Source organism: Myotis myotis, unplaced genomic scaffold (assembly GCF_014108235.1).
Source record: "Myotis myotis isolate mMyoMyo1 unplaced genomic scaffold, mMyoMyo1.p scaffold_m19_p_3, whole genome shotgun sequence".
Classification (NCBI taxonomy): Eukaryota; Metazoa; Chordata; class Mammalia; order Chiroptera; family Vespertilionidae; genus Myotis; species Myotis myotis.
The window spans coordinates 165,845,911-165,988,102 of NW_023416335.1; the positions used below are offsets into that span (position 1 = coordinate 165,845,911).

General features: G+C 46.0%; 4 protein-coding genes across 10 annotated transcripts; 3 read left to right on the forward strand and 1 right to left on the reverse strand.

Moving 5' to 3' along the window:
* The first annotated feature begins 1,079 nt into the window (after window positions 1-1,079).
* Window positions 1,080-23,005, forward strand: RAPGEF3 (Rap guanine nucleotide exchange factor 3). Of its 3 annotated transcripts, none has more exons than XM_036300217.1 (29): window positions 1,080-1,626; window positions 2,082-2,294; window positions 8,435-8,488; window positions 8,575-8,681; window positions 8,894-9,015; window positions 9,166-9,334; window positions 9,954-10,038; window positions 10,373-10,433; window positions 10,541-10,617; window positions 10,805-10,951; window positions 11,472-11,584; window positions 11,852-11,940; window positions 12,247-12,325; window positions 12,502-12,652; window positions 12,735-12,817; window positions 13,587-13,740; window positions 14,176-14,340; window positions 15,250-15,331; window positions 15,622-15,768; window positions 17,387-17,484; window positions 17,935-18,060; window positions 18,147-18,328; window positions 18,497-18,587; window positions 18,709-18,759; window positions 19,655-19,742; window positions 20,175-20,239; window positions 21,133-21,187; window positions 21,280-21,351; window positions 22,497-23,005. In XM_036300217.1, exons 1-29 carry the CDS (start codon window positions 1,621-1,623, stop codon window positions 22,613-22,615), a joined length of 3,051 nt encoding a protein of 1,016 aa, XP_036156110.1. In that variant the 5' UTR covers window positions 1,080-1,620; the 3' UTR covers window positions 22,616-23,005. The 3 variants fall into 3 exon arrangements, with proteins under 3 accessions (XP_036156110.1, XP_036156111.1, XP_036156112.1); XM_036300218.1 differs by having other exon boundaries at window positions 1,083-1,626; window positions 13,587-13,626; window positions 22,497-23,004; XM_036300219.1 differs by lacking the exon at window positions 14,176-14,340 and having other exon boundaries at window positions 1,086-1,626; window positions 13,587-13,626; window positions 22,497-23,003.
* Window positions 23,006-37,596: 14,591 nt separating this feature from the next.
* Window positions 37,597-53,952, forward strand: ENDOU (endonuclease, poly(U) specific). Of its 2 annotated transcripts, XM_036301116.1 has the most exons (10): window positions 37,597-37,793; window positions 42,781-42,903; window positions 45,312-45,395; window positions 45,898-46,032; window positions 46,476-46,647; window positions 47,037-47,236; window positions 50,253-50,366; window positions 50,963-51,069; window positions 51,796-51,938; window positions 52,861-53,952. In XM_036301116.1, exons 1-10 carry the CDS (start codon window positions 37,739-37,741, stop codon window positions 52,979-52,981), a joined length of 1,254 nt encoding a protein of 417 aa, XP_036157009.1. In that variant the 5' UTR covers window positions 37,597-37,738; the 3' UTR covers window positions 52,982-53,952. The 2 variants fall into 2 exon arrangements, with proteins under 2 accessions (XP_036157009.1, XP_036157010.1); XM_036301117.1 differs by lacking the exon at window positions 42,781-42,903 and having other exon boundaries at window positions 37,599-37,793.
* A 2,607-nt stretch (window positions 53,953-56,559) lies between these two features.
* On the forward strand, window positions 56,560-94,309 carry RPAP3 (RNA polymerase II associated protein 3). Of its 4 annotated transcripts, none has more exons than XM_036299347.1 (17): window positions 56,560-56,644; window positions 60,571-60,729; window positions 62,132-62,272; window positions 65,772-65,894; window positions 66,704-66,831; window positions 71,368-71,489; window positions 72,182-72,252; window positions 73,268-73,393; window positions 74,816-74,943; window positions 81,163-81,284; window positions 83,083-83,153; window positions 83,271-83,372; window positions 85,775-86,013; window positions 87,680-87,866; window positions 89,499-89,596; window positions 90,061-90,161; window positions 92,780-94,309. In XM_036299347.1, the coding sequence occupies exons 2-17, from the start codon at window positions 60,577-60,579 to the stop codon at window positions 92,863-92,865; spliced, it is 1,998 nt and encodes a 665-aa protein (XP_036155240.1). In that variant the 5' UTR covers window positions 56,560-56,644; window positions 60,571-60,576; the 3' UTR covers window positions 92,866-94,309. The 4 variants fall into 4 exon arrangements, with proteins under 4 accessions (XP_036155240.1, XP_036155241.1, XP_036155242.1 ...); XM_036299348.1 differs by having other exon boundaries at window positions 56,563-56,644; window positions 60,548-60,729; XM_036299349.1 differs by lacking the exon at window positions 56,560-56,644 and adding an exon at window positions 59,221-59,364.
* Window positions 94,310-133,334: 39,025 nt separating this feature from the next.
* On the reverse strand, window positions 133,335-134,990 carry LOC118652000 (mitochondrial import inner membrane translocase subunit TIM44-like). Its single transcript, XM_036301778.1, is given in 3 exon segments — window positions 133,335-133,890; window positions 133,993-134,930; window positions 134,933-134,990. Coding segments are annotated over 3 exon segments (1,212 nt in total). The 5' UTR covers window positions 134,976-134,990; the 3' UTR covers window positions 133,335-133,659.
* Between the last annotated feature and the right edge of the window lie 7,202 nt (window positions 134,991-142,192).

The window sequence follows — 142,192 nt, forward strand, 5'->3', positions numbered from 1 at the left end:
TCCCCCTCCTTCCCTGCAGGGGCATGTCAAACTCCACCATGGTTTCTCACAGTGTGGACAGAGCAGGGAACCTGAGGGTGCTAATTCCAAACACCAATCTCCCATTTCACACCAGTAGGACTGAACCTGAATTGGGGGTGTGTGTGGAACTTGCGTTTTGATGAGCTCCTGGGGAGATTTTCTAATACACCATCATCACAACGAAAACTGGCAGCCCCACGCCAGCTCCAAGAACACAGTCAGCGGTGCCAGATGGGGACTCGGTGTCCCAGAGCAAGGGGACGGATTGTTAGAGAAGCGCTTGCCCCAGTCCAGGCAGGCTCCGCAGCAGAGGGGAAGGGACAGCGATGGGGCCGAAAGAGAGCGAGTCCTAGAAAGTCGGGGGCGGGGCGCGCGCCTCTTTCTAAAACCCTCATTAACTTGCTGAGCAATTACCGGGGCGCCGCAGGAGTCGCTGCATCTCTGCCGCGTCAGAAGCTGGAGTGGGGCGGAGAGGGAGGCGCTGGGCCACCTGCGCGGCGGTGGAAACTGAGGCCCAAGAGGGGCGAGCCTGCACGGGACTCTGCAGTCCCGGGGCTGGGCTGCCACCGCCCGCCGCCTGGGAGCGCGAGTGGAGGACGTGTTCCTCCCAAACGCCCTCTTTTCTTGAAGCTCAGCCACAGCTTCATAGCTTCATCCATCTCGAAGCACAGTCCTTCCTCTCCAGCCTCAGCTTCCCCAACTGCGCCCTCGTGTGCACGGAGGGCGGAGAGGGGGGCGTGGGGTGGGCATCTGGGCGCGCAGCGGTGGGAGGCCAGGCAGTGGGATTCCCCACCGGAAAGCAGCCCAATCCCTCCCCCGGGCTGTCTGAGACCCTGAACCGAAACAGGAGGCAGAACGCCCCAGCCGGGAAGCAGCCTCGGCCCGGATTTCCCTCCCGGGTGGGGCCACAATGACTCACCTCCTCCCGCCCCCTCCCCCCCTTCCCCCGGTTTCCTTGTTTGCATTTGTCCTCCGGGCCACGTGGCGACCGGTGCAGCCACTCACCGCCCCTGCCCGGTCACCTGGGCCTAGTGGCCCCGGCACACCCCCCACACACCCCGGGGCGCTCCTGCCCCCTGGGGTTTCTCGGAGCTCCGGCTCTTGCCCGCTTTGCAGACCCCAGAGTCGGGTCTCCACCCCTGCCCGTGTCCGCCCCCTGTCCTACGCCCTCCCTCCCGACCGTGAGGCTGGAGCCTCCTCCCTGCCCCCTCAGCTTGTCCGGGAGGGGAAGGGGGCGGGCAGCACAGGGGGTGTGACAGCTCCCGCCCGGACCATTGCCAGCTGCAGCCTCGCTTCAGTGCCCCGTGCCAGCTGGCTCTTTCGTCTGGGACGGAGGTGGAGGCTCGGGCTCCTTGTCGCCGAGGGGGGAGGCCCCCCGCGGGCCCCCAGCCCTCCACCCACCCAAGAGGAGCCTCTCCTCCCAGCCGGCCTCTGGCTGCTCTGGCGGTGGGTCCAGCTAGGAACTGGCCCTGGTCACTGCGCCCGGGACTCAGAGCCCGCAGCTCTCCAGGATCCCCCTATCGGAGCTGACGGGGCTCGCTGGGGAGCCTCCCGGCCTTTTGCTAGAGCCTGCAGGGCTGGACGAGCTAGAGAAGGATCATGAAGGTGGGTAAGGTGGGGCCGGGGGCGAAGAGCAGCAGAAGAGGAAGCCGACAGATGGGGAGTTTGGGTGGGAGAGAAAGGGTTGTTCTTGGGGGAGGAAGGAGGGGAGAAGAAGGGTTTGAGCTGAGGCTACATTTCTGGGGGATCCAGTGAGTCCATAGCTTCAAACTGGGAGGTGGTGGAGGTCCCTGCAGGGACTTGGGTAGCGGGGTGGGGCAGAAGTCCAAAGAAGGCCGGGAAGGAAGGCTCTACCTCCCGCCAGCAGGAGACCCCTAAGTGCGCCAGACCGACAAGACCCAGCGAAGGTCTTCCTGTCCCTCCCCCAGCTCCTGGCAGGGCTGCAGCACCTCCGCCTGTCCAGTCCAGAGGATTCTAAGGAAGCGGTGCTGCCGGGGGAGTTGTGTCCTGGTCCAGCTGCCCCAGCCCCATGGCTGTCCGCCTTCCTCCCCTCCTCACAGGTGGGCTGGCCAGGTGAGAGCCGCTGGCAGGTGGGCCTGATTGTGGAGGACAGCCCAGCTCTGGGAGCACCACAGGTGGGAAGCCTACCAGACGTGGTGCCCGAGGGGACGCTGCTCAACATGGTGCTGAGGAGGATGCACCTGCCCCGAAGCTGCTCCTACCGGCTGCTTCTGGAGCACCAGCGCCCCAGCCGAATCCAGGGGCTTCGCTGGGTGAGTGCTCATCGCCTGCCCAGGCCAGGAACCAGGGCTGCAGCGTCTGGATAGGGAGCACAGGCATGCTGGTGGTGGCCCAGCTTGTCTGGGAGGGTGGGGGGTACTGCTGGATGGACAGCTGGTCAGGCAGCTTAGCTTCGGTATGGGTATGTGTGGGTGGCTCACACAGCTGCATTGTGTGTGTGTGTGGTGCCCAAGTGCCCCCATTTAGGCATGGGGGAGAGGCAAGGGATTTGCCATTTATTCATAACCTCTGCGTGCCTTGGGTTAGGTGCCTGTGTGTTCTCCCTGTGTGTGTGTGGGGGGGGGGGGGCGCGGACGGGGGGAAGGCCAGGTCAAGTCAGGGCTGAGGTAAACTTGGTTACTAGTCTCCACATATCACCGTGGCAACCTTCCCGGTTAGTGAGCAACTGAACTGCACCAGTTCTGTTTTTTGATTTTGGGGTGAGGTGGTCATGCGAACGTTGCTAGGCATCTGGCATTGCGGAGTTCAGGGAAGGATTCTGAAAAGTTTAGAGAATCTGAGGCGGCTGGAGTTCCCCTTGTCATTGGATAACAGCTGTGGAGCTGCAAAAGTGAAGGAGAGAGCAGGAGCGGGTCATGGTGGGTGGGGTGCAGGATAATGGTTGCAGGATCCAAATTGTCAGAGAAGCTCTCCTCAGTCTCCTAGACTTAATACAGTGGCTTCACCTGAGATTCAGTGTGTGTCTTGTGTGCCCACCTGTATGTGTGTGTGTGGGGGGGGGGGGGGCGGCTGGTGCCGGGAGGGGACTTGGGTAAAGGCGTGGAGGGAAATAGGAGCAGGTGACAGACTTGGGGGAGCTCGTCTCTTATGGGCAAGTCCCGTCGAATAGAAGGACCACCACCTTCTGCCTGCTTCCTCCTGCCTCTCTCAACCGCCATTTATATTTACCAAAACATGAGGCTGAGTTGAGAAAACGGAGGCCCACCAACATGAGGGGGTCATCCTGGCGATCAGAATTGAGAGGAGAATCTAGGTGGCAGTCCCCCAAACCCTGCCTCCCAGTGTTTTCCTGATAAGGGGCCCCCTGGCCTTGGTCCTGCTCAAGATGGGACTCTGGAGGAGGCAAGGGAGCCAGTCACTTCTAGGCTTAGCTTCCCCCCCTCCCCCTTCTGGGTCCCTGGCAGTAGCTACTGCTTGGAGCCAGTGGGCTGGAACACTCCCTCCCTCTTTCCCTCTCAGGCTATAATTACTTGTGCATTTCCTGTCCTTTTCCCAGCTTGTAGAGGCAAGGTGGAGAGTGGGGGGAAGGTCAGGTGCTAGGACAATGAGGTCACTGGAGGATCCCCTGGGACCCAAAGTCTGGGAGTGGGTAGATGAGGCCGCCAGGCTGTCTCCTGACCCCTCCAACCCCTGGTGTGCTGGGAGGCCAGAGGGTGGGGGTGAGGGTTGTTGGAGTGTAAATGGGGTCAAAGGCACAGAAACAAGGCTCCTCCCCTGCCAGGTAGGGGGGCAAGTGGGGCTTGTTGATTAGAGGGAACTTAGATTTTTATGGCTGCCACACCCTCTCCTGATGACCTTCTCTGGGGAATGGGGTGGGGTCGTTTCAGCCCATCTGTCTGTGACTCTGGGTGCCTATAAAGCTGCACCTTAAATCTCTGGATGATGCCTGTGGCCCATGAAGAGCTCACGTGAGAGGGACAAGCGCCAGGCAGGGAATATGCACACACAGGGTGAAGGGTGGATGTTGTGAGGGAGCAGAGCCCAGAGTCCCAGGACAGTGCTGGCAGTTGTGCAGCCCCTGCCTACCTCTTAGAAAAACAAGGGGAAACCCATCAGCTTCCTGCAGGCTAAAGAGAGCACTTTCTGTTCCTACTGGACCGGGACAAGAGAAAAATAAAAGCAGGTTACAGCAGGAGGGCCGGAGGTTAGCTATAGAAAGGACTTGCCAACCCGGACAGAGGTGACACTGGGATGGAATGGAAGAGCATCTCCTTGGAAAACATGACGGGGAGAGATTGTTTGGTGTCTGGGAACCAGCAGAGGGCTCAGTCTGTCTAGTAGAGGCAGCGACAAGATCTGGATGACCTCTGGTGGGTCCCATGAGCCCCCAGAACCCTGGGATGCTTCTCTGTGAGTGGGTGTTTTGGGGATGGTGTGTCTATGCTCTAACTCAGAAAACATGCTTTCACCCAACCTGTCCAAATAATGGTAGTAGCTAGTAGTTATCTAGGACTTATGTCCCAGGCACTTGTCAAATACTCGCCCAACAGCCTGTGAAATAGGTGCTAATGTCATCATTTCATTTTAGAGATGAGTAAACAGGGGCACAGAGAGGCTAAGTGACAGGTCCAGAGTCACACAGCTGCTAAGGGACAAAGCTGGACTTTGGTCCTGGGTAATGAGGCTTCAGAGTCCAGGTTCATGGTATGTTTTCTCTTGCTGTGGATGGTAACACTGACGCTCCAAAACATCACCCCACCCCATGCCCCCTCTCCCTGTCCCACCATGACTAGCCCTGGCCTGAGACCCTAGCCATGGGCTAACGGAACTGGTCTGACGACAGGTCCCCATGTGTCTGTCTGCACTGCCAGTCGGGCTCTGACACCAGTGACAGGGAGGGAGGGTGAGGCAGGTCAGGTGCTGGTGCCATGGGAGCTAGCTGGCAACTCCTCTTCCACCCTGAGGAGTTCCTGTGAAGGCATGAGAGGAGGTGGGCGAGGACCTTCACCTCCACCCATGTCAGCTACTTCTTTTCCCACTGAGAACCCTAAGCTGACCCTCAGGGTCATCGGGTCACAGACAGGGTCAACAAGGTACATTCCTTGTAGAGTCCAGGGCCCAACCTGAAATAAAGATTAATCAAGTTACTTAACACTTACTAAGCAGTTACTACAAGCCAGGTCCTGCTCAGGTGCTTTCTGTTATTCTCATTTGATCCTTATAATAACTATGGGATAGTTTTCTTTTTTGGGGTTGGGGGGGTCAGACAGGTGTTTTTATCACCAACCCCAGGTGCAGGTGAGGAAACTGAAGCACAGAGAGGTTAATAAGCAGCTCTGGGTCACACAACCAGCTGGTAATGGGAGAACCAGGGTTTGAACCCAGGCATCCAGCTCCAGAACCCACACACTTGACCACTGCCCCTGAATAGCACCCGCACCCCAACATGGTGCCCAGAGGGACTATGATAACAAACCTATTGAATTTGTTTTACCCAGTGTTCTCCAGGCTTACTTGCCCATGGAACATTCCTGAGTAGAATACCGCTGCTATTTCAACTTCTATGGCACAGTGGGGGAAACATGGGGTAGTTGCCATGGAGATGGCAGGGCATCGTGGCTAAGCGCATGGGCTTTGGAATCAGACGGGCACAGTGTGAATCCTGATGCTTGTTTTACCTACTCTCAGGGTATGTTATGCAACCTCTGAGCCTCCTGCTCTCTAGCATGAAATAGGAAACAAACATCTGCGTTGAGGGTCAGCGCTGGTAGCAGTTATTGGTAGGATCTCCCATTTCTAAGCAGTGTGTGAGTTTCTCCGTCTCTCTGGGCACCTGCTTTCCTTGGCAAAGTGAGAGGGCTGCCTTTAGAGCCCTCCTCGGCTCTGATGGGCCAGAGCCGCTGACCCTCAGTGCTCATCCCCTGGGGCAGGACAGGAAATGGCTGAGGCAAGGCCTGTGGATCTGGGATCTGGATGGTGACCAACCTGGCCACATGACCTGGCACCTCCCCTCCTGAAGTGCCCTCTGGGGTCAGAATAATACCAGGAAGGGAGCTTGTGCTGGAGCCTGGGTTGTGGGCACCAAAGGGAGTTGGGGCAGGGACTGGGGCCACCTGGGCATTTTGACATGAACAACAACAAGTCATTAGCACTCAGTACTGTTTGTTCCAACACTGGGGGCTGGCTGGGTAGCATTCCTGCCCTTCCTCTTTCCCTGGCTCCTCCTCCTCCTTCTCCTCTTCCTCCTCCTTCTCCTCTTCCTCCTCCTTCTCCTCCTCCTCCTCTTTTCCTGTTGCTAAGTCTCTAGGGCTCTGTGTCTGGCACCAGGCTGGGCCCCATGACCTGGGCAGGGATACCCTTGGGACACCTAGTGACTTCCGCTCAGCGCTGGGCCAAGCATCTACACATGCCAGGCCTCAGGCCTCTGCCTGGCAGACGGTGGAAGATGCCAGAATCAGGGGAGGGGGTTCTGGCCCCAGGCCTGGTTGTACCCCAGCTCCCCAACCAGGTCATTTTCAGGGACCTGAGTGCAGATGGGAAAGCAGGAGAGGGAGAGAGTGCTGGTAAGAAGAAGGGGGAAGGGAGAGGAAGGGGAAGGTGTGGTGGGTGGAGCGAGACCAAGAATGTGAGCACTTCTGGTCGGAACTCGAGTTTATCCGAGGCTGTCTGGCTGTCTCAAGTGTGTCTGACTGAGTTACCTGAGCACTTCACCTCAAGAGTTTTGTTTCCTCGTAAATCAAAGAAGACAGATTATACCTGCCCCGCCTCGCTCACGTCTGATCCTATTTAATACAGGATCAGAGGGAGTCACAGAGGTGATCATGCTTTGTAAAGCGCTCTGCCTCAGGGAGGGCTCGTACAGGAAGGGCATCCTGTCCAGGGATGTCCACAAATTCCAGTTCTCAGGTGGCAGAGAAAAGGGTCGGGAGAGGTTTTCATGGCCAACATCCGGGGCACCTAGGCTGGGTGGCTCGATTGATACAAAAGGCAGGAAGCCTGTTCACTGATGTTTCTACGTAAACCCCGTCTTCTGGAGCCAGTCCTGTGTGCTCCCAGGCCCTCCTCACTCTACAGGGCTACGGACTAGCAGCAGCATCTCAGAGAGGCCAGGAGCGCTGTGCAAGCAGCCGCCCTTTGCTTCTCAGATGAGTAATAACAGCTGACATGTACACACAACTCTATACCAGGCAGTGCTGTATTCAGAGCCACACTGCTGATAAATGGAGGAGCAGGGATTTGGAGCCAGGAGTCTGGCTCCAAGGTTCGTGTTAACCACCAGGGTGCGCAGAAGCCCACACAGGGCAGGTTTGCCCACAGACCTGTGGTTGGGGACAGACCTTGGCTCTGGTCCAGGCCTTGTGACGCCAGCCGAGGAACTAGTGTTCCCAGCCTCCCAAGCCACGCACCCCCAGCCTCTCAGGGCCTTCTTATTGCACGCCCTCATGCTCTTCCAGGAGCAGGTACCTGGGAGCCTGGGCACACCTGGCCCCAAGTAAGCAGAACGGGGATCTCGGGGTGCTCATCTGTGGGGATGAAGTGCTTGGGTGACTGGGGACAGGATAGCAGGGTGGGGAAGAGGCGATACCGGGCACACCGCGTGATTAGTGAGTATTTGTTTACAGTTGTCGCCCCTCATCCAGCGGCTATGTTCCAGGACCCCAGCACGTACCTGAAACCAGGGACAGTACTGCATCCTATACATACTGTTTTTCCTAAACACATATATCTGTGCATTTAAAGGAAGCACTTTACTACTTGTCTTTGGCATGTCCAAATCGCTAGCACCATTAATGGTGCGCTTTGGGGCCAGTATTAAGTAAAATAGGGCTTACTTTTTTTTAATCCTCACTGCAGGATATGTTACTGATTTTAGAGAGGAAGTGGGGAGAGAGAGAGAGAGAAACATCAATAGGTTGCCTCCCTTATGCACCCTGACCAGGGATCGAACTCGAAACCTAGGTATGTGCCATGACAAGGAATCAAACCTGCAACCTTTTGATGCACCAGATGATGTTCCAACCAATGGAGCTACCCGGCCAGGGCTAAGGGTTACCACAGCAATGGATCTGATATGCCAGACGGTACTAAGTGACTAACGGGTGGGTAGTGTATGCAGTGAAGATATACTGGACAAAGGGATGATTCATGTCCCAGGGGGACAACACAAGATTTGATCACACTGCTTAGAATGGCACACAATTGAACACTTATGAATTGTTTATTTCTGGAATTTTCCATTCGGACCACAGTTGAGTGTGAGTGACTGAAATCTTGGAAAGCAAAACCACAGATAGGAGGGAGACTACTGTATTTGTTGAATGAGTAGCTGAATGGATGCGTTTGGAGTTGGGGGTTGGGCAAGGGGTGCAGGGATGGGGGAGGGGTGGAGTCCAGGAGCTGGATTTGAAGGAAGGCCTGGCACTGACGTGCACACTCTTCCCATTGCCCTCAGACACCACTCACCAACAGCGAGGAGTCCCTGGACTTCAGTGTGAGCCTGGAGCAGGTACTAGTCTGACGGTGGAGCTGGGGAGGAGGGGACAGCATGGCCAGCGGGTCAGGGCCTGAGCCAGCTGTGTTGCCCGCCCCCAGGCTTCCACAGAGCGGGTGCTCAGGGCGGGGAAGCAGCTGCATCGACATCTCCTGGCCACCTGCCAGAACCTCATCCGAGACAGAAAGTACCACCTTAGGCTCTATCGGTGAGTGGAGGCCTTGCCGGCCTCCTGGCCCAACCCCTCTGTTTTTCTCTTCCTTTTCATTCTATTCCTGGCATCTGGGCTGGGCCCTGCTTCTAGCAGAACTGGGGCTGGGCCTAGGAAGGTGCCTTGTGGATGGACAGTTGCTCCCTCTCTCCTCTCCCCTCCTGCCATTTGACTGTCCGTCCTTTTCCCTGTCCCCTTAACTCTTGTAGGCAATGCTGCTCAGGCCGGGAGCTAGTGGATGGGATCTTGGCCCTGGGGCTTGGGGTACATTCACGGAACCAAGCCGTGGGAATCTGTCAAGTCCTGCTGGATGAAGGTGCCCTTTGCCATGGTGAGCCCGAGCCCAGGGCAGGGCACCCGGGGCTGGGCAGTCCTGGGGAGCGGGCATCTGGGGTAAGGAGGGATGAGCATTGTAGTAGGGCCTCAGACCCCCTCAGCCTCAATTTTCTCTCCTCCCCCATGTCTGGGCCTCTTCCCGCAGTGAAACATGACTGGACCTTCCAGGACCGAGACACCCAGTTCTACCGTTTCCCGGGTCCAGAGCCGGAGCCCTCGGGAGTCCATGAGCTGGAGGAGGAGTTGGTTGAGGCCATGGCACTGCTCTCCCAGCGGGGACCGGATGCCCTGCTCACTGTGGCACTTCGAAAGCCGTGAGTTGGCACCCTGCATCCCGAGACCCCAGGCCCCACACGACTCCCAGACCCCATAGCTTCTCAGTTTTGTCTCCGAGGGGCTCCTTTACTTCTTGCTGAGAGAAAGGACCCCGGTTGGATCAGAGGCCTGAGCTCTGACCTGCATTCTGCCAGACTTGCTGGGTGATCTGAGCCCTCCTTCCCCACTGAGCCCGTTTCTTCCTCTGTAACTGAGGGTGTGGGGCACGAGGCCTCTGAAGACCCTGCCCACTCTCAGTGGCAGCAATGGCTGAGAGAGGGTGGGCTCACGAGTCCTCAGGCAGGTCTGGGTTCAAATTCTGGTTCTACTGGCTGCGAGCTGGTGGCCTCGGGCCTTTCCGTGCCAGCTTCCTCTTCCGTCAAAGGAAAACAAGAATGCCCACGTCATGGGTTGTCGTGAGGACAATTGAAATGATGCGTGTGAAGCACTTAGTCCCGTGTCTGGCACAATGTGAACTGGGGAATGGCTGGCCATTAGTGATAACAATCCTTGCTGAGGCACCGGCTGGCCTCAGGCCTGTGCTTTGTGGGTGAGTGGTCCCAGCCCTGGTCCCAGCTGGAGTTCATTCTTTGCTTTCTGGTCCTCCCTGGCCTGCAGCCCAGGGCAGCGCACGGACGAGGAGCTGGAGCTCATCTTTGAGGAGCTGCTGCACATCAAGGCTGTGGCCCACCTCTCCAACTCGGTCAGTCGCAGGCCCCGCCCTGCCCCGCCCTGCCCTTTCCCTAGGAGCCTCCTCTCCTGTGACCACCCCAGGAGGCACCAGCTGCTGGCCCAGAAAACGTGTCCCTCCCCTTCTGCCTATGGCTTGGAAATTTCCATCTAAATTGCTGTTCCCAGCATCCTTGTCTGAAAACCCTCTGCCTCTCTTAGCCCTCCCCCACCCCCCAAATCTCAGGCCACCTGGCCTAGCCACACCTCTGCCCCCGGGCACTCATGTCTTTGGGCCTTCCCTCCTCACCCCTCACCTGGCCCTCTGCCCTGGACTTGCCCACTGACCCCCCTCTCCCTCCCCACAGGTGAAGCGGGAATTAGCAGCAGTTCTGCTCTTTGAACCCCACAGCAAGGCGGGGACTGTGTGTAAGTCAGATAGTTGACAGGAAGCTGGGCACCAGGGACCTGGACATGGTTGGGGGCCCCAGAGAGGTGGTGGGTGCTGGGGCGTGTCTGACCTGTGCTCCTCTCAGTGTTCAGCCAGGGGGACAAAGGCACCTCATGGTACATCATCTGGAAGGGATCCGTCAATGTGGTGACCCATGGCAAGGTGAGTGCGCCCAGCTCCCCAGCCCCCTGGGTGGTAACTGCACCTTGGTCGTCCCCACGGGCAGTGCCTGTGGTGGACCCAAGGCTGCTGACACCCAGGTCTTCCCGTGCCTCGGAGCTTCTCCCCGCTGTGGCTCTGTTTCATGAGGGCTGGGGCTGGGCGGGCTGTGACTGAGGCCTGGCTCCAGGGGCTGGTGACCACACTGCATGAGGGAGATGACTTCGGACAGCTGGCTCTGGTGAACGACGCACCCCGGGCAGCCACCATCATCCTGCGAGAAGACAACTGTCATTTTCTCCGAGTGGACAAGCAGGACTTCAACCGTATCATCAAGGTGCCGTTGCTGGGGGTGGGGAGGGCAGGTGGCAAGGACGGTTCTCTGGAGAAGTGTGGGGCAGGGGAGGGACCAGAGAGAGCCCGTGAGGGGCAGGGAGCGAGGAGATGGAGAAGCTCAGAGATGATGGCTGGAGGCGGGAGCCCAGCCTGGGGGTGTGAGGAAGTCCACAGCATGCTGATGAGGTTCCGTAAGCCCGTGAACTCCGCTGTCTGTGCGGGAGACCATGGGGGCAGTGGGGCTACCGAGGGGTCGGGGACTAGGGTGTGAGGGGGGCAGTGGAGAGTGGGATCCATGGAGGAAGGGCAGGGAGGGATTGAGCAGAGGAGGGGCTCAGGCTGTGTGATAAGCAGGGGTGGAATGAAGGGCACATCCAAGTGGTGGGTGTTGAATAGAGTGGGAGAAGGGCTGAGGGTCCTTGTGGGGCTCAGGGTCTGAAGGAGGGAGGTGTGGGGAGAGGTGCCTGAGGTGGGGAAGGGGCATGGTGTGTGCTGAGCACTGGGTGTGGCTTGTTCTTCAGGACGTGGAAGCAAAGACCATGAGGCTGGAAGAGCACGGCAAAGTGGTGTTGGTGCTGGAGAGAACCTCTCAGGGCACTGCCTCTTCTTGCCCCCCAACCCCAGGCAGGAACCGGTAACACACCCACCAAGCTCCCTCTCCACCTTCTCTCCTCCTTTTCCCAGGCTTTACTCCCTTCCTCCGTGTCATACCCCTGCCTGCTGGCCTCCTGGGTAGAGAGACATCCCGGGACTCAGATGTACCCCTGAATAGCCACCCCTCCACCCCTAGGTGGGGCAGGGCAGACAAATAGGGAAGAGTGATATGACTGATTACTGCCATCTGTCCAGGTTGTGGGGGGAGGGGGTGGCACCAAGGCATGGATTGGCCATTTTCTACCAGGTATACGGTGATGTCTGGCACCCCGGAGAAGATCCTAGAACTGCTGTTGGAGGCCATGAGGCCTGATTCCAGTGCTCATGATCCAACAGGTAGGGACAGGAGACACCTGCTTGCCTGACTCATCAGGTGGTCAGCGTAGCCTGGGAGAGGGCTGGGCACCTGCCTCTGACCTGATTGGGTGCCGGCTTGGTCCGTGGGGCCAGTTGGCAGTAAATCCTCATTCCTGTGCTCTTGGCTTGGGTAGGGAGTGCAGTCACAGGGGCTGGGCATCAGTGGTACTTTGACCATGGCAGCATTGGGGGCTGGCACTCCAGCTGTGCGTGTACCTGTGTCCAATGGGCTTGACCTCTGAAGCCCCACCTGCCACCTGTCTCCCATCTCTGCCTGCCCTGCAGAGACGTTCCTCAGTGACTTCCTCCTGACGCACAGAGTCTTCATGCCCAGCACCCAGCTCTGCGCTGCCCTCCTGCACCAATATCCTTCCAGCCCCAGGGACGGTGTGTGGAGTGGGGAGAAGGGATCGCTCATAGCATGGCTGTGCCGAACCCTCCAAAGTACCAGCCTCATGCCAGGCCTGTCAGCACCTTCCTCTGCCTGAGCTGCGGGGGGTGGCTCAGTTGGATGCTGTGGTTTCCTTGACTGGCGCCCACCTTCCACGCGGAGCCCACGGGAGGCAGTGAGCAGGAGCGCAACATCTACATCTGCAACAAGAGACAGCAGATCCTGCGGCTGGTCAGCCAGTGGGTGGCCCTGTATGGCCCCCTGCTCCACACTGACCCCGTGGCCAGCAGCTTTCTCCAGGTACCTGGGAGTGAGGCAGGCTGGACAGGGCTGCCCGGGTGGACACGGCTACAGCGTCTCAGTGCTTCTTGGCTCCTCCCAGAAACTCTCAGACCTGGTGAGCAAGGACGCCCGGCTTAGCAACCTGCTGCGGGAGCACTGGCCTGAGAGGCGGCGGCACCACCGGTAACTTTGGCTCTAAGTTAACTTGTCGTATGCATGACAGGCAGCGCCTCGCGGACTGAGCGCACCAACTCTGGACTGAAACCCAGGCCCTACCACTCACAGCTGTGCTGTCTGAGCACGTGACCGCACCCCCCACCCCCCCAGGACTTCGGGCTCCTGTCTATAATGTGTTGGGGGGAGCACCTACCTCATTGCACGGGACAGAGTTACTGCTCCTTCCGAGGGCAGAGCAGTGCCTTGCGCATGTGCATGCGAATGTTGCCTGTCCCTGCTCATTTGTCTGGTCCTGCTTGTTTCAATGAGTCGTTCCCACCAGTCCCTTGCTGTTCACCCTCATGTCAGGGCTCAGCCATTCTCACACATCAGTCATTTGTGTGTCACTCTCCTGTCCCGAGTGCACCTGCTGCTCTCACTTCCTCCATCCCACACCTATTTATTACCCAGCACCATTGGTGCCAGTTCCTGCCAGCCCCACCCAGTAAAGCTCCTAGACTAGCTTCCCCTTCCCAGACATTGCCATGGGGACAGCTCACTGAACCGTCTGACCCCTGGGCCCATTTCCCCCTTGAACTCCTTTTCCCTCCCCTGTTGGTCTGGGGAAACCAGGATCCAGGGCCCCAGTTTCAGCCCCTTTGCCCCTTTTTAGGGGACATTCACCAAGTCTATGAAACTCTGCCCCTGGGGTGAGGGCGGATGGGACCCAGATCTCCGGGCACCTCCCTGCTCCTGCCTGGCCTCCAGTCTCACTCCCTTCTCCCTTGCTCCACAGGTTGGAAAATGGCGGTGGGAGCGCATCTCCTCAGATAAAGGTGTCTGCTCGAAATCGGCTCCTCTCGCCTCTGTCAGCCTCAGCTTCTTCCCTCTGCTCCCCCGTGACTGTAGGGTCCTCCTTCATCCCCCATCTGAGGGGTCCTGCGTGGAAGGTTCCCATGCACAGACACCCCTCATGTCCCAGGTCCTACGGGGACACTGAGGTCTAAGGTCACCCCTTCACCCCACCACCACCTTAGACCCAGTTAGCAGTTCCCACCAGGTGAGCCTCTGAGGCCCAGCGGCTCCTGGTGGCCAGCGAGGGAGCCCAGAGGAAGGCAGACCCTCCTGGGAGTCAGAGGTGGCCAGTGCTGCTCCGGGGAGACCCAGGGGTCAAAGAGGGACTGGAGCTGAGATTTGGATGAGGAATGGTGGGGAAGGGACTGGAAAGGTAGGCTGGGGCTGACTGTGGGGAGTGCTGCATTGGGAATAAAATCTAAAAGCCTCCCCCGGGCTTTCGGGTCTCCCCGTGCCTCTCCCACCTCCCCCCGCCCCACCCCGTCCCCCCTCGCTGCTGAAGACACTCATGGGCCCCTTCTCTTCTATAGGTGAAGCTTGTTCCCACCTCAGGGCCCGGACCTTTCTTTCTCTGGCTCTTTGACTACCTGGATCCTTCCTATCGTTCTGATCTCAACCAGAGTGTTGGGTTTCCAGAGAGGCCCCTTTCCATCTCTCTATGCAGAGCAGCCCTCCACTGGCCACTGGCCTGCAAGGTGTCTACTGTGATTTTCTTCAAAGCAGGATCACCATGTGGAGTTGTTGTATTTGTCTAGTTGCTCATTGGCTGTTAGTATCACATCCCACTAGACCACTGGGCTCACGGTGCTGCCTGTGGCTGGCACTCGGGAACCGTGTGGACTGGTCCTCATGTGCCAGACACTGTGGAACCTGTGATTGCAGTCCTGGGCTGGGAGAGCCAGCCTTGGCCTTAAGGGTCAAGCGAGGGACCATTTCATGCTAAGGGCTAAGACAGGGGTCTCTGAAAGCAGGGAAGGGAATGGTTGACTCAGGGTCAGGGTCATGGTCAGGGAGTGTCCTTGAGAAGTAACTGTTGGAGCTGAGAGCTGCACGGTGTGAGGGGGAGGGGCCCACGGAGGAAGGGCTGTGGGTTTGACAGGACAGTTGACATAGCTGGTAGATAAGGGCACAGAGAGAGGGAGGAGCAGGTGAGGATTTCAGCTGGGCCACTTAACAGCAGTGCTGCCTTGGGCAGGTTCCTTAACCTCTGTGAGCCTAATTTATCTGTAAAATGGGAATAATAACAATATTTTTGTCAAAGGATGATTCTGAATATTTAGATACTTGGAATAAGCGTGTCCATAGCCTGGCATGTAGCAAACTAGCAAATGATAGCCGAAGGAGGAAAGGGAGGAGAAAGACAGCTGAGGTGTGTTCACACTAGAACAGCTCTGGGCCTTTTTGGCAGAGGGGGTGACACGTAGGGGGGCACACCCTCATTCTTAGCCGCCATCTGTCTCTTTTCCTGGAGCCTTGGTCCCAGGGTCTCACCTGGCTCAGGTTCCCTCAGCAAGCAGGGCCCATACTCCCAGTGACAAAGGCCCCTCCCTGGCCCTGCATGCTCTCCTCTGTGTCCTCCCGGCCTTACTTTCTCTCCCTCTCAGGCCCGGAACATGTCTGTTTGGCTCCCCGGCCCGGATGAGTCCCTCCCCAGCAGCAACTGTGCCATCCGAGTTGGAGACAAAGGTGGGTGGCCTGCACCAGCCAGGACATAGCTCACACCCTGCTGTGGTCACCCTTGACAACAGTGTGGCAGGCCAAGGATGGCACGCTGTGCTCCTCGGGGCCTCAGGTCCAGCCTCCGCCTCTGCTGGGCTCAGGGCCTCTCCCTGCTCTGCACCGTGTGCCCACCCAGGCTTCTCCTTAGTGCCCTGGCCTGCTCCTCGGGGCCCCTCCCACTCTTTGCTGCCTTTTCTCTCCTGAGGTGGGGAGACCAAGCAGCCCCCTCCCACACTCAGCCTGATCTTCCTCTCCAGTCCCCTATGACATCTGCCGGCCAGACCACTCGGTGCTGACCCTGCAGCTGCCTGTGACGGCTTCAGTGAGGGAGGTGATGGCGGCGTTGGCCCAGGAGGATGGCTGGACCAAAGGGCAGGTGCTGGTGAAGGTCAACTCTGCAGGCGGTGAGCTGTGTGTCAAATAGGGTGGCCCCAAGGGAGGAGGGGCCCTCAGAGCCATGCCCAGATCCCCCAATTAAAGTCATCATCTTTATTGTCTTCATCACTGTTCATGATGCCTGGCATTTGTGGGAGGTTGGTGATGTCTCTTTAAAGTGCTTTAAATGTGGTGCTTGTCAGCATGCACTCTGGAGCCTGCTGCCCGCATCTGAACCCCGCTCTTTAGCGCCCTGTCTGCATGTCCTTGGGCACACAGGGTGCTTCATCTCCCCATGCCCTGTTTCGTCATGTGTAAAACGGGGGTGAGAAGAGGACATGCTTCATAGAGGAATTGTGAGGACCACATGGCTCACCTGTGGAAGTGTTTAGAACAGTGTCTGGCACATAGCACTCCTTAGGTATTAGCTGCTACTTGTATTCTTATCATGCTTGTATATTCACTTCATCCAATAACAATATTATGAGATAGGTACTTTTGTCCTATCTCAGACAAGGAAACTGAAGCTCAAAGGGATTAAGTGATTTTCCCAAGCTCACATAGTGAGTGTAGCTAGCCTTTGAGTTTAGCATGGTGGCTGGCACAAAAGCCAGGCTCCGAACATGGCAGCATGGATTTTTAAGACCCGCCTTTAGAGAACTTAAGGACATTAACAGCCACTGTTGTCTGTGAAGGATGCTGCACAGGTCTGACCGCGGGAGCCCAGGGTAGGCTGGAATTAGGGGTGTCCAGAGAAGAAGGGCAAGGAGTGGAGGCAGAAAAGCAAAACCTTCTCCCTTCAGGACCTGGGGAGACAGGATGAAGTCACCTGTGCCTACGTGCTCTGGAAGCATTGCCCTCTGGTGGCCACCTGGAGAGTTGCGGTTGCCCAAAGCCAACATCTATTGATACCCTACTCAGAGCCAGGTGCTGTTTAGAAAACAGATTTCTAGAGTGTTGTGATCAACACCCTTGTCAGTAACTGATATTTTATTACAACCCCCCTGCTATGTGTATATTTTCTTATAAGTCACATACATGCATTCTTACACTAATGTTATGTAATTAAACTGTACACTAAATAGAGGTACAAAACAGATGAGAAAACTAAATTGAAGTAGAAGAGCTAATGTTTTTCCTGGATGCGTGGATGGCCTTGTGTACCTAACTTTGAGGTTATGGTCTAGGAACTGAGGACTCAAATATGACTGAAAACACAGTCTCAGTCCACAAGAGCTGATGAACGTCAACACCAAGACTTCTGTAAAGGCACTTCCCAGTTTTCATAGAGCTTTTACATGTATCATATACGTGTAGCCACTATTTATATAAACTATTTCATTTGACTGCATAGTGAGGGCAACTTTTATTGTCTCCATTTGACAAAGGGGGAAACTGAGGCTCGGGGGGGGCTCCCACCTTGCCCAAGGTCTTTCTGTCTCACTAAGCATCCCCTTTCCTTCCCCTCCGGGAGTGTGGATGCATGGGCACGTGCACCTGTGCACTGAGAGCACCTGGCCAGGACTCTAACCCTGATACTGAGAGAAGGACCTCCCAACCTCCCAAACAGGGACTCCACCCTGCCTCCAGCGGCTCCCCGGCCTCACTCCCTGTCCCCACCTAGTGCATCCTCTGCTCTCTTTGCAGATGCTATTGGCCTGCAGCCAGATGCCCGTGGTGTGGCCACATCCCTGGGGCTCAACGAGCGGCTCTTTGTTGTCAACCCACAGGAAGTGCATGAGCTGGTAGGGTCAGGCAGGGTGCCAGGACCCAGGGCAGATCTGTGTTTTGGGGGTGGTAGGGATGGGCACTGAGGAGCGCGGGGCCTGGTTCCGACTGCTGCTGGGCCTTAAGTGGAGAGAGGAAGGAATGGGTCTCGGCTGATGGGGTATTCCAAAGGGTGCGGAGGGGCGTGCTGATTGGGAGCTCTCAAGGAGAAAGAGGAAGATCTGCTCCCATAGGGGCTCCCTAGGGGATAGGAGCCCTACAGGGAGGCGTCTCGGTATCAGGGAGCTGTCAGGAAGATGCCTCCTTGGGAAGCCCTATCATCTAGAGGCCCCTTCGCTGCCTGCAGCACCCCTGCCCTCCCCAACACTCTCTGCTCATGGGCACAGAGTCTACCCCAAACTCTTCTCCCGCCTGGTACTTTCCTCTGGACTCCTCGGGCACCCCCCTGAGTACTCTCCCCCCTGCAGACCCCACACCCTGAGCAGCTGGGGCCCACGGTGAGTTCTGCTGAGGGGCTGGACCTGGTGAGCGCCAAGGACCTGGCTGTCCAGCTGACGGACCACGACTGGAACCTCTTCAACAGCATCCACCAGGTGCGGGGAGCGGAGCTGAGGGGCGGACAGCAGGTGGCAGGCATCTCGAGTGGCCTGTGCTGATCTCTTGCGCTGCCCCCTCCCAGGTAGAGCTGATCCACTATGTGCTGGGCCCCCAGCACCTGCGGGACGTCACCACCGCCAACCTGGAGCGCTTCATGCGCCGCTTCAACGAGCTGCAGTACTGGGTGGCCACGGAGCTGTGTCTCTGCCCCGTGCCCGGCCCCAGGGCCCAGCTGCTCAGGAAGTTCATTAAGTTGGCCGCCCAGTGAGTGCCTGTGGGGATGCCCGGGATGTGTGGCAGAGTCCTTAGGCCACTTTTTCTTAAACCTCCCGGTCCCTGGTCAGGATGTTGCCAAATCTGGATGTTGTCTTGAAGTGGGGCTCTGTGGGTACGGCTGCTTCCCCTCAGGGTCTCTGGTTCTTCCGCTAACAGCCTCAAGGAACAAAAGAACCTCAACTCCTTCTTTGCCGTCATGTTTGGCCTCAGCAACTCGGCCATCAGCCGCCTGGCCCACACCTGGGAGGTAGGTGTTTCCTGGGGGGTGGCCAGGCCCTCCCCCCACCCCAGTCCTGAGGTTGGACCCCAAGCCCATCCTGGGGACAGGACCCCAAGCAGCCTCATCTCCATCTACCTCTCTTTTGCAGCGGCTGCCCCACAAAGTCCGGAAGCTGTACTCGGCCCTGGAGAGGCTGCTGGTGAGTGCTGGGCCGCGGCCTGTCCCTCCAGAAACCCTGCTTCTTGGCTTCCCAGCAGCCCCTCTACTTGTCCTTGGTCACTGCCAGGGTTTCCAGCCCTGAGCCAGGACCTGGTTCTCTCTTGCCTGTGAGTGTGGGGAGCTGGCTGAAGAATGGATGTGTAGCATTATGGAGGGGGTGCATAGGGTAGTCTGTCCCCCAGGATGTGGGGATTAGGGAGGCACATTTGCTGTGGCTCTGAGGTCCTGTGTGAAGACCAGGACGGCACATGCGGTATCTGCCCTGGGTTGGAGGTGCCAGGGGAGCACCGGGACTCAGGAAGCAGGTTCCGACACCAACACCCACAGTGTACCAGGGCCTGGCTCCAGGAGCCTGTGGTCAGACTAGGCCAAAAGGCGAGGAAAAAGTTGAGGAGCGGAACTCCAACTCCCAAGAATTGTTAGGGGGGTTGAAAGGTTTTGACAGTGTTCAGGAGAGAACTGGCTCAGAGGTGTTCTTATCAGTATGGCTCTGGGAGCTCTTGAGTGAAAAATTCACCTGGTGGGGCTCAAGAGGGTGAAAGGAACTCACCTGCCAGAGATGGGGAGGGTTGGAGGGTGGGGAGACAGAGAGAGAGAGAGAGAGAGAGAGATCCAGAATGCTCAGGGCCCTGTGACTAATGGCTATGAAGTTTCCTTGGCGGCTAATTGGAAGCCAGGAAGCCACATGCACACATGGCCTTCCTGCTTGCCACAGAGCCTGCCTTGGTGAGACCTGTGGCTGAGCAGAGGCTGAGCTCCAAGGGTGGGCATATGCCCCTTCTTGGAGGGGCGGTGGGGGGGTAGCATTTGGTTGTGTGTGGTGAGCTATGGTGGGGGGGACCTTCTCTTTCTCACTGTGACTTCTTTCCTCCCAGGACCCCTCATGGAACCACCGAGTGTATCGACTCGCCCTCACCAAGCTCTCCCCTCCTGTCATCCCCTTCATGCCCCTCCTTCTCAAAGGTAATGGGACCAGAGCTTACCTTCCAGCCTCCATCCTGTCATGCATTCCTGCGCCTGTATGTCTGCATGTCCACCCAACCCTCTCTGAGCGATTCCAATGTGCTGACACCTTGAGGGGCACAACGACGAATTAGGAGTTCACAGGCTAGAAGTTCACAGGCTAGAAGTTCACAGGTTAGAAGTTCGCAGGCTAGAAGCAGAGTCAGCACATGCAGACAGGCATTGGTGACATCAGATGGCCTCTGCTATGAGGCCTAAGAGATACAAGAAAATTGCTCCAGGAGTTGGAGGGGAGCCAGAGGAAGAGGGCAGTGGGGGGCGGGGGTGGGGGGCGGGTAGGGGATGAGGCTCATTATTGGCCCTTCACCTTTCTTGGATTGCTGAAGGGGAAAGGCGTTTGGGGATCTTTGAGCACAACCAGTTTCTTTGCAGACATGACCTTTATCCATGAGGGAAACCACACTCTGGTGGAGAATCTCATCAACTTTGAGAAGATGGTGAGTTCCAGGAGAGCAGTCGCCTCCTACTGGATTGGGTTGGGGGCTATGACTATGGAAGAAAGTGCGGGGGCAGGGGGTGGGGGAGGGGCGGGGGGATGTTAGGAGATGGTCTAAAGTTATTAATAACATGAATGTGAAGACTTATTTTAAATTAGCCCTTTTGTAACTCCATTGTATACTGGAGAGCCTGCTCTATTGGGGGTGCTGGGGGGCAGCCTCAGCTATCTCACCCTTCAACGACAGCCCCTCCCAGGCCTCTTCCTCTCTGGGCTCTTCCTGACTTCTGCTCTCCCACTTCCTGGTTCCTGCTGGGCCTCTGCCTGTACTGGGGCAAAGGAGACATGCCCCCCTCTCCCACCTACCCCCATAGCCTTTTAGCCTCTAGTTCAGGGGTGGGCAACCCCTGGCACACGTGCCAAACTGGCACGCCAGTAACTTTTGCTGGCACGCGAAACCCTCTCTTATAATCCTCCATTTACATTTTTTTCTTAATATCGACTTTTTTATTTTTCAGATAAATTCAGTGTAGGTACATCTTAGATAAATAATTTTACATAACATGTATACATTAAAAAATAAATGTATTTTTCATCATCATATACTGTGTTTTTGTCGCTCGAATGAATTTTATTATTTCTTCAAGGTTCTTCACATACGTACACCTTAAGAGATATCAAGTAGGCGTAACATGTTCTCAAAAAATTAGGGTTGGCACGCAGAAGAATTTTGAGTCAGAGATTTTGCTGGTTTGGGCACGCACGCACAAAAAGGTTGCCCACCCCTGCTCTAGGTGCACCCTGCTCTCAGGGAGCTTGGGTTCCCAGCTGCCCCACAGGCCAGGCCGGGGTTCTGCTCTCAGGCCTGGTCTCATGTCCTTGCTTTGTCCGCAGAGAATGATGGCCAGAGCTGTGCGGATGCTGCACCACTGCCGAAGCCATAGCAATGGTGAGAGGGCTGGTCCCCCTGGGTAGGTGCCCCCCAATGCCCCTTTCCAGGCTTGGCTGTGTCTTCCTGACTCCCACCTCTCTCCTACCCAGTGCCTCTCTCACCACTCAGAAGCCGCGTCTCCCACCTCCATGAGGACAGCCAGGCAGCGAGGGTTTCCACGTGTAAGTGGGGCAGGGTGGGTGCTGATGTGTTAACGTGTTTAGGCACTTGCATACATGATACATCTATGATACCTGCTGATAGCTTCACAGCACCTCTATGACATAGGTGGAATGTTATCCCAACTTAAAGATGCACAAACAGGCTTGATGTTAAAATAACTTGCAGAAGCCACACAACCTTGGTGTATCAGGACGATGCTCTAACCAACTGAGCTACCTGGCCAGGTCATTTTCTTGTTCTTTAAAATAGCTTTATCATTCACACACAGATACATACATTATACACACACACACACACACACACACACACACACACACACTTTTAAATGCCTCATATAATCCTATATAATAAAAGGCTAATATGCAAATTGTCCCCTCAACTGGGAGTTTGACCAGAGGGCAGGGCCGGCCGGCCAGTTGCCCATAGCCCCTCCCTCCGAAGAGCCCACCCAATCGACCATGATCAGGGTGGGCTGGCTGGACCCCACCCATGCACAAATTTGTGCACCAGGACTCTAGTGGGGCTTTGACTTACGAGTGTCCCGACTAACCAGTTTTTTGAGATACGAGCTGTCTCTCGGCCGATTTTTTGCTTTGAATTGCGAGCTAAAATTTGGGTTATGAGCCAGCTTCAGATACCCCACCGCTAGTTGGTGCAGCGAACGTCACAGTGAACGCCACATCAGCCCAGCATCACGTGTCTCACTCGTTCACTTTAAGATTTGACATACGAGTAATTTGAGTTACGAGCTCCATCACGGAACGAATTAAACTTGTAAGTCAAGGCCCCACTGTATATATATATAATGCCTCATATATTATATATATATATATATAATGACAACAGAATAATCTTTAGTTTTCGTTGTTTTTAAACTTAGTAAAAGAGATACTATGCTATATGTAATCTTGGGGACCTGTTCTTCCTGTCTTAACCGACTGCTGTTCTGGCCCCAGATCAGTGGGGGGTGGGAGAGCAGTCTTCAGGGCTCGGGTGGGAAGTGGCTGGGTGGGTGGTGCAGAGTGGGAAGTGGCAGGGAGGGTGGTGGAGGGCAATAAGGCCGATTTGCTCCTCGGAGGGGGAAGAGATGGGCTCTACAAAGCAGGGTTCAGGCCCTCCCTGACAGCCTCCCCCATCCCGCCAGGCTCGGAGCAGTCCCTGAGCACCCGGAGTCCAGCCAGCACCTGGGCTTATGTCCAGCAGCTGAAGGTCATCGACAACCAGCGGGAACTGTCCCGCCTCTCCCGGGAGCTGGAACCTTGACGAGGGGGCTGGGCTGGAGCAGCAGGCACTTCCCACCTGGAAAGCCAGGGCACGCCTGGGCCCAGGGGCCCGCAGGCCGGCCGCAGCTGGGCAGGGCTCTCCGAGGAATGGACTTGAGGCCCTGGATCGGGCAGCGTGGAGGCATCTGTCCCCTGTCATGATTGTCGGCCGAGGAGGACCTCAGAGTGGAATGCGCGGAGGCCCAAGCCAAGGAACGGGGGATAGAGAGGCCAGAGTGGGTGGGAGAGCAGAGCAGGCGCTGGGACTCTGTGTTCAATAGAGAGCTCTCCACACCAGGTTTTTTCCAGACTCTGTGCCTCGTGGCTTTGTTGTCCAGCCATCTCCTGGCCCCTGTGGTGTGTTTGCACAGTGGACTGCGAGTGTCTGCATTTGTGTGGCATGTGTGTAGCAGGGGCAGGGCCGGTGGTGGGGAGGGCAGGGCGGGAAGGGGCAGCCCAGCTTTTCTTTCCATAGCACAGGAGAGAAACAACTGGGTGTGGTCAGGGCTGATTGTGCAGGAGTGGTGGTCCCTGAGAAGCCCTATTGTTACCATAAACTAACAGAGATGCCTGTGTGTGAGAGCCCAGCCCTGTGGGGTGTGGCAGGGAAGGCGAGGAGCTGAGGAGGAGGTGCTGTGCCCTGGAGTGGACCCAGAGAGGCTGACGGAGCAGCTCCATGGCTGTGTGTGGTCTCTGGGACCCAGGCAGGGCTCCCAGATGGCTCACGGCTGTCCATTTTACACCCCCCAACCCCTCCACCCCCTCCGGGCACAGCACCTGCTGGAGCCTGGAGCCCGTCACTGGCTGGCCTGGGTAACCCTCTGCTCTTCACGGTGGTCTGAGGGGACCGTGACAGCCCAGCTACAACTATCTCCTTCCACTGCCTCCTCCGCTCCGCTTCCTGTCCCTCGGCCTGGTGCACATCTTGGCAGAGGCTTCCGAGGGGAGTCCATCCCTTGCTGAGGCCTAACAGGCTTCCAGGAATTAGGCTTTCTCATCGGTGGCAGAATGGCCCCAGCCGGCTCTGTCAGCATTGAGTCCTCTCTTCAGCATGTGACTGGGAACCAGTGGCTCAGAGGACCCCTTCCACTGCTCTCTGCTCCCCATGGGCCTGGGCCTGGCAGGGGGAGGTGCACTGTCTGGCCCCACGAGGGGCCTCTTGGCCTTGGGGATGACCCTGGGGTAGGTGTTGAGCTGCAGGGTCCAGGGCATGTGGAGGAAGTGGGCCCTGCATTTGCACAGCAGGTACATCTACCAGGGCTCAGGCTAGACATCCCTACACACACCTCCCCTCACCCCTAAAGCGCCAGACCTCATCCCCATGCTCAGGGACTCATGCAAGCTGATTCCGGGCAGCGCCAGACGCTTAGCGACAGGCAGCACAACTGGGATGAAACCTCAGGTTTCTGAGTGAACCTGAGCCAGTCAATGAACAGTTTTCTGCCTCCATTTCTCCGTCTGTGAGATGGGTGTGATGATCTTAGTCCAGTTCTTGGCGAAAAAGCAATCAAACTGCAGCTCTGCCTCCAGAGCCCACGGGACAGCTGTGGGCTGTCCTGTGTCCTCAGCCTGGCGGAGATGCCTCCTTGTGGGCGGAGTCAGACAGAGCCCACTCCCCCCCGGGAGAACCTGGCGTGGAGCAGGTGGCAGCGGTAACCAGACCAGTTCCTTTGCCCGAAGAGGAGGTGGAGGAACCCCTGGGCACAGAAGCTTCCAGAGCTGAGCAATCATATAAGGCTGAGCCTCAGCCTGAGTGAGTCAGGACTCCCAGTGGCTTTCTTCTCTTCCAAACCCATTGTTGTCAGGGCTTCGGCAAGGCCGGCCTGCCCTTCACCATCCTGAGACCCAAGGGCAAGACCAGCCTTGCAGCGACACAAGCCAAGCGAGGAGGGGGCTGTGTCCCCATCAGTGTTTCTCCTCTGTGGTCACACCTACGTCCCTGAAGGACTTGGGCACCTTTTGCATCTCCCTCAGCCTTGGACTGCCCTGCAACATCCCAGCTGCTCCGTCTCTTGGGCGGGACACCTTGGAGCCTGTGGGAGAGGCCTTGCCAGGAGACCGGTGCCCAGGGTGGCAGGAGGACACTGACTTGGCGCTGAGGCCCCAGTGACCAGGCTTCGTCACCGCAGAGGTGGGAAAGGCTCCAGTCACAATGACTCCAGCTCTGAGGGGTGTTGCCTGTCTCCCTCACTGCCCAGGGGTGGGGTGGGTGGGGTAGGTGGGGTGGGTGGAGTGGGCAGGATGTCCTGGCAGCCCAGGCTGTGTGTAGGGCTCTCAGTATGTGTCCCAGCCTCAGGGGAACCCTGAAGGGAGGAGGAATTCATGGGAGGCTGAGAGAAGGAAGTGCAAGGTCAAGCCTTTAAAAAACCGTTTACCTAAAAGGTGAAGCAGAGGGGATGTGTGTCCTGTGGGAGAGAACAGAAGGGAGGGGGTAATCCCTTCTCTCAAATACTCACACGCCTCCCCCTCCCTTACCTCTTATCCTTAGCTTCCCTGTACAGGCCTGAGGCAGGCTGGGGACCAGGCCAGGACTGTAATTGTGGGGTGCACACCAGGGAGGGGCACGTCTACAGCAGGCTAAGCAGGATCTGGTGAAGGGGTAGGGCAGGATGGGGAGTCCAACCCTCCAGCTGCTGCAGCTCCATTCCCTGGGAGGGAGTCCTCCCCTCTCTCCTAGTCCCACCTTGGGTCTCTAGCTGCTCTGTTTTTTGTATTTCATTTTATGAGAGAGAGAGAGAGAGAGAGAGAGAGACAGAGAGAGAGAAAGAGAGAGAGAGAGAGAGAGATGGATGTGAGAGATAGGAATATTGATCAGTTGCCTCCTGCACACACCCCGACTGGGGATCAAACCCACAACCTGGGTATAATGCCCTGACTCAGAATTGAACCCAGGAACCTTCAGTGCACAGGATGATGCTCCAATCAACTGAGCCACACTGGCCAGGACAAAATTAGGTTTCTTAATAGAGCTGTTGTTCCCAGTACTTATCATGCTAATCAATTTGAATTGTTTCCATCCTTTCTAGCACACTTTCACTTCTATTATCTTTTTACCCTGATGATGGGGAGGCATTTTTACCCCTGTTTACAGTCAAAGAAATTGAGGCACAGGAAGATTTGCCTGAGGTCACATTACTGGTTAATAGCAGGTGGGTTGGTGAAAGGGCTGGATGTGTTTCCGCCATGCCTATGCCATGGGCCTTGCTCATCCGTGCCCTTTCCTTGTGCCCCGGAACTCCAGCATTTCATAGGCCCAGGCATATAAACTCCCCTTTCCCATCCTCCCTCCCTCGCTCCCTTCATTGTGGAGTCCTTACTATGGGCCTGGTAGAGGCTCTGTGAAAGATACAGGCAGTCCTGGCTCCCCAGGGAACAGACCAGCCAGCTGGGCAGATGGATGCAGAGCAAGGCCAGCAGAAGGGACAGGGTGCCTCAGAGGGCAAGTCCAGAGCGCGGGGGAGGCCTCATTTGCAGGGCTCACTGCTCACCCGCAAGCAATCAGGCCCACGGCCGCTCCACTTTGGAATGCAGGTACACAGCCCCCGTCACTGCCCACCCCGCTCCCAGAGCCCTGCACACCAGTGGCGATCCTCTGCCTCCCGGAGTTGGGGGCTCTCTCAGCTCCCCACTGGTACAAGCCACCAGATGTAGTAGGGCTGGTGGCTCAGGCAAAAGCTCTCACCTGGCTATTGTTCCTGATCCCTCCCTCCCTTCCATGGACAGATAGGCCAGAAAGTACATGCATTTCCAAATGTGTCCTTATACCTGCCCCATACCCTTCTCACATCTGCCAGGCCCACGGGCTTGAACTACATGGGTGTCTACTCAGGCCTGTCCAGTTGCCCCAGGCACCCCTCTCTGAGGTCCTGGACTCTTCAGGACCTGAGCCTCGCCCTCCTGCTGCCCAGCTGATGGGGCAGGGAACCCGAGGGCAAAGGAGCTTTCTTCCCCGGGGGGGGGGGGGGGGGGAGCAGGGGGGCGGGGGGGGGTAGGGTGGCGGGCGGTGGCTGCCGTCCCTCCCAGTGATGATGCTGACAGCAGCTCACTCTGGGAGCTGTGCTTGGAGAGCTTGGAGTCTGACTCAGCTGTGCTGAGAGAGCACCTTCTCTCCCTGCCCTGGGCCTTCCTGGGGCAGGCGGGCCCATCTCCCATTGATGGAGCCGGAGGAGGCTGCTCTGCTGATGGCGGCGGGTGGAACAGGGAGGCAGGAGCATGGGCCCAGAGACCCCCAGGAGGAGGAAGAAGGCCAGACTCAGAGCCCAGACCCACTTAGTTTTACAGGCAAGTTTACTGGTCGCTCATCTGTGTTTAGACTGACCGGCATGGACCCCGGGCCAGGAGCCTGGACATGCAGGCCCTTGCCTGACCACCGTGCTCTTGGCTCTGGGGCCGTGCTCAGGGCCTCGGTGCTCTGGCTCTGGCATGAGCTGTGGGCAGCCCCATGTTCCCAGGCTGCTGGGTGGAGGAGAGGGCAGGCTTTCCTGGCACTCAGAGGACTCTGGGTAGCAGAGGGGCTGACAGAGGGTGACATTTGCTAGGGCCATGGCAGCAGGACATGTTAGGCTCTTTCTGCCTCCAGAAAAGTGCCCTGTGAACCAGAGCTTGAGGCAGCACAGGCAGGTGGCAGGTGGTCCTCTCACAGTGAGCAGTCCGGGGCGGACGGGGGGGGGGGGGGGGGGCGGGGGGCGCGCGATGAGGAGCCTTGGACACAGTGGCCACAGGCTTTGGGCAAGTCCCTTTCTCCCTCTGTGCTGGGGTCCAACCCCAGCAGGTCCAGGGGTCCCCAAAGGTGTGGACAGAGTCGGCGAAGAAGGAATGACACGGAGACAGCGTTCAGTTGATCAGCAGCCTAGCCAGGATCTCCAGCCAAGTTCTGGTCTGGATCTCCAGCAAAGTACTAGTCTTTATTGTCTTGTTACATCTGTATTTATACCAGTTGATTTTAATCCTGTCAATTTCTATTCCAAAGGTTAGGGCGTTTCTTATCTTCATTCCAGGGAGTAAAGATTATGTAGTTTAAGCGTGATTGTTTGTAGTTAAAGTGATTAACTACCCGCTTGGCACTTAGTTAAGTTTTATCCCCTCCCTGACTTCAGGGAAAAATCCCTACCTGGGGAAACAACCTTTCTCGGAGAGGTGACCTTGGTTAAAACACACAGCGCTAAGGGGAGCAAACATATTAAGAACAGTATGCTATATACGCCAGGTCCCTTGAAACATATGCTGTGCAGATGTTTCTTTCCTGCAGCGACTGTGTCAAACAGCAAGGATGGATTGGCTTCCGGCACCTCTGGGCCTTAGTTTCCTTACTTACAGAGACTTGGACGCGGTAGGTGAGGGGATGTGTTCCTGCATTTAGTGTCTATGACTTAGGCAGCTCAAGCCATCATACAGGGTGAGGGGGCCTAGACCTCTCTTGGTCATGATGCTGGCGACCCCTCCGAGCATCTTCCCAGCAGTGGCCTCCAGGCAGACCGCCCTGGAGAGGGCGAGCCAGCGCAAGCACGGTTTTATCAGAAGGCTTCTCAGAGAGTTCCCTCCTGTCCCTGAATAAAACTTCCTGCAGCGCGCCTGAGTCTTCCTTGCCTGCAGAAGGCCTCTGTTGTGTGGACATATAACTTGGGAGAATTCTAATGGTCACTTTAAGGGAAGAAAAGGAAAGACAGAGCCTTGAGGCAATGGCGCTGAGGGAGTGGCTATGACATGGGGCAATGGGCAGGGTCTGGAGTATTCCTTAGGGCATACTGCAGTGGCTCTAGGGAGCGCAGGGCCCCCAAGGGAGAGAATTAGCGGGAGAGGTAGATGGCCAGCCTTCTCCGTTTCTCCTTTCTCTTGGTTCTTGGATCCTGCACCCTGTAGCTGCTGGTGATCTCATCAAAAAGCCCCAGGAGCAGGAGGCCGGATCTGTGGACTTGCTCCCCATTGATAGCAGAGCAAGGCTCAGCTCCCCAGGCTGCAGCCACATTCCCAGACAATGGGTGCTCACCTTTGCCAACCAAGCCTGGTGAGCTAGACAGTGTCCATCATTAAAGACTTATCCACAGGACTCGAAAAAAATTTAAAATGTACATTTATTTTTTGAGATAAAAAACTCACAGTATGGAGAAGTTCCAGAAGCTGCCACTTTGTGTCTCTGTTTTAAATGTCATTTTCCTCATCATCCTATCTAAACTAGGTTTTCTGTGGCCCTATTTTTCTTTGTTAATGCACACTTATCTGGTCTTGTTATGTGCTAAGCACCGTTTTAAGAGCTTTGCAAGTATTAACTCACACGAGCCTGTAAAGTAATCTTACTTGTTCTATTTTAAGTGACAGGGGAAACTGAGGCATGGAGGTCAGGAAGATTTCCTGGTTTGAGATAAACAGCTGGTGAGTGGCAGAGCTAGGATTTGAACCCAGGCAGTCTGTCTTTAGAACCAGTGGTCTCAGCATTATGTATTGCTGAGACCACTGGTAGGTGGTTTTTAAAACGTAGGTTTTTAAAAAACATATTTTTATTGATTTCAGAGAGGAAGGGAGAGGGAGAGAGAGAGATAGAAACATCAATGATGAGAGAGAACCATTGATCAGCTGCCTCCTGCATGACCCCCACTGGGGATCGAGCCAGCAACTGGGCATGTGCCTTTGACCGGAATCGAACTAGGGACTCTTTAGTCCACAAGCTGACGCTCTATCCACCGATCCAAACTGGCTAGGGCCCAATCATAGATTTTAATGTGCTTTGTCCATCGTCTCCCTCCTCCTTCAGACGCTGAGCTCCTTGCCCTGGCATCCACTTGGCTTCGCACAGCCCGTGAATGAACGAGAGAGTGAGTGAGAAAGGGGGAAATGCCCACAATCCAACTACCTTAGCACACGAATTATGATCATTTTATTGCAGATCTACAGATCATGGACCAGGAAGGGCTCCTGCCAGTCCTGACATCATCTTTGTGAGGACAGAGCAGCTGGCTGTGCCAACACACCTGGGGCGAGCAGCCAGGGAGGTGCCCCATGGCAGCGCCCGGCTTTGGTTGGCCTCTGCCAGGCTCTCTGTCTTGATCTTCCCTTGCTCACACCCTTCCTGTCTCCTTGTTGCTGTCTACCTGTCTCATCCTCTTCTCTTTGTTCCCATCTGTGCCTCCAGACTCTCTCCAAAGCCACTGGGGTTTGAGGACATGAGATAGAAACTGTATTTTCTAATCACTGTTAGAAATGTGAGACAAACATTAGCATAGCTGGCAAAGCGTGGAGGCAGGTGGTTACTCCGGGATCCTAGAAAGCTAGATCAAGGCGAGTTATATGTTACATTGAGGATTCTGAACCTCCTGGAATCCTGGGTTCACTCTGATCCCTCTGATGGCCGCCTTTTGCAGTGGTGGTGGCAGGGGGTGGTATGGGGGCTTAGGTTCCCCAAAGTTTCCATTAGTCCAAGTAAACATATAACGTAGCTTAAAATGATGTGTTTGCCATGGAAACACAACTACACATGAATCCCCAGACCCCATTACACCCACTGCCCTTGAAGCTCCCCTCCCGCCATGAACAAATTCTGGAACCTCCAAATCTCATAGATGGATCCACCTGCTCTCTCTGTTTTGCTCATCATCTTTCCTTTATAACAAATGGGGCCTGGAAGGCTCATTCATTCATTCATTCATTCATTCATTCGTGGTCCCAGGCACATGTTGCTGATAGTATCTAACCCATATTGGATGACAATACAAAGCAGTAGAAGGGTCTGGCCAACATGGCTCAGTGATTGAACATTGACCAATGAACCAGGAGGTCATGGTTTAATTCCCAGTCAGGGCATATGCCTGAGTTGCAGGCTTAATCCCCAGTGGGGGGCGTGCAGGAGGGAGCCAATCAATGATTTTTTTCTCATCATTGATGTTTCTATCTCTCCCTTTCTCTCTGAAATCAATAAAAACTTTATAATCAGTAAAAAAAAAACATTTTTTTTTTATTGGCTGGGAATCAAACCCGGACCTCCCGTGTAGAAGTGCCCTTGGCCAGAATTGAACCTGGGACCCTTCAGTCTGCAGGCCAATGCTCTACTATCCACTGAGCCAAACCAGCTAGGGCAATAAAAAAATATTTTTAAACAAAAATTCAAAGTAGTAGAAGGGACCCGTGAGGCAGGGTATCAGTTTCAAGGAATTTCAGAAGCGAGCTGAACAAACATCTGTATGGATGAAAAGTTAGATGGCAGTGCATGGGTTAACTGCCAGCACGGTTGGCAGCATCTCTCAGAGGCAGCTGTGATGTGTCAAAGGCAAACACAGGACAAACAAATATCAAGAACTGAGTCCATAGGCAGAAGGGATCCTGTGGGCTGGTGGGAGGAAGTCCGGCTTTGTGGAAGGTGGATTTGCCCTGGGGCTGAGGGATGAGCAGCAGACAGACAGCTGGCTAGTGGGAGTGGGCATTCCAGGCAGAGGACTGGCATGGGGCTTGGCCAGCAGAACCAGAAGCACAGCCTGGCACTCTGTGATGAATGGCTCAGCAGCCTGTCTGACTAATGTGCCCAGGGCTGGCCATGAGTGTGATGCTGAATGTCAGGGCTGCCCACAAACTTAAAAATAAATGCCTGGAAACCCACATGTGGTGCACAGTGTACAAGCTAGTGTGGGAGACAATCACACAAGGAACCTGTCTAACACTCACGACAGACTGATGTGGTTCACAAGTGATCAGGTGTGGGTGACTGTCCTGGGCCTCTCTCCAGGGCACTCACATACCACGGCGGGATGGAGGCTAGAGACACAGGATCTTCAGGGGAAGGATCCCTGTGGGAGTGACTCCAGGCCTCACCTGAGCTGCAGGGTCCCTCAAGTCTCTGGTCCTAGCTGGAGTGACTCGGTCCTGGTTTTACAGAGGGCAAGGTGGTGAAATAGGCTGGCCTGGGCATGTGTCCCCTGTGCCAGTCTCTCTCACAGCCAACAGGTCCTGACAGACCGCTGACCACTTTGGTCGCCCAGAGATGAGGGGGGTCTACTTCAAACAGTGACCAAATGCCTCAGCGTCCCTCTCCTCCATCCCACCAGAAACCAACCTGTTCCAGGAATAGTGTTCCAGCCCAGCCTGAACCCTGCCAGTCCAGTAACAGCATGGACCAGGCCCATAGTGAGCACCCAGGAAACATTTACTGCTGGAATCCCCACTCCCCACACCGCTCACAGCTGACCGCCTCCTAGAGCCTGGCCTTGGCAGCTTCACCCTCTTCCCCACCCTCCCACCCTCCACCGAGGCAGCAGCTGCACCCTCTCCCCACCCCAGGTGCCCGGGACCCCGCCTCCTGGGGCTCTCACCTTGCTGGCTGCCTCCCATGGTGGCTCCTGGGGAAGAGCTTACAGTGAAGGTGGAAAGTGGATGTGAGGACCTAACTACCTGGGGAGAACTTAGAAGGAAGAGCCGCAGAGTTTTCTGTCCAAACCAAGCTGGCCAAGAAGAGAAACTGTCTGCAATACAATTTAATGTGTCCGCCTCTCTGTACATACAGGGTGAGCAAAGGTAGGTTTACAGTTGTTCGTATGGGGAAAGACCTGCAGGTTAATAAATAATAACACAAGAATAAAGTCTGTGTTTCGCATGCTCACAACTGTAAACCTACTTATTTGGTCCACTCCAGTATATACATATATTGGGTACCCCCCAAAAAGTTATATATATATACTTTGAGAACCAAGATGGCGGCATAGGTTAACGCCGGAGTTTGCTGTCTTGAACAACTACTTCAAAAGTGAAACTAAAAAACGGAACGGACATCACCCAGAACCACAGGAACGCTGGCTGAGTGGAAGTCCTACAACTAGGAGGAAAGAGAAACGCATACGGACACTCAGAGGAGGCGCAGTGCTGAAGTCAAATTCTGAGGTGCGGAGCGGGCTGGCAGCGGAGGGCGCGGTTGGCGTTTTCAATCGGGAGGGAGTCACAGACTCTGAGCTCCAGATACGGGCGAGTCTTTAGGGACCCAGACTCAAACAGGAGAAGCGGGACTGTCTGGCTTCGGTCAGAGCGAGTGCAGCTTTCTCTCCGAGGTTTGCAGCGGGTGCTGGGACTCAGAGAGGCAGAGCCCCTGGGGACAGGACTGAGAGCCGCCATAACTGCTCTCTCCAGCCCACCCTGTTGATCCTGTGCGACCCGCCCCGCCCAAGCCCTGCACACAGGCATTTGCCGGATAGCCTCAGGCAAAGGCTAGATTAGCACCTCCCTAGAGGACAGAAGTTCTCTCACTGCAGACACAGCTGATTCTCATAGCCACTTGGCCTGGAGGTCAAACCCTCCCTGGTATTAGCTACAACAATCAAGGTTTAACTATAAGACTGCGCACAAAGACCACTAGGGGGTGCACCAAGGAAGCATAACAAAATGCGGAGACAAAGAAACAGGACAAAATTGTCAATGGAAGATATAGAGTTCAGAACCACACTTTTAAGGTCTCTCAAGAACTGTCTAGAAGCCGCCGATAAACTTAATGAGATCTACAAGAAAACTAATGAGACCCTCGATATTATATTGGGGAACCAACTAGAAATTAAGCATACAGGGACTGAAATAACGAATATTATACAGACTCCCGACAGCAGACCAGAGGAGCGCAAGAATCAAGTCAATGATTTGAAATGTGAGGAAGCAAAAAACACCCAACCGGAAAAGCAAAATGAAAAAAGAATCCAAAAATGCGAGGATAGTGTAAGGAGCCTCTGGGACAGCTTCAAGCGTACCAACATCAGAATTATAGGGGTGACAGAAGATGAGGGAGAGCAAGATATTGAAAACCTATTTGAAGAAATAATGACAGAAAACTTCCCCTACCTGGTGAAAGAAATGGACTTACAGGTCCAAGAAGCACGGAGAACCCCAAACAAAAGGAATCCAAAGAGGACCACACCAAGACACATCATAATTAAAATGCCAAGAGCAAAAGATAAAGAGAGAATCTTAAAAACAGCAAGAGAAAGAAACTCAGTTACCTACAAGGGAATACCCATACGACTGTCAGCTGATTTCTCAACAGAAACTTTGCAGGCCAGAAGGGAGTGGCAAGAAATATTCAAAGTGATGAATACCAAGAACCTACAACCAAGATTACTTTATCCAGCAAAGCTATCATTCAGAACTGAAGGTCAGATAAAGAGCTTCACAGATAAGGAAAAGCTAAAGGACTTCATCACCACCAAACCAGGATTATATGAAATGCTGAAAGGTATCCTTTAAGAAGAGGAAGAGGAAGAAAAAGGTAAAGATACAAATTATGAACAACAAATATGCATCTATCAACAAGTGAATCTAAGAATCAAGTGAATAAATAATCTGATGAACAGAATGAACTGGTGATTATAATAGAATCAGGGACATAGAAAGGGAATGGACTGACCATTCTTGGGGGGGAAAGGGGTGTGGGAGATGCGGGAAGAGACTGGACAAAAATCGTGCACCTATGGATGAGGACAGTGGGTGGGGAGTGAGGGCGGAGGGTGGGGTGGGAACTGGGCGGAGGGGAGTTATGGGGGGGAAAAAAGAGGAACAAATGTAATAATCTGAACAATAAAGATTTAATTAAAAAAAAAGATTTCTTGAACCAACAGCTCAAAAAAAAAAAAAAAGGTATATATATACTTTAACATCTGATAAGTCATTTAATTTTCACTCCTTTTCAGGTTTAACTGGCTTGAAATCATGGGTGAAGCCAGACTAAGCTTTAAACAAAGAAAATGTATCCTAATGTGCCACTAGACTTTTTTTTTGGGGGGGGGGGGAGGCAATACATAAAAGATAAAGTTTACGGTACAAAACCGCAACAGTTGCTGAATTGAGGGCACAAATACTGAACAAAATGATTCTTGCTGTTTGCTATTCCATTGCTTCGTGTTATCAGCAGTGCCTGGACCAGAATGATATCAATTTGAAAACAGGTTTGACAAAAAAAGGCATTATTAATTTCTGTAAATTCTTTTAAATTTCAAAAATGTACAGTATATTAATAAACATTGACTTTATAATCATTCAAAGTGTGTATCCATTTTTGGGGGGACACCCTGTATATGTGCCTCTAAGATATCTGTGAGGCATCTTTGCACGAATGTATGGATATATGCTCATATATCGGCTGAGTGGATTTTTTTCTGTTATTCTATCTGTTTTCATCCAGGTCAGTATGTCTTGGGTTGCAAAGTCCTGGGGATTTCAAATAAGGCCTGGGAAAGGGGTATGAGCAGCCCTGAAGGTGGGATCCCTTAGCACAGCGGTTCTCAACCTGTGGGTCGCGACCCCTTTGGCGGTTGAAAGACCCTTTCACAGGGGTCGCCTAAGACCATCCTGCATATCAGATATTTACATTATGATTCATAAACAGTAGCAACATTACAGTTATGAAGTAGCAACGAAAATAATTTTATGGTTGGGTCACAACATGAAGAACCGTATTTAAAGGGCTCGAAGGTTGAGAACCACTGCCTTAGCACCACAAGTATTCAAGTGGCGGCAGAACCACCCTGCAGTGGTTCTCAACCTTCCTAATGCCGCGACCCTTTAATACAGTTCCTCATGTTGTGTGACCGCCAACCATAAAATTATTTTCGTTGCTGCTTCATAACTGTAATTTTGCTACTGTTATGAATTGTAATGTAAATATCTGATATGCAGGATGTATTTTCATTGTTTGCGACCCACAGGTTGAGAACCGCTGGTTAGGGCATTGTACCATCACATGAGAAATGAAACTAGGTGACTGCTGAGGTCCCCAATTCCAGTGAGTCTGACTCCAGGCCACTTTGCATAGTGATGCAGGCATAATGCAGTGGCTGCTGCTGTACTTGAAGGTGTGGTCTGGGGCTATGTGGCCTTGGTGCTTGCTAGGGTGGACTCTGGTCAGAAACTTGACTGCATCACTTAAAAATTGTGTGCCTCTGGGCACATCTCCCTACCTTTTTGTGCCCCAGTTTCCTCATCTGTAAAATGAGATGACGAGAGTCCCTGGTAAGGGCTGTAGTGAGAATGAAGGCGAGAGCACACTGGACGCTCTTTGTGTGTGACACCTGGAAAGGGCTCCATCAGTGCTGGTGAGGGTGGTTAAGTCGACACTGTGGTTCTTGTTGGAGGACCCAGTCTGAAACACACGGGTCCTCAGGGGATCTATGGGGTCAGTCTGTCTGCCCATCTTTCAGCCTTGCTCTTGACCTAAAATTCACCTAATGGAGGTCAACGCACCCTCCCCAAAACTCCATCCCACAGTCAGTTCAGTTGGACAGCAGGGCAATGCTGGCCAGAACCCACACCCCTTCTGATGGCTTTGGCCTCATCCAGGGTCCATCCAGCCAGCTGGGCCCTTGAGAGGGACAGACCATCCCATCCCAGATCCCGAGGTGTCATTGTTTCCTGGCCCAGCAGTGACACTCTCCTTTATTCCCTAAACTAACTGGCATCTGAGAATGAGAAGTCCGGCTGGCAGCCACTCAGCAGTAGGCTTTCGGGTTGTGCAAATGAAACTTACAAACAAGCAGCCATTTCTGCTCCTACTCCCTGTAACTGGCTTCCTTCCTAACAGGGCCAGGCTTACTCTTCAAGGTGGCTTGCCCAGACTGGCCCCTCACTCCTGACCGTGACATATTCGATTTCATCTCCACACAGCAAGGGGGTGGGAGGCTCTCCTTAACCCACCGACAACTGCTTGGCCTAGGACATGGGCAGGAAGCTTCAAAATAAAGTCTGAGAACTTGGAACGGAATTGTCTGATTCAAGCCTATTCTTTCAAAGAGGAGAAAACTGAGGACAAGAGGGGGAAAGTTTCACCGTTTAAACTACACTGGCTAAGAAGGATATGCCACCCCCCCAAAGAAAACATACTCCAAAACTGAAAACTGTGGAATAGTCTCAATTGTTCATAAGCTTTGCCTTTTTAAAAAAAATATATGTTTTTATTGATTTCAGAGAGGAAGGGAGACGGAGAGAGAGATAGAAACATCAACGATGAGAGAGAATCATTGATCAGCTGCCTCCTGCATGCACCACAAGGGGATCAAGCCTGCAACCTGGGCATGTGCCTTTGACCAGAATTGAACCTGGGACCCTTCAGTCCACAGGCTGACGCTCTATCCACTGAGCCAAACCAGCTAGGGCAGCTTTGCCTTTTTATATGAGAGTTTTCTTTTTTGAGGGAGCTGAGGACTCCCATGCAGTGCTCTTGCTGGAAAGGGCATTTTACTTAGCAGATTTAACCTTCAGTAGGAGGAGAAAGCTTGGCAGCCCAAGTGGCTACTCCTGTTCTCAGACTCGGGAGGAAAGGGGCCCTGAGAGGCCTCATCTCTCTGGGGATGGTCTTTGGGGGGGAGGAGACTGAGTAGAGGATAAAGGGAGTGAGGCCCTGGGCTCCCAGAAGAGGAAGGGTGTGTCCTTTAAGAGACCTCTCACCCTTCCCTGGCCTCATAAACCTGAAATGCATGAGGACCTGAAACATGTAAGAGCTGAGATGTTGACTCAGTAAGAGTTAGAGGCCAATTTGCATGATATTTATAAGGTGATTTAGCTACATTGATGGTGGTAAGAACAGCCTTTGTTTCCAACCCATGCCTCTTTTATCTCTCCTTCCACTAACCCCAATGCTTGCCTGAGCACTTGTTAGTCAAACTTGTAATGATCATCTTACTGTGTTCCTTACGCTGTGTACCAGTAACTCAAAGATGAAGCCAGCCTGTAACCCCTTCCCCATAGAAAAGTCAGGCCTGTGGCTTGCAGGTAGGTGGGTGTTTGGAAGACATTACCCAAAGATGAGTCCATGGCTGCACCCAATTTGGACAGAACATCCTCTAACATAGGCCCATCTGCTGTGCCTGCTTGTACGACCTATTTCCTAACTACAGATGGCTAGCATTACCTGTTCGAAACATCTGGCATTACCTGCCTGCTTAGTCACCTTCCCTCTGGCTTCAAACAGCTGGAGAACTCCACCCCCATCCACCTCCGATCCATCTGGGATCCCTCCCCCCTTTTTGGGAAGGATCCGGAGGTACCAGATCTACAAGTTCTGATGTCTTTAAAAGGACAAGCTTGGAAAATAAGGCGCACTTGAGAGCTGTGACATTCATCTTGACTCTCGTGGAAGTCCGACAGCCAATCCCATTTTGGCCTCCAACTGGGCACCATGAAGGCCTGTGTCCCCCTGATACTGGCCATGCTCTGCGGCCTGGCCTGGGCAGGTAAGTCATTATCTGGTGGAGGCAGAAGAAGTCCTGCATAAAGAAGCAGAGATTTGGGGAACTTGGTAGAGGGTGAGAGTAGTGGGACAAGGGAGGATCAGCTCTGTCCTAAATTCACAGGGCACCTTAGACCGGTCCTGGTCTGAGGTGCAGGAGTTGCCTCTGGAGTGGAGTGGACTGTGTGAAGGGAGTTTCAGAGCTGATGGACTTAATGTCCTGGGAGACATTTCTTGACAGCTTGGAAGACCAGCCCCAAACATCCCTTAGTCCAACCTGACTTTTGATCTCATCAAAGTTTTGTTTTTCATGGTCATTGGATGGTATAAAGCTGGGGCTGGGGTCTGCTGGGTTGGAGTGGCCTGCTGCCCTTGGTTACTCCCTCCGCTGCCTGGGAACAAATGAGGTTGTCTGGGGTGGGACCTTTCTCTGAGATGGGCAGGCTCAGGGGGAAACTGGAAGGAAGAGCCCCTGACCAGGAGGTGGGCCACGTGCTACCTGGGGCTATGCAAGTGGTCAGGGGAATCGGCCTTGCCCCAGTGTTAGAGGAATTAACACATAGAGAAGGGTCCTGGCCCACAGCTACTAGCGGTGCCGGGGATGGGAAGGGACCAGCCGAGGAACAGGAGCCCTTTCCTGTTTAGTAGCTATGCAGAATGCTGGGGCCCTGTGTTAATTGTGGCTCATGAGAGAGTGAAACCAGTGCCAAGGGAGGGAGCTGAGCGGAGGTGTGTGGGGGGAATCCTCGTCTGCCTACAGGAGACAGAATCAGAGCTTGATACCCATCCCACCCAACCCAGGTGGTTCCTGTATAGGACTGTTGTAAGGACTAAGTAAGATAATGTATTAAAAGCACTCTATATGGGGTGGGAGCTGAATGAATTGGGGCTTTGACTATGACTATAATATTCCGGTGAGAAGCTTACTCTCGGAGTCATTTCCAAGCAGGTTGTGGATAAGGGGGGCCCTGGCAAGATTCCTAAGTGGAAAGCCTTTGGAGAGGAATCTGTTCCCAGGCGTCCAACCCCGGATGGGATCATGTACCTCCACCCGCGCTCATTGCAGAGCAGCCGGGAATCAGCTCTGACTGGGCCCTGCATGGCAGAGAGCCAGTGGTAGAGAGTGAGGGGGGACAGAAAAACTTCTAGCTTAGTGTGAAGGAGTGGCCGCAGGCTTGGTACATCCCAGTCTCAGGAAAAGACAGCAACTCAGAGACTTTTGGTCTCTGCCCTAGCTGGTTTGGCTCAGCAGATAGAGTGTCGGCCTACGGCCTACGTACTGAAGAGTCCCAGGTTCGATTCCGGCCAAGGGCACGTGCCCGGGTTGCGGCTCCATCCCCCCACCCTCAGTAGGGGGCATGCAGGAGGCAGCCAATCAATGATTCTCTCTCATTGATGTTTCTATCCCTCTCCCTTCCTCTCTGAAATCAATAAAAATATAATAAAAAAAGACTTTTGGTCTCTGGTGAGGAGAGGGGCACATCCTTGAGGGCAGAAGCAACAGTGGTTTCGGACATGCAGGTGGAGCCCTGGCCTCTGAGGGTGGTGATCTGACCTGGCTGTGGGATTGCTGGGAAAGTGAGGGTTGAGTGGCTGATGCCACCTTCTTTCCTAAGGTGGGAGCGAAGAGGCTCTGCTCTTGTCTATCTTATTTCAACATCTCAGAACTTTGATGCAAGAATATGAATCATATTGGGGAGCCTTTGGCTGAAATAGGAAGCTGGTCCTGGAAATGAATTTTCTTAGTTGACTAGGTCTCCATGGAAACAGCATCTGGGCCCCTGTAGAGGCACAGATGTAGGTTGCCCCAACCATCAGAGGGGCTCAACACTGGCATATGGGGACTCCCAGGCTCTCTTGGGCAGAATGGATCGGGAGTGAGGATCCATTCTAGCATATTGACATCTTGGCGGGTGCAGAGAAATTTAGTACTTCATTGGGGGTGGGGGGGGTTGGGGTGGGGGGGGTGGTCATGGCTAAGCTCTTCATGGGGAATGGAGGAAGAATCTGCATCTGAGAAGAAAGGCCAAAATGAAGAAAGGCAGCGGGACAAGGGCAGCTGGTGGCTGGAGCAGGGATTCTGGTGCCTGGCTGGTGAGCGAGGCACACACAGCACTGGTGTAAACAGTAGGCATGGGGGGGGGCGGGGGCGCGTGGTGTGCACTGGTGTGAGGAGTCAGGATGATGAGTGTCCCCAGAGCAGCACAGCAGGAAAAGTCCCTTTGAGGAACAGCTCCTCCCACCCCTCCCCTCCACCCTCAAATCCCAAGGTTATTTTAAAGCAGTGGTTCTCAACCTTCCTAATGCCGCGACCCTTTAATACATTTCCTCACGTTGTGGTGACCCCCAATTTCATTGTTACAAATTGAACATAATTAAAGCATAGTGATTAATCACAAAAACAATATGTAATTATATATGTGTTTTCCGATGGTCTTAGGGGACCCCTGTGAAAGGGTCGTTCGACCCCCAAAGGGGCCTCGACCCACAGGTTGAGAACCGCTGTTTTAAAGCCTAAGTTTACAGGGAAGCCTGGAGGATCCTGGGCCAGGCTTCTTGCTGGGGACACAGTTCTTGAACGGAGATGAAGAAGTTCACTCAGCTGGGGCCGGCGGTGGGGGTGTTCTCCTGACACCACAGAGCTGCCTATTCACTCGCAACCCGTCTCAACGGGTGCCAGCTGCTGGAATGAAGCGAATTCTTTCCTCGGACTCTGCTGACCTGGCCCATTAGAGACGCTGCCCTGTTTTGTCTGAATTCTCTCCTTCGGATTCTGGGTGTACTGCCAGGCCGACCGGGCACCGACCGGGCAGGCAGCTGACCGAGCCTTCCTCCTGGGCTGAACATTTCTCCTGAAGGTCTTCCCATTCAGGCTCTAAGGGAGCATCATTTAAGATTCAAGAGGAGTTCCCTTGGGCCTGAAGAGACAGGGGCCTTGGGCCTGCTCTTTCTTAGGGACAATTCCCTGGATCAGAGGCCTACCTTCCTGTCACCCTGGAGGCCTTGCACATAAGGTGACGTTGCCTCAGACCCTGGGTAACCTTGACCTGACACTTCTTTGATGTAAGGAAAACAGACTTATAGTGGGGATGTCAGCTAGGAGTCTGTCAGCAACATTCGTTATGGACACCCCAGCCCAAGGGAAGGCCTCGCTGAAACCCAGGGAGGGAGTAGCCGGACAGGCATGTCGGCGGGAGGGAAGACTGCTCCAGCCAGTCTGAATTCCTGTCGCCTTGAAGACCGAGCATAAAATTTTGCCACTGTTTATCTCACAAACACTTGCATAGTGCTAATCTGTCATGCACTATCCTAAGTGCTTTACAAATACTAACCCATTTAATTCTTATAAATATTCTATGAGATGGCTCATTATCACACTTTTACAGATAAGGAAACCAAGGCACAGAAGGTCAAATAACCTGCCCACGATTGCATAGCCAGAAAGCAGCAGAACCAGAATTCCAGCCCCAAGCAGTTTGGTGCCAGACTCCAGGTTCTTCACCTCCCTGCTGTGTCACCCTCATTAGCACAGCATAACCCCTAATCCCAGAATCCAAAGCAGTAGCTTAGCCCATATGCTAATATTCATCTCTGCCCTAAACTCAGGCTAAATTGAGGTGCTCTACCTGCATGGAATCATAATTAGAACCCAAATCCCAAATCTAGTCTAAGGCAAAACTGGGCTAATTTCTTCTCTCCCAGTCCTGACACATTCCACAACCCTGAATGTGTCTTAAAGCTATCCCCAATGCTTTACACAAACATGAATACAAAACTGTTATTTTATCAATAAGTTTAACTCAAGCCCAAATCCTAACTGCAGCACTTAATCTAAACCTAACTAACCCCCACCCTGGCCCAAATTAGGTTTCAGTTTCCTCATTTACACAAATCCCGGCACCGCCAGTAACTCTGACTCTGATCTTGACGTTCTCCAACCCACAGCCTGACCCTAACCCCAGCACTCGCTGAATCCAAACCCCAGGAACCTCAAGTGGAAAGAAAGGCTCTGTTATCACCCTCAAAGCCCAGAGTGGAGGGAAGGGCCCCACAGCCAGCTTCACCCCGGCTTGCACCCTCCACTGTCTTTGCTGTGGTGGGCGTGGTGGGGCTTGTTTTCTTAGGAGTGGTGGTGGGTTTGTACCGTTTCTTTTAAAATGTCTTGTCCGTATGCCCCTGTGACCAAAAGCTTGTTTCTGCAAGCCCTTTGGCTGGAGTAAGGGATGTGGTCTGTGGTTACATCACAGCGTATTCCAAAGGCCAATTCTCACCCACACCGCCTCATTCCCCACCCTGAGATAAACGGATCTGAGTGCATTCCAAAGATTCAAGAAACAGAAAGACGGGACTGTGGGGCGAATAGGATGCAGAGAAGACCAGATGAAGGGGAGGAAAGAACAAAGAAGCAGGAAACATAAAAGGGACAGGATGAGAGGAAGGGGATGGGTCAGGGGGGAGAGGGCAGGGGGGATCCCTTTCATCTACAGGACAGGTGAATAGTGGCCGCACCCAGCCCACAGTCCTCTCTATTGGGTCTGCCTGAATTTTTTAAAAATTTCACATAAAAATGAAGGCCTTCTCTTGAAGAACTAGACTAGGCTGTGGCAACACTGAGCCTGTATCCCAACATGGCAGCAAGTGGCTAGAGCTGACGGTGGCTGCCGGTTTCAGGCTGGGCATTCGTCCCAAATTTGTCACAGGCCTCACCTCTTCCTGCTGCCTTCCTGTTTCTTCACTCATTTATGTCCCAGGCCTGGCCCCATAGGCATTTGAGTGTGTGATCCTGGTCTATGCTTTGAGGTGGCTGAGGGGCAGTGGGTGCTGGGCATTGTGCATTTGGGGCTGTGGCAGTACTTCTCCTTGCAGACAGCAATGACCTTCCTTGCCAGGTGGGGTCCCAGCCCTTGTCTGTGAACCCTCCAGCTTGGGGTACCTTGATGAGGAGAATAGGATCCTCACAGGGCTGAGTTTGTGACCCTTACCTCCCATAGGAAAAATGGAGTCATGCGCATCGCGCTGTAATGAGAAATTTAACCGCGCTGCTGCCTGCCAGTGTGACCGCCAGTGTCCCTGGTACTGGGACTGCTGTGACGACTACCAGCACCTGTGTACTGGTGAGGCTCCTTGGGGTGAAGGGTCTGGAAAGCACAGTGGGCTGAGCCACGTCCACGCCAAGCCTGCCCCAGGGGCTGCTGGCTTGGATGGCCAGCAGTCTAGAACGGGATTCAGGACCGATGCCGGCGCTCAGGGGGCCTGGGGTGAGGATACTTGGGCATGCAGCCGGGATCAGCAATTTAGACACCACTTGTCCCAGGTATTCTAAGATGTCCCCAGTGTAAAACCCCAACTTAGAACAAAACAGATGTCATTTGCCTGGACTATCTGTCTGAACTATCAGGATTAATGATATTTTGAAAGTTTAAGTAATTCACCAGAAAGCAACGTGATAAACATTTTATTTTATTATGTATTCCAATACCAATTGTTGCTCAACACTTTAAATAGCAAAAGTATAAAAAAACGGCAGCATACTTTTCCAACGTGCATGCCCCCAGGAGACACAGTGACTGTCACAGTTCACACCACTCTTCCTGTAGTGAGTAGGCCGAGGGTTGGCCGCAACATCTCCAACCCTCCTTCCCAGTCCAGCGATTAAATGGGACACACACTGCCCTCAAGAGCCAGCTGTTCTGTTACTTCAGTGGCACAGTCTTAAGTGAGTCATTAAAAAAAACCACTTTGAATAACCACCTGGTTTGCATGCTGCCGATGTTTCAGACTTTCAGGTAAATGATCGTCTGCTTTAGGACACAACGCCTTGCTAAGTCCACTGCCAAACCACGTGTCCTGACTCCCAGTTTGGAAAACACAGTCCCTAGAGCCGTGGTAGATCGTGCCCCGCAAGATCACTGCATATGGTTGTGCGCATTGTGCACTGTATGAGGGCACCTGGTGAGAGGGCAAATCAGATCAAAATTGAATCTGTATCTTTCTTGCTAAGCCATGTGCCTTGGAGTAGATCTGTGCCTGCTGAAAGAAAGGAGTGACTTCTCCTAATTTGCCCAAAGGTGGTGTCTGCTGACCCAGTTCTGTGCCCACAGAGCTGCTTTCGCCCAAAAGGGACCTTTCTTCAATTTACACAAACACACCACACATACTCTCAGGAATTCTGCTGATCAGGCGCAGACAGGGAACACAGGCTCAGCGCTCACTGTCAGAATCTGAGCCGCCCTTTCTGCTGCTTCTGTGCCCCACTCAGCAGACCCAGGAAGGCTGGTTCACCCTAGACCGGTGGTCGGCAAACTGTGGCTCGAGAGCCACCTGCGGCTCTTTGGCCCCTTGAGTGTGGCTCTTCCACAAAATACTGACTTCTGCGCATGGGCCACGAAGTTTCAATCACACTGTACATGCGCACCCACACTTGGTATTTTGTGGAAGAGCCACACTCAAGGGGCCAAAGAGCCGCATGTGGCTCACGAGCCGCAGTTTGCCGACCACTGCCCTAGACCATCAGACTCGCATTTCTAGATAGAGGCAACACTCAGCCCAGGAGCCATTTAATCTCTATCTGTCTGATGTGCAACTCAAATATTACAAGTGATGGTTGAGACCCTAGATCAGATCACAGAAGTCTGTTGGTGTAAAATATAACTGAGTTTAGAACCCTGTGAATCGTCAGCACTCAGAACACAGCCTGGCTCAGGGTACGTGCTCAGAAGGTTCCTGGTGACTGAATGGATAACCTGATCAGTGGTTCTGATGGTAATCACACAGTATTGTCCAGCGAACTCACTCATGGATTCCCAGTCACTTTGTAAGAGCGTTGTTTCTTTGGGGTAAATTATTCCGCCGTGTGATGAGCAAGGAGCTCAGAGTCCCGGGAACATTCCTCCTCTTCCTCCCCACCCCAGCTCACCTGACTCAGCCCAGGGAAGAGGCTGCAGTCACGCAGCTTGCAAGCCGAAGGGATGGAGCAGCAATAGGAATGGGCTTTTCTGAACACGCTCAGCCTTGGTGGCCATTGTCAAGTGTTGCAAAGAAAGAAGGGAAGCTGGTTTCTCAGGAAGCAGTCCTTATTCCTGGAGGCCCTGGGAGGAGCTCATGCTTGACTCTGATGGGGAGGTAGGATAGGTCTGGCATGTTCCTAAGTGAGGGCCTTGTCATTTGGAGAATGTCAAGCCTGCCCACCTATCAACTTTCATTAAAGCAAAGTCATAACCAAATCAGAGTTTTCAATCCAGAAGGGACCACCTCCTGCCTCCCCTCCCCTTTGTATAGGTGAGCACATTGAGTACCAGAAGGTAAAGTGGTGAGGAGGGCTGTCACCTGGGGAGATTCTTTTCAATAATCAGTCCCCTTCTGTCTTCCATTTCTCCTCCTTCACTTGGTATTGGTTCATTGCTCCCTAGCCCCCGTTTCGTACTTTCTTCTACTGCACATGCTTGTCCCTGAGGCTGGGGGAACTGAGAACCAGAGATAAAGGGAGGTGGGGATGGCTGGTGACTTTACTTCTCTGTTTCAGTTGAAAAAGACCCCATAGAGCCAGAGCCGTTCCTGGAGCTGGAGGAAGAGATGGAGGAAGAGATGGAGGAGGCCCCGGCTAGCAGTGAGTCTGCCTCCCCAAAGGGGACCTTCAGGATAAAGAAGAAGGGATATGAGAGGGTGACAGGAGAGGGGCAGCCATATTAGCGGCAACAGGCCGAGGCCTAAGTCAGACAGACCCCAATCCAGCACCTGGAGGTGGTAAGACAGGTTCGCTGGACTCGGGATCTGGGCAGGAAGAAGCCTGAGGCCCTCAGCAGCCTGGGGGTGGGGGCTCTGGCAGGAAAGAGGGCCCGAGGCCCGTGGAGAAGCCGGAGAGGGAAGTGGAAGAGATTTTATTTTTAGAGTGGGAAGATTATAAAAACACAGGCCAGAAAGGAGAGTTGGGCATCAGAAAGGACTTCCTGACTGTGAAGGGTGTGGACCAATGAAGCTTGTTTGTTTCCCTTCCCCCGGGGATCTTTATAATAGAGCCAGGAGAGCAAACAAAGCTAAGTGTGGGGAGCTAGCCGTGACCCAGCGACCTCTAGAGGTCCTCGGGCACACACCTCCCTCTGTTCTCTCAGACCTGTACTCAGCCCCCGACTCCTGCCGGGGCCGCTGCCATGAGTCCTTCGACAGGCACCACCCATGTCACTGCAATGCCCGCTGCCCAGAGTTTGGGAACTGCTGCGAGGATTTCGACAGCCAGTGCGGCCACGGTGAGTCTCCTGCTCACCTAGCCTGGCCCCAGGGACAGAGGGACTCTCCAGAGCAATAGTCCTGCCAGTGGGTCATCATCTGGGAATGTATTAGAAACACTTCACCCTGGACCTACTGAATCAGAACCTCTGGGGTGGTGGGGCCCACGAACCTGTGTTAACAAGCCGTCCAGGTGATTCTGATGCACCTCAACGTTTGAGAACCTTCCTAGAGGAAGTGGCCAGTGTGGACATTCTCTGGACATTGTATGGGCAAGGCCAGGTGCTAATGTTAAGGATCCTTAAGGCTCCAGGCCCCTGTCCTCTGGCCACTAGGGGGCCTGACTGCAGCCCCTCTCCCTTGCTGCCAGCTTCTGGAAGGTGCCTGAAGGGATGCATCCAGACAGTTGCCTCCCTCTGGCCACCCTCTGGCTCTGAAACACCCTTCCCCCAATTCCTCCCAGAGGGCTTCTCCCACAGCAGTGACGCCATAACCAAGGAGGAGCTGAAGGCCATCTCTGAGAAGATCTACAGGGCGGACACCAACAAAGCACAGAAGGAAGACATCATTCTCAACAGCCAAAATGCCATCTCGCCCTCTGAGACCAGAGACCAAGTGGACCACTGCCCGGAGCCGTGCGTTCCCGTCATTCCCCTCCTGCAAAGTCTCTAAGTCTCTCTCCCAAGCTTGCTTCTTTTGATGCCTCAGCTCTTTTATCCTCCAGGCAGGGGGATCAAAGGGAGAGCAAATAAATAGGTCTCCAGAGGCAGACAAAGCTACCTTGAGGGACTGTGGGCATCGAGGGGGGAGGGTTTCTGTGACTGGCCAGGCTGAGAACTACCTAACCTTCCAGGAGCTGAAGTGTAAGGACAGAGTGACCTCATGCAGGCCCTCAAGAGCATCTGAGGTCCCCCCTCTGCTCCTGAACCCAACCCTCCCAGGCCTGCCCTGGCCCACCTAGCAGTCCTGGAGGGGTTTCTGCTCCCCCTTCAGGCCTCTTACTGGCCACCTTCCACCTCCCTAGGCTCTTCACATATGTCAACGAAAAGCTGTTCTCCAAGCCGACCTACGCAGCCTTCATCAACCTCCTCAACAACTACCAGCGGGCGACGGGCCAGGCAGAGCACTTCAGCGGCCAGCAGCTGGCTGAGCAGGACACCTTCCTCAGAGAGGTCATGAAGACGGCCGTCATGAAGGAACTCTACAGCTTCTTCCATCATCAGAGTGAGTGAACCTGCCCCCGGCCCCGAGGCAGTGCTGAGGGCTCGGGTCTGTCTGCAGGAGAGCCAGGAACCTCTGGGGCCTCCACAGTGGGGAGGGCAAGAACATGGGTGGGGACTACATGGAGGCTGGTGTCCATTTTATTATTATTATTATTGTTTTAGTCCTCACTACCCTAGGATTTCCATTGCTTTTTACAGAGAGTAGGGTGGGGAGAGAGAGAGAGAGAGACATCAACTGGTTGCTTTCCACGTTCTCCCTGACTGGGGCTATAGATTGAGCCTGCCACTGAGGTGCATGCCCTTGACAGGAAATCAAACCCGATACCCTTTGGTCCGAGGGCCAATGCTCTAACCACTGAGAAAACTGGCCAGGGCTGGGTGTCCATTTTTTAAGGGGGAAGGGAGAGAGGGTCAGAGTGAAGCCCAAAAAGATCATGGACCCAAGCAGGAGCTGAAAAATCTTCTGTCTGGCCTGGAAGTCACCCATCTTTTGATTTACTCTCAGCTGCCTTGTTTACCTCCCACTCATGCTCCAGTCTCAGGGTTCTCTGCAAGGCTGTGAGCCAGCCGGCTCCACCCAGGGCACGGTCAGCCACCTCAGCTGATCCCAGCTGAGCGCCACTTTCCAGGCCTAGGGCGTCCCTGATTCTACTCCTGCTCCTGCTAAGTCCAGGAAGGAGGTGGGCCCACTCCACTTTTGTTGTTGTTGGGGAAACAGCAACCGAAAATCAACAAAGGTTCAGAGGGGAAGGTTCTACCAGGAAGGGTTCTGATTGGAATGACTCCAGATAGAAACATTTGAATCAGACTAAAAAAGGTCAGGGCTGTGGAACTTCTTGGCACGGGTTGTGTTTGTTAGTGTCCTCCAGATTCCTTTCCCGCAATCCAGGCAGTCGGGCTTTGCCTCAGAGCGGCTCTGTCCAGGTCTTCCCTCCCTGGCCCTGGGATGGCCTCTGATCCGGCTATCCATTCCGTCCAAGGGCTTCTGCCTTGACTTGGTAACGTGCTTTGTTTTTTAGGAGAAGTCCAAGGCACACTTGTAATCCCGATGAAGGGGAGGCAATCCTTCAACGCCCCCTGGTGTCCTCTTTGTAGTAAACACTCGAGAGAATCTTGGAGGTCCAGGCTGAGCCCTTCAGCTTTTCAAGTGAGATGGAGGCCCAGACAAGCTAGGTGAAGTGGCTCAGGTCACAAAGGAAGTTGTGAGCAGAGCCAGGCTGAAACCCAGGGGTACCCATACGGAGGCCAGGCTGTTGCAGTACTCACCCTGTCTTCATCCCTCTCCCTGTTCAAATTCCACTTGTCTTTAAAGTTCTAGCTCACATCCCACTGCATGTGTGAAGCTGTACTTGCCGCAGCTTCCAGCTAGCTGGCTTTCATCATCTCTTCAGAGCTCAGGGGCTTGGGGTCTCGCCCCAAATAGCCTTGGTCCAGAGAGACTGGATTAGAGTTCGGCTCTGCCACTTACTAGGAGTGACCTTGGACACGTTATCCTACTTGTCTGAGCCTTATCTGTGAAATGGGGTCTTGGAGGACGTATTCTTGTAAAGCACCCAGTGGAAAGCCTGGCACCAAGAAAGTGGTTGCCATTCAGATTGTGAAACCATTGTTATTTTGTGCATATTTAGTCTTGTTTTCCAATTGTGTTTTACGTCCTTGAAAGAAGGGACTATGTCTGGTATCACGTTTGCATCCCCCTCACACAATTCTGGGCAGTAAACAGTTGGTATTTGATGGCTCCTTCATTTAGACCCCCAGCCCTGACCTTTTCCTTGGCTCCCAACTGCCTTTTCGACACCCCTACCTGCCTACCTAATGGCATCTCTTCGGAACTTAGTGTAAAGTGGTTCCTGCCTCTTCCTCGGTTTTCCCCATCTCATAACCGACACTGTCACTCATCCAGTTGCTCAGGTCAGAAGCCCGGGAGTTATATTTGATTTTTCTTTTTACCTCACTGTTCCCCATTTCCACTTCCTCCACCAGCAACATCTATTATGTCCACCTTCAAAATCTATCCCTGGCCTGGCTGGCGTCGCTCAGTTGGTTGAGCATTGTCCCATGCACCGAGAGGTCGCTGGTTCCCAGTCAGGACACATGTCCAGGTTGAGGGCTCAATCCTTAGTAGGCAGCCAATCAATGGTTCTCTCTCATTGATGTTTCTCCCTCTTTATCCCTTCACCTCCCCCTCTTTCTCTAAAATCAGTAAAAACTTCTCACCCCTCCTCCATGGCTTCCACCAGTCTAAGCCACCATCACTTGTAACCTGAACAAAGTATTAGCCTCAAAACTGGTCTCTCTGATGCTCATATACCCTGCTGACTCTTTTACACACACAACCAGAGTGATTTAAAAAAAAAATGTTTTTATTGATTTCAGAGAGAGGAAGGGAGAGGGAGAGAGAGATAGAAATATCGATGATGAGAGAGAATCATTGATCGGCTGCTTCCTACATGTCCCCTACTGGGGATTGAGCCTGTAATCTGGGCATCTGCCCTGATCGGGAATCGAACTGGCAACCCCTGGTGCATGGAATGATGCTCAACCAACTGAGCCACACCAGCTGAGCGAGGAGTGATTTTTTTTTTAATCCTTTGTCTCTGATTAGTGCTATCTTCTCAGAGAAGCCTTTCTGATCTTCCTTTTCTAGACGAGCTCCACCTAGCTCCATCATCCCCACCTTCAGTCATCATGGGATAATCTTTATTTCCTTCATAGCACTTATCTGAAACCATACTGTTTACTTATTATTTATTTGTTTATTATTTGTCTCCTTTACTGGAATGCAAACTGTAAAGACAGTAATCTAGTCCTGTGTTTCCCTGCTGAATCCTTCACCTTTAGATCTGGGCCTCACACAAAACAGTTGCCCCATAGGTCACTGTTGAATGAACAATTGAATACATTTGTTGGTTGAACCCATGTGTCTCTTGACATGATGGAGCAGGCGGCCCTTCCTTCCTTCCCAGGATCTGGTCTTGCCTTCCCCTCTCTTAAATCCTCTATGTTTCTCTCCCCAGACCGCTACAGCTCTGAACAAGAGTTTGTCAATGACTTGAAGAACATGTGGTTTGGACTCTATTCAAGAGGCAATGAAGAGGGGGACTCAAGTGGCTTTGAACACGTCTTCTCAGGTGGGATCACTCTGCTTGGAAAGAAAGAGATGGAGAGATAGCTTCCCTCAGGATTGGGCATTGACGAATCCGCAGCTGCACCAGCTAGCAGGGACGGGCATGTCTACTCCCAGGCCAGGAGGGTGGGACCTGAGGAGTCACTGTTGAGGAACAAAGGGCAAAAGGGGACCAGATGCCGGGCTCCCAAGGGGCACATGTAGGAAGGGAGACATGTTGGGGGCCATGGCTGTCTACCTCTGAATGGTCCTCCGCTTCTAGATCTTGGTCAGCTGCTTCCCAAGAGGGCCTTGGTCTCTCTGCCCATTGCACTGACCCACAAAGCTCCCAGCAAGTCTGGTTTGCTCTTGGAGAAATGTATGTCAGATTGGTTACCAAAGTCAGCCAGGAGGAGGAATTTCCCCAAGGGCTTGAGCTGAAAGGGGGGCCTTCTGGAGGTAAAAGTTAGGAATGCAGGGGACTCTGAGCAGCCTGGGCAAGGGGCTGAGCAGGTGGGAAGTCTAGGCGCCAGAGACTTGAAAAGTGAGACAGCCTTGGCATGGGAGGGAAAGAGGGGCTAGTGGGGAGGCCCATCACCCACTCTGCACTCTTTATTTTAGGTGAAATAAAAAAAGGCAAGGTCACTGGCTTCCATAACTGGATCCGCTTCTACATGCAAGAGAAGGAGGGCCTGGTTGACTATTACAGTCACATCTATGATGGGCCTGTGAGTACTGAGCACTGACCCTGGGGACGCCTTGCTAGTAGCCAGACTTTCTGCCCTCGTTCTGCATTCTGAGCAGACAGACTTGTCTCTCACCCTGACCTTCATTGGCAGCTAATGGGGTTTACGAATTTGACTTCCCCATCTGCTGGACAGTGGGTTTAGCCAGCCAGGACACTGGGATTCCTTTTCAAACCGTGAAGGCTCCCCAACTGCAGGGGCAGGAGGCAGAGGGCACCATCTCTGGATGGGGCTGGGGGCAGGGGAGGGATTTCAGAGGGGAGAACCAGACATGCAATTACTTCCTGCCTGAATTCTTAGAATGTGGTATCAGCTGGAGTTTCATCTGGCTAGTCTGAGCTCAACTTTTTATAAAAATGAAACCTTTACTGCCTGGTGCCAGAAAATAATTTGGGAGTGATCAACGATCCTTTTCTTCCACGTGTGAGGGCCATAGGGAACAGATATGTCCCTGTTCCCCAGGCATCGGTCATATGGATGCTGACTCTGGCCTTCCTGGGAGATATGCACAGGAAGCTCCATACACAGGGTCTGAGAGGGGCTTACACACTGTCGTAGGAGGGACTGTTTATTTAAAGAATCCAGCCTCCCCTGAAAGTTCACACAGACACCTAATGGGCCCTCACCAAATCCTGGCTGGCTGCTGCCGTTTGCTACCACTCAGTCAGCCTCCACTCTGTGGCACTCATACCCCCGCTCTGTCCGCAGTGGGAGTCTTACCCTGACGTGTTGGCCATGCAGTTCAACTGGGATGGCTACTATAAGGAAGTGGGCTCCGCCTTCATCGGCAGCAGCCCCGAGTTTGAGTTTGCCCTCTACTCCCTGTGCTTCATCGCCAGGCCAGGCAAAACGTAAGTACTGGGCCAGCCAGGCCAGGGGGCAAGCTGGGGCCGCAGGCTGCCTCAGCCGGGACTGTTGGGGCACCTGGATTCTGCCCCTCGGTGGCTCAGAGGGTATGGACTGGGCCTCAGGGTTCTCACTTGGGAAATTAATCTATCAGATTGGTGGCTGCCAAGCTTTGTCATAGCCGAAGAACTGCCACCCCTCTTTCTTCCGTGGTCGGCAAACTGCGGCTTGAGAGCCACATACGGCTCTTTGGCCCCTTGAGTGTGGCTCTCCCTAAGCCTTAGGAGTACCCTAATTAAGTTAATAACAATGTACCTACCTATATAGTTTAAGTTTAAAAAATTTGGCTTTCAAAAGAAATTTCAATCGTTGTACTATTGATATTTGGCTCTGTTGACTAATGAGTTTGCCGACCACTGCGCGTCTAAGTGAAATCTTATGCAGGACCGTAATGTATATAACAGTGAGAAATGGAGTTGCCCTGGTGTTCCAAGCCTCTCTGATTGCCCCTGAGGCTGCTTGGGGGAACCCTAGAGCCCCAGGGAGTACTGTTGAAACCCCTGGGCCTCATGTGCTCTAACATTTGAGGACTCTGGGTCCTGCTACTTCTGAAACCCTAAGAAGTAGACATTAAGCACACATTTAATTTCTGGGGGTTCAGCTCTAGAATCTAGGATTTTAGAATACTGCTCTGGGAAAGATGAAAAACAGTGTGTGTGGTTTTTTAAGAAGATAGGAAATAGGCATTGATTTTGAAAGGGCTCCATGCACTTGGGGAGCTGGAGGCAGTGGTGAAGTAAGCGGTGGCAGCCTCTTAGAGGCCTTCTAAGATAGTCTGGAGTTCTGATGAACTGGGCTTGTTCCTTCCTGTCTGCGGACAGGGGTGGAGTGAAGCAGGAACCCAGGTTTGATGACCTTTCTCCACAGGTGCCAGTTAAGCCTGGGTGGCTATCCCTTGGCCATCCAGACCTACAGCTGGGACAAGTCCACCTACGGAAATGGCAAGAAGTACATCGCCACAGCCTACGTGGTGTCTTCTACCCGATAGAGCTTGGAGCCAGGGCGGGGCACGAGGGCAGTGAGACCTTTGGCGGGACGAAGATGCTATCCGCTCTGGGCTGGAGGGGGCATGGAGGAGACTGGGAGGCATTCCCAAATCCAGACATGTCCATATGGGAAAGAGAGAAAAGACACAAATTAGAAAAATGCAGGGGAACAGTCAAGTGTTTGTCCTCCAGCATTTTGGGAACAGCATCCAGACACAGAAGGTGGGGCCCTCCATAGCTTGTTGCCCTGACGGAAGTTGGAACTGTGAGCAAGTCCTTGACCTCTCCAGGCCTCAGGTTTCCTTTTAATGTCAGGGAGGGGGTTTGCCCCCTCTCCTCTTTTTGGGGTTGGGGAGAGGGCAAACCTGATGAATTACTACTGTGAAAGTGTTATCAATTGTTCTTAGGAAGAACGGCTGACAGAAATTCAAGATTACTATAATGGCTGTTATTGTACACAGCTCTGCAAACAGCAGTTCAGCCCTATGTTGGGGCCTCAAAGAAATCAGGCCATGGAAATCAAGCATGGGTATTTGGTCTTTTCTAGGGTTGCATCCTCTCAGAGCAGGGTCTGGGAGAACTCCAATGCTAGACAGAGAAGATCATGGGTTGACACAGTGAGTGGCCTGGAGGGTTTTGCAGCCAGCTCAGTAACTGCATCAAGAATGTTCCTGCTTGTAGCTATTGAGTGCAGTTACAGAGCTGTATTTTGATCCTAAATAACCTGTGAAAGAGTTCTCCCATCGGAGGATTTTGCATCAGAAGAAGAAAGGAGCCTATAGCTTGGTGTCATTAACAATTATTTTAAGGCTTAAGCAGCAACAAACTCTAGAAGGGAAGACCAGGGAGACTGCGTTTCAACCTCAATTATGCATTTCTCTCCTAACTCCACTGAGTACCAGATGCTGTTCCACAGAGCCAGGCTTGAACTATAGTGAGGGTTTGAATCTCCAATTAAAGTCATTTAAGAAAATTTGAAATGTGTCTCTTCTCGTAACTGGCCTTCCTCAAATGTCTGTCTCCCTGCCTCTGCCCGGAACAGGGCTGGGAGTGGTACTTCTGCTTTCAGTGTTTCTTTAGGATGGCTTGGAAAACATGGTATCTCTGAAGTCCCTGAGGACTCACCAAGTCCCTCTAGCCTAGATGGGGAGAAAATTCTTCCTGGTGGACTTGTAATGTGAAGAATGGGATGAGTGTACTTCTGGCTTCTGGTTCCACAGACAGGAGCTTGGAAGTTGCCACTCCACCCTAACAACAAGTGAAAACGGAACAGACTGAAAAACCAACAACTCTCCTTAGATTCCTAAGAGAAGAGAGGACACAGGCAAACCACTGCCCCCAAGATTGGAAAGACAGGAGACCACAGATAGGGCTCGCTGGAAAAGAGATTCTGGAGCAGAAACCAGTGCTGGGGGTTCCGACACAGGCAGGAGAAAAGAAACCATTTTGAAATATTCCTGAGCACGGGTCCTTCTTAAAGCCTGCTGTAAGGGGGAACTAGTTAGTCAGAGCCTAACCTGAGAGGGAGGGGGAGCAATAACATTTGTTAGAGCTCTTACCATGTCCCGAGCTGTGCTAGATAGAAGTTTTACATTCATTTTCTCTCTCCACTAGGCATTTTTTTATCTTCACTATTTTAATTATACCTAAACAACTGAGATTTAGATTATGCCTCATTTTACAGATTATATTCTCAGTAAATAGCAGAATCAGGGTTACAAAATTCAACCCTTTTCCTCAGGTGATAGTGAGCCTGGATTTCTAGCAGTACTGATTCATTCATCCTTCTTTCAAAGAATACTTATTAAGGCCTGGGACAGAGGTTACTGTCTGCCCTTCAATATCTGCTCTCCTCTTCTTCCTTATCTATTGAATTCTTAGTTTTTAGATGAACACATGACTTCCCCCAAATTAAAAATGCTCCAACTCCCTTGAAGAGAGAAGGCTGCCATTATAGGCATAGTTTTTTGTAGGCCAGTGGAAGCCTCAGAATTAGGTGATGATGGCCATGGAGACCATTGGACTAACTCCTCTCACTTTGATTCTGTACTCACTAAACAACTGTCTGATTATTGTGAGGTGAGAGAGAAAGAGAATTCACCTAAGGGTCTAGGACAGTGGTTCTCAACTTTGGCTGCACATTAGAATCACCTGGGAATTTTTAAAATCCTGATTTTGGGGCCTCATCCTTTGGAAATTCTGTTTCTTTGTTACTAATGTTGTGGCTCCACCCCATAACAAAGAAACAGAATTTCTGGAGGATGAGGCCCCGAAATCAGGATTTTAAAAAGGTTCCCAGGTGATTCTAATGTGCAGCCAAGGTTGAGAACCACTGGTCTAGGAGGTTTTACCAGAGCAGCCAGCTGGCTCTTTCCTCTCCCATCTCAATTGACTCTGCCAGAATTAATTTAAAAAATACAGTTGCTTTTGTTAAGAACATCTATACATCAATATCTGCTTTAAGTTTTTTACTATTAATTTTTAAAACAAAAAAACTCTTAGTTATCTATTCCCTTAACACAAAAACCAAAGAATCATTTCATTAATAAATATTTTAATGAGATTAATGATTTGACCACTATGATTTTAAAATACAAAGATACCAAATAATTATACAGTGGGAAAGATGTGCTAATAATATGACCTTGGAAGGGAGGGCCCAACAGAGGTTATTCATTGACCATTACCTGGCTTAGTGGTTCCCAACCTCAATGGTACAGCTATAGCCTGTGACTTAAAAAAATCATGATGCCCAGGTTGCATGCATAAAATAAGAATCTCTAGGTATGGGGCCTAGAAATCAAACATTTTTTCATACTTCCTAGGTAATTCCAAAGTCTAGTCAAGCTTTTGAGAGCCACTGATCTGAATTTTTGGGCTAATGTTTAAGATCATAGAGCTGTTCCAAATGAAAAGTTTTGCTCATTTGTTTTGTTTTCGTGGAATTCAAAAATTATTTTTGTCATACAATTTTTTTGGAGTTGTCATAAAAATGAAAGAGAAATCACTCATATAGGAAGTAGAAGCAAGAAATGTTACAAGCTTCATATTCTTTCTGCTTGGTAAGCCAGGACACATCTAAAGGCAGACCTTAGTGCTCACACATGTTACAGAAGGACTCAAAGATAGACACAGAGGAGGAGTCTACTTGCAAAGGTGGATTGAAGAACTGGTTTACCAAATGGATTACACATATAGGCACTTCAAGGGGTGGGCGGGGGAGGGGGAGAAACCTTGCAAAATTGCCAGAGTTACAAGTTTACATCGTCTGTTCGCGGTAGAGAAACAGTAACTCTCTCCCATGACTGTCATCCTCACAAAGATCCAAGGCAAATATTCGGGACTAAGCAGTTTGAGGGAAGTCCGAGGAAATATCCAAGGCATTACATCTTGGGACACGAGTCAGGATGACCCTGAAGGTTTCGGGTTACCTCCCGTGAAGTTTAGTCACATTGGAGGCGGGCAAATCTTCCCACTTCGCTTTAACACACCTGCCGACTCCCGTCAGGTTTTACCTTCTGCGCACGCGCCTGGGGGCGGGGCGGGGCGGGGCGGGGCGGGGCGGGGCGCGCGTGGCCTTGTGGGAAAGCCCGGGGAGGCGGGGTGCGGCGTGAGCGGCTGTGCGCTGGAGGCGGCGGAGGTGCGGGCCCTAACGGCCTGGTGAGGTGAGCCGGCTTCGCAGTTATCGCCGGGGAGGCTCTGGGGGTCGCCGGGCGGGTGAAGGGGCGCGGCCGGAGCTGCTGGGTAGGCGGAGCGGCCGAGAGCGGGCGCGGTTTGGCGCCGCGGTGTCCCGGGTAGCGGCGCACCGGGGGGCGCGCTCCGGGAGGCGCGCTCCGGGAGGGGCTGCCCCGCGCCGCCCGGACCTGGACGCTCTGCTTGGCTGACGGCCCCTCCCCCGGGCTGCCCGGCCATTGGGTGATTTGCGGCGGTCAGGACCGCAGGTCCACTCTCCGGAGAAGTGCGCGGTGGGGCCTGGCCCCGTTCCGCGTGGGTGCGCGGTGCTCGCCTGGATACAGGGCGTGAGGCGATCCCCCGCCAGCACTGGGAGTCCCTGGGTGCCTGCCTGGACCTCCCTCGGCCCATCGCAGGTTCCGTGGGAGTGGCTGGGCCTGCAGGGGGGGCAGAGGTGATGGGCGAAATGGAGAGGGAGTTGACCACCCTACAGCATCTCAGGGGCTCGCTGCACTTTTTATTCATGCTTTTGAGTCCCCAGCAAAGCACTGCACTTGTTTTGTTTCTTGATGAGATAGACACATGTGATCAAACATGGGCACTGCCCGAAAGGAGCTTAAACTTAGTGTCTGGGTCTAGGCTGCGGGTTAGAAGACCTCTCTGCATTTGCAACCATCTCTTTCCCGAATCCCCTTTTTAATCACCTCCCTCCCGCATTCTGCTTCCCCTTCCCCCTCCTCCTTTAAGCTTTGAATCCCCTCTCACCCGTTGGTGACCTTGCGCCATCACCTACCTGTTTCTCATATCTGCTTTCACCGTGTTTCCCCCCTCCGGACCCCTCCAGCAGTCCTGCACCGCCTAACGATGAAGATAGGTTCTGGGAAAGGTTACGGGAAATGCATGGTTAGGGGATGGGTGGTGTGTGGCAGTCAGTGCGCTCACACACACGTGGTACAGCCGACTGCACACCTAGGCTGCATCGTACGGCTTAGTGGTCCTAGGCTAGGAGCCTGCACAGCAGGTTACTGTACAAAACAACGTAGATTAAATCAGGCACGAGAGAAAGTGAGGGCATGAAGAGACTGGGTAAACAGGAGATGGGTGAGGCTGCTAGTGTAACACAGCAGACTTTTAAAAAAATAAGTATAAAGCGTACACTCTAAACCATAACGATAAAAAGGGTAGAATAGTAAATTATGAACCATTAATATAGTCTTTTATTATCAAGTATTATGTACTGTATAATTGTATGTGCTCTACTTTTTTTATATGACTGGCAACGCAGTAGGTTTGTTTGCACCAGCATCACCACAAACACACGAGTAATGCATGTGTTACATGGGCACGATGTCACTAGGTGATGGAAAATTTTCAGCTCCGCAATTATCTTACGGAACCATGGTTGTATGTGTGGTGCTTGTCAGCTCAAACGTGGTTATGTGGCACAGGAGCTATCTTACAATATCAAAGGCAGAATCATGTTAATCTCCTTATGGTAATCTCATTTACTCAGCTCGCTTTATTCCATTCTTCTTAAAAATCCCGTTAAGACTTTCAATAATCTTTGTATGACTAAATATAGAGCTTACATTTTAATCTTTAAAATTTTCTTTTCCCCATACAACCTCTATGCCATTTGGCACTGCTAACCTATCCCACCTTGTTGAACTCTTGAAAATACTCACCTGTGCCGAAACCGGTTTGGCTCAGTGGATAGAGCGTCGGCCTGCGGACTGAAAGGTCCCAGGTTCGATTCTGGTCAAGGGCATGTACCTTGGTTGTGGGCACATCTCCCAGTGGGAGATGTGCAGAAGGCAGCTGATCGATGTTTCTCTCTCATCGATGTTTCTAACTCTCTATCTCTCTCCCTTCCTCTCTGTAAAATATCAATAAAATATATTTTAAAAAAAAGAAAATACTCACCTGTGATGGTGCTCTCCCAAGTTTTCCTCCCAGCTCCCTAGATGCTACTGCCTAGTACAGTGGGGCCTTGACTTATGAGTGTCCCGACTAACGAGTTTTTTGAGATACCAGCTGTCTCTCCGAGGATTTTTTGCTTTGAGTTGACAGAGTAATTTGAGTTAACGAGCTCCTTAACGAGCTCCGTCTCGGAACAAATTAAACTGGTAAGTCAAGGCCCCACTGTAGTTCTATATGGGCATCTCTTTCTGGGTTTGTTTAAATACTAGTGTTCTCTAATCTCCTACCCCCACCCGTAGTCACAGTTTCCACCTGTATGCCAATGATGCCCACATTTATAACTACCCCTCTGTAAATACCTACCATGTCCTCCTGATGTCCCATAAGCACTCAAAACATCCCAAACTGAAGTATCTGTCTTTTCATTTGTCCTACAATCTTATCCTTTTAAAATTGTGATCCCTGACTCAGAATGTCACCACTAATCTTATCAGTCTCCCAAACAAGAAATCTAAGGCACTGATGGAGTCTTCCGCACTCTGCAGTTCCTCGTCTAATCAGCCACCATTTATTTTACCACCTTAATACTTTCACGTAGCTTTCTGGCATTTTAAGATCTGTTTCATTTCCACCTTCTCTTCCATGGGAGAGTCCTTCATAGTCCCTCACTGTCTGCTCACGCCTTCATGTAAATCACTTGGATGGCCTCTTGAAACTCCGCTGAAGTTGCAGCACCTGGTCGACTCTTCTTGAACCTACCATCCTACCATCTGATTTATGCCTGTCCTTTGTGGTCAGTCCCATAGCATTTATATGTATCTCTAGCACAATTGTTCCCAACCAGGAGTTATTATGCCTCTCAGGGAGACATTTCTGATTGTCACAGTCTAGCGGGGAGGTGGTCATATACGGGCACCTGCTCGGTAGAGACCAAGGATGTTGCCAGCCATCCTACAATGCACAAGACAGTCCCCCCCCCCCCCCCCCCCAAATGAAGAATGGTTTGGCCCACAATGTCAATAGTCCCAAGGTTGAGAAACCTGCCTAACATAATATTTTGTTACTTAGTATTTGATTGTTTTGTTTTCTTCTCCACTAGACAAGGGACTTTGTCTTATTTTTTATTCCTTCAATCTTGATACAGGACCTATCACACAGCAGAAGGTCAATAAATGTTGAAAGAAAAAGGAGGAAAGGAGTTAATTAGGATAAATTTATTAACTCTAGAGATGAGCAACAATCTGCTACCATGGGTACTTGCTAATTTCAGTGATTCCTTCCCGATTGCCTTTCAAAGTTTGGGGATATCCAAACTTGGTTTTTTTAAAAAATATATATTTTATTGATTTTTTTACAGAGAGGAAGGGAGAGGGATAGAGAGCTAGAAACATCGATGAGAGAGAAACATCGGTCAGCTGCCTCCTGCACACTCCCTACTGGGGATGTGCCCGAAACCAAGGTACATGCCCTTGACTGGAATCAAACCTGGGACCCTTGAGTCCGCAGGCTGACACTCTATCCACTGAGCCAAACCGGTTAGGGCTTAATTTTTTGTTAATTTAGCAAATGTTGATTGACCTATTTCAAAAATAATTTACTGATATTTTCTTTCTTCAGTATCACTCTAGGCTCTCTTCTATCCATATATCTTGGCCATTTATGACAAGGTAAAAAGCAGTTAATTAGCTAGGTTTCAAAAAAATAAAATAAAGCCCTAGCCTGCTTAACTCAGTGGATAGAGCGTCAGCCTTCGGACTGAAGGGTCCCAGGGTCGATTCCGGCCAAGGGCACATGCCTGGGTTGCGGGCTCAATCCCCAGTAGGGGGCGTGCAAGAGGCAGCAGATCAATGATTCTCTCTCATCATTGATGTTTCTATCTCTCTCTCTCCTTCTCCCTTCCTCTCTGAAATCAATAAAGAAATATATTTAAAAATAAAATAAAACAAGTAAATAATTCAATTTAATTCTTATTCGAGGTTGGTTGTTCAAAACTCTGCAGGCCATAATGACTTCAACTAATAAAGCAATTGAATTACAACTACAAGTAAAACAAAATGCAGAAGAATTACAAGACTTTATGAAGGATTTAGAAAACTGGGAAGAAGATATTAAACAAAAGGATATGGAACTAAGAAGACAGAATGGTGTCCCTGAAGAGGTAAATTTCTTAATTAAATTTCTACTTCAGAATCCAGCAGAACTATTTACTTTAAAATAAAGCCCCTTTTAAAATGGTTTGTGAAAATATTGTAATAGAAGTGATTTGCTTCCTGTCAACATTTTGGAAAATTCTGCTTTTAAAGTCTTTGTAATAATAATAACTATAGTAAGACATTTTTAAGGCTTAGTGAGAGAAAGATCATATGATAATTCTTAACACATTGTATGCGGGAAACGCATTTATACGTTTTACGTTGTCTGGTAGTAGAGCTCGGGACACGTATTAATCCGTTTTTTATAGACTAGCGGTAGAATGCGGGTAACGTATAAATACGTTTATTTTTATACTTTTTTATTGCTCTAAAGGGATGCTAACATGCAGATATACGAATTCCAAAGGACAAAATTTGGGTCTCTAACACATACAATGGTGAATTATGTATATACTTCCAGGTATAATGGTAATCTATTCAACTGTGTAGAGTCATCCCTTCACACAATTCTCTACCTCGCCACGCATTCAGTGCGATTCTAAGAAAAATAATTCAGTATACATTTTATAGTAAATCACAAAAAGTTTCATTGAAAAAAAATATGTAAAACTAAAGTTATCGTAATTTTACTGAACGTTGCCATTTGCGCAAAAAATTAGCAAAAATGGCCCGCGCCACCTGTTAGCGCGCGTGATAAAAACTACCCACAAACAATGTGTTAAAGTAAATGAATAGCAGTATGGCTGGTGTGGCTCAGTTGGTTGAATGTCGTCCCATGCACCAGGAGGTCGCTGATGATCTATGTTTCTTTCATTGATGTTTCCAGCTCTCCCTCTACCTTCCTCTCTAAAATCAATAAAAACATATATTTTTAAAAAGTAAATGAATAGCAGTATGGCTGGTGTGAGTATATATATATCATGTATATCATATGTAATTTTGTAATGACACTAACATACACTATTGTCATAAAAATGTAGGTACTACCTAGGTTTAATCAAATGTTTCTCTAAAGACTGCCTTTTTTATATTAGATGTAATGATGTGGAGGCAGTTCAGTTTGCCATTGTATTACTGCTAATTAATTGTACTAAGGCTGAAGATAAGGTAGGTTTTGAAGTTTGAATTTAGGATTACAAATTAAGTGTATAATTAAAATTTCTGGGCAATACTTTTCTTGTGACTGAACAATGTTTGACATTTGTCAAAGGATGAATTAAACTTTTCAAGCATAAACTATCATTATAAGTGAAGGTGGTAAGTTGGTATTTTTAAGCACTTGAAAATTAAATTTAAAAACACTTTTTACATGAAATATAATTTAGTGAGAATTTTAAACATCACTAGTTATACAAAAAATTAGTAATAGAGTGGTGCTCAAAACATGTATTTTTTTTTCTTCCCTAGAATTTGCCTCCAATTCGAAATAGGAATTTTAGGAAAAAGAAGAAAGGTAAAGCAAAAGAGTCTTCTAAGAAAACCAAAGATGAGAACACAAAAAACAGGATAAAGTCTTATGATTATGAGGCATGGGCAAAACTTGATGTGGTAAGTTAATCTAATTATGTGTTTCTTAGTATTTGAGTAAAATTTCATGGCATTAGCTGAGAGTCATGGATTAAATGAAAAATAATGTTGAATTCTTACAACGTGTTTCTTTCTCTTATAGACATTTGATGTGGAATAAAAATAGCACATAGAGGTCCAGTGTACTTTTCACTCAGTTTTCCCCAATGGTTACATCTTAATTATAGTATAGTATCAAAACCAGGAAATTAACATTGGTACAATGTATGTATAGTTCTGTGCCATTTTATCACATGTGCAGATTTGGGTAACCACCATTGCAATAAAGACACAGAAATATTGCATTACCACAGAGATCTTGTTTGTGTTACCCATTTATAGTTGCACCCTCTTTCCTTCTCCCACCATCTCTAATCCCTAAACAACTTGAATTCTAAGGTAGTAGTACTCCCAGAAAAGAATGACTCTGCCAGTACCTTTTTTATAGACGGAAGGACCTGTTGAATACTGGCTAAAAGAGAATGCCTTTGTGTCTAGTCTTAGGGCTTGGGCTGTATGACAATAAAAACAGGTCTGCTTTGCTCCCAGGAAGGTGAGAGACCACGAATAGCAAAAGTGTAGTGTGTGCTTCCCGTCTCTCAACAGATACACAGTGTAACTGGAGAACCAGTATTCCTCCTCAGAATCCTCTACCCAGTGCTCCAAGCAGCCACTGTCAAGTCAGGGAACCTGTGAAAGGAAACCTGTTTGGCCAGCCTATTTTAGAGTCTGACCCATCTTAAGGGTTGATTTGGAATATACATTCCCTTTTAGTCTTTTTAAAAGTGTTTATTATGGCCTGGCTGGCGTGGCTCAGTGGTTGAGAGTCTACCTGTGAACCAGGAGGTCATGGTTTGATTCCTGGTCAGGGCACATGCCCGGGTTGTGGGCTCAATCCCTAGTGTGGGGCGTGCAGGAGGCAGCCAATCAATGATTCTCATCATTGATGTTTCTCTCTCTCCCACTTCCATCCTCTCTGAAATTAAGAAAAATATATTTAGAAAAAAGTGTTTATTATGTAATATTTGATTTGTACAAAAGAGCATGTAGAGATACATGTTCTAAATCATAAAATAAATACAGGCTGGGACAAAAGTAGGTTTCCAGTTGTTTGTATCTAATCTAATAATAGACAAACATGGTAATTGACCGTACCCTCGCTACGCTTCCCATGGGCGAATCAGGGCAATATGCAAATTAACTGCCAACAAAGATGGCGGTTAACCACCAACAAAGATGGCGGTTAATTTGCATATGTAGGCGCAATGCTGGGAGGCGAAAGGGAAAGGACGGAAGAAGCTGCCTGCCGCTGATGGTGATCCGAAACCCAGCTGGCAGGCAAGAGCTGGGGGGCAGGGCAAAGGCGGCCCCCAGGGCCTCCATTGCCCAGCTGGTGATCAGAGAAATCGGGTGGGGCAGGGAAGAGGTGGACACTGGGAGCAGGGTGGGAACTTCCCAGAGTTTGCGTCAGGCAGCCGGGAGCGGGGTGCGAACTATGTAGCCAGGAGAGGGGTGCCGGGCCACTGGGAACAGGAACTATGCAGTCGGGAGAGGGGGCATCGGGCTGCTGGGAGCAGGGCGGGAACTTCCCAGGGTGGGTGTCAGGCAGAAGTTCCGGCCCCATAGCTGCTTGCTCATTCACTTACTTGCTCATTCATTCACTCATTCACTTACTCATTATTCACTCACTCAGCAAACCCTCTCAGGTCCCTGGCACCAGGCCAGGCATGAAGTTGAAGCAGGATAAGACAGAACTATGTCCTCAAGATGTTAGTAATTCAGTAGGGTAAAGCAGGCACATGAATGAGGCAGTTGTACACACAGATGCACTGTACTGGGTTCGGTGAGGGCTATAACTAACGCCGACTTTGTTCTCTTGATAAAATGGGGCCTCGGGAGCCAGGCTGCCCCAAGCCTGTAGGCCTGTGCCTAGGCTAGGAGCGGCCGGGGTCCCGGAACATGACAGAGGGTGCAGGTCAGGCTGAGGGGTCTGGTCCCACCCTTCACCCCCACCCCCGAGTGCACAAATTTTTGTGCACCAGGCTACTAGTAATTAATAATAACTCAAGAATAAACTTTTGTGTACTCAAAACTATGAATCTACTTTTGCCCCACCCTGTAAAGAAACAAACCTGGTGCTGGGAAAGAAGTTGAAAGGCAGAGGAGAAACCAGTCAGACTTCTGTTGATGAAGAGTCAGCTGATGGTGGCTCAGAAAATTATTGCACTTTCATTTTCTGCCCCCTCCATGTCTAAACCAGAAGTTCCTTTGGTGAATGTATGAACTGTAGCCATAATGTAGGCATCAACATTACATTGGTCAAGAACAAGTGCTTTCCTAGTTACCAGTCTGAGAATAGCCCAACTCAGCAGAAAAAGTCCCTTGTACTATGTGAATCGACCATCTAATTTAAAGAGAATTTTCTAATCCTGTTGAAACTGCCATTTTGCTCCTTCCCTATTCCATCTTTTCTCTCTTTACCCCCAGACATTACCACTACTCTGATTTTTATGTTTATTATTTTCTTTGCACTTTCCTGTTTTTATTGAGATATAACATACATACAGTCCAAAAACCTTACATGTGCAGCTGCCTGAATTTTTAGTCACGAATTCACCTGAGAAACCACCATCCAGATCAAGATACAGAACATTTCCAGCATGCCACCAACCTCCCTGTTCAGTTAATTACCTCCAAGGGCAGCCACTGTTGTGGTCTCTAATATTTAGATCAGTTTTGCCAGTTTTGGAATTTCATGTAAATATATCATACACATGTACTGTTTTTGTGTCTGGCTTCTTTTGTTAGTGTCATCTTAGATTGATCCGTATTGTCAGTAGCAGTAGGTTTTTTTTTTTTTTTTTTTTTACTGCTGATCAGAATTTTACTGTGTGAATATATCACAAATTCGTTTGTTTTTGTTAATCTTCACCCAGGGACATTTCTTTCTTTCTTTCTTTCTTTTTTTGAGAGTGTGAAAGGAAAGGAGAGGGAAGGAGAAGAAGCGGGAGGAAGAAGGAGAGCGAGAAACATTGATGTGAGAGAGACATCAATTGGTTGCTTCTCACACGAATCCTGCAACCCAGGCCCATAACCTTGACTGAACCCAAGCGCTTGACTTTGCTGTTAGTTGATATTAGGTTTGGGGTTATTTGCAAACTTCGCTTCCCTCAACCCATAATACTTCACTGCTAATAGTTTGTGATTTAGGGGTGCTTTGTAGACTTCTTTTGACTTAGCTTACTTTATGAAATCAAAGTCAAATTCTTTAAGTGGTTTGGATCCTCATTTTCTAAACAAGAGTACCTTTTTCTCTTAACAATGAGAGATTTTTTGGTTTGCTTTTACTAGTATAGACCTTTAGGTCCTTAGATCATAGCAACTTAAGCTCTGTTGAGTATACTTTTTTTGTATGTCTTTTTTTTTTTTTTTTTAAATGTTTATGTAATTATGAGCACTGTTCCTCTACTTATAATTTCAGGAAAGTATCCTTGATGAACTTGACAAAGAAGAGAGTACCCATGATTCTGGGTCTCAAGAATCAGAGTCAGAAGAAGATGGAATTCACGTAGATTCACAAAAGGCCCTTGCTCTAAAAGACAAGGTACTCTTTGGCTTAGCTTTAGGTTTCTTCAGGTGGGCAGGGCGTATAGAAAATCATGTGGATCCCAGGATTTCTTCAACATAGTTTAGGGGGTGTTCACTCTCTAAGTTGTTATTGGCTGTGCCCTTATGGAAAGGCAGTATAATTTAGTGATTAGGAGTGTGTTTTCTAAAATCAGACTGCCTGGGTTCAAATCCTATGATAAGTTCTTTAAATTCCTTATATTAAATTTTCTCAGCTGTAAAATAAAATTAATATTATTAATAAACTCAATGGGTTGTGAATATTAAATTAATTCTTATATGTAAAAGTGCTTAGACCATACAGAGAGTTATTCTGGGATTTTAGTAATAGACTGAAGTAACTTAAAATTAGTGTGTGACTCTTGATGTGAATATTATATTCCACGTCTCCATATCACAGGCCATCTGTGCTTAGTTTTTGGAATGTTCCTCTTTCTTAGGAGTGCCTCATTATAAAACTAGGTATATTGCTTTTCAAAAAGATGGCACTTTTTAAACTTCGTCTTGATACTTTTTTTGTTTACATTTCTGCGGGTTAGTATTGTCAATAAAAATATATAATGCTAAGTATTTTATTCATTTTTCTGCCAGAACCCTCAGATTGTGACCAAACTATGACTGTATAGCGAGTTTCAGCACTTGTAAAAAGATTATTTTGTTTTATTCTCACTTCTTTCTGTTGACCTTGGTCACACAGCTAGTTAATTATAAAGAGCTGGATAATATTGGCAAAAAATGCTCTGTAATTCTGTGCCAGTATATATCTGACTTGTATGCTTTTTTCAGGGCAATAAGTATTTCAAACAAGGAAAATATGATGAAGCAATTGAATGCTACACTAAAGGCATGAATGCCGATCCATATAATCCCGTGTTGCCAACAAACAGAGCATCGGCATACTTTAGAATGAAAAAGTAAGGAATTTTTATAATGTGTGCATATTTTAGTATGGAGACTGATATTTTAAAGTAATTTTTATGACAAAAATGTGTGGGAAGGACTGAAAAAGTACAGTAGGTCCTCGGGTTATGTTGGAAATCCGTTCCTATGCCGCGACATAACGCGATTTTTGCCATAAGTCGGAACCCACCTACATAAGCACCTACGTCACTCACATGGAGCACATACACAGCAGTAATGAAGTGAAACAGTAAAAAAATTTAAAAGAAAGATAATTCCTGACCTTTACTTGTGGTAAATAAATAAAAAACATAAAGCACATATGTACATACGTCGAAATGACGGAACTTTTTTTTTTTTTATGAATAAATGGGAGATGGCGATGTAACCATGAAATGATGTATGGTGAGTCTGACGTAACCTGAGGACTGCCTGTACTACATTTATTTTCAGCTGTAAATTCTTATAGCTCACTCCCTCTTACTGAGTTATTTTATTTAAGCCATTTTATTTAAAATATTCAGGTGCTCAAACCATGCCCCGTAGCTCACTTTACTGAAGTGTTCCTCCTCAAAAAATCTAATAATGATGTTCTACACCTAATTCACAAAAGAAAAAGCAAGTAAGCTGAGTGATTTCCTTTTTAGAAATTAATTTTTCTCCATTATTTTGAAAAATTGTTTATCTACTATTTAACCTAGAGAACTTTTATTATGGTAAACTTAAAATATATTCCAACATTAGTCTTTAAGTCATAATGACTCTAAATACATTCTTTTTTTAAAAAAATTGTATTTTATTTTTTACAGAGAGGAAGGGAGAGGGATAGAGAGCTAGAAACATCGATGAGAGAGAAACATTGACCCGCTGCCTCCTGCACACTCCCTACTGGGGATGTGCCCGCAACCAAGGCACATGCCCTTGACTGGAATCGAACCTGGGACCCTTGAATCCGCAGGCTGACACTCTATCCACTGAGCCAAACCAGTTAGGGCTAAATACATTCTTACTGTCGAAGAAAATAAATGTGTTATAGTCTTATCATATGCAGGGAATTTTTAAAAAGATAAACACCATCAAGGAAGACATTCTTACTGTTTTAGTTATCATTTGGAAATATGAATTATATTGGTGTCTGAGTTTTTACTATTTTAAACAGCATATTTATATTTATTTTTTTAAATCCTCACCTGAGGATATATTTTTATTGATTTCAGAAGTGGATTAGAGGGGAGAAAGAGAGAGACATTAGTGTCAGAGAGAAACATTGATCCATGGCCTCCCATACATGCCCCAGCCGGGGATCAAACCCACAACCTAGGTATGTGCCTTGACTGGGAGTTGAACCTGCAACCTTTTTTGGTGCACGGGACGATGCTCCAACCAACTGAGCCACCTGGCCAAGGCTAAGTAACCTATTTTTAGATCTTTGAAATTTATGTTATTAATATCCTGACAAATTAGGGGAATATTCATATTTTATAATATTTGATATCTACAATATATATAAGTGCTGAAGAATAATTTTAAATAATCTCACATGAACCCATCACACAATTTAAGAACCAGAACGTTATTACTTTTGAGGCTACCTTGCTACACCTCTCCATATGCTGACCCTTTTCACTTCTAGTTAACCACTACCTTCAGTTGTATATTTATCAGTTTTGATTAAAAAAATGTTTATTATATACATAATATATTGTATAACTTTGCTTATTTTTGAACTATAAAAGTATATTATACTGAATGTAATCTTAAATTTCTCTGAACATTAAATTTCTCAGATTCCTCATGTTTGCATATAGCTAGCTGTAGATCTCTTTTTCACTATTACATACAGTTTCTTCTTAGGAATACACCATGATGTATCCATTCTCCTGTTGCTGAATTGTTGGTTTATTTATTTCTTCCTCTCCTTCTCCCCATTCTCTCTACCTCCCATTCTGCTTTCCTGCCTTATTTAAAAACATTGATACTATAAACACCTTTCTACATGTTTCTTGGTGTGTGGTGGTAGGGTGTGCACATGTTCAACTTTAAATGGTGATGACCAGCCCTAGCTGGTTTGGCTCAGTGGATAGAGTGTCAGCCTGTGGACTGAAGGGTCCCAGGTTCGATTCTGGCCAAGGGCACATGCCTGAGTTGCGGCTTGATCCCCAGTAGGGGGCCTGCAGGAGGCAGCCAATCAATGACCCTCTCTCATCATTGATGTTTCTATTTCTCTCTCCCTCTCCCGTTCTCTCTAAAATCAATAAAATATATTTTTAAAAAAATGGTCATGACCATTTGTTATAAAGGTAGTTGTACAAAGTTACAGTTCCCATTAGCAGTGTATAAGAATGCCTGTTCCATATCCTTTTTTTTTTTTTTTTTTACTTTTTTTAATGGAATTTATATGGGGTGACATCCTATCTAATAATAGACACACATGGTAATTGACCGTACCTTCGCTACGCCTCCCATGGGCTAATCAGTGAGCTATGCAAATTAATCACCAACAAAGATGGCGGTTAATTTGCATACATAGGTGCGAAGTGGCAGAGCGAAGACTGAAGGCTGCTCCGGCTGGAGCAGCGAAGGCTTGTAGGCGGCTCCGGCCGGAGCGAAGGCCTGGGTCCCGGCTACCGGAGGAAAACCGGTGCCGGCAGCCAGGGGAAGGGAAGGCCTATTGCACGAATCTTTTCGTGCAACAGGCCTCTAGTTGGTTAATAAAAATACAGATTTTAGGTGTACAATTTTATAAGACATCTCTGTATTGTATTGTGCGTTCACCACCTCAAGTCCTGTTCTGTATCTTTACCAATCTATATAATAGAAGCCTAAGTGACCTTTATTGCAGAATGACCAGAATGACCGGTCACTGTGATGTGCACTGACCACCAGGGGGCATATGCTCAACGCAGGAGCTTCCCCCTGGTGGTCAGTGCGCTCCCACAGGGGGAGTGCTGCTCAGCCAGAAGCTGGGCTCATGGCTGGTGAGTGCAGCGGCGGTGGCGGGAGCCTCTCCCACCTCCGTGGCAGCACCAAGGAGCAGTGAACTGAGTGGTAAGGAGCAGTGAGCAGGCAGGCGGTAAGGAGTGAGGGGTCCCAGGCTGCAAGAGGGCGCAGGCTGGGCTGAGGAACCCCCCTCCCCAGTGCATGAATTTTGTGCACCAGGCCTCTAGTACTGATATAATATGGCTTCTTAATTGTTTTCAGTCAAGGAGTTGTAAAATGGTAATTCATTGTGGTCTTAATTTGCATTTCCCCAGTTTCTAATGAGGCTGAGCATCTTATATGATTATTCACCACTTGTATTTTCTGTGAAATGCTTGTTTTGTCTTTTGGCCATTTTTCTGGTAGGCTGTTTTGCTATTAATTTTTACTTTATTCTAGGTACTAATTCTCTATTGCTTGCTTGTAGTAATTAATTATCTTTTAATTTGTAGCTTATTTCCTTTATGGAGTCTTGATAAATGGGAATTCATAATTTTAATGTATTTTTTAAAAATGTTAGCACTTTTAAAAATATGATTTGTTAATATAGTTTCCTTCCCTGAGTTTATAATCTCCTGTGTTCTGAAGTTTTTATGTCTTACGTTTCACATTTAAACATTTTTATATATGCTGAAGGTAGAATTCCAATTTCATATCTTTTCATATGAATATCCCAATGGTTCCAGTCCTATTTATTGAATATCCATGCTTTCTCCATGGATCTGCAGTGCTACCATGTCATATCTCAAGTTTGCATGGATCTCTTTCTCATCCCTCTATTCTTACATTGATCTGTTGCCTCTAACTAACTCCATTCCACACTATCTTTAATTACTATAGCATTATAATTTTAAGTCTTGGTGGTATTTGGTATAGGGCATGTTATCCTGCCTTATTCTTCAGGAAGGTGTTGGATGTTCTTGGATTTTTGCTTATCAATATAAATTTAGGATCATCTTGTCAAATTTCTTGAAAAATTATGTTGGGATTTTTCTTACAATTGCTTTGTATTTATAGATTAGTTTGGAGAGAATTATAGTTATGTTTTTGTGCCTTATAGATGAATGTGAAATACCTCTGCTTAAGTTTTTTTTTATATTTTTTAAGACAGTCTTGTAGTGTTCTGGTTTGGCACTTGTACATACTTAGTTAGATTTGTTTTTTGTTGCTGATCTCTAGTAAAGTAGCCACCTTGCTAAACTTTGTTATTTCTAACAATGTCTCTAGATATTTTGAGTTTTCTAGGTATACCATCGTATCATCTAAAAATACCAGTTTTGTTCCTTCCTTTTCAGTCTTTTTAGCTGTCTTTCTTATGGAACTATATTGACCAGGACCTATAATACAATACTGAGAAAACAGTGTTCTTTGCTTTAAAGGTACTGCTACTTAACATTTTACTATATAACATTATTGCTTTTAATAGGCTTAACTAAGTAAAAGGAGGTGGGAAATATCCCTTCAATTGGGAAATTAATCCCTTTTTTGGGGATTTCAGAAACAAATTTTGAAGTTTTAGTTTTAACAAATGATTTTTATTAATGTCACTTTAATTTCTTTTTTAATTGCAGGTTTGCTGTTGCTGAGTCTGATTGTAGTTTAGCAATTGCCTTGAATAGGAGTTATACAAAGGCTTATGCAAGACGAGGTGCTGCTCGATTTGCTTTGCAAAAATTAGAGGATGCCAAAAAAGGTATTAATATTTTCCAGATCATCGTTATCTAAATTAAATCTTTAATCATTTAATTTATTAGATGTTATACAAAGAATATTGGATAATCAGAGTTATTACCTTCAGAGAGTTTTCTATATATGAATAAAGTTCATTTTTGTAATTTAAAAAGTTACCTTGATATTTTTGGAAAGAATGCATTATTTGCCAGCAATGAAATTTTGGTTCAAATTCTCATTCCACCATGTATTAGCTGTGTGACCAGGGAAAGGTTATGTATCATCTCTGGTTTTCAGTTTCTCATCTGTAGAATAGATGTTGGCTATTATGAGGTTATAGTTAATGATTATACAGCTCTTAATATATTTTTATTTATTTGTAATTTGTCAGCATTTTATTATTACATAAAATTGGTATGTGAAATATAAATTATAGTCTGAATAAAGATGATATCTAAAAGATTCTTAAGCTTTTTGGTTTCATGATATATGAATTATCATAGCAAGAATCGTTCCTGGTGGAAGAAACGGATGTGTCAGGATTTTGTCTGTCTTCGGCGAGAATAGAGTGAGCCCAGTAGTCTAATGTTAGTATTTCTTAGTTTCTCTTAATTTTGCTATTGGACAGTTGCCTATTTGTCACATGTCGCAGCAAGTAATTATTGTTTTTAAATATGTACCTTTCAAGTATTTTTTATCCTCTCTTTTACTCAGATTATGAAAAAGTATTAGAACTGGAACCAAATAACTTTGAAGCAACAAATGAACTCAAGAAAATTGATCAGGTAAACTAGTTACTTAACTGCATTACTTATTAGCTTTATATGATGAAGTAAGGGTTTTAGCATAGACTTTGTACTATAGATTATTTAGTATAGACATTATTCTAATTTTAATTTTTTGTACTATAGACTTTTACCAAACAACTTGCAAATAAGAGATAGTATAATGGTATTTAAAGATCCTTAATCATCATTTTAAAAAGTTGTCTGAGATCTTTAGAACTACTGTGCTTTACTTTTTTTTCCCCCCAGGTGACAGAATTATTTTTTTTTGTTTTACTTTGTTTTGGCTTGTGTTTTGGTTTCTGTACTAAACTTTTGCATATTTCTTTGATTTTTAAGTCGTTGCATCTTTGTAGTTTATATCATAGCATATTTATGTACTAATTTTTTTAATAGTAAGAAAATAGTTATATAAATGTAAAATTTGCTTCAAATGATACTGAACAGTTATATATTCCTTTCACTTTGCTGTTGAATCAGTTATCATTATTTTGCCATCTATTGAAACTATGAGAAAAAAGTGACACTGATTAAGGAAAATCGGCTTTTAAATATGGCCATTATTTATTGCACATAAAAACCTGTTGGTAAATATATCAACTTGATTGTAATTGTGAACCGTGCTGTATATTTTTGCATTTTGTCCTAAATCAAATAATGACTATGAAAATTAAATTTGAGAATTTGGTTATGTGGTTGTAATTATCTATTTTCTTTTTGAAAATACTTCCTTGAACAGTAACTGGCCTGTGTAGAAATTCAATAAATTTTTGTTGAATAAATAAACAAGCATTTACCTTTAGTGGATACTACTTATTTTAATTGGAATAAGATGCACGTTAAATTTATTATAGTCTTTTGCCTTTTATTTAATAAGTAGAAAGACTTTGAATTAGTAAAAATATTTTGTGAAGTGTAGCAAAAATTCCAATATATTTGAGTAATTTATTATTTTAGAGTCAAATATGTATGCATCTTGCATTACCTGTTTTAGTTTAGCTGCTATGTCTCCTAGGCTTTAACATCCAAAGAAAACTCACACCCAAAGGAAGCTGACACAGTGATTAAGTCAGCTGAAGAAGAGAAAAAACAAATTGAAGAGCAGCAGAATAAGCAGCAGGCCATTTCAGAGAAAGATCGGGTAATCCAGAGGAAATCCACCATATATATGTTTTGCTGAGTTTACTCTTAGTTTCTTATATATCTGTTAAGGTTTTGTCTTTTCTAATATTACATTAAAATTCTTTTTTCAGTAGGAATTGAAAATTAAATATAATAAAACTTCTGAAGCCTACTAGTTCAAAATTTGAGTAATTGATGACTTAATACATAATTTTAAAAAAACATTTAGCCCTAACCGGTTTGGCTCAGTGGATGGAGCGTCGGCCTGCGGACTGAGGGGTCTCAGGTTCGATTCCGGTCAAGGGCATGTGCCTTGGTTGCAGGCACATCCCCAGTGGGGGGAGTGCAGGAGGCAGCTGATCGATGTTTCTAACTTTCTATCCCTCTCCTTCTCCCTTCCTCTCTGTCAAAAATCAATAAAATATGTTTAAAAAAAAACACAAAAAACATTTAATTTTAGGGAGCAAATTACTTGTGAGCATTTTTAAAAAATATATATTTTTATTTATTTTTTACAGAGAGGAAGGGAGAGGGAGAGAGAGTTAGAAACATCAGTGAGAGAGAAACATCGATCAGCTGCCTCCTGCACACTCCCTACTGGGGATGTGCCCGCAACCAAGGTACATGCCCTTGACTGGAATCGAACCTGGGACCCTTCAGTCCACAGGCTGACGCTCTATCCACCGAGCTAAACCAGTCAGGGCTACTTTTGAGCATTTTAACATATTTACTAGTACATATAGTTATAGATTTAACAGAAATAAGTTACAATTTGTTCTTATAATTATTTTCATTAGTTCGCACTAGACTATCTGATAAAAAATTACAGTAGAAATCCTGAGTTGAGTTTTAATTTAATATATTTACAGCTTTTCATGGACCCATCGAAGACTCCTAATAAATACTTATGGAATGATCATTGATTGTGATATACCTGACTTCGATTATAAGTAAACGTTACAATAAAATCTAGTATACACATTTCAATACAGCTTAATTTAGCCTATGTTTAGGTTTATTAATGCTACTGAAGAGTGAGTTGTTCAGTTCTGATACTCTGTTCTTGCACAAAAATTATGTGAGTTACAAACATCTTTTGTACAGCTTCTAAATAACTAAAGAGTATAATATTTGGGCCTCTTTATTAAAATGTGTTTAAAGTTGAGCTTTGTGTAATACCTAATTAGTATAATAATGGTTAATGATACAGAGTAATAGAGTAGTATACTTTTTTTTTTGGAGCTGAAGAGAATAATAACATTCTATAAAACAATTCAAACTAACAAATTCTAAAACATGTATCATGGACTAGATTTTTAACAATTAAAATATACTTTAATTATTTATATAATAAACTGATGACTGGTGTCCTTGTAGTGAATTCAGCTAATTTTTTTGCATATGTTTTCATTCTTCTCCATACTTCTTTCCAAAATGATAGGGGAATGGATTTTTCAAAGAGGGAAAGTATGAAAGAGCAATTGAATGCTATACTCGAGGAATAGCAGCAGATGGCGCTAATGCCCTTCTTCCAGCTAACAGAGCAATGGCCTATCTGAAGATTCAGAAGTAAGTATTGGTTACATTTAATGCTTTTCAGGTTGAAAATGAAATTTACCTTAAATTGGCATATTGGCTAAATAAATTAAAATTTGTTTACTCTTAAGCATTAAAATTAAAATAGAGAGAAGAGAGAGAGAGAATGTCATAGTACATATTAAGTACATTTAGCTCTCAAAAATGTTTTTCCACTTTAATAGTCTGGCATTACACAATTTAACACTTTTAAATTGCTTTATGCATGTTATTCTGAATTAGTGATTTGAAAATTATTTTTAACTTTAGAGTCCTTTGGGCAAAATCTTAATCTGGAAGTAGTTTTTGTATATATACTTATATGTATATTTATACATACACATATATAACAAAAGGGAATTGAAACTGCTAATTGATTATATATGAACTAAAACTTGGTTTCTGGATATTCTCAGGGGCTCCAGACTGGGCAAGCAGCAGGGTAACATCTGATGGCAGAATCTATGTCTTATATTTCTTTGTATCTTTGTAATAATATTGTACACACTAGTGACTGAGTTTTTTTTTAATGCTATAAATATTATAAATAGGAATTAAAATTTATTTTTATTTTTTATTTTTTTTAATTAAATCTTTATTGTTCAGATTATTACATTTGTTCCTCTTTCCCCCCCCATAACTCCCCTCCTCCCAGTTCCCGCCCCACCCTCCGCCCTCACTCCCCACCCACTGTCCTCATCTATAGGTGCACGATTTTTGTCCAGTCTCTTCCCGCATCTCCCACATCCCTTTCCCCCCCAAGAATAGTCAGTCCATTCCCTTTCTATGTCCCTGATTCTATTATGATCACCAGATTATTTGTTCACTTGATTCTTAGATTCACTTGTTGACAGATGCATGTTTGTTGTTCATAATTTGTATCTTTACCTTTTTCTTCTTCTTCCTCTTCTTAAAGGATACCTTTCAGCATTTCATATAATACTGGTTTGGTGGTGATTAACTCCTTTAGCTTTTCCTTATCTGTGAAGCTCTTTATCTGACCTTCAGTTCTGAATGATAGCTTTGCTGGATAAAGTAATCTTGGTTGTAGGTTCTTGGTATTCATCACTTTGAATATTTCTTGCCACTCTCTTCTGGCCTGCAAAGTTTCTGTTGAGAAATCAGCTGACAGTCGTATGGGTATTCCCTTGTAGGTAACTGAGTTTCTTTCTCTTGCTGCTTTTAAGAGTCTCTCTTTGTCTTTTGCTCTTGGCATTTTAATTATGATGTGTCTTGGTGTGGTCCTCTTTGGATTCCTTTTGTTTGGGGTTCTCTGCGCTTCCTGGACCTGTAAGTCTATTTCTTTCACCAGGTGGGGGAAGTTTTCTGTCATTATTTCTTCAAATAGGTTTTCAGTATCTTGCTCTCTCTCATCTTCTGTCACCCCTATAATTCTGATGTTGGTATGCTTGAAGCTGTCCCAGAGGCTCCTTACATTATTTTCATATTCTTTTTTCATTTTGCTTTTCCAGTTGGGTGTTTTTTGCTTCTTCGTATTTCGAATCTTTGACTTAATTCTTGCGCTTCTCTGGTCTGCTGTTGGGTGTCTGTATAATATACTTTATTTCAGTCAGTGTATGCTTAATTTCTAGTTGGTTCTTTATCACAACATCGAGGGTCTCATTAGATTTCTTGAGGATCTCACTACATTTATCGGCAGTTTCTAGAAAATTATTGAAATACCTTAAAATTGCGGTTTTTAGCTCTATATCCTCCATTTCTGTCATGTTTCTTTGTCTCCGCATTTTTTATGCTTTCTTGGTGCACCCCCTTGTGGTCTTTGTGCACAGTCTTGTTGTAGTTAAGCCTTTGTTGTTGTCGGCAATACTGGGGGTGATTTCAGAGAGGAAGGGAGAGGGAGAGAGAGATAGAAACATCAATGAGAGAGAATCATTAATCGGCTGCCTCCTGCACGCCCCCCACTGGGGATGGAGCCTGCAACCCGGGCATGTGCCCTTGGCCGGAATTGAACCTGGGACCCTTCAGTCCGCACGCCAGCGCTCTATCCACTGAGCCAAACCGGCTAGGGCAGGATTTTTAAATTTTTTTATGCCATGGACTCGTTTGCACTGTGAAATGTTCTCAAAATTATTAAATGTATAATTAATTTTACATTTAGGATTATAAAGGAAACCAATTATATTGAAATACAGTTTTAATTTAAATTTTAAATTAAAATTTGCGATATGCTGATATATATACTTTTTAAAACACATTATATAATGAGAAACTACATTTAAAATATAGGCAAGTTAAAATTAAAAGTTTTTAAAAGATGTTAATGTGAAGACTTGAATAAGGACACTAGAATTTGGGGTGATCTTTGACACATCTTCCACATATTGATTAATAAAGTGTGGGTAAGGAATACACAGAAATCAGCATTGATAATTATGTTACTAGTGTGATAACATGACTTCACTCTTTGCCATTTGAGTGACTCCTAGGGATAGAATTGCGTGGTTGTTGGCTAGCTATGACATAGGAGCGTCTATAAACAGGGATACTACTAAGGGCCCAGTGCATGAATTCGTGCACCTTGAAAGGAACTGTGGGCTGCGAGGCTGCACTGGGCACAAGGGTGGGTCTCAGCCCATCCTCCCCCCCCCCCGGCCCCCTGTCTGCCAGCAGCCCCGCTCCCGCCGCTGCCACTCCCATGCGCTAACAGCGCTTGCCCCACTCGCACCCACTGACAGCATGAAGCGACTGGGGCCAGTGCCAGCAGTGGGTGTGATCGGCAGCTGCTGCCCCGATCGCCCCTCAGGAGCAGGGGGAGGTGGAGAAGTCCTCAGAGGCAATTGGGGCTGGCTGCTGCTGCTCACACCTGCTGATGGCACTGAGCGATTGGGACCAGTGCCAGGCACCGGCAGCAGGTGTGAGTGGCAGGTCCGGTGCTGGCAGCTGGTGCAAGCGGGGCCGGCGCCAGTAGCAGGTGCAAGTACCAGGCAGGACCACAGCACGCGGGAGCAAAGAATTTTCAGTAACCACCAGAGGCTTGCCCTGATGACAGCGATTGGTGCCCCACCTTGGTTTGGCGCCCTCGCTCACCTGCTCCACCATCCCACTGTGGCTAATGCCCGCCATGTTCTGCGCTCTGCCACCTGCTGCTGATGCCCGCCATGTTCTGCACATGCCCCCTGGTGGTCAGCACATGTCATAGCAACCGGTTGTTCAGTTGTTTGGTTATCCCACCTTTTGGTGTATTTGCATATTAGCCTTTTATGATATAGGATGGGATGATCACATGCAGACAAGTAGCAGGTTAAATTGCTACTGTAATTCTGCAATGGTGATATCTCAAAACAATTTGTGAGATATCTGTCACAAATATAATGTAATATGAAAATATCTGTAATTTTTATTGGTGACAAAGGCATAGGTACTGCTTTTACTACCGTGTTTTGTTATCTATAGTTATAATAAAAAGAAAAAAAGTTTATTTAAAAGTTAGTGAAAATAAGGATGTAATGTTTTTCCCATCTAAGTTTTCAGATTTCTCAAAGGGCCTCAAGTTAGGAACCCCTATCATAGAAGTGAATTTTGGTTGTATATTTAACCTCATTGAATCTAAAAGACATAACTAGAAATATATTATTTTGATTAGTCAGAGTAAAGATCATTGCATGTCTTGCTAGCTTATGAAAATTTTGTTTTTTGCTATTCAAGAATTGTGCATGATTTAAAAATTGTAAGACCTGGATTCCTAGGTTGACTAATGCCAAGAATAATAACTTCTAATAGGTGACAAATTATATCTACATTTATGAGTGCTCTAATTTATTGTATTATTATGTTGTTTTAGTTGATAATCACATTAGTATATTATAGTAAGTTAATGGTATATTTTAAATTAAATATGACTCTTACTTGTATTTTTTTTCTAGTCTATCTTTTAGATGCACATTTAATACAGAAGTTTTCTCCACCACATGGTGACTGTTGTTAGACATTACAGACTAGATGAGGAATATAAGAGGGACAACTTTCCAAACAGGAATTTGAGCTGAACTGAGATCTAAAGGGTTAGTCTGAGTTAGTGAGGTGAAAAAAACAGGTGTCCCAGTGGAGTTCACAGGCTCAAGACTGGGAAATTTCATGGTAATTTCTGGAAAGGGCAAGTGGTCCATATTATTGCTGTTATGCTGGGATAATGCAAGGATAAGGCTGGAGAGTCAGGCAGGCCCCTGACTTTGTGTTCTGCATAGGAGCTTGACTTTATCCTGAATAGTGTGGGGGCTATGCAAGTATCATGGTTGGGAGAATGATATAATCAGTCAGGTAAAAACATATCGGTAAGGGAATAGATGCACGCGCACACACACACACAAAGATATTCTTTCTCTCTTGTTGAAAAACAAATTCAAGAATTCAGAAATTTTTAAGTTCATTAGAAAATCTGATTTTGTTCAGAGCAGGTCTTGTTTTGAGGGTATAATGATATTCACTTAGGCCTTGGGGAGAATGTAATCACAGGGGATTCTTTTTAAAAAGTATTTTTATTATGAAACTTTTCAAACTTTCATGAAAGTGGTATAAAAAGCTCCATGTATTAAATCATCTAGTTTCAAAAAGCAATAGCTTATTTTTATCATATTTGTCTCAGCTTTTTTTTTTCTCCTGAATTGTAAATAGTTGCAGAGATATGACATTTTATCCCTAAAGGATACTTCAGGTGTAACCACAATACCGTTATCATGCCATATAAATTAAAAATAATTTATTAATGTTATTTTAACATCTTGTGGACCAGTAGTTTTATTGCTAGCTCTACCCAGTGGCCAGATAAGATTCTATTGAACAAGTACAAAAAACGTTTTACATAAATGTTAAAGACACACTTTAAAATTAAATACCCATTGCATTTTGAAGTTATTTATTACGTGTTCTGACAAGCTAATATCTTTTTAAAGAATTCTTGTGATTAGCCACAAGCCTTAGAACAGAAAACACGAGAATTCTCAAGATCCGTCTGCAATGTGTTAATATATAGGGTCTCAAGTTACTGTGTTTTAGCTCTTAGTGCCTTGTTATCATAGAGCAGTACCCAGTCAGACTGAATTGATTGTTGGTTGCATGGCTGAGTAGGATTTATGAAGTGTCGATGATATACTTACAAATATATAATGTTTTGTGGGTTCTTCCTTGGGCGATGTGTACTATAGGTAAAAATGGAATCCTATATAATAAAAGCCTAATATGCTAAGTGTACAGTTGTTCGGTTGGCTGTTCAACCAATCAAAGCGTAATATGCTGCCGAAACCGGTTTGGCTCAGTGGATAGAGCGTCGGCCTGCGGACTGAAGGGTCCCAGGTTCCATTCCGGTCAAGGGCATGTACCTGGGTTGCAGGCACATCCCCCATGGGGGGCGTGCAGGAGGCAGCTGATCGATGTTTCTAACTCTATCTCTCTCCCTTCCTCTCTGTAAAAAATCAATAAACTATATTTAAAAAAAAAACAACAGCGTAATATGCTGATGATATGCTAAGGCTACTCAGCCGCTCACTATGATGTGCACTGACCACCAAGGGGCAATCGACCGGTCGTCCAGTCACTATGATGTGCACTGACCACCAGGGGGCAGATGTTCCGACTGGTAGGTTAGCTTGCTGCTGGGGTCCTACCGGTCAGGACTGGAGCAAGACAGGCTGGACATGCCCTGGAGCCCTCCCACAGCCCCTCCCCGGCTGGCCAACCTCCTGCGTCCCTCCCCTGCCCCAATTGTGCACTGGTGGGGTCCCTTGACCTGGCCTGCGCCCTCTAGCAATCCAGGACCCCTCGGATGTTGGAGAGCCGGTTTCGGCCTGATCCCGCAGGCCAGGCCAAGGGACCGCAGTGGTGCATGAATTCATGCAACGAGCCTCTAGTTTTATTAGAAAATTAATGCCAATTGTTAATGCAGTGTGTGTTTATTGAAGGTGGACGGGGGGCAGACTTCCAGCAGTACTATTCTTTTGTCTGCTCTACTTGTATTTTTGCCATCCTAATTCCATCCTTTTCTGACTTTTTTTTAATCTGGTACCTTCTCCCTCCTTAGCAGATGATTCCAAGATTTGATGAGAATATAAAATTTTATAATTGTCTTTTCCCTCAAACACAGATATGGGGTTGATATTTGAAATTATATGCATGTTTTTTTATATTAGAAACTCAGTTTATATGAAGTTTTTCTATAGGCTGCATTTTTCCAGTTGGTAATTGTATTGTGTTTAATAGATATGAAGAGGCTGAAAAGGACTGCACACAAGCTATTTTATTAGATGGCTCGTATTCTAAAGCTTATGCCAGGAGAGGAACTGCAAGAACATTTTTGGGAAAGTTAAATGAGGCCAAACAAGGTATGACTATTTTTATAACAACTGCCACTCACTCATTCTGACGGGACTCCCAAGTTATAGAAGCAGAGATTTGCGTAGCCTTCCCAGGGTACAAGGATATAGAATTTAGAGAAAGATATACATATTTTCTTTCTCAGTTTAAAGCATGAATATGTATGCAGATTTGAAAGAATGCAGCTTTAATAGTAGACCTGATTATCTTTTGAGAGCATACAGTACATTCTGGCTAGTTGCCAATCAAAATTAGTAAAGATTTGAATTATAGCCCTAACCGGTTTGGCTCAGTGGATAGAGCGTTGGCCTGCAGACTGAAGAGTCCCAGGTTCGATTCCGGTCAAGGGCATATACCTTGGTTGCAGGCACATCCCCAGTAGGGGGTGTGCAGGAAGCAGCTGATTGATGTTTCTCTCTCATTGAGTTTCTAACTCTCTATCCCTCTTCCTTCCTCTCTGTAAAAAATCAATAAAATATATTTAAAAAAAAAGATTTGAATTATAGGTGAGAAGGAAAAAAGCAAGACAAAGGCAAGAATGAAAAGGAAGGGAATCAGCAGCTGGAGGTAGAGGATAATGTAGTCTGTAGTGATGCCCCATCCCCCCTTATTTTTTTATACTTGTTATTCTTTTATTTTTCCTTGATCTGTTTTTTAAGTATTTATTAGTCTTTTTGAAGAACCAACTTGTTTCTATTGTGTATGTTTTCAATTTTATTTATTTCTACTCTTTATTTCCTTCCTACAACTGTCTTGATTTAGTTTGCTATTTTTCTAAGTTTTTAACATCAATACCTAAATAATTGATTTCAGTCTTTTTTCCTGATCTATGCATTTAATTCTCTCAGTTTTTCTCTAAACCTGGCTTCAGCTGTAACCCATGCATTTTTTTCGTTATGGTAAAATACACATAACATAAAACTTACTATTCTAACCATTTTTAAGTCCATTGGCATTGAGTCCATTTACCTTGTGTAACCATCACCATTATTCATCTCCAGAACTTTTTCATCATTTCTGAAAACTCTACGCATTAAACAGTAACTCTCCATTCCCCTTTTTTCCCAGCTCCTCAGAACCACCATTCTACTTTCTATCCCTGAATATGACTTTTCTAGGTGTTTTATATAAGAATTATACAGTACTTTGTCCTTTTGTGTCTGGCTTATTTCTGTTAGTATAATGTCTTAAAGGTTCATTTATGTCGTAGCATGTATCACAACTCCTTTTTAAGGCTGAATAATATTAGATTCTATCTTACATTTAGTGAGTTACCTTGTCATTTGTTAGTAGTGTGGGCTTTGTTAAGTTAGGTGACCTGTAGGCCTCAATCGTATCATCTGTAAAGTGGGGTTGTAGTGAGGAATACATCAGAATTCATATAAAGCCGAAACCGGTTTGGCTCAGTGGATAGAGCGTCGGCCTGCGGACTGAAGGGTCCCAGGTTCGATTCCGGTCAAGGGCATGTACCTGGGTTGCGGGCACATCCCCAGTAGGGGGTGTGCAGGAGGCGGCTGATCGATGTTTCTCTCTCATCGATGTTTCTAACTATCTTTCTCCCTTCCTCTCTGTAAAAAATCAATAAAATAAAAAAATAAAATAAATAAAATAAATTTAAAAAAAAAGAATTCATATAAAGACTAGCACTCAGTAAATGTTAGTCCTTGTTGCTCACGTGTTTCCTAGCATCCTGAGTAAAACTTCCTGAGATAAACATGGTGTTACTAAACCAAGTAAACATATCATGTCTTGAACTTTATAAAGTATTTCCACTAATTTATTATATTTCTTAAAAATTCACTTTAGATTTTGAAACTGTTTTGCTTCTGGAACCTGGAAATAAGCAAGCAATAACTGAACTTTCCAAAATTAAAAAGGTAATATATTATTTTCACCAATATATACTTTTATTTTCTGCAACTTAAACACATTCATTTGTTGCATAATTAACTTGAGAATATTTTTATAGTCATGATCACAAATCTGTTTTCAAGGAATTAATTGAGAAAGGACACTGGGATGATGTCTTTCTCGATTCTACTCAAAGGCAGAACGTGATAAAACCCACTGATAATCCCCCTCATCCTGGACCAGCTGTAAGTGAAACACTGTCTTTCTTTTTCTTTCTTGGTATGTAAGTATCTGTGTGGTGTGAATAAGAGTAGGAAACAAACTGTTGAATTAAAATCTCTTAAAGACCAGTGATGTAGATCAGGTAAGCAAGGGCCTGGGGTTCCCTGATTGGTAGTAAATGAAAGTTTTTCCTGATCTCTTAGTCTCTGCTAAAATATTTATTTTCATTTTTCTGTTTTCTCACATCAAAACTTCACCTTTCTTTTTGGTCCTTAGCCTTTTCTTTCTCCCTTTCTGTTTATTCTTCTCTCTCTCTCTTTTTTTTTTTGAAATAGCCATTATACAGAGCTAAATAAAATGTCATGTCTCTAACTTTTAATTTTTAAAAAGTAATGAATTGAACCTTTCATATCTTTTCATAAATCTTTCTATAGTGGTATCTTTTGAGTTTTACTTCTGTTCATACTGTCATTCCCCCATCCCTGGTCTACTCTTAATAGAGACTATCTATTTGGAAATTTGTTAATTACAATCAATGCTTACACATCTAATGTCAATGAAAGTATTTGTTTTTAAACGATAGTGTATTGATATAATTCAATAATTATTGCCTGTCAAATTATAGTCTATTTTTTAAACACTAATACATGTCCATTCTTGATTAATATCTTGATCGTTATCTATTGCTGATGATAGTTCTGAGCAAAGCAAAGGCCTTAGCTTAACGTGATTAACTTTTAAAATAGAACTGCTAACAGGATTCTTTTAACAAATTTGCTAACAGCTTTTTTATTTATGTGCATTTATCCAATAACAATTTTTCCCATTAGGTCTTAGCTTAGCAATGTTAATAGAATGTCTGGTTTTAACGTTGAATTTAGTGTATATGTCAAAAGTGTTTATATTTATAACTTTTTTATTTAAAATTTAACTATACAATTGAATTGAACACTTACAGTATACTGAAAGTTTTTTTGTTAAAAATAAGAGTACAATATGTAAACTTTAGAAGAAATTGAAAATGTTTGATACTTGTAATGATTGAAATAGTGAATGCAACTTATTTTATTAAAAACCATTATTATGGTCAAGTACTTACCAAGTTTGTGATTATTATTTGGCAAACTTAATCCTGAGCTGGCTTTATCCAGCTTCTTATATAGAAAATGTATTCAGGTTTTATTTATTACTAGAGGCCCAGTGCACAAAACTTGTGCACTGGGGGTGTGTGTGTGGGGGGGGGTCCCTTAGCCCGGCCTGCACCCTCTCGCAGTCTGGGAGCCCTTGGGGGATGTCCGACTGACAGCTTAGGCCCACCTCCCGGACATCCTTAGCACTGCTGCAGAGGCGGGAGAGGCTCCTGCCACTGCCGCTGTGCTTGCCAGCCGTGAGCCTGGCTCAGGGCTTCTGGCTGAGCAGCGCTCCCCCTGTGGGAGCACACTGACCACCAGGGAGCAGCTCCTGCATTGAACGTCTGCTTCCTGGTGGTCAGTGTGTGTTATAGCAACCAGTTGTTCTGCTGTTCCGCTGTTCAGTCGATTTGCATACTAGCCTTTTATTATATAGGATTATTAGTAAAATGTATTTTTATTGATTTCAGAGAGGAAAGGAGAGGGAGAGAAGATAGAAACATCAATGATAAGAGATAATCATTGATTGGCTGCCTCTTCCATGCCCGTTTCTGGGAATTGAGCCTACAACCCGGGCATGTGCCCTAACTGGGAATCGAACTGTGACCTCCTGGCTCATAAATCTTTCTATAGTGGTTGATGGTCAACCACTGAGCTACACCAACCAGATGTATTCAGGTTTTAATGTTGGTCTGTTTCATACAGAATGCTGGTTATTGCCTAGCCTTGTTTTTCTTGCTTTCAGTTAGCCCACAAAACTGTTGTCAGTTTGGTAATATTTTTTCTTGGCTTTCTTGCCTCTAAAATAAAGTCCAAACTCCTTGACATGGCATACAAGTCTCTTTATAAGCAATTTTTAATGAGCCTTTCAAGCTTTGTCTCCCATCACTTATCCTCTTGCACCAGTGCCATTGGACTTATCACCTTTTCACTGACCATACATACCATGGTTAATCTTCTGCATTGCCATTCTTGTGTACTTTCTCTAAGAAGTCTCTGCTAATGCCAATGTTTTTCTACCTTCCTCTGTGTTCTCTTATAGATTTGTATACTATTGCTTGTAATTATTTATATATACATCTTCTTTACTCCATTTAGACCTACATTTGGTAGGTGCTATGCATCTTTTTATTTGTGTTCTCAGAGTGTGACTCCTAAGTCTGTCTAGCCATCAAATTGAATTTTTTTTTATAACTGGGATATTGGCTGTAAGAACACAGCAACCTTTTAATTTCTAATTCTAAAATAGAAAAACTTTATGTGTTGATTTAAGGAATTGATTTTAATTGTTTTAGAAACCACTCAAGAAGGTGATTATTGAAGAAACTGGTAATTTGATACAGACTATTGACATGCCAGAGAGCACTACTGCTGCTGCTCCCAAAAGTAATCCTATTAATGTAGCAGATGTAACAGCAACCACAGGCACTGCAAGTAAGAAGAATTCAAGCCAAGATGACCTTTTGCCCATGAGTGATATTCCAAAAGCAAAAGTATTGAAAATAGAAGAAATCAGTGAGACTTCAGCCCTCCAGTAAGTAGAACTGTTGATATTTGATAATCTCTAGAATGGTAAAGCCAGACCCAGGATTTAATTCCACTAGAAAATTGATATTACCAATGAGCGTTTTGGTTTATACTCATCACTGTAATTTTTTTAACTACCCAACTTTATGTTCTAGTTTTTCTTTTTTATTTGTTCTGACTCATCAGAGACGTTTTGCATAAGGAATGATCACTGTTCCTTTACCATAGTGGGGAATTTAGAGATAATAAGAAACTGTCTTTAACAAGTTGGTTGTGTTCATTTTTCCCCTCAAACTTCAGTATATTGTTTCCCTTCTTAATTCAGCAAAAAATTTAATTTTTTAAGAGGAAGCTTCTAAAAAATGTAGAATTTAGACATTTACATTATTCTAGCGATTCATATTTAAGATTATTTATGGCTTGTTTTAAATTTTGTTTGGAAAAAAAAATTTTAATGTATTTTTATTGAATTCAGAGAGGAAAGGAGAGAGAGAGAGAGAGAAACATCAGTGATGAGAGAGAATCATTGATCAGCTGCCTCCTGCATGCCTCCTACTGGGGATCAAACCGCAACCCGGGCATGTGCCCTTGACTGGAATTAAACCTGGGATCCTTCAGTCCACAAGCTGACACTCTATCCACTGAGCCAAACCAGCCGGGACTTGTTTGGAATTTTTAAAAATAGTGATGTGTTTCCTTGATCTATATATATATAAAAGCCTAATATGCTAAGTGTCTGACCATGCAACCAATCACTATGATGCACACTGACCACCAGGGGGCAGACACTCCGAATGGTAGATTAGCTTGCAGCTGGGGTCCAGCTTATGGGGACTGGGTGAGATGGGTCAGACACACCCTGGAGCCCTCCCGCAGCCCCTCCCCAGCCCCGATCTTGCACCAGTAGGGTCTCTCAGTCTGGCCTGCTCCCTCTCGCAATCCGGGACCACTCAGCGGATGTCAGAGAGCCGGTTTTGGTCTGATCCCCGCAGGCCTCTAGTGAGAATATAAAAGATATAGACTAGGTTTGTTTTGGGGTCTTGAAATTTTATTCATATATTATTGTATTGTACTCAACAATTCTATTGAAATTTTTTTTTTAACTTTGAATTTTAGTAGTAATTCTATTTAAAGTGATCGCATGGATTGTGAGAAAACACTAAATAGGTAGTTTTGTTTGTTTGTTTTTTAAGGAGAAAGCATTTTTTCCTTCTCAGAATATCTTTCTTGAAACTTATAATTCAGATTTCTGAAAGGCTGAGTTGTAAGTATATATGATGTTGTAATGCGGTATATAGAAATGGTGTGCTCAAAAAGTGGCCAGGCTAATAGCCCAGCAAAGAGAATAGTCATTGTGTAGCATGTGAAAATTTGCAGAGGCGTGTCTTGCAAAAAAATATACATATGTTATCAGCTGAAAGAGTTTAGTATTTTTAGAATGTAAATAGATAATATAATATTAGTTAAATCAGAAATTTTAAAATCTCTATTGATGCTTTCTTATAATAAGCTTTGACTCACAGACAAACGGGGGGTGAGGGCATGAGTGGGGGGGATAGGGGGTAATGTGGGGATAAGGACACATATGTAATAACTTAATCAATAAAAAAAATAAGCTTTGACTAATTTTGGTTCTTTTCAATTGTTTGACTGATGTCTCTGCAATATTTCAGTTCTCAAGTTAATATGAAACAGGATGTATGTCAGTCTTCCCGTGAAAAGATTTCTATAGAGGGAGACAAATTGCCTGCTCAGTTTATCACAACTGTTCTTCCTCCAGTTCCTGCAAACTCATTCCAGCTTGAATCTGATTTTAGACAATTGAAAAGTTCTCCAGATATGTTATATCAGTATTTGACGGTAAGAAAGAAGAAGCTAGTAGTTCTGTTGTAAACAAAAGGTCAAAGACTGTCTTTGTCACTCACTGTATAATAGTGTTATATTTGCTCTTTGTATTGTATAACATGATTGTAGAAAATGCTCTTATTATCCCTTACCTGACACATGTATCACCCTGGCCAGACCATTTTATTTTATTTATTTTATTTTTTCAATTTTTAATTCATTTCAGAAAGGAAGGGAGAGGGAAAGAGAGATTGAAACATCAGCAATGAGAGAGAATCATTGATTGGCTGCCTCCTGCCCACTGGGGATTGAGCCTGCAACCTGGGTATGTGCCCTTGACCAGAATCGAACCTGGGACCCTTCAGTCCGCAGGCCAACGCTCTATCCACTGAGCCAAACCAGCTAGGGCTGGCCAGACCATTTTAAATATTTGCAATCAGGGAACCTTTGGAAATAGGTTCTGTTTTGAATTCTCTTCTCTAAAAATAACTTAATCTGATTTCATATATCATAACTTGAACTTCTTCATCCTTCAAGATGGGGAAAGAAGCTAAAATACATTAGATGCCTTCTTTGTGTCAAGTAATACTTGCAATATTTAGATAGTCATTCTCCTGAAAATGAGATTTCATTGGCTCCAAGAAAAAGAATCAGCCATGGCCGGTTTGGCTCAGTGGATAGAGTGTTGGCCTGCGGACTGAGTGGTCCCGGGTTTGATTCCGGTGAAGGGCACGTACCTTGGTTGCCAGCACATCCCCAGGTGGTGTGTGTGCAGGAGGCAGCTGATTGATGTTTCTCTCTCATTGATGTTTCTAACTCTCTATCCCTCTCCCTTCCTCTCTGTAAAAAAATCAATAAAATATATTTAAAAAGAAAAAGAATCAAATCATAAGAAATTTACCAAATAATGGATTAACATACTTTTTCTCCAGTGTAATCCTATATAATAAAAGCATGATATGCTTAGTGTTCGACCATTCAACCAGTCGCTATGACATGCACTGACCACCAGGGGGCAGATGCTCCAACCATTAAGTTAGCTTGCTGCTGGGGTCCAACCAATTGGGACTGGGTGAGACCGGCTGGACACGCCTTGGAGCCATCCTGTGGTCCCTCCCCAGCCGATTGTGCACCAGTGGGGTCCCTCAGCCTGGCCTGTGCCCTCTCGCAATTCAAGACCCCTCGGGGGATGTCAGAGAGCTGGTTTTGGCCCGATCCCTGTAGGCCAGGCCGAGGGACCCCACCGGTGCATGAATCTGTGCACCGGGCCTCTAGTTATAGTAATAATTCCTTATAATTATGCAATATATAGTTACTTCCAAATACATTATCTCATGTAATTTTATTTTTTAACTCTCTATTGTTTTTGCTCTTTGAGAGCTCTAAGTTTCCTGTCTCTCTCATGGTGGTGTACATCTATCTGTTGATGAGGTTTTTCTCTGATTTGTACAGAGTAATTATCTTACTGTTCCTCTAACCTTCTTCTATCTTTAATTACATTTCATTGTGACAACCCCCCATCCCCATTATTATTCATTATGTATTAATGCGTAGTAGTTATTCTTTATTCACCTAAGCAATTATTATATAAGTAATTTATATGTGAATGTTGTCATAATTTAATTTTCTAACTATTTTTTTTCCAAGAAAATTGAACCATCCTTGTATCCTAAGTTGTTTCAGAAGAATCTAGATCCAGATGTATTCAACCAAATCATTAAAATTCTGCATGACTTTTACATTGAGTAAGTTGAATTTTTTTAGTTATACTTTCATACTGTAGTGCTATGCTATTTCTAGGGGTTTGGGAAATTCACTTGTTTTGATATTATTACTACCTTCTATATGGCAATACCAGCACTCTAGTAAATTTTACTATGGCAGAAGTTGTGAAGATGATAAGTGCAAGAAGTAACAAGGGAAATGATTAAGTTTTGTTTTTTTAAAGAGAAAAGTAGGGCATGGAAGTGTTACAGTAGATTAATAACATCTGTGCTATTCCTCACATTTGAGAATATTATTTCTTCAATTGACTTGATAAATGTCTTCACCTGGGCACTTAAAATAAAGACAGTATTCTTTATTTTAACTGCCCAGGGAAAAAGATAAATGAAGACCTTATTTACATATAATTAGAAATATTGTGTTAGTAAAGAATTAAATGAGCTACTTTTAATGGATCATTTGGTTTTTATTTTGTTTATTTCAGGAAAGAAAAGCCATCACTCATCTTGGAAATTTTACAAAGGCTTTCTGAATTAAGAAGGTTTGATATGGCAGTGATGTTCATGTCAGAACCTGAGAAAAAAAGTGAGATTTGTGAACAAAGCTTTTCCATATCTCTTTATTCTTATATTCCTCTTTTATTTTTCAAACAAATGATAGCAAATATTTGTTGAATGTTTACTATGTCCAAGGTACATGCAATTAAATTTAAATAAAACATAATTAAATTAAATTAAGTAAAATTAAAATTTTTAATCCTGGCAATAACATTATGAGGTATTGGTATGATTATTATTCCACTTTTACAAAGGAGGAAACTGAGGCAGAGGGAGGTAAGGAATGCCATTAAGGTCATGTAGCTAGGAAGTCGGGCCCAGGACTTAAACTTAGGCAGTCCTGCTCTAGAGTCTGAGCTGTTCTGCTTGAAAATGCAGTAATAACAATGGTTGAGCTCCTGCCATCATGCAGCATGTAAAGGTTCCCTGCCACAGGGGGCATGTAACTGGGTGTGGCTGTACCGAAATCTAACCCATTCTTTGACAGCTAATTTTCTTGAGTTTGTTTCATTTAAGCTGAATTCTCACAGAAGGGCAGGATTCAGTTAGATGAAGTGGGTAGGGAAGAGTTTTAGACTGAAGGGATGATGTTTTCAGAGACTCTGAGGCAGGAAAGGCAGTGTGGCTGGATTGTCGAGTTAGGGGTAAAGAGTGGCAAGTGATGAGCCTGAATTAGATCCCTTCCTTCTATATCTCAGTCTTTGGAAGATAGTGTTACTTTGGGGGACCCTAATTTAAGTAAGATCAAATGCTGAAAATCTTCAAATTACCTAGAGGTTTTGCTCTATACTGTATAGTTTTAGGAAAAAGAGAAAAAAATCATTAGAATACCAGAGTACCACTGTTTTTAGTTTTAAAGATAGGGAAACCTTGTACCGTTTTCAAACCTCTTAGGCTAAATGTACTTTGGGCTCCTTTTCTTCTTTATGTATCTAGCAGTGACATTGAATAAGACTCAATCAGTAAGAAAAAATACCCTTTATGTTGTACTTAGGGAAGTGAATATATAACTTAGAGAAATTTTAAAGTAGAATTTAAATCAAAAGAAATTTCTGTTTCATCTTCAGTTAATCAAAAACAATTCCTGAAATTTCCCGAGAAGTATTGCTCTTACTTATTACTATTCTAACCTCATCTTCTAACACTGTTTTCACTCTGCCCACTACACCGCTGGGTGTTTTTTTTTTAATATACCAAACTACCAGACGTAATTTAGCCTCTGGGGCTTTGCATTTGGCTGTTCCCGCAGCCTAGAATATCTCCCCACCTGCTTCCTCACTTTATTTAAGTTTCCGTCTAACATTCAGAGATGCCTTTCCTCACCGGCCTAGTTAAAATAACTGCCTGCTTCCCCTCCTTCGTCACCCTCTGTATTCTTGCCCTGCTTTACTTTTCTTCATAATACATAACTAGCTGGCAGTATTCCATGTATATGTTTATTATTTCTCTCCCTAATAGAATTAAAGCTCCATGAGAGCAGGAACTTTCTCTACTATTTTCTAGGCCTCAGGCATAGAACAGTGCTTAGTACACAATAACTTCTTAGTAGAAGCATGTTGAATGAATGAATTTCTTGCCACTATAATGTGATAAGTTAAAGTGTACTCAAAGAATGTGAGTTGGCTCTTCAGACTGGCCTTCCATCCTGGTTGGGTCTCCACTGTCCACTAAGTTAAACATGGGAAGCACTTATAATGGTTCCTGGCATGTAACTAAACTTTCAATAAATATTAGCTGCTCTTATCTTCTATTATTGCCATTATTATTAACAATTGTTAGCTAGTTTTAATGTTGAGAAATAGATGAACTATAACAGTATTTTTCCAAAGTGTAGAGTGTGGACCATTCAGTGGTGTGAAAGATAAAGAATTTTACATAGTTTATAGGAAGATCTTTGAACACTTAATAGTTATATATCTTATTTTATGATATACTAGAGGCCCAGTGCACAAATTCGTGCACAGGTGGGGTCCTTTGGTCTGGCCAGCGATCCAGGCCTATCAGAAGGCCAGCCGGCCCCCCAAACGGAGCCAATCAGGGGGGAAGGGGCCTGGGAGGTTGGCTGTGGGAGTGCACTGACCACCAGGGGGCAGCTCCTGCATTGAACGTCTGCCCCCTGGTGGTCAGTGCGCTTCATAGCGACTGGCCAACCGGTCGTTTGGTCACTTAGGCTTTTATATATATAGATTATAAAATGTATAACTAGCCCATCAACATGATTTTGTAGATGTTATTGCTAATTTTCAGTTAGAGATATAACATTTTCTTCTAAAATAAAGTTATTTATAATATTTGAAAAACAGTTAATTATAATATTAAGTAAAATAGTTAAATAGAGTAAAAATTTTAGGAAGCTTAGAATGAGTTAAGTTTACTCTGTAAAGTTAATGTCATTGAGGGTGTAGAGGAAATTTTTTACTGCTAAAGCAAAATATTTTGGTAAACATTGGATTGCTATATAATTTTCTATTCTCAGATTGGTTTTTAAATATCTGAATTAGAATTTAGAAATAACCTTTATATTATAACTTTCAAATGTAAAATGTTTTATTTGACAGATCAGATTATTCCCTTTAATTTTTGTTTTACTAAACTTTTATAAAAATGGAGATTAAAATGGGACACTTTTTTTCTTTTCTTTTTCAGTTGCACATATATTATTCAGTCACATAGAGAACTCAGGGTTGAAGGATAATTCTGTTGAAGAACTCAAGAAAAGATATGGTGGTTGATTTCCATTTTTACTAAAATTATTGTCTTTGAATTTCACATGTAAATTTTTTTCTACTAAAATAAAGTTTTGTTTTGCGTTGAAGAAAATGAAATTATACAGGACTTTGGATATAAGTTAATTAACTATAAAGTGAATTGTGATTTAGTGAGAAATGTATTCTTTATAAGTGATCTATTTATAAGTCTTTTCTGAAAATAAAAATATAAATAATGAGGTATATTTGTAAAGATCAGTATTTTGTAAGTCATTTAAATGTTATAGATATAGATATATTCTCCAGTGCCCTGTAAGTGTAACATTATTTCTACATGGCAAGCTGCTTCATTAGCATATGAGTAAAGTTATATTTGTATAGAGAGAGTTAAGTAGGTAACTGGATTGTTTCTTTATAAGACTTTTTAATATCATTGTGCCAGTTCATTAACAAAATTACTTAGCTGCAGGATAAGTATTTTTAGTATTTATGTTGAAAAGAGACTTTTAACTAGACTTTATATCGGCTCATTGAGGAGTCACAGCATCCTTAGATTTAATGCTTCAGATTTTTTCTTCATGACATCCACATCATATATATACTAAAGGCACATAATCTAAAGCAAAGTGTAGAAAATTTAAAAACTGGGAATATTTAAGTAGGAATTAGCATACAGCTTATGTGTGTATGTGTTGTGTATGAGTGTGTATCTATCTATAAAGCCTTTAAAAGCAGGGTTAGTATTCCACTCATCCTTGTTTTGTACAGTACCTGGCACAGTCCTTTGCACCTGGTTAGGTGCTCAATTAATATTTGTACAATCTAATTTAATTTAACAGCAAGAATCAATTTTAGTAAATTTAAAAGTAGCAACCTAGCAAATTTTGGGCATCCTGTAACTGTTGTTAAAATCAACTTTATTTTAGAGAGTATCAAATTGTTAAAAAACATACTAGGTCGCCTTGCTGGTTTGGCTCAGTGGATAGAGCATTGGCTTGTGGACCAAAGCGTCCTGGGTTAGATTCCAGTCAAGGGCATATATCTGGTCAGAGCACGTGCAGGAGGCAACCAATCAATGTGTTTCTCTCACATCGATGTTTCTCTCTGTCTTTCCTTCTCTCTTCCACTCTCCCTAAAAATCAATGGAAAAATACTCTCCGGTGAGGATTAACACCAACAATGAATACTAGGTCACCATCCTATAGCTGTTATCAGCATCAAATTTAAAACTGTATTTTACACTGTTGATAATTTTTGTTGCATCATACATTGTTATACTTACAATTGCATGAGTAATCATAATCTATTTACAAAGATTATTGTCCAGATATAAATTATTGAGATGATCATAGTTTGTATAGTCACGGTACCCTTAGGTTAGAATTTATTAATGTTATGCATTGCAAATTGTATTGTCTTTTTATGGTATATAACAAACAATAAAATTTAGCCTTTTATGTATAGCTTACACATGTGTATTGAATTTTGAATGACTTGAATTTTTTCTCAAGCCGTTAGTAAGAAGTTGATTTAGATGAATAGAAAAGTATTATAAAGGCAAAAAAATTATTTCTCATTAGAGACTCAGTGCATGAAACTTGTGCACTCGGGGTGGTCCCTCAGCCCGGCCTCTGCCCTCTCGCTGTCTGGGACCCCTCGGGGGATGTCCACCTGCTGGCTTACAGCCTAAGCTGGCACTCAGACATCCCTCTCGCAGTCTGGGACTCTCACAGTCCGGGACCCTTTGCTCCTTACTGCCTGCCTGCAGCAGAGGTGGGAGAGGCTCCCACCACCGCCGCTGCACTCGCCAGCCATGAGCCTGGCTTCTGGTTGAGTGGCGCTCCCCCTGTGGGAGCACACTGACCACCATGGGGCAGCTCCTGCATTGAGCGTCTACCCCCTGGTGGTCAGTGCATGTCATAGAGACCGGTTGTTCCACCATTTGGTCGATTTGCATATTAGCCTTTTATTATACAGGACTAGAGGCCTGGTGCACGAATTTGTGCATGGGTGGGGCCCCTCGGCCTGGCTGGTGACCGGGGTGATTGTGGCCATCTCACCCAGTCCCAATAGGGGCTGATCGGGGCCAGCCAGCTGGCCGGGGGGAGGGACTGCAAGTGGTTGGCCGGCTGTGGGAGGTTGACTATGGGAGCACACTGACCCCCAGGGGGCAGCTCCTGGGTTGAGCATCTGCCCCCTGGTGGTCAATGCGCATCATAGCAACCAGTCGACTGGTTGTAACAGTTGCTTAGGCTTTTATATATATAGATGGTTTTTGGTTGATTATCTCCCACCCACCCACGATCAGGGCCGGGGAGGGATGTGGGAGGTTGGCTAGCCAGGGAGGGACCACGGGAGGGCTACAGGGCATGTCTGGCCCATCTCACTCAGTCCCAATCCGCCAGACCCCAGCAGTAAGCTAACCTATTGGTCAGAGCATCTGCCCCCCCTGGTGGTCAGCGCACATCATAGTGACTGGTTGACTGCCCCCTGGTGGTCAGTGCATAGCATAGCAACTGGTCAACTGGTCAACTGTCTGCTTCCTGGTGGTCAGTGCACATCATAGCAAGCAGTTGAGTGGCCTTAGCATATCATTAGCATATTACTCTTTGGTTGAACGGATGACCGAATGACCGGACACTTAGGCTTTTATTATATAGGATCTTTTCTTATGTGATCCTTAGAAGAAACTTACAAGTAGTCAGGGCAGGTAGTGTTACTGCCATTTTTAACATAAGAAAAGGAGCTTCAGAGTTAGTGTTTCCATGATTACAGCGTTTAAAAATAGCAGAGTGGGTTCAGAGCATGCTGTCTTCTAATTTAATCTACAGCTATTTGGACTACTCTAGTTGTATTATTCATGTTGTGTTGTCTGGATAGGGACTAGCCTGAAGAAGTATGAATCCCAAGATTTGCTTTATATTTTTATTTTTTTTTTAAATTCTCACTTGAATATATTTTTTCCTTTGATTTCTAGAGAGAGTGGGAGGGAGGGAGTAGGAGGGGGAAGAGAGACACACACACATCGACGTGAGAGAGACTCATTGATTGGTTGCCTCCCACATGCACCCCAACCGGGGCTAGGGAACCTGCAACCAAGTTACAGTGCCCTTGACTGGGAATTCAACCTGTGACCTTTTGTTTGCAGGCTGACACTCTAACCACTAAGCCAAACTAGCCTGGGCCAAGATTTGCTTTAGAATTTGCATTAAAAATTGTATAATGTTAACTTTTTTTCCATTATAATTAGTTCAAATGTTCATTATTTAGTTCCTACGCTCTGCCATATTCTTCTAATTGGTCTCCTCTTGGGGGTTACCTTCTTGGATCCCATCAGGTGAGCTTCGTGTCCTGTGTCTAGACTTCTGTCATTGCATTCGTCACTCTTCACTGTAGTTGCTATTCTTGCCTGATTACCCCACTAACTCTCAGATCCTGGAAGGCAGAGGCTGCAGCTTTGATTTTTATATTTGTAACAACTCGCACAGTGGCTGGTGTATATATAATATATGTTGCTGACTTTAAAATTAAATCCTCAAGTCAGAAAGGCCTTTGTCAAACCATGTGCCCAAGATTAAGTTAGACCATCACTGTCCTGCAAGAAGTGAGTTGTCCCGCAGGTTGTGTTCATGGATCACATGATGAATGGATTCAGTGGGGACAGAATTAGTCTTCACATTGTTGGGATTACAAGCATGCAGTGTGTTTTTAAGAGATGACTTTCCAAAGCCTGTTATCTGGCACATAATATGAAGTTAATAAATATTTGCTGAATACATGAATGAATGACTTCAAGCCTTATAGAAAGAGATGAAGGATCCAGATGAAGAGCCTTTTAAGTGTGGCTCAAAGAACTTGCCTGGACATTGAAGACCTTTTCATCATCAATGGGGATTAATTTTCTTTTCTTTTACAGAATTGTGTTCAGATAGTTCCTCTCCCCATCCCGAAACTGCTTTTAAAGGGAATAGGAATTTTCTATGGAATTTCTCATGTGCAACTCTCTTACTGGTCACAGCAGTTCAAACAGGCTTGGTGATTAATATAGCTGTCATTTACATGCACTCTATTGTGTGCTAGATGCTGTACCAGGGGCTTTGCATCTATCATCTCACTTCATCCTGGAAACAGGCTCCAGGAGACAAGTTGCCCTGCGAAGCTGGGAGTCAGGCAGAGGTTAGTCTGACAGGCACTTTGGCTCTTCTGTGCTATAGTCAGTGTTGAACAAGTTGGAACAGAAAAGCAGGACAGCTGGCATTTCTTTCGTATTACTGCCACCCACTGGATCTTTTGAAAATAGCACCTATGTGGCTGAACGCACGCCAATAAGAATCAAAGGGAAAGTGAATTTTAATTTCTTAGCAAGGCTGTTCAGTATTAGTAGAAGTCTGCCAGCATGTCTAGCAAACGTGAAGGTGTAATCTTTGATTGTGTTGCCCAATACTGAAACCTGGGTAGCGAAGATGGTGGGAGGAGAGAGTGTGGCCGACAGTCTTGTATGAGTTCTGTAGTTCATTCAGTCAACCACAGGTAGGTCCTGGAGGCCTCCCTGCCCGTCACCGTGGTAGTAGTTGGCACATGAGAAAGGAATTCGTGTTTCTTTGGGCCCTGTTCTGCCTGATTCACTCTGTCCTGCGTAGTTGCCTGACCCCTGTGTCTTGGTCGCACAGGGAGGCTGTAAGGTCACTGGGGAGTGTCACCTCAAAGGCAGGGAGGACCCTAAAGGCAGTGCCCAGCCATGGCCACATCAGAAGCCCCATCGGCCTCCTCCAAGCAGAGGCCCCTTTTCTAGTGTGTCAGGGTCTTTCTAGGGACTAGAGTGCACGTGGGAAGTTCCTCCAGTGCTTTAGTGCATGGGACCTGCATCTGAAATGAGTATCAGAATGGACTTTGGAGAGGAAGAGATGTCACAAAAGTGCAGTCACAGAGGACTGCAGATGTTCCTTTGAGAGGGAGGAGGTGCATGGTTATATGTGTGCATGTGCACATAGTGTGTGTGCTTGTGCACATCGTGTGTCTGTGTGTCGTGGGAAATGTAAGAGTCTGTATAGGATACTTGGGTCTGTTTTAACTACTGGCATACACATACCTGCTTCTCTTCTACTTTCCCTGCTTCCCCATTTCTGTCATCAATAAATTGTTTTGATGTTTACTTTAAATTGTTTTGATGGTTACTTTATGGAGTCCATTTAAATAATGGTGATTTGGGCATTTATTCTCACTGGGATAATTGAATATGCATGTAACATCAGAGCATAAACTATGAAGTCAAGGCAGATCCTGAACTAGAGTGAAATAGTGCGTTTGTAATGACATAAGGCGAGGCTGAGACCAAGAAGTTGTCCTACTTCTGTGCTTTTTGGTTTGCTATTCCAAAGATTATACCATGTTCAACCCTTTCCTTTCTACTCTGCCTCAAGCTTTTTGTGCCAAACATCCTTGAATTCTTTGTGATTAGTTACTGTTCATGGGGCAGGTGGTAGCTTATTAGGATGACAAGAGGATCAAAGGAAAGGAAAGGACTCATCTATTGCTTACCCAGCAATAAATTGAGACAACCGGCATGCATATCTGGTTCTCTGCTACTGACCTGATTTTAGCCCTAAGAGCCTTCAGTTCAAAACCCAGGGCAGTAGTAGTATCCTGGAGTCCGGCCGTGGTGAAGCCCTGCTTGGTTATAGACATGACCATGTCCTCTTCTCTAGCCCTGCATTAGACAGCCACCACCAAGTGCTGGAGGAGGCCTCTTGCCTAAGGCATCTCCCCTCTGGCCTGCTGCAGTGCCTGAAACCCATCCTAGACCTCTTGGGGACAGGTCTAGGATGAAGCCCCATTATGCAGACTCCAGAGAGCACCAGATTCAGATAGACTTATATAACTGTCTCTAGGTATCCTCAAAGGCTCCTGCTTTAGGGATCATTCATCCCTCTGATGGCCCAAAACATGGCCTGCGCCTTCTTCCTGTGTCCCCGGGAGGCGTCAGTCTTCTACTGGGGCCCAGAAACACTAGCCCAGGGAGTGTTGGCACAAATCCATCCTGACTGCCCCTTGTCAGCTCTCTGGGCTGCTGCTGCAGGCTTCCCTGCCTGGCTGTCTCGCAGCCTCCTCTCCTCGCTGCTGCCCCTCCACTGAACCCCAAGTGTGGGCACAGGCCCCGCTGTCAGCCTCCCACCCACGGGTCATACTAGAAGGCAGAGACTGATACAACGTAACAATACTTGAGGACCTTGTCACAGCATATGGGACCGAGAAGAGGAGAGGCCTCTGTTCCTGGAGCCAACTGCTGCTCTGCACGGGACCCCCGGAAGTCCAGAATTCTCTACCAGCTGGCCGAAGCCAGAGGAAGCAGAAACCAGCTGCAGTCTTGGCCCAGGTCACTGCCTCTGCGAAGATGACTTCTCTGAAGCTCCTCAGCGTCTCAGTCTGCAGCCTCTGCCCTTGCCTTTGGATCACTCCTGCTCGCAGGGCTTCCCTGGAAGAAAGGGCAGGCACTTCCTTCAGACATGCTTGACCCAAACTTAAATTGTGTTTCCAGAACAATGAGAGAGTCTTCCCGAAGACAGAGTCCCGTGAACACACAAGAACGCAGAAAAAATGCTGTGATTCCCTAAACGGGGGCTTTACGTTTTTTGTTTGTTTCATGTCTGTTGCATCAGGTACCTGAACTTTGCCCATTTTCCTAACCCCCTCCCTTTTGTTTCCACCCAAGAAAGCCTGATTTGGACCATCAGAGTAAGTCAGGCAAATCTCCACACTGGGTGTGGAGTCTGAACTCAGGTCCTGCGGTCTGAAACGTGTTGGTGAGGCCACTGCATGTTGCCATCTCATTTCTCAGCACACTGGATTTGTCACTGCATTTGAGAGAGCAGAGCAGAAGAAAGTTTTCACTAACAATCAAGCAGAAACTTACCACTAGAGAATTTTGAGCCCAGGCCTGAAGGAAACTCAGAAAATCACAGAAGGGAATGAGGCTCCTTAAGTGAACGTGGAAGATCCTGTTAACAGGTCAGCTTTCTGTGCATCACCTGAATTCAGGTTTAAATTTTTCATTACTCTAGTGATCAATATCGATTTTAGTTACACGACCCCTAACATTTGTTAGAAGGAAATCAGAGTCTCATTTGTGTAATTGTCTTAGGCTTGCTTTTGACTTAACTTGGAGCTGTGTTATTGTCCTTTTAAGGGCTGCATTTTTAGCTTTGATCAGAAGGTGGCAGTGTGCCTTCTGTTTTCAGATTTGGATGTGAACTCTTGTACCTCCTTCTCCTGTAAGGCGCTGTATAATAGGGTGGTACATTGTGAAATCATGATGTAATGTGTTCATGAACCTACTACATTAAAACAATTAAAAAACTGATTCTGAATTATAGGAATGGGGTCATATACATTCATAAAAATGCTTATTTTTATCAATCAAATAGTGACCACAACACTGTACTGGATATTCACTGGGTAAAATAGAAATATGTTAACTCAAAGGCTAATAAAAATGAAACAGAAGGCAGCTATATGTTCAACGAATTAGGAGTTAAGAGAAATGAGAGATTACTATGGTCTTTGTTGGTAAGAGGACTTCTCAGAGGGAGCTGGTTATTTAAAGGATGGTTAGGGGCTTCTGGATAAAGATGGGGGATTGAGCACATTCATTTCTCTCCCTCTAGTAAAATCATAGTAAAGGATTAAAAATGAATAAACTATAAACAGCCAAAAGGAAACAGGACATTAGGAAATGAGATACCAACAAATTTTGGAATGATGAAGGTAAAGGGAGTTATAGAAAGGATTTGCATGAAGGAACATAAGGAAGGTGTTACAGGTTGAATTCTACTCGATCCCAAACTTCATATGTTGAAGTCCTAACTCCCCGCATCTCAGAATGTGACTGTTTTTGGAGGTAGGGCCCTTAAAGAGGTAATTATGAGGACCCTAATACAATATGATTGTTGTCCTTAGATTAGGACACACACAGGGAAGGCCACATGAAGACGGGAAAAAGGGCCATCTATAAGCCAAAGAGTCCAGAAGAAACCAACCCTGCTGGACCAGGATCTGACTTCTTGCCTCCAGAACTGTGGAAAGTAAACTTCTATTGTCTGAGCCACACAGTCTGTGGTCCTTGGCTGTGGCAGCCCTAGCAAACCAACACAGAAGCTATCTGCATTCTGGGACCCTGGAGAGGCTCTGGACTGAGGGAAACCAGTATAATGGGTAGGTGTCTGTCATTAATTTTGGGACATTCTCAGTTATTATTCTTTCAAATATTTCTCTCATTCTTTTCTTTCTTCTGATATTCCTATTACATGTTTGTTGAAACTTTTGTAATCATCCCACAGTTCTTGAATATTGTCTTTTCATTTTCTTTTCTCTTTGCATTTCAGTGTTAGAAGTTTTGTGTTCTACTTTAGATCTATGATTTATTTTGAGTTAATTTTTGTGAAAATTGTACTGGCCAGATCTTCCAATATTATGCTGAATAAGAGTGGTGAGAGTGCACATCCTTGCCTTGTTCCCAATCTCAAGCAGCCTTTTGCCATTAAGTATAATGCTGGTTGCAGTTTTTTGTTGTTTGTTTGTTTGTTCTTTATCAAGTTGAGGAAAGTTCCTTCTATCTTTATTTTTCTGAGCGTTTTTTTTTTATAAATCAAGAATGGATGCTACATTTTCAAAAGCTTTTTCCGTACATGATAAGATTATATTTTTTCATTAGCTTTTTAATATGGTGGATTACATTGATTGATATTTAAATATTAATGTAGGATTGCATCCCCAGAATAAACCCTACTAGGTCATGATTTAGAATTTATTATATAATGCTGAATTATGTTTGCTAATGTTTTGTTATGGACTTTTTTTTTTTACATCTATATGCATGAGGGATACTGGTTTGTGGTTTTCTTCTTTGATACTGTTGGTGTCTGGTTTGGGTGCAAGAGTAATGCTGGCTTCATGAAATGAATTGGGAAATGTTATCTCCTATTTTCTGGGAGAGATTGTTTATGATTGTTACTAATTCTTCAAACATTAGATCAAATTCTCCAGTGAAACAATCTGGGTCTACAGATTTATTTTTCAATCCTCACCCAAGGATATGTGTTTAGGGAGGAGGAGGCAGAGCAAGAGGAGGAGGAGAGGGAGGAGAAGAAGGAGAGAGAGAGAGAGAGAGAGAGAGAGAGAGAGAGAGAGAGAGAGAGAGAGAGAGAGAGAAACATCAATTGATTGCCTCCTGTACACATTTCGACCAAGGATGGAACCTGCAACCTGGGTATGAATCCAAGACCTTTCAGTGTATGGGATAATTCTCTAACCAATTGAGCCACACTGGCCAGGGCAAAGGCCTAGAGATTTGGAGGCAGTGTGCAGCTTTTAAATTACAAATTTTAAATATTATCAAATTATTTCATATTCTATCTAATAAAAGACAAAAAGGGTAATTAACCGTACCTCCACTATGCTTCCCATTGGCTAATCAGGGCAATATGCAAATTAACTGCCAACAAAGATGGCGGCCAGCAGCCACGCAGCTGAAGCGAGCAGGAGGCTTGCTTGCTCCAGTGATGGAGGAAGCCAAGGTTCCCTGCCTGCCGTGGCCCAGCTCTGAGCTCTGGAAGCAATAATGTTTCAATTATAGAAGCTAAACAAACCCCAGATACCTGCTTTCAGCCCCCGGCCTCAGAGCTGGAAGCGCCAGTGACGGCAACAATGTTTCAATTATAGAAGGTAAATAAATCCCAGAATAAAAAAAAAAAGAAAAAAAGGAGAGGCTGGGAGCTTCAGTCACCCGCCAGCCTGAAAACGGCCCTCAGCCCCTCACCCAGACTGGCCAGGCACCCCAGTGGGGACCCTCACCCTAAAGGGGGTATGGCCAGCCTGCAAACAGCCATCAGCCCCTCACCCAGGCTGGCCAGGCACCCAAGTGGGGACCCCCACCCTGATCTGGGACACCCTTCAAAGCAAACCAGCCGGCCCCCACCTGTGCACCAGGCCTCTATCCTATATAGTAAAAGGGTAATATGCAAACTGACCCTAACAGCAGAAAGACTGCGAATGACTGGTCACTATGACACACACTGACCACCAGGGGGCAGACGCTCAATGCAGGAGCTGCCCTCTGGTGGTCAGTGCGCTCTCACATGGGGGAGCTCTGCTCAGTCACAAGCCAGGCTGATGGCTGCCAGTACAGCGGTGGTGGTGGGAGCCTCTCCTGCCTCCTTAGCAGCGCTAAGGATGTCCAACTACAGTTTAGGCCTGCTTCCCACTGGCAAGTGGACATCCCCCGAGGGCTGCCGGGCTGCCAGAGGGATGTCTGATTGCCATCTTAGGCCCAATCGCCCGGGGAGCAGGCCTAAGCCAGCAAGTGGTCATCCTCCGAGGGGTCCCAGACTGCGAGAGGGCGCAGGCTAGGCTGAGGGGACCCCCCTCCCTGAGTGCACAAATTTTTGTGCACTGGGCCTCTAGTTGAATAATAATAATAAAAGGCTAATATGCAAATTGACTGAACGGTGGAAAGACTGGTAGCTATGATGTGCACTGACCACCAGGGGGCAGACGCTCAACATAGGAGGAGCACTGGGGGAGGACTGCTCAGCCAGAAGCTGTGCTCACAGCTGGCAAGCGCAGCGGTGGTGGTAGGAGCCTTTCCCGCCTCCTCGGCAGTGCTAAGGACCCTTCAGGGGGGTCCCGCACTGTGAGAGGGCACAGGCTGGGCTGAGGGACTCTCCCCCTCCAGTGCACAAATGTCATGCACTGGGCCTCTAGTTGAATAATAATAGTAGTTTGTGTTTTTTGTGAGGTATTGATCAATTTCTTCTAAGCTGTCAGATGTGACTATATAGATTTGTTTGTAGTATTTTCTTATCCTTGAAATAATAATTTCAATAGTTTTAAATTTATTGAAATTTGTTTTAAGGCCCAGGATGTGGTGTATGATTTGTGAATACTTGAAAAAACTATGGATTCTGCTGTTGTGAGTGGAGTGTTTTATGAATGCCAACCCATTGGTTGATGGTATTTAGTTCTTCTGTACTTTGCTAATTTTTTGTCTAGTTGTTCTATCAGTTGTTGAGAGAGGACTGTTCAAGTCTCCAACTATAACTGTGGATTTGCCTATTTCTCATTTCAGTGCTATCAGTTTTTGCTCCCCATACTTTGCAGCTCTGCTGTTTGGTGCATACACATTTGGTGCTGTATCTTCCTAATGGACTGATCCCTTTGTCATTATGTAATGTCCCTTTTTGTTTCTAGTAATTTTCTTTGTTCTGAAGTCTACTTTATTTAATATTAACATAGCCACTCCTGTTTTCCTTTGATTAATGCTTGCATGATATGCCTTTTTCCATCATTTTACTTTCAACCTTCTTGTATCATTATATCCAGAGTTTTTAATTGTACTTAGCCAGAAAAAAATATGGAAAAGTACACCTACAACTAATTGTTTTAAAATATTTTATGTACTTTGCAACTTAATCTCACTAGAAAATTAAGTCAGAATCTCTTCATAATGCTTGATTTCTCATGTTCCCTCATTTTTCATCAGTAAGTCCCTTGGCTCTGTCTCTGAAAGGTATTCAGATCCTCTCCTCTCCATCTTCCGTCAGCATCTCCTTCCTATGCTACAGATAGGAGCAACTGGTCTCCCTGCCTCCACTCTTGCTCCTACAACTCATTCTTTAAACAATCATTGAGTAAGCTTTTAAAAACAAATTATTTCATGTCACTGTCCAGATTAAGTATCTCTAAATAGTTTTTTCATTACACTGTGAATAAAATATGAATTCCTGATCCTAGTCTATTAGGTCCCCAAATAATCTACCCCTTGCCTACATCTCCAAATGCATCTCCTTCGTTCCTCCCTTAAATCAACATGCTCCCATCATACTGACCTTGTTTTTCTCTTCTAAATTCTTCTACCTTGTACCTGCTGCAGGGCCTTTGCGCTTGCTGTTGCCAAGCCCAGAGTGCTCTTCTCCCATATCTTCATAGGGTTCCTTCTGCTCATGTGAATTCCAGCTTAAACAGAACCTCTTCTGAGAAGCCTTCCTACCAGCTCCCTTACCCAGATAACTTTATGTATCATCCTGTTTAATTTTGTACAAAGTGCTTATCACTAATATCTCAGGTTTATTTATTTGCTTTCTAGGCACCTTTTTTCCTCTGATACATAAACTTCATGCGATCAGGGTCATTGCCTAGTCTGTCTACTGAGATGCACTGGGCACACAATATCTAAATATTTTTTACTGAAAGGATTAATTTGATCAACTTATTGAGCTAATTATATATAAGGGTCTATGTTGGGTACAAGACAGTATTTCACATCTGACATTGAATCTGAACACTGACCTTTTGTTATCTTTGTCACCTGTTATAAAGGAGGAAACTGAGGCTTGAGGAGAATCGATACTTCCCCCAACGTTAACGAATTCAATTCCACCAACATTTACTGAGGGCACACAGTATGCCAGGCACAGTGCATGATACCAGGGGTACAAAGGGGATTAAACCGGGCTCTTGCCCTGTCATTGCTCTGTCTGTTGTGGGAGACAGAGCACAGACCACCCATTGTACTACAATGTGATGTGGGAATCGTGGTGGCCAACCTTATTCCAAAGGTAGGAACAAAACACTGAGAGATAAAGAATTGTGTGCCTAATTTTGCAGGATGGTTGCATGTAGATCTTGAAAAGTTTTACAGAGAAGATGGCTTTTGAGCTAGGCCTTCAAAGATGAGTAGGATTTTGCCAGGTGCAGGAGTGATCAGAGCTCTCCAGGTAGAGTGAAGAAGAGACGTGAAAGCAGGGAGACTTGAAAGAGTGCCCATCCCAGCTAGTTAGCTATTGAAAGCAGGCTGGACTGTCAAACGTTTATCAAAGTCAGCATTCAAGTGAATCTGACTCAAAATTCAAGTGAAAAATTAATGAATTTTTTATCTATCTCCTAGAGTTAATAAAAGTTTGCTGTGTATAAGTTTTTTTTTCAAAGCTTTATGTGTTTTTTCCTCATTAGCCTCTTGTTTGAATGAACTATGGTGGTACCATGTGGAAGTGGGGCCAAGGGCATGGTAAACTCACAGATACCCGGTTTGCTGACTCGTGGGCTTGGCCCAGGCCGGTGTGCTGTGCTTAGGGGAGGCCTTACTCCTGCCAATGTGGCCACACGACATGAAATCCCTGAACTAGGAATTGCTGTGGAGTCAACCTTGCTGATTGGAACTCAAATACCACTGGGAGGAGAAATACATAAAACTGATTGGATATTAACATCTCTGGGAGAATGAGTTTGTGAGCATCTTCCCTCAGTGCTGGGCAGTGTCCTTAGGGACAAGGGAATGGACTTTGGTCCAGGGGAGTGAGGAGAAGGACAGCATGAACATGGAATGTATGCCCGATACGGAGCTAGGTGCTCCAGTGCTTTTTGCATTTTAATATACTCCACGCTATTCTCTTACATTTCCAGATTGGCTCACCGAGGCACACGGAGGGTGGGTAGCTTGACTGAGGCCACACTGCTAACAGTAGTAAAACTGCAATTCAAAACCAGGTCTGCTTCCAAACAACACTGCCTCCCTACCCTGCTCTTTTTTTTTTTCCAGGTGATCATCATAGCCGGGTTCTCTTGTCAGGGTCTCCAGCCAGGTTCTGTAGCCAGTTCTCCAGCCAAGTTCTGTCTAGGATCTCCAGCCAGGTTCTGTAGCCATGTTCTCTCGCTAGGTTCTCCAGCCAGGTTCGGTTGCCAGGTTCTGTAGCCGGGTTCTTCAGCCAGGTTCTGTCTAGGTTCTCCAACCAAGTTCTGTAGCCAGGTTCTGTCCAGGATCTTTTGCCATCTTCTCTCGCTAGGTTCTGTCTCTAGGTTCTTTGGCCAGTTTCTGTCCAGGATTTTTTGCCATGTTCTCTCGCTAGGTTCTGTCTCTAGGTTCTGTGGCCAGTTTCTGTCCAGGATCTTTTGCCATGTTCTCTCCAGCGAAGTTCTTCTGTCTGTAGGTTCTGTGTAGGTTCTGTGTCTAGGTTCTGTGTAGGTTCTGTCCCTACCCTGCTCTTGCAGCAGCATGGGTCACTGGTGGTGGTGGTGGTGGTGGTGAGCATGGTAGGAGAAAATGGTGAGGATGTAGAGCATGGAGGCCAAAGTTCACTCAGTTCACAGTGGCACTTTGGGCTCACCCTCCGAAGAGCATGTGCTTGTCTAGGTGCTATCTTTTGAGCATTTGGAGGGATAGAAGCAATATGTGGGTAGGCTGGTAAATTTCTTGGCAAAATAAGAATGTGCCAGGCAAGGACCGGTATTTGAAGTGGCCTGCATGCTTACTTCCTACGGTGAATCTGGGGCTTGGAGGTAATCAGATAATCGGTCTCATCAGGTGGCATATCACAGGTGAGTCAGGCAAACAGTGTTAGGTACAGACTGGCTTAAGCCCATTGCTCCCCCGTCCTTGGGGAGGCTGGTGTGCTTCTTTGCCAACTTCCCTTCCTGCTCATACTCAGGTCCCTCAGAAGTAGCAAACATGACTCTTAAGAATCTGTCACCAGAAATGAGGACTACAGTCCTCGTATGCATTCTGTCCTCCAGAGATTAAAGAGGATTGTACACATGGCCAAAAGGAAAGCTATTGCGCAGATTGTGAGTAGGGGCACCACACACACACACACACACACACACACACACACACACACACACAGTAATGGCCCTCCCATCTCCTACTCCTTGTATTGTAGATGTGCAACAAAGTGGGAAAGGCCTTCAATGGGCCGTTCTCCATTCTCGGGTTTCAAACCACCAGGCCCTGCCCTCCGTGTGCACCTGGGTCAATGTCAGGGTCTCAGTCCCCTGCAGGATACACGGTTCTGTACCTTCTTCCTTAGAGCTGGAAACTGGATATAGTTCACTCTTTCACTCCTTTAGGTAACAAGCATTTTACTCAGTGACTATTACATGTACCTTAAACACATCACTAAGTTCTCTGGATTCAGTGGTGAAGGAGACAATGTTGGCTTTTTATTACAATGAAAATAAAATCTCACCTCCGGCATCAGATAGACTCTTCTGGTTTATTTCACTCCAGCCACACTCCTTTCTAGTTCTTGAACATGCCTGGGACCTTTCGCTGGGACTCTCTTCCTTCCTTATCTTGCACGTCTCAGCTCAGATGTTACCCCCTAAGAGGGGTCCTCCCCAATCACCCAGACTGAAGCTGCACTCTCTTTGGGGGCCACACACCTGCACTGTCATTCTCTAGCCAGCTTATGTGCTTTGCCTATTGAAACCTTACCACTTATGACTTAACTTTTTTATTTACTGGTTACTTGTTTCTTGTTTGTTTTCTAATCCCTAGAACGTTAGCTTTTTCAAATAGGAAACTTGCCTGCTTACTATACTCCTGGAACTTCAAATAGCTCAGAAGAGTCTGAAGTAGTTGTTCAATAAACCTTGTTGCATAAATGAATGAATGGCACTGTTCCTGCCTTTGTGCTTATAGTCTAGCGAGGTAGTATTGCATCAGAACTTAAATCCAAAAGTCAGGTGGTCAGGGGTTTGAATCCCAGCTCTGGGGCTAGTGACCTAAAGTCCCAGACTCACCATCTTTAAAAAGGAGACAATAATAAAACACCTACTTCACTGAGTTGGCATGATGCTTAGTGAGGAAATTCATCTAAAGTGCTTGGCATTGGGCTTGAAACATAGTGGTAATAACTGTTGTGTTTTATTATTACTGGGAGTGAATCTGATGAGAATACAATAAAATGGAAAAGCATGTAATAGAATGTAATAAGTGGGATAGAGAGGTGGAGGGCAGGCTACCCCAAATGAAGCTTTCATTGAGGAGCCATATCCAGCCAGTTATGCCCATGACTCAAACCAACAAACCACTTTGATGAGCATCCTCATTGTCATCCTAGTGCTGGAAGAATCATTCCCAGGTTTCCCTTGGCCCTTGGTAGCTCTTGTCGATTCACCTACAGCTCAAGAGTCAGGCTCTTCACCGCAGTGGAGGCAGCAGCCTTCCAGCAGTGAGCACTCTGTAGTTAGGAATGCCGATGACTGACTTTAATAATCGTGAATGTTTGAGATCACTGTCTCATTTAAATTCTGGGTCACGTATTGAAAGAAGCATACTAGCCCTTTATCTGCTGTCTGTTCAGATTTCATGCTTCCTTCTGCGTGTTCTATCTAAATTAAATCTCTCTTTCACTGGGAAGCCCTTTGGCTATCAGCTCCTATTTTTAGAATAGTAGTCAAGACTTGGATTTCAAAAAAACGGGAGGCCCCAGGGCTCCTGCTGTGGTCTGGGCTCCCCACCGACTGCTCTGCGTACTCAGCCAGACCACAGCGGCTCTGAAGGTTAGTGTTTCTTTTTTTCCTGCCACTGGGAAATTGTTCAGCCAGTGATACTAGTGGTACCCGGAAGCCAAGCCCTTGTCCACCAGTCCTTCCAAGATGTCCCTCCCAGGCTCTGTAGTCACAGTCCCAAGGGCAGCATTGAGGTTCCAGCTCTCAGGCTTGTCTGGCTCTTTTTGTTTGAGTAGATAGGCTCCCAAGAAAAAAGGACGTGTAATAGCAAGCTAGAGATCCACAGGGGGAAGAAGTGAGCCTGGGAGCTCAGATTTACGCACTGGATTGAGAATGTTGCCGGAGTCCAGCTGTTAACAGTCCTGGGTCCTTTGCTGCTTTCAGTAACACTGTGGGTAGAGCTGGGGGTGGGGATGGGGTAACCGATGGTGCTCCTGTGGGCCAAGCATGTGGAGGTCTCTCTTCCAGGGCTGAGGGGCCTGTCAGGTGGGGAAGTATGGAGAGGCTATGGCTTGGTTTTCCCTTGGAGCACTTATGCTAGAATGGCCCCTGCCACCGCTGGGCCTGGCTCCCAGGGTGGGGGGATTAAACTTGAAAACAGGCCCACAAACAGATACAAACCTTTTTTTGGTTCCCCTCAGCAGAACTTGGACAAACTGGCATTTTCAAGAGGATTTTTATCTAACTCTAAGAAAGAACATCCTATATAATAAAAATTTAATATGCTAAGTGTCCGGTTGTCCGGTCAGCTGTTCAACCAATCAAAGAGTAATATGCTAATGATATGCTAAGGCTGCTCAACTGCTTGCTATGACGTGCACTGACCACCAGGGGGCAGTTGACTGCTTGACCAGTCGCTATGACATTCACTGACCACCAGGAGGAAGATGCTGTGACTGGTAGGTGAGCTTGCTGCTGGGGTCTGGCCTATTGGGACTGAGCGAGATGGGCTGGACATGCCCTGGAGCCCTCCTGCGGTTCCTCCCCAGCTGGCCAACCTTCCGCATCTCTTTCCGGCCCTGATCATGCACCGGTGAGGTCCCTCAGACTGGCCTGTACTCTCTCACAATCTGGGGCCCCTCGGGGGATGCCAGAGAGCTGGTTTCGGCCCGACCCTGCAGGCCAGGCTGTAGGACCCCACTGGTGCACGAATTTGTGCACCGGGCCTCTAGTAGACTATAAATGAAGATGATACTGGAGGCATAAAAAGTTTAGCTCACACAATCCAGGTTCCTTGTGTCACGCTGGGTGGTCTGTGCCATTCCACTGGGTCCCGTGTCCCACAGTCCCAGCTCCTACACTGCCTCCACGTGGAGGGCACCTTCTCTCCTCCCTGATGTCATAATCCAGGTTCCCAGATGTCAGCACTTGGTTTCCCTCATATTGGTAGTTCTTCAAGGCCAAGGCCCAGGGAAAATGCATAAATTTAAAGAGTGAAAGCTTAGAAAGACACAGTTTGGAAAACTTTCCCTTTTCCTCAATGCCTTTTTCAGGGCATCTCTGTTTTGGTGTCATTCATGACATTCACACATTTAATACAAGATCAATAATGAGAACAAATGGAAGATTCTTGAGAAGTGCAATGAAAGCAACTGCTTTGTTAAGAACCAGACTTCAGAAAAGGAAGAATTTGAACACCAGCAGAAAGAGTTGGAAAAAGTCTGCAACCCCATCATTACTAAGCTGTAACAGAGTGCAGGAGGCCTGCCAGGGGTTGCCCAGGGGCTACCCTAGGGGAGGGGCCCCTCTATCTGGTGGTGCCTCCTCTGGGCCCACCATTGAGGAGTTTGATTAGACCAACCTTGAGTGTAGATTTAGCATTGTTCTACACAAAATAGTGAAGGACTCAAATTTGGCAGTTTTAAAAGTAGAGCTGCTGTATGGTAAATAACTGCGTTGTTTTTTTTAAAATATATTTTATTGATTTTCCACAGAGAGGAAGGGAGAGAGATAGAGAGTCAGAAACATCGATGAGAGAGAAACATCGATCAGCTGCCTCCTGCACATCTCCTACTGGGGATGTGCCCGCAACCCAGGTACATGCCCCTGACCGGAATCGAACCTGGGAACTTTCAGTCTGCAGGCCGACGCTCTATCCACTGAGCCAAACTGGTTTCGGCAATAACTGCGCTTTTTAAATTCTTGACTATAGGCTATGTGCACAGGGAAAGGAAATAAGGCACGTTATAAGCACTGAATTGTAAAGTGGCAATACGATGTCTTAAAACTATTTAAAACTGGCACTATGTAAAAAAATAAAGTGCTTAGCCCTGAGCATGGTACATTATAAGTGCTCAATTAATACTACTTAGTTACTGCTGCAGTTGTGCAAATAGGATGTAACATCATCAAAGTGAATGGAGGAGACTTGGAAACGAGTCCCTGAGCCAGGGACAGTTTGTTGAGTGCGATCTGTGAGCTCAGTGCGGATGGGCCATATCTCCTGTCATCGGTTATCGGAAGGGGACAGGCGTGGCCAAGTTCATCTGGGGAAGAACTTCACAAATTTTCCTGGCTACGTTCAGAGATGGAGAGAACACCTTTGTGAGCATTTTTGAAAACACAAAAATGTTCCTGGATCTCGGTTCAGTCTGCAGAAGCATAAGAACTCGACAGCTGAGGCCCATATTTCACTCCAGGCAAAAACTTTCCTCAGAAACAAACAGGCTTCACCGCAGCCTTCGAGGTGTCGCTAGCCTGAGGCGAAAACTCTGCCTGCTTATGACATGAAACAGACCCGATGGGGGGCACAGTGTCAGCTGTCAGGGAACGGTGAGCTGGCCTCGCCTGCTTTCTCTACATCCCTGAGCCCTGAGGGGTTAAAAAGAACTAACCAAGCAGAGCCCCATCAGGGGAGTGTCAGGGGAGGCTCTGATAACGGTTAATATATGAAAACAATAAGAGGTAACCACACAGAAATGTAGAAACAGAAGCTAGGTATTAGTGGAAGCAGCAACAACATTTTAAAAAACAACTGAGCTTGTTCAAAAAACATGAATATTTGCTTAGTTGCATCGTATATGCTATCAGTGCTGACTTTTTCAGGGACTTCAGAGATTAATGGAAAAGTGGACTGATAAGCAAATGAGTAAGCCACGAGATCGTGGGGCCACCAGACAAACGGAAACCCTGCCCTCCTCCCTGCCCCTGAGCCCTCCCCAATTTGGGCTGCAGGTTTTTTAAGCTCCTCTTTTCTCTCTTTCCGTCTCTCCCCTGGCGTTTTCTTTACCAATTCTTTCTATTCCAAAGTTTTTACAATCCAATCTCCAGGTTGCTGCTTTGTGTCATTTTTAACATTTGGTTGGTTTAGTTGCTCAAATAATTATTCTATTCCCTAAAGTAATGTGCTGGGGTATGGAGTGGAGTGAAGAAGTGAATATGTATCTGTTTATAACACTTTAAGGGTGATAAACAGACTTATATCCATCAAGCTACATAGTCTGAACTGACATATAAGATGCCTCTTGGGAGTATTCCTAGAATGGAAAACAAATAAATGTAATTATACTATATCAAACTCGTAGCCCTGCACACAAATCCGTGTGCCAGTAGCTCTCTGCGGGGCCTGGCTGCTCCGCACCCACTGCCCAGAAGCTCTCCTCCATGGCCGGGTGTGGAACACTTGTGTGCCTCATCGCCGGGGCGGGGCTGAGAGTACTGAGTACCACTATCTTGTAGCTGTGGGCGCTGGCATCTTTGTGACAGAGTGATGGTTAAATTGCATATTACCCTTTTATTAGATAGGATTGGTAACAAACACAACAAGAAAATAATTATTTCAAATGTTTTAGAAGACAGTATTTTAACATGCTTAATGGACTATGTTCTCAAGATAAAAGAAATTGTGAATTTAATTCATGAGTTTAAAGCAAGTTATAATTCTGATATTTTTATTTTGAAGCTAGCATACAGGCATGGGCAAAAATAGTTGTGAATATGTGAAACAGAGTTAATGAAGCTATTGTAATAAGCATTACCTGCATGTCTTTTTCCATATGAACAAATGTAAATCTACTTTTGCCCACCCCTGTAGGCAAGATAAAATAAATACATGATATGTTAATGTTCTTAGAAACTAAGTTAGTGTAAGAGAAAAGTAAGTATAACAATAAAAAATGTTATACTAAAACCTTTGTATTGTTAAAATTGAATAGGAAATTTTAATATAAACATATTTTAAAAGGTATACATGTATATTTCTCTCCAACTCTGTCCTTTGGAAGGGTCTAGAACAGCCGTGGGCAAACTACGGCCCGCAGGCCGGATCCGGCCCGTTTGAAATTAATAAAACTATTGAAATAAAAGACCGTACCCTTTTATGTAATGATGTTTACTTTGAATTTATATTAGTTCACACAAACACTCCATCCATGCTTTTGTTCCGGCCCTCCGGTCCAGTTTAAGAACCCATTGTGGCCCTCGAGTCAAAAAGTTTGCCCCCCTCCTCCCCCCGGTCTAGAAGCATTGAAAAGCCAATAGTGGTGAGTACCCCTAGCACCCAGAGCTTGGTCTCTAAGTACCATTTCCACTGAAAAGAATCAGGGCTTTTTAGAGAAACGACTGATTCTGGGTCTGGATGAGCGAGTGTAGAAGGTGGGCCTGGGACACCCAGCTGTGCTTGAAAAAGAGCCAGTTTGAAGGGACTCATTGGCCAAAGATGGGACATTTTGAGCTTCAAAAAGGATGACTGCAATGGAAGCAAGCACACTGAATACATAAAAATCTGTGACTCTATAAAATAATACTCAGAAAAGAGAAACCCAAAGACAAAACAAAGCAAAAAGAACCCCACCATTTTACTTACTCCTTCTCTGAAAAGTGATGATTATTTACCTTGCTGACCCAGTAGCAGTTGGTGAGATAAATCTCTCCCTTTCTTGCTCTTTCTCTTATAAAGGTTGCTGGCTAATAAATGTAGAATGAATGATAGAAGTAGAAAAGTCACCATTTTCCAATCTGCAATGAAGTAATTGATTAAGGGCAAGAATAGTCAGTAGATGATAAAGCTATTAGGTAATGGGGAATTGGATACCCTAATGCTGCTGAAGTATTACTCCACAAATTGTCTGGTGGTTTAAAAATAAAACTGGAACTTTACAGTGGAGGAGTAAGGCTGTCTCCGGCTTACTGCTAACGGGCCCATTAGATAGGATGTACCTCATGACGTGTTGCAATATCATAGTCTCAATAATCATATCCTACCTAAGGCATTTAACCTGAATGGAATCCAGCCTCTACATCCAAACTCTAGTGTGCTGGGAATGCATGGGTGAGTGCAGTGAGTTAAATGACACTGCACATTTGGCAGCAGGGCAAATTCAGGAAGAAGGTTATTCTGAGGGACAGCTAGGCTGGTCTTTTCACTGAGTTCACATCATGCCAAGGAAATGGGTGGAATGCTGTTCTCGGTTATAAGGGATATAACACCCAAATGTGGGCTGGATCCTGGTAGGACTAAACTGTGAGCAGCTTACACTTTTGGAACAACTGGCAAAATTTAAATAGAGATCAGGCATTAGATGATGATAAAATATCATTAATTTTGTTAGGTCTATAATGGCATTGATTTTAAGGAGGAAAATGTTCTTATTTTCATGGTGTCCATATACTTTACTTTAAAAACTCTAGTAGAAAATTGATGAGGCAAACATGGTAAAAATGTTAACAACTATCATTTTTCCTTGTTATTGAATTTATTGGGATGACACTGGTTACAAAATTATACAGGTTCCAGGTGCACAATTCTACAACCCATCATATGTACACTGTATCGTGTGTTCACTACCCACAAAAAGTGTTAACTATTAATCTAGTTAACGGGTGATCATTATATTCTATTTTTCTATATGTTTGAAAATATGCATAATAGAAAGTTTAAAATTCTGATTCGTAGGTCCCAACCTAGACCCCCCAAATGAGCTTAAACCCTAGTTGGTATCCATATTTTGTCAAGTATTTCATCTCAGCGAGGAAATGGGTGAATTATTGTCTTTTTCATCTGTGTATTCTTCTTCAGCAAGTGTTTATTCTACTATGGGCCAAGCGCTGTTCTAGGTGCTGAATTTCAGCAGTGACCAAAACAGATAAAGGGATCTTAAGTCCATGGAGTTGGCACTCAGCCTTGTCCATAGCAGGTCTCTTTAAAACAAACTAACTTTTAAAAATTGTTATATACAAAAAAACCCCACAGAAAGCTGCACCATTCAGATGGGCAGCTTAAATGTCAGACAGTAACAACTTGCCCCCCCCACCCCCCCACCCCCAAACAACACCCTGCCAATCAGCAGGAGTCTTCCTTGCCCCACTAAGTCACAACCTTCCCCTCCCCGCAAGAGTCTATTTGAGAGCCATGGTAAGAATCAAAGACAAAGTTCAGAATCCTACCTTTAATATTCTTCTGGGTGTTACTCTGCCAAAAGTCAGATTTTACATTTTTTTTTCCTGTTTCAAAAGGTTCTTAGTCTCCAAGCTGTACAAAACAGTGCCACTCAGACATGCATTATTACACATGTGATTTTCACTTTGTAATATCAAGTCAGTGGAGCAGCTCTGGGGCAAACTCCTTCCTGATTCACAGCTAATTCCGAGAGCATAATGTCATAAAGGGTCTTCAGACGCCAATGCATAATTCTGTCCCGGTGGGGTGAAGAAATTAGAACGTGATTTAAGACAACCTCAGTGCCAGCCTCGCACCAGTAAAGCTGGTCTCGAGAGAGTGTCTGCAGAGTCATTATGTTGCGGGATGTTAAAGGCGACCAGAGGCGCTGCTTGTTACCTGGGCTGGTTGAATTGAATGAAAAATAAGCTTTTCTCTTTTCTCTTTTTCTTTTGTAGAAAAAGCACTCAGAGAACTTTAATCTTCTTCCATTTTATATGCTTTTTTTCTCTCCTAATTTAGGTCTTTCAGACTCAGAGCTGAAATATTGCAAAAATGGATGATGTGGTCCCTGCCTGGCTATTCTCAGAATGCCCTGATCCTGGTAACAATACAAAGATTGCAAAGTAAAGATACATGCATTTCATCTGAAAGTCTCAAAGCTCTAATACTAGGTTATTTTTCATGCACAAGGATATACCACCTTTGCCAGGCTATTGTGAGCATTGAATAAAATAATGAGCACATGGTGCAGCTTGGGGCACACCCAGGAGGGCAGGAAGAGTTTGGGAGGCAGCTGAGGTGGGTGGAAAGGCTTGCAGACTGGGTGGGAACTGGGCCCCTTCCAGCAACTCCATTCCCTGCCTGGATGGCCCATCTTGATTTGGCCAAACCTCAGTCTCCTCAGGGGTAAATGGGGGAAGATACCAGTTTCTCACAGGGATGCTGTGAGGGTTGACACCTACCACTGGCCTGGTGCCTACTGTGGGCCACTGTGCCTCCTTCTGTTATCATCTCATATAGTCTTCTCAACCCTCCGCATGTCGCTCATGCGCAAACAGGAAATGTAGGAGACATAATTTTGTTTTAAAAGGAAGTGCTTTTGCCATTTCCATACCCATCCCTTTCCTCCAAAACAGGAGGCATCGCCATTGTATCCTGGATCCTCATTAAGCAGTTTTAATCTCTTTCAGTTTACTTGATCTCTGAAAACCTTAAAATGGGGATAAAACAGTACCTTTCCGTTGGGTTGTCGTGAGGATAAGCTGAGAGAATGCATCTTTGGTTTTGTTAATGTCTGGGGTGTTAGGGAGTCAGGAGCCTGAGGTCCCTGCTGTGCCCAGAGGAATCCCACCTCAACCCTCCTGCTGGAATGAGGCTGAGGCGCCCCAGAGGCAGCAGCCGGTGCTCCAGGATGACAGCCGTGGCCGGGGCCTGTGATGGAAAACTCCCCACAGTGAGACTCCTACCATAGCAGAGAGAGAGAGGGAGAAACTGTATTACCTTCCTCTTTCATCTGTGGCTTCCTGTCTCCAGTCAATAAATGTCTCCTGGCTATTGCCTCTCAGCATCGTCCTCTGGGTTTAGAGCTTCACACTTTCAGTTTTTAATGAGGAATCATAGCCATCTCTGGCTTTTTTTCTTTCTTGTGCAAAGCTTATATTTGTTTGCTTTCTGGAAGAAAAATAAAAGCGTTTCATGTTGTTGGCCTAGGGCTGGACATTAAAAAAATGGAAATGGAATGTCAGCACTAGGGTTCAGGGTTGGCTCTGGATGTTCCCTGGGAAGAGCAGCTCCTCACAGGAGGAGCTAAAGCACAGGTTGTTTCTTTCTGGAAGTTTCTGAAAGGGCCTGTTGTATCAGAAAGCCTTTGGTCTATGTTCTCAAGTTAAACACTGTCTAAGTTTTGTTTCTCCTCCTGGTGCTCATTTGAATGCAGGGCGTGTGCCCAAGGACGTGAGGAATCAGGCTGCTCTGAGGACCTTCATGTCAGAATATCTTCTTTGTCCACTAGCTGGTATCTGCAGAAGGCTGCTGTTTAAACGCTCCATGGGGGTGGAGTGTTCTGTTCCATAGGCTCAGTGCCCTGCCTCGGAGAGAGCAGTGTGGGCACAGTGGCCTCTGGGCTGCGTCAGACTCCTTCCTCCAAGCTCTGGGGCTCCGGCCCCTGTGGCCTTAGCCCTCTTTGTCCATTGTCCCAATGCCCCTCGCTTCCTCTCCCTCCCTGCTCAGGGCTACTGCATCCACAGAGCACCTGCTGTTGAGTCTGGCAACTTTTTATTCCCCTGACAAAGGGACATATATTTTTGTGAAATATATTTTATGAATTAATTTCTTCTTTCATTGTAAAATTCCTTGACGTGCCAAATGTGTTGAAAAGTACAAAGTTGTTTTTTTTTTTTTTTTTTTTTTTTTTTAATGTCCTTTCTGTTCCAGGGAATTAAGATTCCCAGGAGACAGCAGGCTCCTTTCCTATGTGCTCTCTGATTTGGCAAAAACAAGCAAACAAATAAAACAAACAAACAAACAAACAAACAAAAATACCTTTTCTCAAGTAGTGTGATGCATTAGCAATTCTCACAAAATATAACAAAATACTTTCCCTCTTCTTGACAGATATGATAAAGTCCCTTGGAAACTATCCTTTTCTCTTTCTTTAAGTGAAATTAGAATGAGTGTCATAAAGTTTGCTTATGTATTTCTAACTATTGATAAGAAAAGTATTTACTTTATGTGTATACACACACGACCCAATACATTTAATTGGGTTCGTTGTCCTTTCCCTGGAGATTCCTATCATTCATTCATTCATTCATTCATTCATTCAATTACATTCTCATTAATTTATTCAATAAATATTTTTTAATGTCTCCTATCAGATATTGTGCAAAACCTGCTATGGGTTATTATGGAACACATATGGCCACCAAGTAAAGTATTACATTTATCAGCCACTTGAGCAGCTGGCAGGTTGGCTTATCTAGAAGTAGACTTTGAGATGGAGTTCCGTATGCACAAAGTTTATTAGGGCTGGACTCCCCATCCTGGCTGAGGTCCAGTGGTGTCTGCATTGTTCTGAGAGTCAGGAGACTGAATGCTAATATTAGCTCTGCCCCTAACAACTGTATGATCTTGAGCAGGTTGCTTCACCTTTCTGGACCCAGTTTACTACTTACACTTGAATAAATACTTTATTTGTAGAAACAGAAAATCTCATTCTTTATGACATCCCTATAAAGTAGGCTGGCAAGGAGACATTATTCCAATTTTGTAAGAAAATAGATTGAGGGAGCTTCAGCAACTTACTCCAGAATACATGGTGGTCAGTTTTACCTCAGCAAAATAATCAGATCACGAGTATAAAATTGGTCCTTAGTTCACCCTGGAATCCGGTGGCTTTGGAAATAGAGACTTTGCCTGGAAGGAAGGGGACTAATATTTGCTGAGTGCTTACTGTGCCCACGGCACCGCCGGTCGGTCACATTTCCTATATTCTTTCATTGCGTGTCACCACATGCCTGTGTTACGTACTATCCCCATTTTACAGAGGAGAGAACTGAGGTTCAGAAAGGTTAAGGTGCCTGCCCTAGTAAGAGGTGGAGGTGGATTTAAACGTTGTCTTCTCTTACTCCAAAGCCCGGAGCTGCCAGGGACCAGGGGGCACACCCTCTGACTAGTGTGCTCCAGCAGGGCTCCTCTCAGACAACGGTGGTCTGGGCTGGGGTGGCTGTGCAGCCTCAGCCTGATTAGCCCAGTGTCCACCAACCGTCCATAATCCACACACAGTCTCTATGGAGTTTCACGAAAACCCTGTGTTAATGTTACTGTTGACAATTTAATGTATCTGCTCCAGGCCCTGTTCTTTATGTGGTAGTCAAATCACTTTAAAAAGGGCATTTAAGGGCCTGTTTATTAGTTTGGCTCCTTCTGACTGATAAACACAATCTGTTAGACTGGCTCCCACTAAAATTTATTTATTATTAAAACATTACTGCAATATAACCAATTTCCTGGTTTCTAGGGTTTACATGAAATCTCATGATACTGATATATAATCCACTTTGTATTTGATTGTTTACTTAGGTTCAAAATAAATCATTTTGTTCCTCCTCCTAACTCTCACTTTGACATAAAGGTTGGCTTAATGGGGGATTAGATATCCCCAATAGCAAACCCTTGCATAACTCCATTTTTTGTTCCCCCAAAGAGGATGGAAAGTTATGAATATGTGCAGAGCAGGCGGATGTGGGAAAAAGCAATTTACAGCTCTTGGTAACTTTGGATGAACCGCACACACAGCATCAGAGAACTGAGATAAGTTTGGTTTTGTAGGCAAATGTTTATTGGAAAATCACATTGGACATAAAAATCCAATAGATTTTTTTTATTCCCACTGAATATGCTTTCTTCAAATATTTGAACTGTCTGATTCACCAAGGAAATACTGTATTTAGGTGGTTGTGGCTGAATCGTGTTTTTAAACAGAGACTTACATAAAGTTTATTTCCTCCTTAAGGAATTTTGAGCTTAGGCAGAACTTTAGAGAAATCTGTTCCATTCTCTTGCTAGAGGTTCCAAAGGTGAAGTGAGTTGCCTAAAGGCCCACAGCTGGTTGGGGCAGAGATGGGAGTGGGCATGGTCTATTGTTCCTGCTCCAAAGGCAATGAGCTCTTTTGTTAAAGAAACAGAATATTCATACGCTGGCTCACGGAAGTTAGCACACATTGGGTGACTGATTATATCATTTACATCCTTATAAAAAATTAAAGCAAGATGAATATGTCTAAAAGTATATTACAGTGAAACCCCACCACTTCCTGGCCTCCTCCCATCACATGCCTAAGAGTTCCTTACCACCAACATGCTGGTCTATAGCCAATGGATTCTTCTAAGCATGTTTAAAACTCCCCTCTCTTCCCCCAAACATACAAAATTTACTTTGTACATTAAAATGTCAATCGTTTATATATATGTAATCTTTTTATTTTTTAAATTAAATCTTTATTGTTCAGATTATTACAGTTGTTCCTCTTTCCACCCCCCCTCCCCATGGCTCCCCTCCACCCAGTTCCCACCCCACCCTCTGCCCTTACCCACCCCCACACTGTCCTCATCCATAGGTGTACGATTTTTGTCCAGTCTCTTTTCACATCCCACACCCCTTCCTCCCCCCTCCCCCCCCCCCCGAGAATTGTCAGTCCACTCCCTTTCTATGCCCCTGATTCTATTATATTCACCAGGGGGGCCACATCTGCAGCTCAGGCTCTGGGCTCTCTCCTGTCTGCTTTGTTTATTGTACTTCCTGTGTAATATTTCATTTCATCAAAGGAGTCTCACTGCTTTAGCAGAACAAAACCAACCAAGTTTGAAAGTCTACCATTCATCTGTTGATAGACACTTGGGTTGTTTCCGGCTTACCTTTCTATACTTCAGCTAACTGTTCAGTGGCATAAAGCAGGGCTCTAGTCTGAACCCCCTTTTGTAAATGTTAAATATTAATGATTTGAAACCGGCTTTGGTTAACGTGGATGCCTATTTATTGGCCAAAGAAAATAGTGGAGTGAGTTTCTTCCTGTGCAACCAGGAAGTGGCCTCTGTGGGCAATGCATCCTGGGATCGGACCGCTAACAGAAAGAGGTCTTAAGATGTACTATTTCACAATTAAAATAATTATTATCTGGGTGTTCTCCAGGTGTAGTGATTCTAAGTTTAATAATTCCATTTAGCCTGCTAATTTTTTGCTATTTATAGCAGTGGTATCCCAACTGTTTTAATTATGTACCTCATTAGTGAAAAAGTATGTCAGCATGTTTTCCCAATCTGTATAGGTTTATTTATAAATTATATGTAATTTATCACATATTAATAAGTAATTTAATACATGTGCTAGTATATCAGTAATCTATATTAAAAGCATACATAAAATAGCAATTTGAAAGGATGACGTAATGATGAAATAAGTGTCTTTTTTCTTATTTTGTTCATTAGTAGAATAATATCATTCAACTACAACAATGAGAGTTCTGGTTGCTTCTTGTTAAAAATTTGTTGCTAATCCTGATGCCTTCCTTCATGGCTCTGTTAGCCAATATCAAAGGAACACTATAAACTCAAGGCAAAGTTCACAAGGAGCAAGAGTAGAGGTAAACCCATATTACAAATCTTTTTATTAATTTTAAGTGGATTTGCTTTTTTGTGAGATGCAATCAGATCCTTATTTTTACCTCATAATGTGTCTGATAAAAGGCTTGTGTTCCAAGGACCAGAGAAGTGTAGGCTCTGCAGTTGCCTTTTTGTTTGCTTGTGTGTATTGTTGCAGATAAGCTGCCAGGCGGCACGGGAGGACAATCAGCCCGGCCCTCCGAGGATTCAGAAAGAACGCTGTTAATTGCAGGCGCACTAGTGCGGTGACTCAGGGGGGTCAGTCTCCAATGCCTGAGCGTTGAATGTAGCGCCTTCCCACGTTAAATAGCCCTGAGTTCTTTGTTTCCTAACTTCTGGGCTCTGTGGCGGGCTTTGCAGCCTCTGTGGGTTGGAATGGAGGAAGTGAGAGTCCACCCAAAAGCCTGGCCTGGCTGGCACCAGCACTGCTAGCCCCCTCTGGGGTTGTGTATGGTTCGTGGTTTATGGCCTCTGTAAAATGGAAGTATTCCGGGAAACAGGTTCTGCAAGGCTGGACACGCATTAATGATAAGAATGGGGCTTAATTATATACTAGCAAGAATGTGCATCAGAACACTGGTTACTGGGCACAGATGCAGATTGCTAGCCCCCCCCCCCCCCCCCCCCGCCCAAGTTGTCTTATATTCCCCCTCAGTATTACTGATGTTTTCTTCAATCCTCTCCATTTCATGAGTTAGTTTAGTTAAAACTAGATGCTACACTCCACACATCTGCTTAATTAGACACATCCAAACTCCAACATATGGCCATTTGGTGGAAGTGAATGAAATGTGTCAACTCCCTACCTAGGAACTTCCACTATTTCTCCAAGAACCCAGAGAACTGTGTGTGTATGTGGGGCGGGGAGGGCGGGGGTGGGGGAGGGGGAGGCGGGGAGGAGGAGGGGGGGGGGCCATGTGGGTGCAGGGATGACATTCTTATGCAAAGAAGATCCATTTAGATTTTTGTAAAAATAATCTGTTTTAGAAGACACAGCAAACAACCTTTGTTGTTCTGTAAGTATCTGGCATCTCCATCTGCCTGTTTTTCACATAAAATATTCATAAACCAAATCTAATTAGCTCTATTTGATTTTCCATCTTCATATGTAGCAGTAAAAGGAAACACTAATGCATTGTCATCAGAAGGTCAGGAGAGACATGAGGGTGATGTCCTGAGGTTGTTTTGACTCTGAAAGGCCTTCAGAAAACGTTTTGAGGTGGATCTCCCTCTTACCCCACCTTGGCTTGAGGCTTCACTTCTGGACTGCTGTGTGAAAGTTCACCTACAGCTTAACCTAGGTTTGATTTCAAAGAGCATACTCATCCCCATGCTTTGTAAAATCTTATAACAACACAGTAAGAAAGGTCACTTAACAATGAGATAATTAACATGTTTCCTCCCTGTGAATGAAGTTTGGTGTAAAAAGAAGCAAAAATAGTACCATAAGTAAATTACTGGCTTATACACATGTGTATTGACTGCATCATACTTGGAGCACCAGATGTGCGAAAGGCAAAGGCTAGATGCCAGCAGCAGGATGGCCAGGTAAGTCATGTGGCGTGTTGCTGGTAAGGAGAGGCTGCAGGTGGTGGGAGTGGCCCTGAAGTCACACGACTCTGCTGTTTTGAACAGTGATCAACTCTAGGGATTGTTTGGATAAATTTTCCCTTTGGTGTTGATAGAAACTTTTCTCTACAAGAAATTTTTAGAAGCCCCAGTATGTTTATTTTCTGAATTCAGAATTCCTTTAGGTCTTCATTTTGGGTTGTTTGTTACTCAGCAATAAATAAATGAAGTCAATGAATACATGTATCAAGTGTAACTTATGATGACCCCTAATCCTCCCCTTTCCTCATACCTTGCAAACAAACAAACAAACAAACAAAACAACAAACTGTTGATTTGAGTTATGCCCAAGACTTAGAATGAGCAGAAAGAAGAACCTAGAAAGCTGGTACGGTTTCATTAGCATTTCCAAATCATATTTCTGTTGCAGAAATGGGCAAATCTTACAATAAAGCTGCTGATTTGATTAGTCTAATTTGTCTAATTTGTAATGAGACTACTAATTACACATTGTAGCGACACTCTCATGCACAATCTCCTATTCATAGATCTGGCATTCTTCCCATTTCTTGTTTAGGAAAATGTTTTCTGGCTTGGTTGAGAAGAATAAGTCATTAGGAGCTCCAGTAAACAGTTCTGTGTGGGGTGTCCATTTGAACAAGCAGCTGTCCTTTGAAAGTGGCCTTTATTGTGTGAGGCTCCCAATTTTGCAGTCAGGAGGTCGTATAAAATTAATTAAGCCAGAGGAACCCTGGGTAATCATGTCTGAGGACTATTGTCCCAGCTGCGACTACTTTGCCGGCTGTTTTTCCTGTGACTGGTGCCCACGCATTAGCTTTCCCCTCCTGGCAGCATTGTGGTCCCTGAGGCCCCACCTTGCCCTTGTTAGCTTCTTCCCTTCACCACTCTTGTGATTCAGCCCAGGCTGCATATCCTTGAGTCCTTGGCTCTCAAGAGATGCCAGGAGAATGCCCTGCTGGGTTAAGAGGTTGCCGCTTTCAAGTCCTCCTCACCAACAGGTAGGAAGCTGAAGGAAGTACCACAAATTGCAGCTGTTGCCATGGCAACCGGAGCTGCTTCTCAGAAAAGCTGTTAACAAGGGAAGGCTCCTCTAGTCTTTCAATCTATCTTTCTGTGTCTTCCCCTCACCCCTTATTAGGCACCTCAAGCAATCATCTCTTCTAATATCCCCATCTACCTCCCCCTGAGGAAAGCACTAGCACTGAGACTTACACAACCCCAGAGCCTCCATCCTTTAATAAGGCACAAATTTTTAAACCAAAAAAAACAAAACAAACCAAACTATAATATCCAATATTCTAATTTTAAGCATCATTTGGCTGGATGGGTAAAGTATCTTGAGGTGTAAGGTAGAGAATGCAATCATTCACTCATTCACTCATCAAGCACTTATTAAATACTCACCAATAAATGCTACACTGGGGTTTCAGAGATAAATAAAATGCAGTTTCTACCCCACAATTGGGAGGAGAGGCAGATGAGAAAATAAATCCCTACACTAAGGTATTGCTGGTGTTTGATAAAAGTCTCTGTGGGGCTTGTGGGACATAAGTCATTCTATTGGGAAGGAGTGTGTAGGGTCAGGAAAGGCTCATGAAGGAGGTGAGTAGTGACAGAGAGGTGTGCAGTGAGCACACACATTGCTTTGGAGGCCTTTATATGCTCTCCTGAGTTCATTATTGTGGCTTAATTTATTGGCTAGTGGGTTAAGACATTGGTGGCCCAGAGAGCCTTTGTGAAAAATAGTGTAAACGTGTTACCATGAAAGGCAGTGGTGTCTCACTTGTGTGTGCTTGGAAGATAGAGATGGGAATGATGGAAGCAGGGTAGTGGAGGCTGGGAGTGGGGGTGGGGGCCATTCAGGGACTGTCATGGGAGGAAAGGCCTGGCTAGGACATTCAACAGGACCTTGGGGAGATGGGAATGAGATAACTCAAGGCTAGTGGGGGAGGTGTTGGAGATGTAGGATAATAGAGTCCCTGGGATGTGGGAGCCTGAGATTGAGTGGAGACACTGACGGAAAAGAGCCATCTGACTCTGATTAAGGGCAGTAGTGTAGTGTCATGTTTAACAGCTGGGCTTTGGGATCCAAAAGATTTGGGTTTGTCTCACCTCTGACACCACTAACTGGAGACTTTGGACAAGTTAACAGTCTTTCTGGGCCTATATTCCCCATTGTAAAATGGAAAATACATATCTGTTATTGGTTGAATTGTGTGTTTCCCCCAAATTCATACATTGAAGTCTTAACCCCCAGTACTATATTTGTAGGTAGGCTGTCCAGAATGTGACTATATTTGGAGATAGGGTCTTTCAAAGAGATGATTAAGTTAAAATGAGGATATTAAGATGGGCCTTAGTCCAACATGACTGGTATCCTTATAAGAAATTTGGACACAGACACATACAGAGAGAAAATGATGTGAAGACACAGGGAGAAGATGACCATGTATAAGCCCCAGAGAGAGGCTTGGAACAGCTCCCTCCCTCAGGGACCTCAGAAGAAACCGATTCTGCAGAAACCTTGGTCTTGGACTTCTAGAACTCCTCCAGGACTGTGAGAAAATAAACCTCTGTTGTTGAAGCAACCTATTCTGGGTGCTTTGTTATGTCAGTCCTGGGAAACTAATCCATAGAGTTACTGTGAAGATTAAATCCTATATAATAAAAGCCTAATATGCAAATCGTCCCTTCAACCGGAGTTTGACTGGGAGTTCGACTGCTTGCTATGACATGTGCTAATCACCAGGGGGCAGCACAGAACATGGTGGGTGATAGTGACGAGGCACTGGCAGCAGGCAGCAGTGGAGGCTCTGCTGGCCCCAATGGGCTTCCGGGTGAGCTGGGCTGCAGCCACTGGGACCTCGCCAGTTGGGCTCCCTGTGGGTTCATGCTTGAGGCAGTTTGCAGGGCTGGCTGGTAGAGAGTGTGCTGCCTGCCCAGCTTCCGTGCAGTGCTGCTAGGTAGCCCAGAGGCCCACACTGTGCCCCGGCCTGCGGCAGCTGGCTGTGCTCACCACATCCCCATGTAGGGACTCAGGCGCTGTGACTCAGGTGGAAGGGGGTGCGTGGGGGTCCGGGGGCCCAGGTGCTGCCTAGGGCCCAGAGGTCAGCTGGGACCTGCCCTTCCATGCTAAACACTCACGCTTTGATCGCTGGCCAGGCCTAGGGACTGCATCTGTGCATGAATTTCGTGCACCAGGCCTCTAGTAATTATATAATACACCAAAGCATGGGCTAGCATTCAATAAATGATAGATATTATTATCAAAACAGTAAGATTGGCTCTACTTCAAATAAAAACAAATACCAACTCACTTCATTTTTGGATTGTTAAAGCTATCAAGATTGATGAATTTCTCTAGTTAATGAAGTGCCAGAACCCTTTGTTTTCACTCTGAGGCTGAAATCTTTTTCTAAAAAAATATATTTTCATTGATTTTAGAAAGGAAGGGAGAGGGAGAGAGAGATAGAAACATCAATGATGAGAGAGAATCATCGATCAGCTACCTCCTGCAAGTCCCACACTGGGGATCAAGCCCACAACCCAGGCATGTGCCCTGACCAGGAATTGAACTGTGACCTCCTAGTTCATAAGTTGATGCTCAACCACTGAGCCATGCCCTGGGTGAATCTAAAATCTTTAAAAAAAAAAAAATCTTTATTATTGAAAGTATTATATATATCCCCTTTTTAACCTCTTTGATCCCCTCCAGCCCACCCCCACTCCCTGCCCCAGGCCTTCACCATCCTATTGTCTGTGACCATGGGGTATGCATACATGCATACAAATTCTTTGGTTGATCACCAACCCCCTTCCCCCGCCACCAACCCCGTCTCCATCCCCCACCCCCTCCCACCTTCCCAGAGAGGCCGCAATCTTTTAAATATGCCTCATCCACCCTTACACTGATTGATATGGAACCTTTTAAAAAATTATTTACAGGCCAAAGTGCCTCTTGTTAGTTTTAAAAAAATGTTTTTATTCATTTTTTAGAGAAAGGAAGGGAGAGAGAGATAGAAACATCAAAGAGAGACATCAGTCCGCTGCCTCCCGCATTCTCCCTACTGGGGATCAAGCCCAAAACCCAGGCATGTGCCCTTACTGGGAACTGAACCATGATCTCCTGGTTCATAGGTCGATGCTCAACCACTGAGCCCCTCGGGCCAGGCCAAGCACCTCTCTTTAATTGCAAGAGATTGAAATTGAACATGTACTGCTTTTAGAAATAAGTTTTATTTTGTTTTTAATAAGTCAATTGTCAATATTTTCTAATGACTTGCTTTTTTTTTTTTTTTTCCCCACAATGGAGTACTAAAAACTCCAGTTAACTTTAAGGTTCTAGACATTTGGACAGACCCAATGTGTCAACATTCTTTACTGTCCATAAGCACATTTAATAAAACATAGTCTTGCCGTAACCGGTTTGGCTCAGTGGATAGAGCATCGGCCTGCGGACTGAAAGGTCCCAGGTTCGATTCCGGTCAAGGGCATGTACCTTGGTTGTGGGCACCTCTCCAGTGGGGAGTGTGCAGGAGGCAGCTGATCGATGTTTCTCTCTCATCGATGTTTCTAACTCTCTATCCCTCTCCCTTCCTCTCTGTAAAAAATCAATAAAATATATTAAAAACAAAAAAAAAAACAAAAAAAAACCCATAGTCTTACGTAATTGCTCTACATTGTAAGGACTCAAACTTGTTTCTGGAACCTTAATTATAATAAAATAACATATGCAAATTACTATCATTGTCTCCAGCCTCCATTTATTTAGGACCAGCTGCTCCTAAACAATTAACAAACAGATCATGTAAATGTAATTAGTTAGAAGTACCAGGCTCCAAAGAGAAAACAGAAGAAACTGAATTCTATTTACAATTTTCCAGATTATGCTTCTCAATTGCATTTTCGGGAGCTGGTACCAAACAGTAAATTGTACGTTATTATTGCCCTCATCTGACATTTCTACTTATCTTCTAAGAGTAAAATTTATTTAGCTTCTTCCTCTCCCTTGGGGAAAAGGTTATAAGCCATAGAACAACCAATTTCTATTAGTTCTTATCTAACTAGAATATGCTGTGCCTGGAATTTCAAGTAAATAAAAGTAAGGAAGACTATGAAAAAGATGTAACCGGGAGTTTCAGGAGGAGAGACTAAAGAACCTTTAATGGGTGCAAGGGGTTAAAATGACACTCTTCCCATCAGGGGGTTGGAGCCTAGTACCCCACTCCTGGAATCGGCTGTGCTGGGATGTACTTGCCACTAGCTTTGGGGAATAGCATGTGGAAGAACAAACATTATGTGATTTCCAAGTGAGGCTGCAAGAGGACTTGCAACTTCTGCTCTCACTTTCCTACATCATTGCTCCAAGACTGCATGTGAAGAAGCTTGGGTTAGTCACCTTGAAGATGACAAACCATGTGAACAAAGACCCAGCTGACAGCCAGCACCAACTGCTAGGGGTGTGAGAGAGGCCCTCTTAGACTGTCCAGCCCCAGCTCAAGGTACAACCAGGAGAAGAAAAATCTCGCTAAGTCTAGCCCAAATTGCTGACCTACAGAATGGAGTCAGTAGAAGAGATGTTGTTTTAAGTTACTAAATTTTGGGTTGTTACACAGCAATAAATAACTGATACAAAAGCACATGGGACACAGAAAAAACATTTTACAAAATACAACATTCTGTCATAACAAAAACACTCAACCAACTAGGAAGAGAAGGGAATTTCCTCAACCTGATAACGGACATCCGTGAAAAATCCATGGCTATTATCATACTTCATCATAAAACTGAATGCTTTCCCTTTAAGGTCACGAACAAGACAAGGATGCCCATTGTCACTACTGTTCATCATTGGACTGGAGATTCTAACCAAGAACACTGGGGAAGAAAAAATAAATAAAAGGCACCCAGATTTTAAAGGCAGCATTAAGATACTATTTCCAGATGGCATGATCATATATACATAAAAAATCCTAAGAAATCTACTAAAATTTATTAAAACTAATAAATAAGTTTATCAAGGAGCCAGATACCAGATCCATCTACGCATATCATTTGTGTTTCTATACACTTGTGATAAAGCAATCAGAAAATGAAATTAAGAAAATAGTTCCATTGACAATAGCATCAATAAGAATAAAAAACTTAGAAATAAGTTTAACAAAATACATGTCAGACTTGTATAATGCAAACTATAAAATGCCATTGAAAGAAATTAACGATCTAAATAAGTGGAAAGACATCCTGTTCATAGTGAGGAGACTTCACATTGTTGAGATGGCAGTATTGTACTACCCACACTGATCTACAGGTTCAACACAGTCCTGACAATCCTTATCAAGATCATGGCTGGCTTTTTTGGAGAAAGTGACAGGCTGTGTTCTAGGCGGTAGGATGTGGAAAGGGAAAGGGAGGGTCTGGATTCCTTTTTTAAAAGGAGAATTCCTGGAAATAGCACATAATGCTTCTTACATCTCATTGACCCAAAATTGGTCATATGTCCACAGCAATCTGCAAGTGGACATGTAAAAATGTAATCTTAGTTAGGTGGTAATGTGCCTGCCAAAAAATTAGGGTTCTTTTACTAAGGGATGGGATTTGGGTGACAACTAGCAGTCTCTGTCATACCCCCTTAAATAAGGAGGTGCCACAGGTCTTCAGCTTAATTTAAAGAAAGATTATAATTTAGTGCATCCTAGGACCCATGTTAGCTTGGGTTAGTGCCAGTTCTTTCAGTAAGATGCAATAATATTTATTGTGGGGCCTTATATTACCTATTTTATTAAACAATATTAAGTTTAAGGGAAGTAAGTATTTATTAATCTATTTGGAGTGTAAATTCTTAGTCATTTAATTAAAACCATATTAATTTATTTAAGCATGGTTGAAAAAGCATGGGTTTGGGTTAGAGAGACCGGGGTTTGCCACATGTCTGCTTCGATGTGAAAGGGTTCAATAAATAGTCATCAAATAGTTAAATGGGAAATAGAATGTTCTTGTCTCCCCTTCTCCCTCCCTCCCTTCCTTCCATTAAGATTCTACGTGCTGACAGAGAGACCTAGTTTAGATGTGCTGTTTCATAATTACTTTTTAAAGCTAGTTGTGTCTGGCTCAGTTTAAAAGGATATTTACCTGTGGCCAGGGGACCATTCGCTGACCTGTGCACATCTCTAGTTGAGGTTGCCTAGATCTAGAGTTTAGGGGAGTTCTGCCCGGCCAGTGGCTTAGTTGGTTGTCCCAGGCACCAAGAGGTCACCACCAGTTCAATTCCAGGTCAGGGCACATGCTCCGGTTGAGGTCCGGTTGGGGGCGTGCAGGAGGCAGCAGGGCCCGATCCTTGTTTCTATCTCTCTCTCTCCCAAATCAATTTAAAAAATGAACATATTTAAGTAAGAGAATTCTTATGTGAGGGTGGAGGTTCAGTAACAGCTTAGAAAATAAGCATACCCTCATCTCTAGCTCTGGACCTGGGAGCTTGTTTTTTGTTTGTTTGTTTGTTTTTTAATGTAGCAAATGGGGGGAGGAGGAGTAGGTTCCGGGAGTGGTTTGGCCTTTCTGCGCCCCCGACTTTATGCAAAGGGCACACTCTTTCAGAGGCAGACCCCCAAAAGCCCAGGAGCATCCTTGTCCGTTCTGGGAAATTCCATCTTTGGCAACTGCTGCCAAAAACATGTAAGCCGCTGACGACAAAGAGTAGAAGGGGAAGCATTTTTGTAAAACATCTGTACAGCGTCCACTTCAAGCAGCGATGGGGCCTGGTGGGGAAAATGAATGCTTGTTTGGACAGCCCGAGTCTTGAAGCTGAGGCACTAAAAAGCACTTTTCACATCGTTAAACACAGCTTCCCCTCCTTACTCAGAGCGGAGATGTGACAATGGCTGATTACCATGCAGAGAGGCTTCTTTAGCTTGGCTCTTCCTCAGCAGTTCACATGGGAGGATATTAATCACAGAAGTCTTTTGAGGCTTGGATGGAATGATTTTGTTCTTCTTGATAGGTTTTTAACATTAAATCGGTTTGAGTACATACTAAAATGTTGACAGCCTCATCACATGTTGGGGATATTTATTATCTCTGGGAATTCCAGGGACTACATATACGAACAATTTGGGATTACCTCTTTACCTAGATGGCTTTTCTGTGGGGGATGGGTTCTTGGTTCACCGAGTGGTAAATGTGGGGAACCAGACTGGTGTCCTAGATAGAGTTTTGGATTTACAGTTGGACGACTTGGTTCAAGCCGTGCCTTGGAAATTAACTTGGGAAGTGTGAAGAGTGACCTTGGTCACTATGAGAGTCATGGTAAATAATTTTGGGTGTCAGGCCCTGGCCCAGGTGTTTCAGCTACGCTCTGGCATTGAATTCTCCCACGGCCTCTGGGGTGTTATTACGTACATCCCAGGTTTGTGACTCTGGCACTGTTAGCTCCACCTGGCTGGTTCCCGGTGCTGCATGTCTTCACAGGGCACACTCTGCTTTGCAAATTATAAAAGCTGTACAACCTTAAGAATTATTCTTAATTAATATTCGACAAAGGAGGCAAGAGCATACAATGGAGTCAAGACAGTCTCTTCAATAAATGGTGTTGGGAAAATTGGACAGATACATGCAAAAAGATGAAACTAGACCACCAACTCACACCATATACAAAAATAAACTCAAAATGGATAAAAGACTTAAACGTAAGACGGGAAACCATAAAAATACTAGAGGAATCCACAGGCAGCGAAATCGCAAACATATGCCGAAGGAATTTCTTCTCTGATAATGCTCCTAGGGCAATGGAAACTAAAGAGAAAATAAACAAATGGGACTACATCAAAATAAAAAGCTTTTGCACAGCAAAGGAAACCATCAACAAAACAACAAGAAGACCCACTACATGGGAGAACATATTTGCCAATGATACCACCGATAAGGGTTTAATTTCCAACATTTACAGGGATCTCATGAAACTTAACAAAAGGAAGATAAACAATCCAATAAAAAAATGGGCAACGGACCTAGATAGACACTTTTCGAAAGAGGACATACAGAAGGCCGAAAGACATATGAAAACATGCTCAAAGTCACTAACTATACGAGAGATGCAAATCAAAACGACAATGCGTTATCATCTCACACCTGTCAGAATGGCTATCATCAACAAATCAACAAACAAGTGTTGGAGAGGATGTGGATAAAAAGGAACCCTTCTGCACTGCTGGTGGGAATGCAGACTGGTGCAGCCACTGTGGAGAACAGTATGGAGCTACCTCAAAAAACTAAAAATGGAACTCCCATTTGACCCAGTGATCCCACTACTAGGAATATATCCCAAGAAACCAGAAATGCCAATCAGAAAGGATATATGCACCCCTATGTTCATAGCAGCACAATTCACCATAGCTAAGATTTGGAAACAGCCTAAGTGCCCATCAGCAGATGAGTGGATTAGAAAACTGTGGTACATATACACAATGGAATACTATGCTGTGGTAAAAAAAAAAAAAGGAACTCTTGCCTTTTGCAACAGCATGATGGAACTGGAGAGCATTATGCTAAGTGAAATAAGCCAGTCAGAGAAAGATAAATACCACATGATCTCACTCATTTGTGGATTATAGAGAACAACATAGACTGATGAAAAGGGACAGACCCAAAGACTGAGAAACAGCAATCAGGCTATCAATCCCCAGAAGGAAAGTAGGGGAGGGCGGGGGTAAGGGGAAGAGATCAACCGAAGGACTTGTATACATGTATATAAGCCATACCAATGGACATGGACAACAGGGGGATGGGAGCATGAGTGTGCAGGGTGGGGGGGGGGGGAGGTTGGGGTTAATGGGGGGATGAGGACACATTTGTAATACCTTAACTAATAATAATAATAATAAAAAAAGAAATAAAAGTAAAAGTAATTTTACATACCTCATTAAGGACAGCTTTTTATAATGTGAGCATTATACATTTTTAACTTTTAGAGAGAGAGATGGGGCTAGATGCTAATAATAGCAATAATTAACCATTAAAAGTGATATTCAGATTTTTTTTTTTTTAAGGGCACTGTTAAATTTTTATTTTTTTAAATGAAGCTAAAACGGCCTCGATGATATGGCCAGTGGGCCCCACCACCTGTCCCCAGGAGTCCCTGGGCCAGAGCCTCTTCCTCTTGGCATTGTCTGGCCAGTGCGCCGTGTTGACTCCCTGCCAGCAGCCCGAGCAGCAGAGGGGGCCAGGGGCTGGCACTGTGGGGAGCAGCCCTCTACAGCTGCTGGCCATTCCAGGTCCAGTTGGTTCTACAACCACCCTAGCAGAGAGCAGTCCAGAGCTGACAGTCGTCCCCAGAGGTCTACTGCCACAGGTGGACATTGCCACCCTGTGCAGCTGCCCTGCGATGTACAGCCTGGAACCTCCTGTCGTGGCTGCCAAGCTCAGAGGACCTGCTCTGTACTGGAAGCGGAGATGTCCAGGAGCCGCCAGGCCGCATAAGGGTTGAGCTCATCCTGGTCCCGGCACAGTGCCCACACGTACAGCATGCGTAACACCTTGTCCGGGTTGCCCTCGACCACCTCGCCTTTGGCGTTCTTGATCACCATCACCAGCTGGGCGTGGAAGGTGACAATCAGCACGGGGCCCTGCTCCATCATCTTGCCCATGGCCAGCTGTGATGGAACTCCTCCAGGGATGGGGAGCTCACTCCTCATGCTGATCAGTATGCCTTCCCAATCCCAGGGGACACCCAGCCCACCTGGAACGTCACTTACGTCGACATTGTCAATGTCCAAGATACGGGAGTGGAACTGGAGGCCCAGCGCCTTGGCCTGCTGGATTGGGTGAGCCAGCTGGCTGTAGGTAGCTTCATAGCACCAGTCTTTGAGAATGTCATGCTCTCCAGAAATCATGGCCTCCAGGACATTGGGGATGATGTCATTCTCGCACTGCTGCAGGAACCGCTCCTTGTCAAAGGCCGGATCCACACGTAGGATCTCCGTGAGCACCTCGGACATCTCTGTCTTCGAAAACAGACCTCCCAGCAAGTCTGTGACCTTATCTGTCAGTGCACGGGAGGCCCGGATGAGTGTGTTGTCACTCTTGTCATACCTCATCTTCATCTCGAAGAACCGGTTGAACACCACATTGTTGTCCCTGAAGTCCTTCCACTGCTGATACCACTTGGAGTCCTTGTGCAGCACGACTCCCAGGGCATCCTCATTGGGCTCAAACACTTTCTCTTCCTTGAACTTCTCTCCAGCAAACTCCTTCCTTTTCCTGAGCCGTTCGGGCCTGCGGTAGGGCCCGGTCTGGCCCAGGACACTTTCATCGATCTCCTTTTTCACTGACTCCACCCCCTCCTTCACAGTGCCGGTGATAGCCCCCAACTTCTTCTTGATCACCTCACTTGTCCGCACGGTTTCGGATTCAATGGTTTTATATTTCCTTCTGGCTTCCTGGAGCGCATCTGACTCTTCCAACTTCCGGGCCTCATCTCGGAATTTTTTTATACTTTCTTTCATTTCTTTGTTTTTGGCTAACTCTTGTTTGATATTATCTAGCAAGCCGGAGAGAAAGCCTTTTCGGTTTCCAGAAGAATAGGATTTGAACAGGGGCAGCTCTCCATTTGGCCTGCGCATCTGATAGGTCCCACGGGGTAGTAGCACTAGATTGTGGCTGGGCAGAAACTGGACACCACTGCCGAGGCACTCCGCGGGCAGCGGCACCAGCCTCTCCGCAGCGTCGCCGCCGCCATACTGGAGGACCCCGTGTGACCTTCTCTCCGCGCGGCTTGATAGTCTCAGATGTTTTTAAAATGTCAAAAGCCTTATAAATAAAAACCCTCATTATATAGAAAAAAAAAAAGAATTATTCTTAGTTCAACAAAAGGGGATCATACTGTCCAAGCTTCTTCCCTGAGATTCATTGGGTCAAAGACTGTGGGAATTTCTGCAACCAGTTAGAGATGATAGATTTATGGTTATAAAAATAATATTTTAGGAAATAAAGTCCCATGTAACAGGAAAGGGAGTTTGTTTTAATCTGAACAAAACTAGGTTTCAAGTGTCCAAACAGTTGGTGGTTATGGCAGACACTGTGGGCTGCCTGAGTCAGTTTCACTTCCATCCACGTTCCCCTTGTCTGCTTCTACCTCAGAGGCTCCAAAAGTAAAAGCTCAGTCTCCCAGCCTCTCTGACAGCCAGGGGTGGCCCTGCCACACAGGTCCAGCCAAAGAGATGTAGGAATGTGTACAATAAAGAATTTGGCTCCTTTCCTCAGTTCCTGATTAGGGAGACTTTAAACCCTTGGAATTTCCCGAGTGATCAGTGTCTTTGCTATTCACACCTGAGTTTATGTTAATGAGGTGACTCATGGTGGCCCCTAAATAGTTTCAGGATGGAGCTGGCCTTGCTAGAAAGACCATCCTTATGTTTAGAGGGTTGGGTCTTTGAGCCACATGATATCAGTCTGGTCTTTGTGGGAATTGGAGATTGAGTTCAGTCATGTGGCCAACGGGCTGTCGATCAGGTCTGTATAATGAGACTCCAATAAACACTCTGACTACCCAGAGCTCTGATGAGGTTCCCTGGTTGGTGATACCTGGAGGGTGATGCATCCTGAGGATACAGATGCTTTGCATTTGGGATCCTCCCAGACCTTGCTCAATGGGTCTCCTCTTTGGCTGGTTCTGATTTGTATCCTTTTGCTGTAATAAAACTGTAATTGCAGGCATAGTGCTTTCCTGAGTTCTGCGAATTACCGCGGTAAATTATTGAACCTGAGAGTATAGTAGGAGCCCCTAAATTTGTATCCAGGTGGTCAGAAGTATAGGTGGCCTGGGAACCCCCAAGCTTGTGGCTGATATCTGAGGTGAGGGTAGTCTTGTCAAGGACTATGCCCTTACCCTGTGAAGTCAGACCTAACTCCAGGTAGTAGCATCAGAATTTCATTGCAGGGAGGAACCTCTTTTTCCCAACAAAAAGGCAAAAGCTCATTATGAGAAAGACCTCTGCCCTTCATTCTTTGCCCTTCTTTCTTCTTCATGCCTAGGCTGTGGAGACTATGCTTGGTGGTGCAGCAGCCACTTTGTGACCATGAAGACTAAACCACACACAAAAGGAGGCAGAGCAGGAAATTAGAAGCATCTTAGGTCCATGATGACACTGTAGAACAGCTATCCCAGCCTTGGACTCGAGAACCCTGGACTTCTTGTAACAGGAAGAAAACAAATCCCTATGTATTCAAGCTTCTCTTCCTATTATTCGTGGTTAAATACATTTCTAACTGATACTCCACTCCCCATATGTTGTATATTATAGTTCAGAAAGAAGAATGGATTAGGCAAACTTTTATGTAACACAAATTTAATATAAAGAGACATATCTTCTTTTCCCCTCTTATTTCCTTTTCTAGAATGGCTGCTTGACATATGACAAAAGGAATTAGGCTCAGAAGATAAAACCTCTTTTTCTTTGCTATAATGTTGATGGTTTCTTCAATTCTAAAGTATTTTCTTGCTTCTCACAATTTGGTGAAAATTAGAGATGACATCTTCCTTAGAGATCAGCAGCTGGTTGCTCCACTCATGACAAAAATAATTAAAAGTTAAATTTATTAAGTTTATTCTATCTGACATAACTAGACTTCCAAACAATCTGTGAACAAATAGAATTGTACCTTTTTATGGTCCTAAAGTAACAAACTTACCTATAACTTTCAAGTTTGTTAAATTAAAAAAACTATATAAAAATATCAACTACTTGAAACTTATGCATCTTATTTGGTTACCGATTTGAACAAACAAAATGTTAAATTTGTGAAACAATTAAGATATTGAAACAATAGCTGGATGTTTAATGATGTTCATGGAATTACTATTATTTTTTAGGTGCTGTAACAATACTGTGGTTATAGTTTGGAGTCTTTACCTTTTAGAGATACATACTGCACTGTTTATGGACAAACTATCTTGGACTTGTCCATGAGTTCATACCATGTCCATGAGGTTCATTGTTGAATCTGGGTGTCCAGGTTCATTATACTAGTCGCTCAACTTTTCTGTATGTCTGACATCCCCCATAATAACAATGTAAAAACAAGCAGACAAATGTTATTTAAAAAGTGATGGAGCTAACAGGAAAAAAACAAATTGATAGCTCTGCATGTAAAGAACTTGGTAGCCGCCGAAACCGGTTTGGCTCAGTGGATAGAGCGTCGGCCTGCGGACTGAGAGGTCCCAGGTTCGATTCCGGTCAAGGGCATGTACCTGGGTTGCGGGCACATCCCCAGTAGGAGATGTGCAGGAGGCAGCTGATCGATGATTCTCTCTCATCGATGTTTCTAACTCTCTATCTCTCTCCCTTCCTCTCTGTAAAAAAAAAAAAAATCAATAAAATATATTTTAAAAAAAAAGAACTTGGTAGTCCCCACTCCGTCCTAACAATTGAATAGACTGAATAAACTGAAAAAAATCATCAACTCTTCTAGGATTTGAAAGAGAGGCAAGGAGACGGCAAACTGCTGCCCTCAAGATTGGTAAGACAGACAGGTGAATACTGAGCACAACAACCAATCTGAGCAGAGACTCAGCAGCTGCCCTGTAGGAATACCAGAACTCTAGTCAACGAATTGCTGGAAGCTCAGCATGGACAACTCTGAGGATTTGAAAGTCCTGATTTGGGCCTGGCTGGTGTGGCCCAGTGGTTGAATGTTGATCCATGAATTAAGAGGTCACCAGTTTGATTCCTGGTCAGGGCATAGGCCCAGGTTTTGGGCTTGATCCCCTGTAGGGGGCGAGCAGGAGGTAGCTGGTCAATGTTTCTATCTCTCTATCCTCCCTTCCTCTCTCTCTTAAATCAATAAAAACATATTCTAAAAAATTCCCAATTTTGTGAGCTTGACCATGTCCCCATAGTAAATATCAGAGAAAAATCCCCTCATGCTCTCAGCAGGGAGAGGAAAAAAGGAATCATTTTGAAATGTGCTCGACCACTCTGTCCTTCTTCACAAGGCTTGTCCTCAGGGGCACTCGGTAACTAGAGCCGGCTGCTGTGGTATTATCAGAGTCTAACTGACCCAGGAAGGGAAATACTCAACTCCAGGCAGCTCCAGCCTTCCAGGTGGCAGAAGGAAAATACCCACTTTAGCCATCCTGTCCACATAAGGGGGGAGAAAACTGAGAAACACTTGTGAAGTTCACAGTCCAGAGAGGTCAGCTCACTAAAAGACCGAGATACAATCATAGGACTCTAAAACTCTCCTCCTCTCCCCTCTCCCCTCCCCCCATTACAACCACAGTACTAAAGGCCATTCACAGCAGTTCCTTTCACCTGCTACATCATGCCTGGCTATCAAGAAAAAATGACAAAGCAGACCAAAAGGCAAAAAAAAAAAAAAAAAAAAATCCCACAATTTGAATTGAAGAGATAGAGCAAATAAATATCCGAAGCAGACATGGCAGAAATGTTGGAATTATCAGACTCAGAATTTAAAATACCTATGATTAATATGCAAAGGGCTCCACTGGATAAAAAAGCAGACAGCATGCAAGAACAGATGGGCAATATAAGCAGAGAGATGGAAATCCCAAGAAAGAACCAAGAAGAATTGCTAGAGGTAAAAACACTGTAGCAGAAATGAAGAGTGCCTTTGATGGGCTTATTAGTAGACTTAACAGGGCTGAGGAAAGAACTCAGAGCTTGAGGCTATTCAACAGAAACTTCCCAAACTGAAAAACAAAGAGAACAAAGACTGAACAGAATATCAAGGACTGTGGGACAACTACAAGAGATGTAACATACATGTAATGGGAATCCCAGAAGGAGAAGAAAGAGGAAATAGCAGAAAAAAAATGGAAACAATGACTGAGAATGTCCCCAAATAAATGTCAGACACCAAACTGCAGATCCAGGAAGCTGAGAGAGCACCAAGCAGGATAAATGTCTCCAAACTATTCATTTCAGTGATGTTTTCCCTGGTATGTCAAATACTCAGCATTTGTAGTCCTGTGTTCTTAATGACTGTTTAACATGTATGTATTTCATCCCAACCAGATTAAAACCACCTAGAAGTGAGGCACTTTTTCCTCATAGGTTTTAAAAAATTTTTAAATTTTTAATTTTCACTCTACATGGCTTCAATGAATTTTTGATAAGTTCAGAAAAACATTCATGTGATAGCCAGCTCTGTTCATTTGTAAGGTTTTATATAGTTAGTTACATATTATTGAATACTAGAGGCCCGGTGCATGAAATTTGTGCACGGGTGGGGTCCCTAGGCCCGGCTGGTGATCTGGGCTGATTAGGTTCCCCACCTCTCTGCCTCCCCACATCCCTGCCTCCTCCTTCCCTTGCCGTCTGCATCCACCACCACCCACCCCCAGTTTTCCCATCCCAGCCCAGGGCCCAGCCCTGATTGGGCGATCGGGACCTGCTGGCTCGGGGGAGGGACTGGGAGTTTGGCCGACAGGCCCCATTGTGATCAGGGCCTGTGGGCTGGGGGCAGCTCTTGAGTTGAGCGTCTGCCCCCTGGTGGTCAGTGTGCATCATAGTGACCAGTCATTCTAGTTGTTCCATTGTAAAGGTCACTTAGGCTATATAGATACGTGTTTAATGTTTATTTTTAGCATATTATCTCTAATCTTTAAAAAGCCACTAATCCTTGCCGAAACTGGTTTGGCTCACTGGATAGAGCATCGGCCTGCGGACTGAAAGGTCCCAGGTTAGATTCCGGTCAAGGGCATGTACCTGGGTTGCAGGCACATCCCCAGTAGGAGATGTGCAGGAGGCAGCTGATCGATGTTTCTCGCTCATCGATGTTTCTAACTCTCTATCTCTCTCCCTTCCTCTCTGTAAAAAATCAATAAAATATATTTTTTAAAAAAGCCACCAATCCTCAAACAGATGAGAAAACAGGCTCAGTACTATTAAAAATAAAAAGACTTTGAAAAAGCACACAGGCAGAAGTCAACAGCACTATGATTCTAACCCAGGCCTGGCTAATTCCAAAGAGCTAACCCTTTGCACAGAATGCAAAAGTTACCTATATCCTGGGAAGTCAGAAAGCCCCAAAGGCGGGGATTCAAAGGAGACTTCATGGTACTGCTGTTGGATTGCATTTCCTGCCCAGCTAATATTATGGATGGCAGGAAATGGTTTTGTGTGGTGGACGTGGTAGGGGTTTCACAGGGAAACACTCAGAGACCCACCGCAGCCTTCTCGGAGCTCCACATGAGGCAGCACCACTGAGCGGAAAGTGCCAAGATGTCCCTCCCTCTGGGATGGGCTTTGCACGTGCAACCCCTCTCTCACCTGGCTGCCTGAAAAAAAAACACACATACCTGCCTGAAGGGTCCCGGGAAGGATGCCACATGCACAACACGTGGCTTCATTACCCAAGTCATGTTTAGTGGTATCTCTCTTTCCCAAAGTTCTCACAAAAGCTGTTCCCAAATTCTCTCCCCTCCTCTTGTCATCTCCAAGCAGACCATCCTTCCCCCAGCCCCCACCCTTTCTTTTTGTTAGGATAGTGCATCCAGTTGGTGTGGCTCTGTGGTTGAACCAGAAGGTCACAGATTGATTCCCGGTCAGGGCACAGGCCTGGGTTGTGGGCTCAATCCCCACATTATTGATGTTTCTATCCCTCTCCCTTCCTCTGAAATCAATAAAAACATATTTTATTTTTATTTTTTTGTTAATCCTCACCTGAGGGTATTTTTCCATTAATTTTTTTAAGGGAGAATGGAAGAGAGAGGGAAAGACAGAGAGAAACATCAATGTGAGAGAAACACATCAATTGGTTGCCTCCTGCACGAGCCCCAACCGGGACCCAGCTAGGGAGGAACCTGCAACTAAGGTAAGTGCTCTTGACCAGAATTGGACCTGGAACCCTTTGGTCCACAGACTGACCCTCTCTATCCATTGAGCCAAACAGGGTAGGGCAGGGGTGGGCAAACTTTTTGACTTGAGGTCCACAATGGGTTCTTAAACTGGACTGGGGGGCCGGAACAAAAGCATGGATGGAGTGTTTGTGTGAACTAATATAAATTCAAAGTAAACATCATTACATAAAAGGGTACGGTCTTTTTTTTTTTAGTTTTATTCATTTCAAACGGGCCGGATCCGGCCCGCGGGCCGTAGTTTGCCCACGGCTGGGCTAGGGCAATAAAAACATATTAAAAAGAGAAGATAGTGCAATCCCTAGGTCCAACCTCCTTAAAAGAGAGGAGAGAGAAAAATGGCAAAGAATGTATTTATAATATAATGCCCTTATTCTATTATAATTCAAAGTGCCAAATAAAATACCAACGTTTATCCCTGACCTCTTCTCCCTCAATCCCACTCACCAGAGTTAAAAGATCACCCTTAGAAGATGGCCTTGGAGCCTTCTAAACTCTCTTCTATTCAAATGTTACCATCAATTTCTCGATCTGTATGTCGTTCTAGCAGAAACAGGAAAAAAAAAATGAATCTTTCAAAAGCTGTCAGCTGTACGCGTCCCTTGTTCTAGGACGAGAATGATCCTTCCTTCAGGAAAACAAAGCCCTTTCATAAGCTTTTTGAAAAAGCAGAGACGAGGTCCAGAGCCCAGTCCACAGGGAGAGGTGGAAGCTGAGAGGCACTGAGCTGCTTTGCATATAAAAATAAAAGGACATTCTCACGGGCTGGAGAGTGGCATAACCTTGGGCTCCTTTGGAATCTTTGGAAATGTTGGGAGCTCGCTGGGCTTGGCAGGCTGGCTTCATGCTGGAGGGCGAAAGCTTGAATTGTGCTATTGGGGTGTCACAGGAAAGGGTGACTGGGAAGGCTGGAGACCTGGGGGCCAGCTCAAGCACCTGCTCTGAATGGGATTATGTTATACATACTCTCCTGTGTCCCCCCTAGTGAAGTACCTTCCAGAATACATGAGTATACAGGTTATTAATAGATGAACACCAGCGAGGATCATCGGGCGAAGAAGTAAATTAACTTTGCT

What these genes read in the sequence shown, in the direction of transcription:
- RAPGEF3 (XM_036300217.1), top strand. An exon ending in TTCATTAAGTTGGCCGCCCA is followed by an intron (nt 18,329 to 18,496) that starts GTGAGTGCCTGT and finishes TTCCGCTAACAG; the next exon opens with CCTCAAGGAACAAAAGAACC. An exon ending in CATGCCCCTCCTTCTCAAAG is followed by an intron (nt 19,743 to 20,174) that starts GTAATGGGACCA and finishes GTTTCTTTGCAG; the next exon opens with ACATGACCTTTATCCATGAG.
- ENDOU (XM_036301116.1), top strand. Translation starts at nt 37,739, where the DNA reads ATGAAGGCCTGTGTCCCCCTGATACTGGCCATGCTCTGCGGCCTGGCC. An exon ending in CGACAGCCAGTGCGGCCACG is followed by an intron (nt 46,033 to 46,475) that starts GTGAGTCTCCTG and finishes AATTCCTCCCAG; the next exon opens with AGGGCTTCTCCCACAGCAGT. An exon ending in GTGGACCACTGCCCGGAGCC is followed by an intron (nt 46,648 to 47,036) that starts GTGCGTTCCCGT and finishes CCACCTCCCTAG; the next exon opens with GCTCTTCACATATGTCAACG.
- RPAP3 (XM_036299347.1), top strand. Translation starts at nt 60,577, where the DNA reads ATGACTTCAACTAATAAAGCAATTGAATTACAACTACAAGTAAAACAA. An exon ending in TGTTATATCAGTATTTGACG is followed by an intron (nt 87,867 to 89,498) that starts GTAAGAAAGAAG and finishes TTTTTTTCCAAG; the next exon opens with AAAATTGAACCATCCTTGTA. An exon ending in GTCAGAACCTGAGAAAAAAA is followed by an intron (nt 90,162 to 92,779) that starts GTGAGATTTGTG and finishes TTTCTTTTTCAG; the next exon opens with TTGCACATATATTATTCAGT.